General features: G+C 42.4%; 2 protein-coding genes across 2 annotated transcripts; one reads left to right on the forward strand and one right to left on the reverse strand.

Moving 5' to 3' along the window:
* The first annotated feature begins 21,994 nt into the window (after positions 1-21,994).
* LANCL2 (LanC like glutathione S-transferase 2) lies at positions 21,995-55,002 on the forward strand. The gene is made up of 9 exons (XM_066557132.1): positions 21,995-22,664; positions 32,741-32,858; positions 37,324-37,531; positions 39,741-39,888; positions 40,507-40,653; positions 44,253-44,435; positions 46,663-46,839; positions 50,104-50,176; positions 51,898-55,002. The coding sequence occupies exons 1-9, from the start codon at positions 22,464-22,466 to the stop codon at positions 52,011-52,013; spliced, it is 1,371 nt and encodes a 456-aa protein (XP_066413229.1). The 5' UTR covers positions 21,995-22,463; the 3' UTR covers positions 52,014-55,002.
* A 4,319-nt stretch (positions 55,003-59,321) lies between these two features.
* Positions 59,322-121,613, reverse strand: VOPP1 (VOPP1 WW domain binding protein). The gene is made up of 5 exons (XM_066557143.1): positions 121,236-121,613; positions 77,324-77,382; positions 64,110-64,187; positions 61,963-62,099; positions 59,322-59,777 (listed from the first exon to the last, which is right to left on the reverse strand). The coding sequence occupies exons 1-5, from the start codon at positions 121,284-121,286 to the stop codon at positions 59,596-59,598; spliced, it is 507 nt and encodes a 168-aa protein (XP_066413240.1). The 5' UTR covers positions 121,287-121,613; the 3' UTR covers positions 59,322-59,595.
* Between the last annotated feature and the right edge of the window lie 283 nt (positions 121,614-121,896).

Here is a 121,896-nt window from a genome sequence, read left to right on the forward strand (position 1 = left end):
AGACCATATTGCATAGTTAATTTCAAATGCAAATTTTTAAGGGCTTTGCCACAATAGAGTACATGCCATTCTTATATTTTATGAATACTCCAGTTCTTCAGTTTTTGGGTTTCTGCAGTGACCACCATGACAGAGTGACAAAATACTGATAAGCTGGCTTCATTGAAAATTAAACAAGACCAGCAAGATTTGCTGTTTACTGGTCCAGCTGCAACTTCCACCAGTTTCAGCAGTTTGTCAGTTAAGGGAAATTATGCAAGTGAAAAATTAGATCTGTAAAATTGCTAATGACTAACTGGTTATATCAGAAACTTTTCCTCAAGCATGATTTGCTGACAAGGTTAGAAGCAAAGCAGAGTTGTCCAAATGGGGTAAGATATTCTTGGTTTTGTGGTGCACAAATGGTTGCAAACACATACACTAAAGCACCAAATGGACTACTACTAATGGGAATTTTCTCTTAAACTTTCCTGAGGGAAGAAGAGTACATGTGTTGATACGGTGAAAGCTTTTAAGCAGGCTTCCATACAGGGATGTCAGTGTTTGTTACACTGACTTTCTGAAATGTTTTCATTGAAGCTTTTATCTCAGCTCCACACAAGGCAACCTTCACATCTTTTACTTCTTTGAAGCATATAGCTGACATTTGTTTCCACATACAAAAGGTTTTCTCATCTTTCAGGGAAACTTTCAGCACCAGCAAGTTCAAAGTGGACTTGAGTTCACACTGCATGGTGGAAGGGCATCTCCTTGTTGCCTTTTATAAATCCACACCATTTCCTCCTTATGCCAAGCTCTGTGGAACTATAGAACCTTCTGGACTACCAGGACAGTTGTTTTCCACAGTGGATCTGTCTTGCCCAGCTTAGAGGTTTAGTTTGGAAGTTAGCAGTGCTGATATGTGCTGGTTGGGTGTCTTGGGATATTTGAGTCACTGCTCCAAATGAACTCTTTTTAAAACTTTCAGGCCTTGAATGAGGTCACGCAAGTTTTGACCCACTGTTTCAACCTTGCAGTTACCTTTTCAGACAGTCTGGTAGTATAACAAAATTTATGTATTTTTCCCTGTGCAACAAGGACCAAAGCACAGCAAAGTTCAGAGCCTCATGTTCACTCTTTCCTTTAAGTGATGAAGCATTTTGCTATCAGGCATATGCTAGCACAAGATCTGTGTGTTTCCTATTGCCTCATCAGCTTTCAGCATCTCACATTAGGTACATTATGATTTGTTCCCTGTTTCGCCCCTTCTTCCAGTATTTGGAGTGGTGGTTGAACACTTGCTGTCCTCTGAGCTGCCAGCTATTTATCCATCAGCAGACCACACCAAAACACACACTGGGCAAAGCCACACATTTTAAAGACAGACCACTCTGGAAGCAAATTATTTCAGGAAAAAGTCAAATCAGTGCTAATTCTGAAAAAAAAATTAAATGAAAATAGCAGGAGATGAGGCTAGATAAGCTTCTTAAGAGCTTACTTCTTTAATCTGTGGAGGACATTTTATCTGGGTATTTACCAATAGCTAGAAACCGTACAGCATTTCCTTTTTGTTTTTTCTAAACTCTCCATCCATTTATATTTAAAACCAGAGATGGAAGGAAAGAGAAATATTCATAGATCTGGAACACCAATGGAATTGGCAGGGAACTGGAATGAATTTCGAAAGTGGTGGTACAGGACTACTTAGAACTCGTGTTTGATGAAAGTTGTCATATTCTGATGGCTGTTTCAAGTATGTGGCGTAGATAGATGGATTCAGTTTAGTGATTGAAATAAAACTGTGACATCACCAACATGTTGAGTCTAATCATCATGAAGAGAGGCCTGCTTGTTTATCCTCAGAACTAGCCCTAGGACACCTCAGTAGCACAGAAGCTTAAAATGTCTGATTGTACTTCATATGAAAGATTTCAGCCTCTTCAGCTACCAGAATATAACTTTCCTTGAGCATCAAGACCGATAAATAATCAAGAAAACATACCCATTTTGCCCACATTTAGAGTGGGAATGGAAGCATCAATCCACTCACTCCTTTTTCCCATCCTGCTGCATCGTTTGGCTCAGCAATAACTGAAGGGGTTCAATGAAACACTCCTGGTGAGAAGAGCACATCCCTCCTCCCCATCCCACCTCACTAGGACTGGCATGCTAAATCTGTACCACTCATACCAGCAACATGTCTGGTCCTCTTGTTCCACTTGACACCTCCTCTGCCCCATCACATCTCACACAGCTTAATATAATCCTAAAAACCACCTTCTGCCTCCACTTTCATAGTTCTTAAGCAAAATGTGCGTCTCTCAGAACATCACCCAGGCTTTTCATCTTCTCTCACTCCACTCTGACCACCTACTTGTGTTAAAAGACTAAAGAACTCTTGGCCAAGGTCAAGGAGCTTTTCCTGATCAAAGCAGCAGTAGAAGGTTGCTCTGCTGGTTTGCTTTTTTTCTTTTTTTTTTTTTTTCTCTTGTTAATCCTTCACATCTTCATTCTACCTGTTGTTTAGAACATAATATTTTTCACCTTAAGGGATCCTTTACCCACTTCCCACCTTTCCTTCACATCCTTGGACCACCTGCTCAACTCTTCAGTTTCTCATCCCTCCTCAGTCTCAGACCTCAGTCTTGTGCTCTTTTGCACTATGATGAAGCCCTGACTAGAGCCATATGTACTCTGGGAGGTCAGATCTGACAAAGCCACAAGAATCAGGCACCCTGCTGAGGAGGAAGATCTCATAACCAAAGCCTGTAGCTCCATCCTGTCAGTCACTGAATACTATACACTGACGTTGCCTTCTCCCCTCAGAACTGCTTTGGTTGAAAAGCAATTTCTTCTATGTTTTTTTTTTCCATGTAAAGCTGATAGATTATCTTACTTAATGAAGCACTCTGCAGCCTGATGACTCTGATTTATTCTTCTTCTAAGTGGTTTAATTCTACATTGGTTATCCCTGTCAAAAAGGGACAATAATTGGAATGGAAGTCACAGAGGTTGCTTTAGATCAAATGAAGCAAGAATTCCCCGTGGTCTTCAGTCCACTACAGGTTTTCTCTTTTCTTGCTGTATTCTTTTCCTCAGTGCCTGACAAAATTACTTCTTTTTGTTGAAATTCTCAGCAAAAATAACTCAGTGGTTTGGAACAGGAATGTTGTTGTCAGAGGTAAAGGCAAGGATGGAAGGCATGTTGTGAGTAAAATAATCCCATGCTTTTAACAGTGCTGGCAAAAAAAGCAGTTAGCCACTGAATGTTTCAGTTAGCCACATTGCTTTCAATGGCAACTGGGCAAAATTTTATGTATCACAGGAGAAACTGATTCTGAGTGAGCAGATCCTTCTGCTGTGCTAGCAGGCTGTGCACGTCAGATACCACTCATTGCACCAGACTGGATGCAACACTCACTGGGCTGTGAAGTCAGGCCAGACACTGTCAGAACATGAAGGGCTGTTGGGAAATCTCCATCCTTTGCAAGGCAAAGAGATCCTCACAGCATTTCCTCAAGGTGAGTGCTGATTTGGAGATAGCCCCTATGAACATCACCGTGCAAAATCTAAAATAGGTTTTCCATCACACATTGCAGCTGAGAGGTCTCTGAGGACAAGCTTCTCCCTCAAACCAAGTCAAGTGAGATATCACTGCCCATTACAACATCTCAGGGTGCTTTCTGATGGGCTGAATCCAGGGTAAGTGAGATGAACTGGACTATCAGAAAACTGGTTTTGTTCAGGTTTTGTTGTTTCACAAAAGTAAACCCTAATAATGTTCATGCTCATACATGAAAATTGAGATGATACAAGTGCTGTATTTTATAGATGTCTAATGTAGGAAGTACCAGTGTGGGTCAATACGCAGCATCTGACAATAACTGAGTGTTTTCAATTTGCATAATGCTGTGAGGAATTCAAGGTGCTTTATATACTTTTTTACTGTATTGTCAGATTTCACTTGGTCTTCAAATAAATACTTCAGAGAAGGAAAGAAGGATAAAGGGGAAATTTCTTCAGCTTTTCAAACTATGCCTTGAAGAACCATAGAATGATTTGGGTTGGAGGGCATCTTAAAGATCATCTAGTTTCAAAACTCCTGCCATGGAGTTTTTTCACTAGACCAGGTTGCTCAGAGCCCCATTTTGCCCGAGCTTGAACACTGCCAGGGATGGGACGTCCATCCCTGAAGAAGCAACTACACTATAGGAGCCTCACTGCTTTGTGATCTAGTAAGTACATCAGTGCTGGCATGAACTGATTTGTTGCAAAGCCCTATTTCATGTATTTGTAAGCCTCCAAAAAACATTTTCAAGTCCTCTCCTAACCTGCAGATCTATAGCCCCCCTCAACCTTGGTTCTTGTATGTGGGAGACTTAGTATCGCAGAATCTCACATCTTCCATTCTGCCAAGTGCCAAAGAAAATACTAATAGCCCCTACTTGTCCTTGGCTCCAGATACTCCAACGACTCTGTTTGTGTTCTAACTCAAACTCACTTTTTTAAAGCAAGGACTTGGTAGTATTCATTATAAGAGAGAAAGTATGGCTGAAAACGACAGCAAACGGCAGTGCCAGGACATGAACACATGAGTTTTAGGAAAAATGAGAATTACTACATGGGTGTATTGGCACCTTGCAAAATCCATGATGCTTACTTATGTTGTCTGTCCAGCACATGTTGTCTTCATAGTAATGTCACCAAAAAGGGCATTTTCCTTCCATGTGACAAAGGATGCCTGTGAAATAGCATGGGTTTTGACCCAACACTATTACAGAGAATGTAGAAGTGATACACTTGCAATTTTGCAAGACGTGGATCCAAACTCGGACAATCTTCAGGTTAGAAAGATTAGCTTTAGCATCTTTAACCTCATCTTGAAGTTAGAAAATAGTCAGAACTAAAGAAGACTGAATTACAAATTATGCTGTGATCAGATAAATTTTATTATGTTTTATTAGTTTGAATGTGGCACTGCCATTCAATTTGTTAGAAAACATAAGGCATCAGAAAACATCAAAACATCCACTTAAATACTGAGCATATGAAAAAGAAATAAAAAGAATTGGCAAACAGAACGTACCTGACAATTCTATTAAAATGTAAATCTTAAGTTTTGCTTCTCTTGTGCTTAATTGAAGTCCTGGCATGAAGACAGATGTAGTGAATGTGTATTCCCCAGTACCCTATATAGCCTGTAAGTCAATTCAGTCGTGGCTTGAACACAAAATCTTTTCCCAGATGATATGTCTGTGATTCTTTTGCATCCTGAGGCACTTGGCAAGAATCCTGACAAACGATGTTAAACTCAAAAGAGACTGAAAACACCTGAGGCAGTGGGTTTCTAAGCCTTGATCAACTGAAAGAGAGGGAAGTATTTATTTTTTAAGGGAGAGAAAAAAGAACAAAGAGAGGTCATTTAAGCTATGCAAACTCAACTCAGATACCAAGAATAAAAAAACCCACAACACTGACAAACCAGGAGGCAGCAGGCAGAAAATATCACATCACTAATGTTGTTAGTAGAGCCAAAATAGCACAGGAACAAATTTCCACTGAACACAAAGTAAAATCTAGAGATGGTATAGACTGTAACCAGCTTTAGCAATTAGTGAGTTCTTCACAGTCACCATCACTATCTCTTTGATATTGTTAATAATGGTTTCTTTAAAAGCAATGTGATATCTTTGATGGGGGAGGAAACACAACTAAGGTCAATTTCTTCCACTAGAAGGCAGATGTATTGAAGAATAAACTTTCTAAATAAATGTGCTATATTTTATCTAATACTGCCAATTCTGAAGTTATCACAAGCATACACCCTTCTTTTTTTTTTTTTTTTTAATCAATTTGTCTAATGAGAGGCCAGACCAGAGCTAAACAAGTTGCTTTTCTTGCTACATCAACACCCTTCAGTTTCACCTTGGATAAAATGAAAGCATCACAAGGATCTCTGTGTGCCCATTTAACTCTTTCTTGATGTTGCTACCAGGTGTGGAGTTAATTGATATTGTCACTATACTGTGAGTAAATTACCATCTTAACTATCATAAAGTTAGTGCATCTTTTATTTAGGAGTCACATACATGCTTTTCAATTAAAGATACTTTGTTGAAATGCTAAAGCACTAATAAAATTCAAAATGCCTACTGATATGGATGGAGGCAATTGAATAGAATTTGTAACAAAGAGAAAAGCCAAGGTGTCTTTTTGAAACACGCTACAATTCAAAGTTAAGGTCTTTGCTAGCTGCAGAAATTGCTGTGTGATGCTCTTTGGTTTGGATTGCTTACAAAGACAGATACTCAGCAGTCTATTTTAAACATAGAAATCTGAATGCTAGATATAAATTGGTAAACTTAGAGGCAAAGAAAGAAGCAGCGAAAGAAATTCTTACTACATCAAAATACATTAAAACTGAGTATTCCCAATTATTTTTCACAATACTTTTACTGTTGGTAAAATCAGGAAAGTAGCCATTTTTAAGGTGTTTCTTTATTTTTCAGCTGGTCTTATATATTTATTAAAAATTTACTTTATTAAGAATTACATTACATTTATTAGGAATCTTTTGAGCTGATTTGAAGATAAAAATACTGGTTTTTGAATCTTAGTCATTTGAGCTACAAAAATGCTGTACATTTAGGAAAGCCCAAATTTTAACCTGCTTTGCCTTTCATTGAGAGAATTGCTTAATTAAATCCCAGAGAAAAGATTCTACGTGTTATAAGCAAGTTTTAATCACTGATGATGACTAAGCTGGGGTGAGGGGGAAATCCATGTTCCCATACCCTGCTGAGTTTTTCAGTATTTGCAAATTATCAGTGTTGTCTTGTAAGTCTTTCCTCCCTTCTCTGTAGCAGTCCTGTTACAAAACATGTTCAATTTACTGTGAGACAAATAGAAATGCTTGTACTGTTTCAGCACATTCTTAGAGTAGATGTTTCTTCAGTAACTCCTGATATGAGGAAGATAAGCAGATCATGTTGTACCAAAAATGTGCCTACTTGGTGTTAGCCAAATTTCCATCTATCTTCAAGAAAATGTGAGTTTAACGGGCTGTAGCACCAGCAACTTCATTGTCTGGAGATGTAATAATGACCATCACAGATACAGAAAACAAAAATCACATCATTACATATCAAATTTTCTCTGTTGAGGTGCTTGAAATTACAGATGAAAAGGCTTTATCTTAAATTTTAGTCTTACTCATTAATGAGGGAGGATTTGTTTGCAATACAGTAAGAAGAATATCCAAAGTTTAAAGTAAGCACTGTGCATAAATCCTCCCCTTTGTAGAGAAATAATATGTCCTATATTGTTGGGGTTCCTTTCACGTTTGTTCTGTTCACCCCCATTGCTCATGTTAAAAGGTCCCGCCCTAACCCAGTTAACTGTCAATCCCCAAACCCCTCCCCAGTTTCTATGGTCACCACATGTATCTTTTTGTTCTTCACCCCCGGTTGCCTGCCTGTCACCCGGCACCCCTGCCTCCTTTTCCAGAAGCTTCTGGCCAGGGTGTCGGGTGATTGGCTCAGGGACCGGGGCCCCTCCCTTAGTTGTACATGATTGGTTTTATCGTTATGTCAATCCCCAATGTATCTTTCCCTTCTCCCTCCTGATTTGTTACCCCTCACCCCTCCCACCTTCTTTAAAACCCGAGGTTTTCCACACCTCGGGGCTCTCAGCTCTCAGTTCTCAGCCCTCATCCCCTGGTTCCATTGGGAGTGTTTGGTCCCTCGGGACCTAATAAACCCGATCATACTAAGAGACTGAGAGACGCCTCTTCTTCCTGCGGCTCGGAGTTCAGCGGCCAACGTCCTGAAGGTGGATTATCGCCTTAGGCGCAGTACCTAGCTTTGTGTTGGGGAAGCGCCCCTTTGGCTGGAGGCGGGCTGGTCATTCTAGCCTGGGCGTGATTTCTACCGGCCACACCGCTCCACTATATATATATGTTAAGCCTTTGTCTATTTTATCATTGATGGTCAGGGAGATCACCTGAGGCATCATTAGCAGAACAGCTAACTATGTTCTTTAGCTAATTAGGATACCATGTCTTCTTTCTTGACAGGAGCAAAGTTTTGCTGTTATTTCCTCTAAGCAAAAAACCCTTCTGTTTAATTTCTCATAGGTACAAGATAAATTATTGCCTTGAATAACTCTTCAAAGCCTCAGGCTTTATAAGGCAAAGATGCTGACCTTATGGCTGCTTTCTCTGTCTTTTCAAAAATCAAGTGGACACATTTAAGACTTACAGGTCACTGTGCCTTAGGGTCTAGCTCTATTTCATCCCCAAGCATACAACACACATGGGATTGTTGAGTCCTTGCAAACCAGCCTAGACATACATCAGATATTTCAGACATTCTGCTTGCTTCAGCTACATGCAGAAACATCGAGATTTTTTCCTTTCTCAGTAAGAGCAGAAGTCTGCTTATGAAGAAAGATTTAACAAATCCCACCTGCTAAGGCCTCTTACCTCCCTTCCCAAACTCTTACTGCCCACTGTCTATTGCTGCTCCCTCAAGGGGCATGTCAACCTGTGTGTACTTCCCTGCCTCTGCTCAGAAGGCTAAGAAGGGCATTTGCAATCACTGGTGCTTAAGGATAATGACTCCAGATTAATGTTCAGGAGACTTATGTGGAATAAAGCTAGAACTCATTTGAACTTAATTCCCTTTGCTTCACAAGCTTTCTCAGAAAACATACTTCCCTCAGAACAGCTTCTTCTTTCCCTCCTACTCTTTTGTAAACAGCATACCATAGCAGATGCCAGGCTTTCTGCTGAAGAGTAGAAACCTCATTGTAATGGATCTCTGGCTGCCAGGCATCAAGGTCCAGGGTGCAGTGGGTCAAGTATGCTGGTCACTCAGTAGGAAAGGGAAAACTTTCTGCCCCAGACCATGGGGCAGCTTCATTTGCATCCTATACCCACTTCTTTAGCTGAGGTAGTCCACCTGCTCTGCCCATGTGAAAGGATGCATATAGCTCAGATTCAGCCCCAGGATTTATGTTAGATGCAGAGATCCCAAGATCCCTGTCCTTAGAGGAGTGCTGCCACCAAACAAGGCTTCAAACAGATGCAAATATTGTGGCTGGGAAAAATGTTTGGGGGAAGGAAGCCGCCCAGACACTAAACTGTAAGGCTCCTGGCTGCCATGTCCCCAGGTAGGGTGAGAGGAGCTCTGACCTTTTTGCAGCTCCATTGGCTCATCTCCGAGGATCAGTTCTGACTGGGTGAGGTTGCATTGTGTGGGAGATGAGGTCCCAGGAGGGATGCTGCGTTTGCAGAGACACTTGTCCTCTGCACTGCATTTATGGCACCCTTAGGTTGTTTGAAAGAGGCTGTGTTGGTGACACCAGCCAAAGCTTTGCATCAACAGATTGCTGTCAGTGAAGCCTCCTTCCTCCAAGGCTGTCAGCAGCATTCAGAGCCACTGCCATGCTGTACATGGATCCAGCAGTTGAGGAAGAAGGGTGCTGCAGCAGTGCGGCTGCGAGAGAGTTGTCCTCTTCGGACGTCCGGCTAGCTTGCCAGCACCGCTAGCAGCACAGGGGGGCACTTGTCCCGATAGCCAGGCTTCAGGACAGCGCCTCAGGCAAACGCCCAGCGTTACAGCTTTAGACGTTGCCTTGTGTGGGACATGGCCGTATCCGAGCTGCAACCAGCGGAATAAAGAGGGTGGACTCCAACTGCGGTTAATCCAGGCTTTAAGGGATCCCAGGGGAACCAGCAGGAGAAGACCAGGAGGGAGGGAGGGACTACAGCGACTTTTAAAGGGTGAAGGATATAAGGGAGGAGCCAGTCCGTGGACCAATAAGGATACAATAAGGGGAGTGGAATCCAAAGGACTGACATGGGGAAAACACCAGTAGGAGTAATTCGAAGGAGGGGCCCCGGTCCCTGAGCCAGTCATTCAACTTTCCAGCTGGAAGCTTCTAGCAATAAAGGTGGGAATGGAGAGTGACTGCCAGGGCACCGGGGAGGGGTTGGGGAAAGGATATATTGGTTTCTAGGGAAACCGGGGAGGAGTTTAAAAAGATACAATGACAACTGGGGTGGGGTTAGGGTGACAGACACTGACACGGGAGGGGACGGGGACCGGGGCAGAACCATTACAAAACAAGGGGGGAACAGAACAGTCCAACTTCAACAACACAATACAACAGGGTGCTACATTTTGCAGTTCATAGGTAACTCCTGTATTTCATTTCACATCTGGGGTCTCACCACTGGCATTTAGAACACCAAAGCTGTTCTGATAAATGCATAAACTACAGCAGCTAGCAAGCAATGCCCTTTATTGCTGCTGCATTAAGAGACCTCATTAACCAGCACTGGTATAGTCTTAACATAGAGATGCTTTATTTGGGAGAGATATTACAAATGGAGCAACACTGAAGTGACAGCTTCCCAAGAGGGTTAGGGTCATAGCCCTCCAGTCACCACCCTTCTAGACTATGATTGCAGAGCACAAGGGTGTAAATGACAACTTTGGAAACCTTTACAGTTGCTGCCCATCTTATAGGCTCTTCAGGGAAGAGGTCACAGCACCAAACTTGACACAGCTCAAGAAGTGCATGAACAATGCTCCCAGGCACATGGTGTGATTTTTGATACTGTCCTGTGCAGAGACAGAAGTTGGACTTGATGATCCTTGTGGTCCCTTCCAGGTCAGGATAGTCTGTGATTCTATGACAAACACAGAGAAGATTTTTGACTTAAACTTATTCCTCAACTATTGCTCCTGATTTTTAGGGTCTTGAGGATTTCTTACACCTCTCCTTGACTTTCCATTTCTTGTGTGCTTGGTTTTTCACATTAAGGTTGTATTCTCTATTATGCTCCATTTTATTTTCCACAATAATCCTAAGAATGGACTTTCAAAGCAGGTATAATTAGCCTGATTTCTGCCAATAAGGCTACCAGCTCAACCAGTCTGCTGAAATTATTGGGATTTCATTATACACACCAGATTTAATTCTTTACAAGCCTCCTATATTTCCTTAATTACATCTTGTTCTCCACATATTATTCCTTAACTGGCCCAAAATTAAAGAGTTAAAAAAAATAATTAAATCACATTCCTTTCTTTTTTGTGGTTGTCTAACATCCATATAAAACGGCCTTGTATATTCAAAGTATGAAACTGAAATTTTTCTGCAAAGATAGTAAAGTCAAATCCTGCTGTGTTCCTCGCCTTAATTTAGTAGAATAATGGCAATGTAAGCCTGGTAAGGACATCCTGGGATCTAACAGTCCTTTTTCCTCTCTGAAGGATTGGGCTATTATACCTAGACCATGTTTAATAATTTGTCCAGCCTGATTTTAAAATCCTTCCATAAATATGCTACACTCTCCTGTGTAGCATATTTAGGCACTGCACCACAGATAAATTCCTAATACTGCACCATAAAATATCTGTGATGCAAATTCATTGAGTTCATCATGGTCTGTTTTGCATGGGCCTCTGAGAACCAATTACCATCTTTCTCTTTAACAAGCCTTGAATACAGGATTATTATTACATCTTATTTCTAGTCTTCTCTTTTCTGTACCAAACAAAGAAATTTCCTTCAATCTTTTCTCAAAAGTCACGACTTTGGCTCTTGTTTCTGGCCATGATTTCTCTACCTCCTACCTTTTTCATTTCCCTCTTCTGGACTCCTCCCAGTTTGGCAACACTTGAGAAAGTGTAGTGTCCAAAACTGTTCCATGCCAGTGTCAGCATCCCAGGGTCAAGCAGGAAAGGATAATTACCTTGCATATGTTACCCACAACACTTCTGTCAGTGCCTCACAGCATGAGATTTGCCTAGTTTTGTAACAGTATCATATTATGGCACCATTAGACATCTCCATAAGAGCAATCATGCAACTTCATTCTCTAATTTATTGTTTATATTTTAATTTTCCTTTCCCAAGGTTAAATGTTTGTATTCAAATACTGAATTTTCCCTTGTTGATTTTGGGCCTTTTGTGCTGTTTCTCAGCATGGCTCTGAATTTTGGTCCTGTGTCTCAAAGAGTGTGTAATCCCTCCTAGCTTCATGTTTGGACACTTGTGTGTTTCATGATTCATGTTGTCGATGAAAATGCTGAGATGATTTCTACAGACCCCTGCATGTAATGCCTTCCCAGTTTAAGCTCAAAGTATGAGAGTGTGCTCACTGTACTGTGACCCTGGGTATAGGTACAGGTTTCTTTTGTTTCCTTTAGAATATGTTAGATGGGACCACGCCAAAAGCCTCAGCACAGTCAAGACATGTCTACAGCTTCTCCCTTATCCATGAGAACAGTTTTGCTATCAGAGAAGTAAACCATTACTTAGACATGATTTATTCTTGATAAATCTACTCTGACTGTTTTTATTAGCGTATTGCTCTCTATGTACAGATCACATGTAGCTTTCAGGATAACACTGATAGACTTGTTCTCTCCCTGAATCTTGCTTTTTGTCTTTTGAAGAATGGGTTCTGTAGGTTTTCTTCTAGTTCCTAGAGAACCTTCTCTTGTGTTACCAATAGGTGTTACTGGTTCAGATACTGCTTCAGTTTCTTAGATATTCCAGGGTCAGTTTTATCAGGCCACTCTAACTTTAATATATGTAACACATTAAATATTTTCTAACCTCATCTTTCCCTACTCTGTGCTCTTGTAAACAACGTAAATGCTTTAGGCATTTGCTAACAATTTATGTCATGCCTGAAGCAAAGATGTCATTAAATATCTTGGCTTTCTCATCATGGCCTATTATTTGTATTCCTTGCCTATTAAGGAATGGGCCAGAATTTTACTTTGCTTTTTTCTGCTCTTCTAGTGTTCATACAATCTCTTCACATTAATTTGTAATCACCCTCAATAGTAGTAAGTCATTGTGTAGTTTACCCATCTGGGCTCAACCATGAACTTTAGGTCTATTTTGTTTCTACTCAGCTTCAGACAGATGTCTTTGCTCCTAATTTGTAAATAAATCCCTTTTAAACATGCAAGACTCTAAAGAGCTTATGCTGATTCCTTTCTCCTTTGCAGCACAATAATTTGCTATTGTATCTCAAATACAGTTTCTTTCAGTAATTGCTATCTCTCCTGCACTTCCTCCTTAAATTATCCCTCCAAAAGAATCCTCTCACAAATTTTACCAACATCTGCTTTACTGAAGCCCATTATCTCTGTTTTGCTTCTCTCATGCTGTCCTTTTCTTAAAATGGTCAACTACAATCAATAGTTTTGCAATCATTTCCTCCCCCTCAGTCCCTGGAATCTATAACTTTTACAGAAGTTGGCCCAGTGTGTTAAGGAGCCTCTGGGCCAGAAAGATGCTGTAGTTTATGGTCAAAAAAAATAGATGTGAAAAGCATGACCTGCTTGAGCCTGGATGCAACAATATTTGTACTACTTGATAAGGGCCAACATTACTCCAGAATAGCGTAAAGGTTGTTTGTTTAATTCTGATGCGATCTAGCAACTGAGTTGCAACACATATATGAAGAAGTAATGTTAATTTATTTAACTACTTAAGGAAGTCCAAACCAGTCAGTGCAGTTACCTCAGCAGAATTTAGGTTTTCTATGGTGACAGCAGTCACCTCTTTCATTGTTCAAGCACATAAACTTCTGTATTATGCAACTTATTATCTTCATAACTGCAGAGGGGTACTCAGCCTTATGATGAACTGCATGCAGTGTGACAGTGATGGAGGGACTAAACAACAACCAAGTCATTCCTCTATTCTGTGACCCAAAATGCTCTTCAAAGCTAGAATATCTGAGGAAAAGAGGGGAGAATATCCCACGTAAGTTCCTTATCTGCTCAGGTTAGGAAAAATCTAAATACAGCACTATAAGTAGCCTCTTTTATGTCAGACTGATAGATTTTAAATGGCTTCCAGGAGGGCCCTACTTTCATATTTCAGCCGTCTTCTCATTATTGTTAGACCTGGAAGCTCAGTACTAGATGATGGAAAAATTTGTACAGTTAAACATCAGGAGAGAGCTGAGGAAATAAACACACATGTCAGGAAACTGTCTGAATGGGGAGTTCACTTCAGACAAAAATCTCCCTTCAAGCCATAAAATACAAGACTGCCTAGATCCATCCTTTTCTAACTTTCTTATCTGTCAGATCAGTAATTTGGCTTGTCATTCCCTTGGCAGAATTTGAAGCAGGTTTAGATGCCTGCTCTCCATCCTCACATAAACACATCATGTGCAGAACTGTTAATGACAATTAGACTTTAAAAGCCTGCTGTGGGAAATCTCACACTGAAGCTTAGTGATTATTACAACCATCTCACTTGCCAATATCTCTCCCTTAGCAGGAATTTATGAAGAAAAAAACAACTTTGTTTGCATATTCACTGGCTCCTAGAAGGTGTCACTGTTGATGAATAAGGAGAAGGTCTTTTGTGTCCCTTGAGACTACTGTACTTCCCCGAGTCACAGAAATATGAGAATCTTGGTTTACTGGCTCACAACTTCTACATTATAGCACTTTTTACCCAAGACGTTTATTGAAGTATTTCCAAAATGCCTCACTGATAGGTTGCCCCAAAATCTTCCTCTTCTGATAGTGAATCACTCCTTTTTTTTTGGTTTTTTTTCAGCTTGAATTTCATCATGGGCAACATATAATAATTTTTTCCATTATATATATCCAAATATAAAGCTGTACATACATACCTCCCTAGTGTACATACAGCTGTATATTTATATCTCTCTCTTTTTTATGAACAGCATCTATATACCATTCCAGCCATCATTCTGCTAAACAAGCCAAAATGCTCTCAGCTTTCCTCATTAAACAGACTCTCAATTCACATTTTCTGCATCTGCTCCAATTTTAATGAATTTTTTTTGGACTACAACTGACCAACTCCCCTGCAGGCAGATTGCTGTGACCTTGGACTCTGGTCAATACATCGTTACTCCTGTTAAAGCTACCAACCCTTCATTCACAACTGCCCATTTCACTGAGGTCTTATACTACAACATTCTAATCATCCTCTGCAAAATTCGCTGTGCTTTTTCCTTATTTGCTGTACACACATTGTTAATACAAATGTCTGTTAAATGTACTCCTAAATCCTCTCCTTTATTACCCTACTACCACCCCTACTACCTTTTCTCTAGCCCCATGCATTCCCTTTGACAATAGCACATTGTTGCCCCCTTTTCTTCTGGATCCTCACTTACTGTAAGATAATTGTATTAACCTGCTACTGGGCTACATGGGAAATTACCAGTTATGTTACTGCAACTGTACAAAAAGTGACAGCTACTGAACTACTTTTCTTGCCAAAGAACAGTAGTGAGTTTCTCCACTCTAAATGATATATTACAAACCCACATAATATTTTTTCCATTTATCTCCATCTTTCCTATTAATCTTTTCTTCAACCTCTGTACTAAATCTTTGCATCCTGGCAAGGTCAACTAATGGTTGGTAATGGATGGCTTCATGATTCCTCTGTTGGTTAAGCAGGTCCTATATGTGCTCCTCCCCAACCACACAGTACTTGCTAATTTGCTCACTGCATGGATAAACATCACTAGGGGAATTACAGTTTCATTTGCCAACTTTAATAATCCCAGTTAAACTGAGTAATAAATAATCTAAGTTTAGTTTTCACCCAAACCCTGAATGTGGTAATTTGTTCTCCTTCACTTATTCCCATTATCCTCTTTCACAGCCATGTTGTGTTATCTCTCTGCTACTAAATACTGAGCAAAAATACTATTTTTGCTTTCCACTAGATTTAGATTACCTTTAGTATCCTTAATGGGTTTAAACCTTATCCTTCCCTTAAATAAAAGAAAACCTCACACCTCTTTCTTTGCTCTTTGTTACTTACATGGCTAAAGGAGTTTTACCATTGTTACAGCAGTAGTTGGCTTCTTTCTTAAGATCCTAGTCACCTACATTTTTGGAAATTTGATCTTTTCCCTCATGCTTTCTGAAATAACGGTGTTTTTTAAAGATGCAAATCAGAACTTAATGGCCAAGAAGAATTCAAAAAATAAGATTATCCAGGCACAGGCTTTTGGCTAACACAGACCATTTCAGTGACTAATGGAAAAAGTGGATCTGTTCCTCTTTCTGTCTCTCCTTCCTCCTAGCCTCAAAATGTGGAAATTATGGGAAGAGCAATGCTAATGGTGCTAATGTACACCTTGCAGGGGCAGATGAAGCCCTGCACTGACTGGGAGGAGCTGGAATGGATGTGCCGCACAGCCTCGTACCCATGACTCCATCCTATAATCTGTGAGCAAGATGGCATTAGGCAATGGTAATAAGGGGCCGTGACTCCCTTGGTCACCATTGCTCTTTGGTAAAAACACACCAGCTCCTCATGCTGTTTCCACAAGGATAAAAAAGGGATCTGCTATACCTAAAAGGGAGAGGGGGGGCAGGAGGCAGGGGGAAAGAGAAGAGTGCTGTTCAGGCATGGAGCCCATTTCACACACTTTGCACCATGATCCACATGTGCACATGATCCAACACTGTGCTGAGGACAGCTGTACTTGTGCTAGTTTTGATTCCTTAGCAAGGCAACAGAGGCATGAAGAACAGTGTAAACACTTCTCTACGTGGTCTGAAACTGCAGCAGGGGACTTTCAAGTTTGACACGGGAAATAATTTGATGAAGGGAACAACAGCAGAGATGACTGCCTGTGGAGGAAACCCTTCTTGGTGGTGTTTTTCAAAACCTGGTCAAGCAAACACAGCAGGAACAGCCCTGACCTCTTGCAGCTGAAAGATGGGTGAGAAATTTGTTTGTCCTCTAGATTGGTGCTGTATTGCTGATTCTGAAGGTTGGTGACTACCTGCAGTGACAGGCAATGGATGGCACATCCTGTGTTAGAGACTCTCTTGCCATTTCACTACTATCACTATCAAGGCTGTACTATCTGGAACACTACTCGCTGTATTTGTGCTTTCAGTGTCAGGGCAGAAATAAGCTATGTGCCTCATTTACAGTCAGTAAGATCTTTCATTAGGTAGGAGCAGTACAGTCCTTGATGGTTTTTTGTCTAGTTTTTCCCAAATTCCCTTGTCTCTCATTGTTTCTCTTCTTCTCCCTTCTTGTACTGTTGTAGTTTGTTCTTACCCTGCAAAAGTTGTAAAACTGCTTTGCCTGAAGGTGCTTGTTCCCCACTCTGTCCTGATTCAGCAAAAGCCGCTGAAGACAGAACCCAAACCTATGGACTTGTGAATATGCTCTGAAGATCACAAGCCTCCATAAAACAAACCTTAAGAAACAGGACTAAAAGATCACTCGGTGCATCACAGCAACATGTCCATAACTTCTGGTGAATCCTAGGCCTGAGCCTTTCACCTATCCTAACCTCAAGGTAGTGACTAGGGCTGCTTTTTAAGCCCCTGACATTGAGTCATTCAAACAATATCAGAAGAAATAAGGTGTGCAGCTTGCAACAGCTTCCTTAGGGAAAAGGAATCCTCTTGTCCAACACTTGTTTTGTTGCTTCTTTTTATTGATACTGGCCAGTCACTGCTATTCTAACATCTTTCACCTCTGTTCCTCATGCTTCAGGAGGATTACATTTGTTTTCTACTAACTGAACTTTCCCCAGACTTACAAACCTTGTCAGGTTTGGAAATAACTCCTTTTAGAATTGAACATTAGGCAAATTATTCTAAAGGGTAGATTTTAATAGCAGCAAGCTCTCTCCATTTTCATCATAGATGGTGAGGACCTCTAAGAACATTTACAGACATCTTTGCATGATTTCAGCATTAGTTGTATTGCTCAGGATGTGCAAATCAAAACCTACTGGCAATAAGGGGATAAGGAACATAAACGTTTGATTGTAACAAAATCCATTCTTTAAAAAGAAGCTGAAGTACAAGAACTGCTATTCAGGCTTATCATTTATTAGCAGGCAGTCATCAGAAGTGCAGCAGACTTCATGACACTGCTTTTTTCTGCTGCAAAACAAAAGACAAGAAAATAAAATAAGAAGACAACTATATTAGAGAAACATTACTTTTGTGGTTGAATCACAAAGTGTCTTCTCAGATTCACAAGAATCTCTGAGATCTTAAATAGTAAAATTATACAATAATAGAGGTCAGTTATTTACAGCAGCCAGAGAAATTTGTTGCTACTGATAACAGTATAATAACATCTCACACAGACTAGTTGACTCTTACGTTTTATTACTGAACACAGGACTGAACTTGATCCAAAGCCTGCAAGTCCTTTGCAATTAAAATGCAAAACCTAATCCTGCAGATTTTATTTCATAATATCATGGTTTTTTACAAGCAGCAACTGTCCGTAGCTTATTAGACCTAAACAGCTTTAAAAAATTTAGTAGCAGAATATATTCTTATACAATGGTGGAGGTAAAAAGAAACTAGGAAGTACAGATAAAGGGAAGTGAAGAGGGAATTAGGAAATTCTTTCTATTAGGCTACTACAGGTCTATGGCAGTGATCAAGGAGTAAAAGGTTTGCTGCAGAGCACAAAGGATACATCATAGACAGAGTGTAGTCTGAAGAGATGACCAGAGAAAAAGCAAAAGCTTTGTATGAAAGTATGAAGGACTATATTTGTGTTCAATAAAAGTATGACCCCTGATTTGCAGCAGGTATAAACTAGTCCATCTCCACTGATCTGCTGTCCACTTGACACTAGCTGAGAAATTGCCATACCTTGTTTTTCCACATACTGCTTTAAAATAAAGCAGTGCACAGCCCTGTTCTCCATTATGCATCACCTCAGGGTCCATTCCTGAAGCTCTTGCTTCTCTCAGTTAATTTCAGCTGGATCTCTACAATCAGAAATAAAATGAGATTAATGCCAGCTGCTACAATGGTTTCCCAGAATTTAAAAAGCACTTTAGCATGGGTGCTGAAGTCATATACTCATCATCCTGTCTCCATGGAGCAAAGCATGGATGGAGCTGTTGCTTGCACATATGTGGAGCCCTTGTGCATGAAAATAAATGAGCACTATTACACTGTAATAAGAATGATCACAGATGCTGAAAGAACCATTGAACATGTCACAGCTAGAGCTATGGAGATTCCTGATGGGTGCTCACACTCCTTCCACAGCCACATACATTGCATCACGCTGCAGCTCCCACGGAGTGTAGTGGGAAGGGCAGCTGTGTGCTAGTCCTCAGAAAGTTGACTCTGTGATATACGATGCTCTTTCCCACCTTGTTAGTTAGGTTCATTTACAACTCATGTTGGGAATCAAGCAGCAAAAGGCATAGGAAAGCACAGCATCACTAATGATTTATGTATGGATTCTGGTTTGTAGTCCTGACAGATATTTTATTTTACTATTAAAACAGATATTTTAATATTAAAAAAAATTGGCACTAGTCTCATGATGAGCAGAGTATCAGATGCTGCAGCATGTGAAGAGGACTCGAGAAAAGGAAAGGCCATAAGAGAAGCGTTTAAGATTTCCTCTTGTGTAAAGAATGAATAGCCCATTGATCTGATAAGCAAAAACTTTCATCATCTACATGAAGAAACTGATTTCTAAGTAAGAATCAGGCTTTGTTTAGACATTATTTGGATTTTACCTACATCACAGAAAGGAAAAGCACAACTTCCTGCTAGACTGGCTTGCTGCAGGGCTGCATATTTGCCCATGATGCAGAAGGCAGGTTACAGGAGTGCTTGTAGCTGGGGTGGTGAAGTAAGGGTGAGGGCTCAGTGCTTTCAGTAACATTTAGAAATTTTCTGGATGAAAGCACAAATGTAATCATGATTTCAGTAGGCAAAGCCTCCTGCTTCATACTGCTGGAGATGAGAGATGTGAATTTATTATTGCTTAAAACTTATGTTACAGGTGGACACCTCAGTCAGCCCAACGTTTTTCCTCCTCCTTCATCCATGAATCCCATTTGGGCTGTGGGAGATCTACATGCATCAGGGATAAAAGAACAAAAGGAAAAAACACTGAAAAGAAGCCTGAAAGTCTTTTGAACTCTATCCCATCTGCTAAGAACAAAAGAAGGCCTCGTATGCTGGAAACTCAACATACCACATTGGAACAAATGTGAAGAACAGTGAACATGAAAGAAGTGTTCCAGAAAACAGGGTGTTAAACACAGCAGCATGCAGATTATCAAACAGTGCAATGATGCAAAAGGGAAGAGATGCCAACCCAGCAACCCACAAACCCACAGCTCCAGAAGAAGGGAAGAACCTGCTCTTGCAAGGTACCAGAGCACCTTCTCTCCTTACACCTGTAGGCCTTGAGCAGGTACTAATTGGTACGATCCTGCTTTTATATTTCCATAATTTTGATTCAAGAAGAGTAGAAGGTGTAACAAAACAGAAACCACACACGCTCATATTAAAGGCTTAACTCTCATCTTCATTATGGGAATGCCATTACTTGTGCTGATGCAGCTGGTCTCCACTAAAGGTAGGAAACCATCCTAGATGAAAACATGTTACTTAAAATATTTACTCAGAGGCAAGAGATGTTTTAAAAAGGTTCTGAATTTACCTTTTCAGGCACTGCAATACAGCACAAAAGATTTACCCATTAAAGAATACATGATGCATAAAGTGATTTTTTAATTATCAAAGAAGAGGATATTTTATAGATTACTCTGATTTTTAAGTGACTGGTTATATTCACTTCCAGTGCAAATACAAGGTACTTCATGTCAGACAGGTTGCTTGGAATTTCTGCTTTGTCATCAGCTTAATTTATAAAAATAAATAAAAGCAAGTATTAATTTAAATTCACATCCTGTGACAAGGTGACAGAAATGACCCATTTATTCACATGTATATTGCTACCAGCAACTGTAAACTGAAGCTAGTGCCAGGACAGATGTCACCTATATTTAATCTTATGCACTGAATATGTATTTTGATAGCAATAAAATTACCCAATGCATAAAACTAAAGATCAATAAGTCTGCACAGTGCCCAGTTATTGAATTAATGCTTTATGGTCCGTCTGACCTACAATTACTGGCAAAAAGGAATGGCATTGTTGGGGGTAAATATTTCAGGGGATAATGAGGTCTCCCGTGCCTGTATTTTGACACAATGCTGTGTGCAGCGTTTTCGCCGGATTGCAGGCTTTCTGCCGGTTCGCTCTACACAGCGATGTTTCAGTACGCAGTACCAATTCCTGAAAGCTATGACTATATCGACAGCACGTACCATTTATTTGTGAATAAAAAAGATTTATCCTCAATGACTGTACAGTTCCCTCTCATCTGGAGCTCTTCTCCTAGCTTAGAGTGGAGGTGTCATAAGACGACGGGCTAAATTTATGGTGATACAGTGCCCTGGCATTCAGTCCCCCCCTCCCAGGACTGGATCCGAGATACAACCGCGCGATTCACACGGGATCCAGACGCCGCTCCTCCCCAGGTGGGATGCGATCCCACCCTCACGTCCAGCCGCCGCCACCGCCGATCGCTGAGGGCCTTCCCCACCCACCGCCGCCAGCCCCCTCCAGGGCTGTGAGGTTTTCTGGTGTCATTCGGGGGGGGCTGGGGCTATTTTTCTAGTATGTTTTGGCTTGTTGGAGCGGGCTCCCCGTCGGCCGAACGGTGAGCGCGGCCGGGCCAACATTACAGCCCGGGGGCGGGCCGAGGGAAGGAGACCACCCCCCTTCTCCCCGGGGAGCTGCCTCCTCTCGCCCGCTGAGGGGCGGTCGCCGCCGGCTGCGCCGTCCCCGCAGGGCGGTGGCCGAGGAGCGCATCCCTCCCTCCCGCCGGGGCTGGCCGGGGACCGGCGCGCCGGGCGCGGGGGCTGCTGGCGGATGAGCGCGGCCCGGCGGCGGCTGCGGATGAGCCGGGCGAAGGAGCTGGTGGCGTACTGCCTGCTACTGGGGCTGTCCGTGCCCCTCCTGCTGCTGCTGCCGCTCCTCTGAGATGCGCCGGGCGGCGGCTCGCCCCCGCCGCGGGGGGACGGGCGGGAGGAGCTGGCGGCAGCCCCGCTCCGCCGCCCGGCGTGCGGCCGGCGGCAGCAGCAGCCCGAGGCACTGACGCCCCGGCGGGGGAGGATGAGGCGCTGGAACGAGCTTTGCAGCCGTGCCACCCAGCCTGCGCCGGCGGGCGGGCTGCCTCTTCCCGCGGGGGGGCCCGGCCGCGGCCCCGGCCGCGCTCTGCCCCTGTACAGGCTGTGATGGCCCCGCGCTCGCCGCTCCCCCGCCTCGGGTGACAGGCACGCCGAGCAGAGCCGCGGCCTCACAGCTTTCCCTTTCGCCTTCCAAAGTTGGGCTTCGGTGGCTCGGGGTCGGGGCGGCGGCGCCTCCGCCCTGGAGCGGCCCCGATGGGCCCGCGGCCGCAGACCCTGTCACCGCAGCCGCCCTCCTGAGCCAGCCCCGCTGCACGGCCGCTGTAGCCGGGGGCAGCTGTAGCCGGGGGCGGCCGCGGCGCTCGCGTTGCTGCAAAGCCGCTCTGCGGGGCGGAGTGTGTCCCCGCCGGCTCGCCGTGCGGGGAGGCGGGCCGGGGGCCGGCTGAGATGGGAGAGAGCATGTCCAAGAGGCTGAAGCTGCAGCTGGGCGGTGAAGCGGAGATGGAGGAGAGGGCTTTCGCCAACCCCTACCCCGACTACCAGCCCCAGGGAGCCGTGGCAGCCCCCAGCGCGGCGGACGCTCACCGGGACAGGGCGCTGCAGCCGCCGGCGGAGGAGGACTCCCTCCCCTTCGGCGCCGATGGGAAGGTGAGTCCCGGGCGGCGGGCAGGCGCCGCGTCCCGGAGCCGGAGCCCGGCCTCTCCTGTGGGTTGCTCGCTGCCGGCGGCCCCGCGGCGCGGGCGGCCGTGGGTTCCGCCCTGGGACGGCTCCGGCGGGGCGCGGGCCCGGCGGCGGGGGCGGTGGGGCTGCCCGCGGCCTGCGCGCCGGCCGAGCTCGGGGCGGCCGCCGCGGCCTCGGGGGCGCCCGAGGGGTGGGAGCGGCGGGGTGAACTGAGGGAAGCAGCGGGAGCTCAGCCCGGCCGCACGGCTCAGCCCGGCAGCGGCGGCTCTGAATTCGGGCTGTTTGTTTTACTTTGGTACGGGAATGAACGCGGTGCCCCAGCTGAACGCTGTATAGCAGAACAGCTATAGCTGCTTATACCACGGTGGTTTGGTGTCTCAGAAGAAGTTGTCAGCAGAAGTTGCCCGAGTTTCACCAGAGAAAATGCATAAGGGAATGGAAAAGATGAACGCCCATCTAGAAAAGGAGAGTTTATTTTCGGGTGACAGCAACGCTCGCTCATCAGGTGAAGCTAGACTCTTCTCACGTGTTTATTTACTGACATGTGCGCTTTTATAGGTTCAGGTGCTCCATGATAGGCACCTGGCAAGCTGGTTCATGCTCACAGAAGGTCTGCCTGGTAGGACTGGTCACACAAGGTTTGCACTCTTCCTGCTCTGGTTATCTCCTTGATGCCATGTGCTGCTGTTTGGTATACTGTGAGTGTCTTAGGTTTTAAGTAGAGAAGCTGTTCTGGCCTGGCCTCTTAACATGCAGGCTGGATTAATCTGCAGAAGGAATGCCAGAATATGGACTTTCTGTCATTTAGCCCCTCTGCAGCCTCATCTTTCAATACTGTGCAGCTTTGTCCTCTTTTGCATGGAAAACAGTGCATGGTGACACTGCTGCAAGCACAGATGCATTGAGGGTAGGAAGTTAGCTTCCTAACTTTCTTGATTGTATGCTGGGATGAATAAAGGAAACCTCTTGATACCAGCTCTGTATTTTCCTGCTTGTGGCAATATGGAATTACCTTGACTTACTGATAGAGTGAGACAAGGATGGTGATGCCCAACAGTGGGAGGGATATTTGCTCTGACCACTTTAAGTACCTGCAGGACACCATCAGCTCACCATCAGACCAAGGCAATGAAAGGTTTCACCAAGTTGTTTATGACTGTGGTTTATGAGGTTTATGAAGTTGTATGTGGCTAAGCAGAGTGCACAAAAGAGAATGGTTTGGGGTTTCAGTGTCTAACTGCTGCAGATAATTGCAGCTGTCAAAAGCAAAGCATTTGAAGAGGTTTAAAAAGCAAGAGTAGGTTCAAAAGTGAAATCTGCTTTGTTTTGTATACAGCTCCCAGGCAGTATGCTGAGTGTCAGTAACGTTGTTTTTTTTCTTGTGGAAGAGAACTGTTATTTCTTTGTTCTTTTGTATCTGGCTTAGTCTATAAAAATCATCTAAGTATGATGAGTTGAATTAAAAAGGCAGAGAGGAGATGGCAGAACCACTATAGCTAGATATTGTTGTTAAATTGGTAAAAAACATACCGAGTCCCTTGTAGGCCAGTCATCTTGTGTACCTGCTTTAAACTCCACACTTCATGTCCATATTTAAAAGAGAAAACACTCCTTCATTTACTGCTAGATGGACTAAAGCTTTCTCAAGTGAGTTAACCAGAAGAATGGTGAGATATTAAAAGAAGATGAACATCCTTGAAGATGAACACTACATCCTTAGAAGATGAACATCTGTACATTTTAGAGTCTACTAGATCTGTTGCAGAATAGTTCAACTCTAATTTACTTCAGATTTGATTCTTGAATGAATTCAAATTGAGAGATGTTGTTCTGTGGCAGAGCTGAAATGAGTTAGTCAAGAATTTCTAGCCCTGTGTTCACATTAGCAATGCCTGTTAGGCTCTCCTATGCATGAGAATGGTGTTTTTACAGTGCATGTATGTGTTTTTTTCCCCAGCATCAATGGTGGATGACATTCCTTTTTAGAAAGTGGCAGTCAGCTGCTATTTGTGCAGATGTGTTCAGAAAATATGTTAGAGCACCTGAGTAGTCTTGTATTTGATAAAAGGTGGTGTGTGTGGGCTCTGTTCAGGAGGATGAAGTGCCTCTGGGAAAAAAAAATTCTGCACTGCCTTAAAACCATGTAACTACAGCAATTCTGTGCCTTTCATAGGAGAAGGCAGAAGCAAGTGTACATTTTATTTTGGTTTTACACCTGCAAAATCTCAGGAGTCATTTTATGTGTTTCTGGGCTAGAACAGCTAGAATAGCTGTGAGAATATTTATGTGTATTTCTATTCTTTGAAGTATTTGCATGCTGTCTCTCCTAGTACTAGTCACTTATTGTGACATTTCATGATGGGTACTTTTTTTGTTGTGATGATTTTCAGTTTATGTTTTAGTGTTTTATTTTTGCATTTAATGACTCCCATTCCATCAGAGAAATGTCTTTGCTTGCCTAAAGCCCCAGTGAAGACAAAGGGACTTTACACAGGGTAGGAAGTCTGTTCTGTAAACTTCTGTACACAAGCACACAGGTTTTCTAAAAATGAAGGCATCTTTCAGAAGGCCTCAGTGCATGCATAATTCCTTCCTCTCCCATCTGCTGCTGAGTGGAGTGAGGAGTGCTGAGTGACTCATGTAATGACAGCCTGAGGTGTGCAGGGCTCTGCTGTTGTCATGGAAGGCAATGCATTATTAATCCATTCGATTTCTTAGTCTGTCATGATTGCCATCTAAAATTCACCTGCTTGATAAAAGGACAAGAAGGTCTTCAAGGGATTGTCTGAAAGGTGACACAATCGGGACAAAAATCTCCATATGGAAGCGTGTGTGGGTAAAGTATTGTTCAGAAATCTTGAAGGTATGGGAGCAGGAGAACAGAATTTGAGGTTGCTGATTTGCTTTCTTATAAGTAGTCACAGTAAACAATGCAGCTGTCTATGTGGGCTCTGCTCATGTAGTTGAAATTCACTGTTTTCATTACTAGATCTCTTCATCATTAAAGTATCATGAACTTAAATTGCTTCTGTGACTTGTCTGAGAAAGCCAAGGTAATAATTCATCAGACAGCATTAATTCTAGATTAATAAGAAACATAATTTTAAATGTAAACCTTTGTTTAATAAGTGATGTTTAGTATTTCAATCAAATATACATCCTGTAGCCTTTTTCTTTTTTGTTTGGGCCCCACAGAGATACCTTAACCTAAAAATGTACCTATAGATATTATCTCAAAGTGGTCAGTCCAAAAGTTTTCAAAATGGAAATGTAGATGGTTGGGGGGGAGGCAGAGAAATTAATAGACTCATAACAAAGAACACTCCCTAGTTCTTAGTTCCCTAGTGGGGTAGAGAGTTACACAGCTCTAAAGGATTTCCTGGGAAGAAAAAGGGTGAGGAGAGCTTGCTCCTGAGGGGTGGTGATGGCTTGTTCAAGGATCTATTGCCTCCTGGCCTCAGAGTCACCACAGCCCTGTGGCTACATTTGCAGTATGGTCAGGTGTGATTGGGGATTCTCCTTCACACTGACTACAGGCAAGTGACATGGGAAAAAAAGGCAGCCTGATATTATCTGCTCAGCCAGGGGAAGGTGGAAGCCTAGACAATGATCTGCATGTTGTGGTTGTGAAAAAAAAAAAGAAGCATCCTTGTCATCAAGAAATTAACATGATCCCAGCCCTTACATTAAGATTGTCTGAATTCGTTGGGGAATCACAAGACAGAAGCAAAATTAGATTCAAACTTCATGGATTGATCACTAGAGTGCCCAAACTTTTAACTTCTTTTTTAGGCAAATTCTTTCTTTGTTTTTTCCTGACTTGCCATAGTGTTCTAAGAATATTAGAAAAAAGTGGTATGTTCTGAGAAATGTATACAATACCTTATTAGGCTTTGCAGGGGACTTCTTACAGGGAACCTGTTCAAAGATAATGGTGCTCATTGGCAAGTACCTATTAATGGTGATATAGGATATTTACTTAGATTTATCATTTGGATGATTTAGTAGTATTTAGTTTCCTAATGCTTTCTCAATCTCCTGTTACTTCTGATAATGCCCTTATGTGGCTTTTAGTCTTCCTTCTCCTGTAAAATATACTTTTAAATACATATATATATATATATATATATATATATATATATATATATATATATATATATATATGTATATGGATTTTTGTCATAGCCTCACTTGTCTTCTCCCTTTGTTTTTTGTTGGTTTTTGTTTGTTTGTTTAGTTTGGGGTTGTTTTTTTGTTTTTGTTTTGTTTTTGTTTTGTTTTTAAAAACTTTTTGCAGTTGCCTTACTGTGCATTTTAGTTATCTCACTGGGAGCAGCAATTTCTCTGTGTTCTGGGACTGACTCAGCAACAACTTACACTAATGAGTATTATACAACTTATTGCACTGGAGGCAAAATTCAACCTCCAAAGCCACTAAATAATTCTTCCCACTTTTTTTTCCAGAGATGTGGGATGAGGTAGCTGCATTTCTTGAGCTTATTACTTTTTTGACCATTTCCTGGCTGTCCAGCTCAGGCATGTGCTATTTTCATAGGGGACTCTCAAACAAACAAGGTTTGCAGTATTCTCTGTGATTCTTCAGAAGGAAAGTTTGTTTTGGTTTTTGAGAGTCTTGGTCAAAACTGATCCTGGAAATCACTCTGTTGTACTTCATTGTCCCTCACTAACTCCTGGCAGTCGTACACAGCCTGGGAGGAAGAACTGCTGTTTCTTTCCCACAGCACAGGCAGCACTGAACACTGCTTAGGGCTTTTCTGATGCTTTTGTAGTGAACGCCTCTCCTGCTGTTCAAGAGGTGACCATAAGAGTTAAGCCTGTTAGGTTTTAGTCAACCAGTTCTGAATGAAAATACTTCATAAAATCAAACCCCCAAGTTCTGATTAAATTGTCTCACATCCATCCACTCTTCATCAGTTTCTAGTTTTATCTTGCAAACCTGCATGTTAATGAGTTGTTACTCCAGCTAGTTGTGTGGGCAAGTGCAATAACACATACTTGCTTCCTGGTGAAAATAAATTTTATTTGGGTCTAACTGCACTTATCTGCTGTCAAGCTCAATATGTGGAATATATCTGCTCTCTGCATTGAGGTAACTTAGAATTGGTAGAGGTTTTAGCTTTCTTTGAAACTTGAGGACCACCTAAAAATGTCACAGCTGGGCTAGACACCTCTGTGTAGTAAGTGACTTTAAATCATACTCAGACTTTTATTTTCTAAGCTTTCAAGGAGTTGCATGTTGGTGTTGGGCTACCTGGAGGACCAGTGATTTTCAGTATTGCTCTTTTGCTTTATCAGTCTTCATTTCCCAAAACATAGGATATCTGTTAATCGTGTTTATTTTGCTTACCAAAAATCTGGAGCTCTTTGATGATTCTTTGTGATGATTTAGATCTTTAAACTTTGGATTTTTGCTGTCTTATAACCAATGAGACATATAACTTCTCTCACACACAAATGCATTAGAGACACAGTCTTCTTATTTCTCACATGCCTTAAGTAGTTCTTTCTATAACTTGAATGTTTGCCTTTTAATGATGTTTTTCACGCCCTTACATCCTCTGAGGGCGATGACTGTGTTTAAAGCCTGTTCCTAAGCTGGCATTTGTAGCAGTGTAGGAATTTGCCTACAGTTATTGATTTCTCTATCTCTTCCTCCTCTCCCCCTTCTTTTTTTACTTTTTTTTTTTGTTTTTTTCCCCATTGTCACATGTATGGCACTAAGTGACAGATCACTGAAAAACTCTGCAATGTGCTCTACAGACAGTAATGTTTCAAAGCATTTATTAAGCATGTGGTTTTGCAGAACTGGCATTTGTTTCTGGAGGACCTGTCTGAGAAGTATCACAGAACTGTGTTTGAGTGTTTCAGAGGCTGGGTGATGAGCTTCAACAGTATCTGGTATTTTCAGAGAAGAAGGCGCTGCACTTGGAGCTGTAAGAGCCTTTTGACTTAGGTAAAAATAAAGCAGAACTTGTTCTTCTGTGCAAAAGGACTGGTCACCTCCTAGCAAACCTTGCTAGATACTGCATCCCTACTGCCATCCCTTCTTGTCTGCTTTTGCAGGAACTTGTGGAGGTATGAGAGCTCATCCTGCTTCAGTAGACCCATGCTCCAATGCATGGGTGTGAAACCTGGCTCCCTTACAGTCAGTGGCAAAGTTCCCAAAGATTTCTGTACAGCCAGGATTCCTCATTTCGGCAGAACTGGGAGTTTTCCCCTAATACATTCTTCCTCACCAGTGTCTGTCATGTCCTTTCTGCCATCTTCTATGCAAATTTGGTTTCTGAATGAGTTCTTGCTGCAGAAAACCAACTTGAGCTCTCTTTTCTTCTCTTTGAAATATACTTTGGCAAAGACAACACAGCACCATGTTATGTGTTCTGTTCTACACATTACCAACAACAAAGTGAGGTGAAATAAAAGTGTATTCTGCTTGTTTGGGAGGTAGCACTGTGTGTATAGATCATCTCCTTTCTACTTCTGCAGAATCAGTTGCTTACTGTTGCAGTCTGGTTTTGCATGTAGCATCGATCCCCAAAAACATGATGAATTAAAATAGGGTTTAAGAGCAAGATGGTTGTTTTGGGAGCTGGTGGTAGCAAGAAAGATAGGTACATTGGCAACTTGTGAGGAAGCTGTGACTCAGGTCTCCATTGCCCTGCTGTGGCTCTGCACAAGTTCTTAGCATAGATGTCATGAGCAAGCAAATGCCACGAGGTGTTTTTGAACAACACATGGATATCTAAATGTCTTTGACAATTGCAAATGAGATTACTCATCCCATGTCTGTCAAACCAGAGTGTTACTTTTAATGACAAAAGGAGTGCCACGAGGCCTCAGGGTTACATTGTCAGACTTATATCAGCAATGTGACATTTGGTCCAAATGTGCATGCAAGACTTTAAAGTTACAGACTTCTCTTACCTACCAGAAATCATGATATACAATACATACATAGCAGCTGCCTATTGCCTCATCTGCCCCTGGTTCTGGTTTGTTTTAGTGCCATGGCCATAAAGCTGGATATGCTGCAATGGTCAGTAAGAGCTGGGATGTTATTGTAATGTTGCCTGCAAGTGAAATGTTTGGGGTTTTTAGGAGATTTTTATTTGCATCATTATAGAAATTTTATAAATAAATATATATATATTGTATTTAAAACATTTTATCATAACAGAATATTCTATGTTGGAATGGACTTATAACAACCATTGAGTCTGACTCTTAAGTGAATGGCCCATATGGGGATCTAACCCATGACCTGGGTGTTATTAGCACTGTGCTCTAATGTAGGTGTGTACTTCTAGTGCTGAATTTACCAAACTAGGTGAGTTAAATTCTCTTTAGAAACCCTCCAAATGAAAGAAAGCAGGTAGGGGAGACAGTTATTGCTAACAAGGACAGCATAATTTAGACATCTTGTGATTAGTGCCAAAGGTGAGTGATGTTACAGAAGTACTTACATTCTTTACATTTTTGTTGGCTTTGGAAGACTTTGTATTGGGATGTATCCTTTGCCTGCTCTCTCACTGCAATGGAAAAAGTGATATGGTTCAAATAAATAACAAAATTAATAATTTCCAAACCAACATATTTTGGTTTTTCTGCATCACTTTTGTGCTGATAATGAGCCTTTCTAGTTACCATAACCAGTATGGCACAAGGCTCTATTTAGTATAATGAGGAATGAACCCTTGTTTTTGTGCTTTGACAATATAAAACTTGAGCAGTGTTTGGGATGATAATGGTTGTTCTCTGTGCAGCAGCAGAGGAGTAATGCAGCAGTTGAATTCCTGGAGAAAGCCTTTTCTAATTAAAGATAACCCTTCAGTTCCTGCTATCACCCAGTCTGTTGTGAACCCGAAGTAAATGTGCCACTGGATATCAGAGATCAGGCTTCCTGATTTTTGTTTGTCCCTACAGGAATAACAAGTCACCTGCAGCAAAGGCTGAATGCCAGCTGGAAACATCCTCTTGAGATGAATGTACCTCTGATGAAAATCAATCTGTGCTCCACACAAGTGTGCGTGTTATGCTCAGTAGTAATGCTGCCCCAAGTTTCCTTGAAGGAAGCTTTTAAATCTTCGAAAGTCACCTTTCAACATTCATTTCTTCATGTAATTAATTTATTCTAGTGCATGTAAGCATCTGTTACAAGCTTGTAACGGAGTCTTATAAAATGATCAGTGACAGTGCTTGCTTGGGAAAGCTTCAGAGCAACCAGAAAAAAAGAGAGAAGTAGATAGCTGGGGAAAACTTGGTTGCCACTTTTAACCTATTCACACTGACATAAGTTTGGGAGTAGCTTTGTTTGGACTTACAGATAATTATAAACATATTAATAAAAATATCCTTTAATCTGTGCTTTTTGAAGCACTGAACCAAGACTAGTAAGTTACAATTCAGATTCTAGAGAGAGAGATTACCAACCTGAGCTAAATTATTTGTATGGGACTGAGATTTCAATGCAGAACCCAGGCATCCTGATGTCCTAGTATTCCCCTCCTACCTCTAAGTAATTTAATCTGGTGTTTGATATAAAATATCCTGATTTGGTAACAGCAGGTGTATTGTCAGAACAAAAAGATAAGCAGCATGCTTGTGATGTGCAGTAGGTAAATAAATGGGGAGTGTGAAGCCTTAGTTCACTCTTGTCAGATAAGCTGAGCTCTGTGCCTGGATGCATCCACGTGAATATCCTCATGCTGTTTCACCATATGCCTTAGCATCAGCATAGCTGTCTTTTGAAGGAGAGAAGCCCTGCCCTTGAGGAAGGTTTTCCTTTGTGTTGAGACCTCACTGAACCAGTCAAAAAGGGAGGGTGGTGGGGTAGTGGTGATGTGGATGCATAGTAGAGTTCCCTAACAGAAAGGTGCTTAACACCACTGGAGCTTAACAGGCTTCAGATACCTACTGTGTTTGGCTGCTAGAGATATTGGCGAATGTTAAGGTGTCTCTAGCTTGTTTCTAGAATGATACGTGTTCAGTGTGAGATATTTCCTTCTCCCTTCCTATCCTACCATGGATATCCTTAAATGGATTTGAACTATTCACCCTGAAGATTTCTGGTGTGTCAGAAGCCTTGTGCAATTCTTAAATATTTCTGATTTCTGAATCTGTTGGATGGATGTTTGAAGTCACTGATTTTTATTTGAAGTTTCTCTCTAAACAAGAATACAAAATGTGGTATGCCTTGTGTAATCGGTTGCATGGTGGCATCCAGGACCTGTCATTTACCCAAACCCCACACTTCTGGGATGTGCTGTAGTCAAGCAAAAGCTTACCATACCACTGTGCTGATTTCCATGTTCCATAGGTTTTAAGGAGTAATCAGTAACATATCTTCCCTAAAAGTGTGCATAATGAGAGAGAAATGTTGGAAAGGGTAAAGTACTCTCTGATACATATATCATGTATTTCATCTATGTAAACATTTTTTGAGCAAAAGTAAAAGGAAGCAGTGTGTAAAATCAGACTTGTTTCTTTGCCTTTGTGCCTGAGCTGAAGATGCTGAGCTGCTTCTGCTCATCTTCTTTGGCTTGATTGTCTTGAGTATTCTGTACAAAAAGACTGGTCACCTGGTACATTTCTTTTCCTTGGGGTATTTCCTGCTCTGTAATGCTACAAAGGGTGTGTCCTTGTGATGAGAGCAAACACATGGGGCTTGTGCTGTTTGTCCATAACATGGTCATTGTACCAGGACCCTTATTAGAATTACATGCTGTCACAGTGTCCATAGCTCCTCTTTGTGTGACTTTAAAGAATGCATAGGTAACCTTTGCCTAATGTAGATACCTGTAACTTACCCTAAAATGTAGTCAGAATGCATTTACATGAGACACACTTAAGATGAACCACCTTGATGATGCTGGTTGCTGTATGTGTTACTTATTTTCTAGTTATTTTTTGTTTGATTGGTTTTGGTTTGGTTTGGTTTTCTTCCCAAACAAGAAAGGGGAGCAGGCACTTTGCATTCTTTAATTACTTTCTTTTCTGGCTTGTTCCCTGCCTCCTGCTTTCAGGTCAATGCTCGGTTCTCAAAACGGATCCAGGCAAAAATCAAGGACCTTCTGCAACAAATGGAGGAAGGGCTGAAGACGGCAGATCCACATGACTGCTCTGCCTATACTGGCTGGACTGGTGAGAAAGCTGGAATTTCAGTGAAATGTATTTGTTAAATGATGTAATTGGATTTATGCATAGGACATTCTGATATTCTCATAGTAGTGGTAGAAATCCTCTGTTACGGGCATTTTTGTGCGTTGGGTTTTTTTTTTACTCTGGAACCTTGGTCACTACTGTCTGTAACTTGCATTGACTTCAGCAAACAAAGACACAGAATGATAATTGACTTTTGTATATGGAGATCATTGTTTTTTAAAAGGAGTGGATTTTCTAAGGCTGCTCTTTTACGTTACCTCTTGTTTCTTTAAAATTGCTTTTAAAAAAGAGTTACTTTTCACCTTTTTATGTTCAACAGGCTACTAGTTAGCAGTTTTTCTAATGGTAACAGCATTTTCTAATCACTGGGAGTACATGGGGGGAATATGTTCTGTGGCCAGAAGCTTGTAGCCTTCAAATCTGGAATTTAGGTATTGGCTATTCTTGTTCTTGTTCTGTCTGTACAAAAATGGTAAAATGATTGTGTGAGGAGGGGGAGTGTAGAGGTATGGAAGCAAGACTGAGGATCATGAGGAAAATTAGGCATATGCAGGTGATGGCTATTGCTAGGGACCATTTTTCATTTAGCATTGCATCGCTGATGCTGTCCAGATGTCAATGAGCCCTTCTAATTGGTGTGATTCAACCTCACCTGGCAACTAAATATTGCACAGCTGAGCACACACACCCTGCTTCTCCTACATCCCCTTTGCCATAGTTGCATAGGGAGGGGATTTGAAAAAAAAAAGATAAAACCCATGGGCTGAGATAAGAACAGTTTAATAACTGAAATAAAGTAAAATAATAATAATAATGGAACCAACAACAATAATTACAATTGTAATGAAAAGGGGAGAGGGATAAAATGCAACAGAAATGAGTGATGCAGAATGCCTTTGCTCACCACCTGCTCACCAAAGTCCAGCCCATGCCTGAGCAGAGATTGGTGGCTTCCAGCCAGCTCCTCCCAGTTTATGTACCCAGCATGGTGTCCTGTGGTAGGGGGATATCCCTTTGGCCAGTTTGTGTCAGTTGTCCTGGCCATGCTCCCTCCCAGCATCTTGTGCACCTGCTCCCTGGCAGAGCATGAGAAAATGAAAAGTCCGGGACTTAGGGTAAGCATTGCTCAGCAACAGCTAAACCATCAGTGTGCTATCAGTGTTATTCTCACACTAAATCCAAACCACAGGACTGTAACTACAGAGAAGAAAATTAACTATACCCCAGCTGAAACCAGGAGACTGATCCTTTAGGCAGAGCCTGCAGTTTTCATGTCTGATGTGGCCACCGTTCTTCAAGTTGCCAGGACGTGTCCATCTAGGCCTGTTAAGTGTGACTTTGCTGGATAGACTGGCATATTCTGTTCCTGCTCTTCTAGCTCAAGCTTCAGGCATACTTAAACTTTTAGCACAACATGTTTGAAATGTGGCCTGAGGAGATCTATTCTTTTATCTCTGTCATGAGGGGGGAGTAGCTTGGAAAAGCTCTCCAGCCTTCATCCATCCTTAGGCTTAAATCTGGCAATTAAAGGGTAAAATTCTTTGCTTTTTTCTTGATGTTTTGGTACAGATGGTGCTGTGGGTGGATGGGTGGGGAACTTTTAGACAACTCAGGCTTAAAAGATAGACGTGTTTCAGGGTCTGAAAGTGACTGGCTGCTGAGTGCGTGCAGATCTCCAGTGGTGGGCTTTCTCGTGCTGACAGTATGGAATGGCTCCCGGGGAGCTGCGTTCTGGCACAGTGACTGACAACTGAAATTATGGCTGATAAACCAGAGCATACTGAAAATGAGTCATAAGGTAAAAGTAACAGCCATCATTAGCTGAAACGGGAATATAGATGAACAAGTGACGTTGTCTAATGAGTGTGGGATTTTTCCATCCTGTAGAAGGATTGCCATTTACATCTATTCCAAGCTGTTAAATTCTTTCAAGGCTCCTGTGGATATGGTTCTGAATAAAAGTATTTAAATGATCTGGTTTTTAAAGTACTTAATGCAGATACTTTTTCCCCAAACTTGCCCTTTGCTGCATTTTGCTAGCATACAAATCAGAAGGTAAAAGTAGTGCTGTAAACAACTGCCCTGCCTTTTATATACCAAGTCTAGACAAATCTTATTGGCAGTGCAGTCATGAGCATTGGCCTGCATTTTGTGAAATATCTTTAAAATCTTGGAACACCTGCTGTTGGCATGTAACAATCATGGGACACATGTAGGAGTCCATCTTACTTATACAAGTACTTTTTTATGTGCCAGACCTCTTGGACCATTTTAAGGGTGTTGCACCGAGAAACACTAGGAAGGATGAGATGAACTGGAATTTGTGGCTACATTTCTAATCATCCTTTGGTCAAGCCAAGATATTTACACATCTGTTGCAGCATAAAAAAGGGTTCCACAAATCCCTGTAAATAGCCCACAAGTTCCCATGATGTTGAACTGAGTTACCTAAACTCTGCAGCTTTCTTCTTAGATTCAGCTAGAAAGGCTGGCTCAGAGCCTGCCCAGGGAACATGTGAGGATGTACCAGCACTCTTGTGGTGCTGTTGTTGTGGTGCTCCTGAGATAGCCTCTCTGGGAGCTCAGTGGGCCTTGTGTGTACTTGGCTTTGGATGAGGCTTGGGAGAGTGCTCTCCCCATTCAGAAATGGGTTTGAGTTACAGTGTGGTCTGGAGATAAGTGATTGGCCAGTAGGCATCCACTTAGATGGATTTGTTTCACTTCCTTCAGCCTACATTGTTGTTCCTTTTAAGGTTTTGGTTTGTTTTAATGGAAAACTATGTAATGAGTTCAACAGAGTGAAGCTTGGTAGTACCTCCTGGCATTCTTAGAGCCCTGATTTGACTTCTGGCTTTTATAAACCTGCTTGACTTGTGCAAGCTTGTAATCTTGTGAAATACTTTTAGGGGGTATGAAGAACTTGGCAACTTGAATCCAAAAACTCATCAAAAGATCCTTTTACAAATCAAATGAGAAGTCACTTCTTGCATATAATAGATGAGAATTGTACAGTTAGTATACTGAATCACACATGTGCTTGTTAACTCAAATTTTTGAATCTTCAGTGATCTCTTTGTGTAGTGGGTTGATGCCAGCTGAATGCAGGGCACCCACAAAGCCTCTCTCTCACTCCCCTCCACAGCTGGACAGGGAAGAGAAAAATATAACGAACCTTCATGGGTTGAGATAAGGACCAGGAGAAATCACTCACTGAATACCATCATGGGCAAAACAGGCTAGAATTAAAGATATTAATTGAATTTATTTCTAACAAAATCAGAGCAGGACGGTGAGAAGTAAAATAAGACCTTCAAAACACCTTTCCACCTCTCCCTTCTTCCCAGCTCTACATCCTCCCCCAGCAGCACAGAGAGACAGGGAATGGTGGTTATGGTCAGTTCATCACCAATGGTTTCACCCACTGCTCAGGGGGAAGAGTCATTCCCCTGCTCCACCATGGGGGTCCCTCCTACAGGAGACAGTTCTCCATGAACTCCTCCAGTGTGAGTCCATCTCACGAGCAACAGCTCTCCACAAACCTGCAGCATGGATCACTCCTCCATGGGGCGCAGTCCTTCAAGCACAAGCTGCTCCAGTGTGGGCTTCTCTCTCCTCAGGGGTTACAACCTCCTTCCAGTAGGGCACAGCCTCATCTTAGTCATCTACTTGCTTTGGCATGCTCCATGAGTCTTCTTCATGGGCTGCAGGTGGATCTCTACATCCCCATGGTCCTCCATGGGCTGCAGGGGTGCAGCTGCCTCACTATGATCTGCACTACAGCCTGCAGAGGAATCTCAGCTCCAGTTCCTGGAGCACCTCCTCTCTTCTCCTTCTTTACTGATCCTGGTGTCAGCAGAGTTGTTCCTCTCACATGTTCTCATTCCAGTCTTCTCTGGACACAATTACAGCTGCACAATAACTTGTTTTCCTTTTCTTCCTAAATCTGTTATTACAGAGGCATTACCACTATTTCTAATTCAAGGCCCAGCCTTGACCAGTGGCACATCAGCCCTTGTGATTGAAAAGGGGAGTCACCAGGCTTTGGAGCCACCAGGGATTGGCTTTGCCAGACATGAAGGAAGCTTCCAGCAGTTTCTCACAGAAGCCTGTAGCCTCCCACTACCAAGGCTGGGCTACGCAAACCCAATACAGTTTGCCAAGTGTTGAGGCCTGAGTCATGAGTTTTCTTCTTTTTTTTGGAAATTGAGACTCTACCATTGGGCTTCAGTCTGATAATTTTTCCCACAATCCCATTGAAATGTCATCCAAATAGTGGCCCAGTGCCTTCACACTGCATAAGCTAGGACCCTTGACTGACATGTTTTTATTGCCAAAATACCTGTTCACATTTGAATTACTGGCTCAGAGGCACCAAAGAGGGGAATGGGATACACTTAGAAAGAAAAGTAAGTGAAACTCTCTCTTTTTCATGTGTTCATTTCAGGTATTGCCCTCTTATATCTGCAACTATACCGCGTCACAAAAAACCAGAGCCACTTGCAGCGATCTCTCGATTACGTGAAGAGAATCCTTCGCAATCTGAATGGCAGAAGAGTTACTTTCCTCTGTGGTGACGCTGGGCCATTGGCAGTGGGTGCGGTGGTTTACCACAAGCTGAAAAACAGCAGTGAGTCTCAAGATTGTGTTGCCAAGTAAGTGGTTGATGGTGGGAAATGTCATGCCCTATCATTTGTAGAGAGCATTGGTTCAGTAACTTTGCAAGTGAAATTTTAGAGGATAGGGCTAAACAATGGACACTTTCTCTCCTGATAAGTTTTCGGTACAGGAATACAAAATAGGCTTTATCTTTATTAAAGCTGGCTTGCACTTGATTCATATTTAGACGTTTATCTTGAGTCCTCTATCGCTGTTAGGACAGGATGTCCTGGGCATATCTGTAGTGCACACGTGTTCTGATTTTGTCACATTGAAGTGACATTTAACAAAAGCCATGCTCTTGTCATCAGCAATATGTAGTGCTTGTGCAGTATGTGATGCTTTCTGTAAAGAGTGGGTCTTAGTTGTAGATTCATTACAAAACATGTGCACTGCATCTGGATGCAGGCAGACGGAAACACGGTGTATTGGATTGATACGTAACAAAAATTTAATATATCAAAGAGGAAGTATTTACAGGAGCAGATTTGTAAAGGCAAAGAATTTAATTAGGTCAGAGAATATGAAGGTGGCCTGAAAAAATTCCAGCCCTTTTTCAAAGTAATCTAAATGGAACAAATGTCTCAAGAAATCCCATTTAGATGTAGCTTCATTAGAGAGCTGATTGTGCCTTTGCCGGTACAGAGTTGATTGCTATCCCAGCAAGAGCTGGAAGTCCTGGAACCCTGTGGGGTTTGCATTCAGCACCATAGTCCATCTGATAGCTGTCCAGCAGCACACCTCAGGCTGGCAGAATTTGCAAAGAGGCTTATGTCCTCATCTCCATTCTAGTTTATGTTTGGAAATGTAATTGGTCTCTTTCTGTTCTAGAATCCTAGTGTGATTAACCTCTGCTGCTGTTCCTGAATGAATATTTCAGTTTTGAAGTGAGTGTTAGGTTTGGGGTTTTTTGCTTTTACAACTGGCAGTCAGCTTGGGCATGTCATTTTGAATGCAGCTCAGAAAGCAGCATTGCTTGCTGTACGGCAAAAAGCATGAGGATAGCAAAATGAGATTAGCAGTAAATCTTTTAGTGTTGCCTCTCCTTGGAAAGTAATTTCTATGAGGAGTAGTGAAAAGGAGTTTAGTTTGATTATTTGTTTATGTTATAACTTTTTTGTTTACAAATATATACATGACACCAGCTGAGTGGTACATTATAGATGTCAAAATGTAATCTGTGATTTCACTTGTAACCTTTTACTTTGTCCAGTTGTATGGGTTCAACAATAAAACTTAACAGTGGATAATTTAGAGGAAAACAATTTAATTCTAAACCCAAAGCATAGTTCTGAGAAAAGAGATATAAAACTGGGTTTTTTTAGTAGCTTTTCCCTAGTATTAAGCAGGGACAGCGTAAACACATGATTGAGGTCAGTGGTTTTGCTATGGCATGATATTAATGCTAACTCTTCTCCTGAGAAATAATAGCTGGAGGAATCTGGGAATTGAATTTGGTCTTAATCCAGATTGTTGTTACCCCTCCCCCAATTTAAAATGGGATCATTACTATGGTTTCATCTAAATATCAATTTAATCAAAAAAGATAGGAAGAGATAGGGAGGGAGTGGCCATAAAATAGATCTGTGATCCACCTCGGTGCTAATACAGACTGGTAGAGTATTAGCAGAGAGTCATTCTGGAGAAAATCAGAATTACCATAGCCAGCGCTTCTTGTTTCTTGTTTTTTCACTGCTAAAGGCAAGCAAAACACTTGTGCATTGTAGCAGTGTCCTTTTCAAAGCTGAGGTGCTAAATGTTTGAGACAATGTGTTTTCTTAGGAGAGGGAATGACAAGTGGTGGTATTGGGGTTTTTTGTGTGTTTGTTTTTTTTCCGTCTTAAACATGTACAATTTAGTGTTCCTCACTTCGGTGAAATTCCCAGAGGTTCCAGGAGGTTTCTGTCTTTGCTGGAGTAGCTCTCTGGGCTTCTCCATCTCCTGCCCTGCATCTGTTTCTGTCTGCACAGAATCCTGACAGCTGTGCTGATACTGGCCTGGCTCTGGCTCAGTTTCCCATCTCCAAGATGGCAAGTGTGCAGAACTCAGGCCTGTAAACCCAGCAGCCAGCTGGACTGGGAGTGGTTGAAGGGAGTTGGTGGTGCTTCACCATTTGTTCTGCTTCTGGTTGGATTGATGGGCTTGTGCAATGCAGTGTGGTCTCTACAGAAGATCCTCTCTCCCCACCTTCCTTGTCTGATGCAGGTTGTTGCAACTCCAGAGGACAGTCATCAGCACAGATTCTGAACTTCCAGATGAGCTGCTCTATGGCAGAGCAGGTTACCTGTATGCCTTGCTGTACCTGAACACTGAAATCGGTCCAGACACTGTCCCACAGTCTGTTATCAAAGAGGTAGGACACTTTTCTCTCTCCAGCATCACAGTATCACTGAGGTTGAACTGGGATCACTCTCATACATATTTCAAGCAATTTAAGAGAGGGATGCTGGAGAGAAGAGGGGCCTAGAGCTGGAAACCCAATTTCATCTCATTCAGTCTCTTCCCCCTTTCCCTGCTGCCCAGCTGGGGCTGGGACAGGCCAGTTTGGGTGGGTCTGTGTCCAGCCAAGGAAATAAGTCAATATGTAACTAGTTTTGACCACTTGAGACATTGTTACCAAAAAAAAATATCTTAAAACAGAAGTGTGGAAGTATTTTAAGTTAAAAGAAAGGAATTTTAGCGTGGGGAGCATGCATGACCGTTTTGCAGATACCGGAACCAGAGAAGCCAGGGCTGGAAAAAAGTAATTAGAAATATTGATAGATTAAATTTTTACTCTTACAATATAATTGAGTTCATCATTAAGGAAAATACCTTTTCTCCCTCAGCACTCAAATCCAAATGAATTGAATATTGTTGTCCTATCACTGTATTGTGGCTTATTGTTTGTTATGAGTTTAGTCATACAGAAGCAAAATCCTCTGAATTGAAGTGAGCAACTCAGGTGACCAGGGAGTGTTCTTTTTCTTAGGTAATAGATGCTATTATTGAGTCGGGGAAGAACTTCTCCAAGGAGGAGCGGAAGACAGACCGCTGTCCTCTGCTGTACCAGTGGCACAGGAAGCAGTATGTTGGAGCAGCCCATGGAGTGGCTGGCATCTATTACTTGCTCATGCAGGTAAGAGTGTCTTCTCTTGGCTGGGGTGAAGTAGCAGGGATTTTTTGATCAGAGGGATCTTATCTTCAGCTTTCATGCATGTGCAGTGTTGTGCTGGATCAGGGTCTCACAATTTGGAGTTAGACTGCAGCACAGAACTGTGCTGAGGTGCTGCCTAAGGGTTTGATAGCAGAAGAAAACTGTGACTAGGACAGGATCGCATTAGAATGAATTAACTCTTGAGCTGTGGTTCAGAGCGCCAGCTTTTCAGGATCTGATTTCTTGTCCTCAGCAAAGACAGTGAAGTACTTTCTCTCATCTTCATACTTCTTCTGGTACCTGCAGTTAGAACAGCTAAAAATTCACTTACTCACTATCCATCACTCCTCAATTTTTTGCTATTTTTAAATTATTGCACCGCTGATGCCTCCTGTCCTCCATGCCCTTCCTCTCTTCTGTAGTGATTTTTTTTTCCCCCCCCTCTGTCTTGGTGCTTTTGGAAGACTATCCTTAAGACATATTTGTCTTCAGTATGCTTTTAATATTTAGATGTTTTTCTTCTTCCTTAGCTCCCCTATTTCTCACACAAAAGTCTGATGTACTTTTGTGTATTTATGACCTCTGCTTTCCTCTTTTTGTTTTCCTTAGTGAGATTCCTCTCTTCTGTAAACCTCCTCTTTCTCATACTTAAATCAGTTCCCCCTGCCCTGAGATTTGCAATAGGATTATGATTATTTTTGTTCTACAGTCTGGGAAAAGAGCCTTAAGATTCATTATAGAAGATTGCCACAGAGCTACAAAACTTTATTGCACCTGTTTCTGGTTTTTGAAGGTGCTGCTGCCAGTCTGCACATCTCTGTAAATATCAATTTCCTTGCCAGCTCATGCAGAATGAGTTTTCTTCAGGCAAATGGAAGGACTGTATATCCTCACAGTCTGCAGCTGTGTACCTGTGTTCACTGCAGAAGTGATTGAGCTGGTATTTGGTGCTGCCACTGCTCAGCCATTCCTTGCTTAGAAAAAATGCTGTGTCTTAGATTACCTTACACCATTTCCACCAGCAGTTCTGGTTAAACCAGCTGACTTTGCTATAGAAGTAGCTACTGCTCTGCTACCTGGGGTGTGTCTTAACCTTACTATACCCATTTTCTGCAGTGACCATCCCACTGGGGCCTAAGGCTGCTCTGATTTACCCTGCTCCTATCTTTACCTACTGCTTTCTTCAACAAGGTTGTCCACCCCCTTCTGCTTCTTTCAGCTTTCTGGCTTCTCTTTTTCTTTCCCTGGTAGTGCTAGATTTTCAGAGAAACATCTAGTCTTCTAAAGAAGGCTCTTTAAAGGCTCCATGCTTCATTTACTATTTAAGATTGATAGCAGAAATCATTGCACATTGCTTTTTGGTTTGAGCAGAAGCTATTCTGTCTACATGTTAAAATCCTAGTTATTTTTCCTTTACATCTAATTGCTGCTTTTAAGAATTACCAGAAACCCATTGTTTATGCAGAATTAGATTACCATATTTTCACTGTATGTTAAATATTGTGAGTCATGCAAAGTTGAGTCATCCACTGCAGAAGAAGATGGCATATCAGAGTCCCATACTTTCCTCATCCCTCCCACGCCAAATGGGGTGAATTCTGCTGTATTTTCATCAAAGAATTCAAGAGATGGTTTGTTGAGTGGTTATTTGGTAACAAAAAAAAGGCATTGAACATTGCACCTGAGATGTGAAGGTTACTGAGGGTAATTCCTGTACAACACCTATATCATACAATCATAGAATATGCTGAGTTGGGAAGGACAAATCAAGATCATCAAGTCCAACTCCTGGCCCTGCACAGAACACGCCAAAAATCATACCATGTTCCCAGAGTTTTGTCCAAACACTTCTTAAACTGGAGAAAACAGGTATTGCTGGAGTTATTTACAGGCTGCTAGAAGAATAAGAGCTTAGCCATGTTAAATAACTCATCCAGGAGGAAGAGGGGGAATTCTGAAGTGCTAGCTAGGAAGTCTCTACTCTAAGATCTTTTCACTAACCCTGAAACAAAAATGTCTGTTTGCATACCATTGCTCTTGGCCAGAAAGTCAGGACACACACCTGTAGGTTACTCTTTAGCTGTTTGAATTAAGTGCTGGGAGCCTCAGCAGCTTGGGCAAGAAACTCACTTGTACTCAAATCTTCTTGGAAGCACAAGGTAAGGAGGTTTGTAAAGAGCCCTGCTCTTCTTGGATTTACCTCCTAAGGATTTCTGAGCTGGCCTGGCCTTGCCTTGCACAGCTCACGACTGAAGGCATTTATTGCTGGTGCCTATCCTCTTTGCCTTCTTCTGCAGGATTGCCTTGTGAAATCAAGAGCCCCAGCACAAACATTCCTATGAAGCCTCCCTACCACACAGGGAGGATTCTGAGTGAGAGCTGAGTAGCTTTGGGGTGTTTTTCATGACAAGCTGCTCTGTATTCAGTGGTACTTCTGATGAACAGCAAGAACAGTCTGCTTGAGGGACCTGGTGGATAGAAGTCTGGCAGAGGTCTTCTGGATGAGGGGAAATAGAGGCTTCTCCTTTTTTCAGGTTACTCAAAATATAACTATTGAAAGTTTGCATTAATTTGGCTGCCAGACTTTGAATTCTAGGAGTGTGCTCACCTGTTGAATACAAATGTGCTGGAGCTGGTGGGAAACAGTGGAATTTTATGACATTGAATCAGTAATAAAGACAAGTTATTTTAAAAAATAAGGTCAGTTATTAGGCTGTTGTAGGCTCCAGTGCCCGTGGTTGTTCCCACAGCTTGCAGAAATTCCAGAAATCATATCGATTGTGTCAAAATAGAGACCTCTGCTGTTACAATGGTGGAAAATGGACTGGTAGTGGAGGGAATGCCAACCAAGACCAGCTGCAGACACCACAGTTACTTGGCTTCTAAACCTTTAGTTACAAGGAACATGCAGGATGATGGATCCATTTGACAAGGATGTAAATTAAACAAAAAAAAATTAGAAAGGAAATTCCTAAGAGCAACTGAAGGATGATTTTGTAGTACAAAGATGTTTAGGTATTTGGTGAGGTAGCTATTGCTTCTGAAATTGGAAATGCAGATTTATAGCCCATAGCTTCAGGGAGCTTTGTTTATGATGGAAAACTTCAGCCTTCATAAATCTCTTGCCAGGTATGCTGCTATATACACTTTCCTTCATTTGTTGGGAAATAGTTATTTTTAAAACAAAATGTGTAACCCAATATATTGGAAGTCTGTATTATGAGCACCATGTGTACAAAACTGTCTTTCTTCTGTAAGTGTTCTCCCTATTTTAAGTTACAAAGAGAGGTCTGGGAGTCATACTCAGTTCTTCCATAATCTTTCTGTGTCACCTCCATTAAGACAGGTAACAACTTGGTGCCCCAATTTCTTTGTCTCTGCAATGACTGTAAAAATGCTCTTAGCAAGGGTGTAATAAGCAGGCATTAATTAAATCTGTAGGATGTGATTCACAGTATTTGGATCAAGGGCACTTATGTAGGATACTTGAAAACAGATTGTAGAATTAAGTGTTGATACACAATTTGTTACTACTTCTGTTAATGTATTTAGTGATGTTTATTTTAATGTTTTTTCCTCAGCCAATTGCAAATGTGGACCAGGAGACCCTGACAGAGCTGGTGAAGCCAAGCATTGACTACGTGCGTCATAAAAAATTCCGATCTGGGAATTACCCATCGTCGCTGAGCAATGAGACTGACAGGCTGGTTCACTGGTGCCATGGTGCCCCTGGAGTCATCCACATGCTCATGCAGGCTTATAAGGTAAATCATTCTGAGTTCATAGATTTCACAGAATATTCTGGGTTGGAGGGGACCTACAATGATCATCGAGTCCAGCCCTTAAATCTGTGGTCCAAGCGGGGATCAAACCCACAGCCTTGGTGTAATTAGCACCAAGCTCTCAGATATTTGTATGTATATATACACATATGTATGTATATATACCTCTGTCTTTACAGAGAGACTTATATACAGGCCTGTTTGTTTGCAAGACTTTATATAGTATCTTTCTAGATGTAGGCTTTTGGACAAGAACCCCAAGCAAGACACCTAAGAATCTCAGAATACATACATTGGTATGTTTTAAAGAGAAAATAAGTGGGTAAAATTTCTTCTCAGGGCACTAGCAGTTACTAAGCTTTCTTGGAAAACAGACGTATATTTAAAGAGTTTGGCATCAGAGTCCTGGGTGTGAGAACTTTGACCTAAATTCTTTGAATCTTCATCCCAAGAGTTTTAACAATTATGTTGGTTTTCAAAAATATAGGTTCATGTGCCTTGCCAAAGAATGTTTTCCATAAATTACTCCTTTATTAAGATATAACTCTCAAGAACTTAATGTCAGAGCTAAAATCCCAGGCCCCTTCCAGGGCATAAATAAAACTGCTGAGCTACCACAAGCCTGCTGTTTGCCCTTCTCCATTCTTAGCTAGGTTTGCTACCTGACTTTTTGTGTGCTTCTGATTTGCATGACATTTGAAAGTATGCCATTTAATTAAATTTATGCAAATTGATTCTTGCTTTTGACAGCCCTCCTTGACAGATTCCCTGGTTGGCATCTGGGTGGGCTGATGAAAAGCAGGCTTGGTTTATGGAATAATTACTTATGCTGCTACCTGGAATGTGAACTTTAAATTTCTTACAGCATTGCTGCATGTAACAGCAGTTGCAGTTGCTTTTTCTTTGGACTGTGGCAGGAGATTGACTTAACACTTCTCCACTCTCTCCTTCTTTGTCAATGTGATGCTTTCCCCAGCACAAAATGTTTTGCAAGAGGTGAGAGGGATAGGACCAAGTTCTGATTAGCAGTCTCCTTTTTGGCCTCTTTCTGTGTTTAAAGTGATGAAACATATGTTTTTCTATTATTCTTTATATTCTTCTTTTTGAAGCACTGAAAGAAAAAAGTTGGCAGGTGTTTTGCTGGCTATGCTTTCATACCAGGCACAGGACTTGTGATAACAGACAGCAGTGTTTGTCCTGGAAATCAAGTGCTGCTGCCAGGCCTTAATTCAAAAAGTTACAGCTAAGCAGCTGGCAAACCCTGTTCAGAGAGAGGCACTTCCTGTATCAAGCTTGTGTATTTAAGAATCTTACATGTTAGTTGCTTCTATTATCTTACTAAATAGTTTGGCAGGGGATACCAGCTCCAAAGGACTAGGTCTACAGTAGTGCATCAGGTTTGTTTTGTTGGGGTTATTTAGGTTGGGGTTTTTGTTGTTGTTGGTTTGGGGTTTTGTTTGTTTGTTGATCTGTAAAGTGGCTTTATAAAGGTGGAATTCTGGTGTTAATCAGCTAAATTCCTTGCTTTTGTTTTTTCTTTCTGTATGAGCCCTCTATGTTTAAAATGTATATCAGTTGTAGTAAACTTTGCAAAAGCGTTCCTTTGCTCAAACTGCTTCTGAGTATATACTATACAAATATACAAGTACTCATAAAGGAAATGTGGGATTCCTGCATGTATTTGTGGCAGAGAAAAGAGTCCTGTCCTATGCAAAATTCTTGTGCATTTTTGACATGGAATTGAAGGCAGACAGTGAGCAACCAGGAAGGATTGGCCATGAAGACCAGACCAGCAATTTAGGACCAGATTTGATATCCATTATTCTGTTTTACGTTTCTTTGAGGCAGCATCACATACAGAAGTATTTTCAAATTCTGGTTTGGGAATAGAAAATGAAGAAAAAAGGACCACATAGCCTTCAAATAGATTGTAGGTTTTGGAACCAAAGGCCTTGAACTTGAGCTTTTTCTTTGGGAGTCCTGATTTTGAAAACAAAAAACAGAAAAGTTTTTTCTTTTACCCTGCAGGAAAAGGAGAAACAACCTACTAAGAAAGAGAAGTCTATGAAAAATAGATTATTAAAATCTAAAATAAATTTTATATGGAAAAGCCCTACACAAACAGCAAAACATCTGTCAGGAACAGCTTCCTTTTGTTTTCATTAATACTTCAATTGATGTGTGTTTATTCTCTGTTTTTATTCCACAGACTTTTAAAGAGGATAAATACCTGAAAGATGCTATGGATTGCAGTGATGTCATCTGGCAGAGAGGTTTATTGAGAAAAGGTTATGGGATCTGCCATGGTACTGCTGGCAATGGCTACTCCTTCTTGTCTCTCTATAACCTAACTCAGGACAGAAAGTACCTCTACCGAGCTTGCAAGGTGAGCTCTGCAGCATGCCAGCAAAATCACTGCTCCCTTTCACATCCCAGTGCCTGTACAAACTGGGCTGGGGTTGGGCTGATGTGCACTGGGGCTGGCTGGGACACTGGGTGGGGTAACAGGGCCCATCACTCGCTCCACTCCACTCACTTCGGCTGGACGACTTTAACTGTGTATGTGGGGCAGGCACTGTCTTAATAAGCAGAGTGAAACAGACAAATTATTTGTAAGAGGGGAGGGACTAAATGTATTCAGAAGACAATAAGAGCCTGAAAATTAGCCTGCCTGAACAATAAAAGACTGATATTATGTGGTGCTAATTATTCCACTGAGAGTTTCACTATCCTCCTCAGGTCCTCAAGCTGTTTGTATTTGTATTTTGTAATTATTTGTTTTCAGACTAGTGCCTGTTTGGGGCTTTTAGAGCTCTAAATTGCAGTTATTAAATTGCTCACTTAGAGTTTTTTTATTAATACAAATTGCAGAGAAAAACACATTCAGAATTTTTTCACTGGAATTGTCCAAGTTCTGCTCTCAGCTCCTGACTGTGCTAGCACTTACTGAAGGAGAAGGCTTTCTCTGCCTGTTTTCTTACCTAGTAAGACCTTGGTTTGGTTTGTTGGATTTTTTTTTCTGGTTTAATTCACTGACATGAGCTTTCTTTCATATTGTGTACACAGATTTTTAGGTGAAGCCTTTTACACAGTATTGCAAATGAAATTTGACGAGTTGCTTCCTAGGTGCTTTTTTGTGAATATTGGCCATATGTAAAGTTACTGTATTCATCTCTGCAGTCAGCCTGTCCTCTCTCAGCAGAGCTTTAAAAATCTGCTGCTTGTCTCACATTTACCAAAGCATCATGCTGTGAGGACACCTGTAGACATACCTGCATCCTAGAGATTGAAATAAAACCCCAGTACTCCCACAGCAAATGTGTGACTTTGTTAAACATGGAGTCACCCACTGCTGATGTGTGAGCCACAGCACCCTGCAGGCATTGCTGGCAGCATGGCTGTCAGCTCTCCCTATCATCCTTCATGCTAGCACATCTTCTGCAGCTCTGGGTAGCATTGGCAGCTCCTGGTGGTGCTGCATTTCTGGCCCCAGAGAGCCCAGGTGTTTGTCCACACCTATCTAGAGAAAAGCTAACATGTCTGTCTCAAAGCCAGAAAAGGCAGAGACTCTGATACGTACCTGAAATCCCTTTAAGAAGGAGGTTGTGGTGCAGTGGCCAAAGACTGTTTGCTGGAGCTGCCCACCATAGTCAGGCAGTGGATTTGCAGCCTCTCTGCCACTCAGCATCTCCAGCATCCCCTTGGGGATGCTAAGTGGGAGAGTGGGGAGACAACAGGCAGAGTAAGGGGAAACATGCAGAGGAATTTGCTTGTCTGGCATTCTTGAAATATCTTCTTTCTGAGCCAGAGTGTGCAGGGTAGCAAACATGCAGTTATGTTGGTACCTAGAGGCATGTAACTGAGAGAATGAGATGGCTGCCCTCCCAGGAGTGCTTCTTCACACCGAAAACATCAAGCCCAGGGGAAGGAGTCTTTCCTGGAATACCTGCCTCATGAAGCTGTTTCACAAATGAACCACAAGAACTTGAATAGAGGGAGACCCCTGCTTTGTCCTTCGCGTTTTATCCTCACAGCTTTTCTCTCAAATTGTCAGGAGCTGAGGCGCTCGTAGCTGGCCTGTGTGTAAGAGGCGACAGGGGCTGTGGCGTCCTGGGCTGCAGGCAACAGAGCATTGAGCCCTGTGCTGTTCAGCCTTGTGACTGCCACTGTTGGTGGCAAGCATGCCAGTCTGTGTGACAAATAATGTCAGATGTCTTCCTAAGATATTGTTTCTTCTCCCTCTTCTCCCCCCACCAGTTAAACAAAGATCCTGTGGCTTACTGGATCCCAGTTGAGCTGAAGCTATGTATTTGCAAATGATGGTTGTGTTTCAGTAGCCTAAGGTGCATTTTTTAAATTTCTGTTGCAGTTCCCAGGCTGGAAGTAATAATCAAGGCTAGTGTGCAATCAGATGTGGATGTTGCAAGAATTGATTGTAGCTTATAAACATGCCATAAACATGTTTGGTCCTCACATTTCAAATAGGATTACATGGGAGAATTAAACCATAGTTTGGAGATCTATACCCAGAGGGTGCCCAGAAATGTTTAATCAGTTCTTAATAACAGTGTGAATCACAGTGTTTGTGGTTTTTTCCTTGTGTTTCCAGAAGACACACACATATGCACATACCTCTATCAAGAGAAGATCATTATCCTCCACTAAATATTTAAACAGAACAGAGTGGGGAGGGGAGGGAGAGAGGAGATACCACCCCTTTCCTTCTAATGAACAGACTGATGGCTCTGGTATCATGTTTAGACCCCATAGAGCCCCAGCTCTAGGGCAGGGGCACCCTCTATTTAGGCTGATGTGTTTGCTAGCAGGTAGGCCAAACTGCAGGGGGAGCAGGGAGAGACCTTTCAGTTGTTAGTTTTGCAGGATTCTGTGCATGTATTTCGAACAAGCAGTGGTTTGCATCCAAGCACAGAAATGCCAGAGGAACTTGTGCCCCCCTGACGCTCTGGGGAGCCATAAAGGAGAAGTAATGGTTGTTACTGAATTGATCCAGATGTAGTTCATAAGCCATGTGTGTCTAATGTAGCTACTGCAGCAGTGCTGATCAAATGTGAGAAAGACACTTAACTGTTAACTCTTTTTAATGGTAATCCATCTCTTGCAACAAAACATTGATGACCATAATTGTCTAACTGTATTTATAATGATTTTTCATAAGGCTTGGGGAGAGCAAATAAATGAAACTAATTAATGACAGCTGAAGATTGAATACTCTAAATTGGTGCACAGAAATGAAAGAAAACCAAAATGCAATTAACAGCTATAAGTCTTCAGTTCGTGGATAAATTAAGCACCAAGAGAGATAAGAGACTGATAGAATATTAGTAAATTTTGACCAAGTATATCTGTTCTTACAGCATTTTTCCTTGGCATGTAGCAGGGTTGATTTACAAAAAGCAGATGTCTACCCCACCATTAAGTTGTTATGAAACTGAAACTCATTCTATGCAAATACATATTTTAAAACCTGATTGCAGGCCTTGTCATGGTTGAAGGAGAACAAATTGATCTCAGTGATTTATGTGTTGTGTGTCTGCTTACACTTACATTTTGTACCTATTAATGATATTCAGATACTCAAGCTTGCATTTAACAGTCTTGAATAAAAATATATTTTTAATGTGTTCCCCAGTTTGCTGAATGGTGTTTGGAGTATGGTGCGCATGGATGTCGTATTCCTGACCGACCTTATTCCCTCTTTGAAGGTAAAGTGCTGATGTTGCAGATGGTCTTGTACTACAGGAAAGAGGGGCATCCTTGCAACTTTGGCACATGTGTAGGAGTTGGGAAGTCTTTGGTGGGTTCCTCCACTATTAACCCCCCCCCCCCCCATACCATCATCTCTGCCTAAAAGAAGGCAGGGGGTAGAAAAGGACAAAGAAAAATCATTCACTGTCACAACTCTCACTCCTGCTTTCATTTCAGCAGCTTGAATGTAAAAACCAGTGGCAGTGTTAGTCTGGAATAAAATTCTACTGTGCTGATGCAGCTTGGTTTAAAGCAAACAGAAGTTCAGGAAACAGTTTTGTCACAGGTGGTTTTTCAGAGGGACTGGGCAGAGGAGCAGCTGTGGGTAGGGGGTCTCCAGCTTGCTGCTAGCTGTCAGAACTAGGCCTTCTCTTCTGCCATACTCAACCAGGGAAAAGGTAGTTTTAATATGAACCCAAATCACTTGAACAGGAAAGCAGTGCAGAGTTCTTAGGGGCTTATCTTTAAGTTCCAAGATGTTACCAGATACTTTCCTAGAGCTTTGTATTTTTTATTTTTTATTTTCTATTCCTTGTATCATCCTCATGTTACAGAATCAGTAGCGAGGAATTACAGATCCAAGTAGGATTTAAGGTAGCACCACAGCTGCTCCATGAACAACGAGCCTCGTGTGCCACCTGCCGCAGATACTTGAAATTACAGCAGCTGAGCGGGGATATTCGCAAATTAACAATCCAGGGCATGAATGAACACAAGAGAGCAGGAGTTTATATGCAGCCCTTCTAAATTCAGAGCTATTGTCTTAATGCTTAAAGGAGAAAAGCATAAGTATTCCTATTCCTGAGAACTCTTGTAGGAGGGAAAAGAGCATGCATACAATCTGTTGTATAAAAGCTTTGAAATTTGTTGAGAAGGTGAAACAGTGCAAAGAGCTGGATGATTTGTGCTTGAATGATGACATAGAGCTTATATTTTGGTTTTTGTCTAGATTTTTAAAAGAAAAATATAGAAATCTCATATTTGAGATGGAAAAACCACTTAAACTGGGGCTTTGTTTCTTTTTGTAGCTAAAATCATGCCTGCAGTTGTCCAATTCTGCCTGAACATGTGTGCTTTGAACAGAAGTTGCATGTGCATCTTATGGAATTGTCCTGTTTTGTTTCAATCAGATACTGTAATTCAGAAAGGTTCCTTTATATATATGCATAGCTGTTTATAAAATAGGATTTTAGCATAAAACTGAACTTATATTTGTATGATTTCCTTGTTGTGCCTCTCCTGTCTGTCACCCTATGAGTTCTGTTGGGTGATGCACTTTGGGGTCTGGATGGCCTCTTCATGGATAGTGAGGAAATGAATCTGTACTTCACAATAAAGTTCTGGCTTTTTCTTTTAACCAGTGAAATGAGAAGCAAGAGCTGCTCAAATTATGAAGGACAGTCCAAGGCTGGATTAACTTTTTCTTAATTTGAAATAGCATTGAGGTTTTTCAGTTGAAGAGATGTTAGCAGACACATCTTGGTCCTTGCCTTTGATATTTCCAAAGAAAATTTGTTTTTTGGGCAAAGTACAGATGAACTTGCCTTTCTGTAGGGTCTAAATTCACCTCTTTTAAAAAAGATGCCAGTAAGGGAGGTGTTCAAATAGGTGCTGTTGCCTTTGCTGTCAGCTGTGCTATTTTAATGTGCACAATGATCTCCTTCTCGTTATGTTTTAGGTATGGCTGGAGCTATTCACTTCCTCTCAGACATTTCAGTACCGGAGACTTCCCAGTTTCCAGCGTTTGAACTTAGACCTCAAAGGAGGGAAAACAAAGTGGAACAGGACAGCTAAAACCATCATTTTGAAAGGAAACTGATGCCAAAAGAGATGAGACTGTTTCGTGCCTCTGATAGTGAATGAACTTGACGCTGAACTGACAGATGGATAAAGCCCTTCTCTCACCCCTTCTGCCCCAAAGGACCATGAAGTCATTAGAGCATGAACAGGAGAAGCCACACTTGAGTTCTGTTAAAGTGACACCTTCAGATGTAGGACCAGAGAAGTCAAGTTTTGAACTTTTCTCTCTTCTGTTGTATTTGTCTCTTCAGGTCTTTGCCATGCTCTGCACGTTTATTGGTGTTGTGTGTTGATCCGAGTCTTTTGTTGTTAGCCAAAAGTTGGTCTCCGTGTGAATCTCTGTCCTGTACCTCCGTGCATGACTCACAAAAGCAGTGTTGCTTTCTGCAGCGTGGTTACCCGCAGGGAGAGCTCGCTGCAGGACGGTGCCCAGCTTCACTGGTGTGCTGGCAGCTCTACAAAGAGATGAAAATGTTTCTGTGTTCATTTTTTTCTGCCTTTTTCTCCACAGTCCTTACAAGCTAAGCCAGTGGAGATTCAGCCTGTTTTGTTGAAGAGGCGTGAGGCCATTTCTGTTTTCAGAAAGTTAGCAGGTTGGAAGGGATCTGACTTGTCTTTTGCTGCTGTTGTGGGAGGCTTCTTCTGTTGTTCCTTTGATAGCTGCAGCTGGTTAGTGTGTTAGGTGCTTATAGCAGGGGGGAGATGCTTCTTCCCACCACTGCAAAGCCCATCCCATGCCATGAGCTTAAACTGCAGGTGGAGTCACTCAGACTAACCTCCCTCTACCACCAACAGCAGAGCCTGGACAGCATAACTGCTTCTCCTTTCCTTGACCTCGATTTGGCATAAACCTCTCCTGCAGCATCTCAAATACAGATGAGCAAGGGAGGCTGCCAGGGCAATCCTCCCATGCAGGTAGCTCAGGATGGTTGTTACTTTGGAACCAAAGTGGTGATTTGTTCTGGCCCTCCCCTCCCATGTAGTAGTAGAGGAGTGATAAGTACCAGCTGCTTTGGAAGCTGCAGAGATTATTGAGCAATATGAAGCCGTTGCTAGTGGCTGTAATTGAAGTATAATTCATCTTCAAATCCACACAGTAAAAGCTCTTTTCCCATAGTCTTAACTGCTGCTAGTGCTTTGCTTCCCCCTGTAGTGTGGTGGGGTTGTGAAATACTAGACCTGCCTCCAGGTGCTCCTGAGTATCAGGCCATTGGTTTGGGAGAAGTGGGACATACTTTGAGTACTCTTAGAGCAGGTTTATGTGTCAAGTAGTACCTGAAGTGTAGTGCACTCCCAGTCACTTGGGCTCTATGGTCATCCTCCCCCAGGTCTCCTTGTGCTCAGTCCAGGTGCTCATTTTAATTGGTATCTTCTGTCAGGTGTGAATGTGACAGATGGCACAGTTTGACCTTTAGGGCACACATCAGGATATCTGTGACCTGTGGGCCATCTGCTGAGTGCCAGTGTCTGTGGTTGGGCTAGGAGATGCATTGTTGCTCCCGTATAAATCGGTGACTTGATTTGTCACCTGGCAGGTGACTTCCTTGAGCACGTTCCAGTGCCCCTTGCCAAATCCCTTGCGATGTTAATAATTTCTCCATTCAATTCTGCTGGACAGCAGCGGCAATGTAAGTGCACAAACAGCTTAATGTCACAGTGTAGCAGCTTCTCTGCTGGTTTGTCAGGGAGGATTAAAACATGGGAGCAGCAGAAGAGAATTCTCCACCCCTCTGGCAAAGGCAGAAGGTGAGATGGGAGCAACAAACCCAGCTGCATCTCGACAGCTAGAGATTGGGGAAAATGCTGAAAGGGAGTGGGGAATGCTGCATGGCAAGCAGCTGGGCTGAAGCAAACAGGAGCAGAGCAGAAAAGTGAGGAACAGAGGGAGTTATTAATGTGGGGGATCAGTGAGGAACAGGAAGAGTTGGAAGGTCATGCAGGCAATGCACAGTGTACCAACAGAGACATCTCGATGAGAGATTCCTCCATGCCAAGAATGCCAAGAGCTAACTCTGTTTCTTTCTTCAGCCTGTGGATCCCTGATCCTGCCCATAGAAAAGCCAGGAAGGAAACTTGCCCGGGAAGTCTCAGAGAAATACTAACAGAGGTAGATGGCAGCTCTGATCCTGTTCCACATCACCCCCCACCTCTTTGTTCCTTCCCCTCCACTGTGGGTGCAGAGCATGTTGGGTGTGTTAACAGGGAAAGGGCTCACCACATTTACAGGAACTGCCTGCAAACACTGGCCACCCTGGCAAATCCCAAGCCTCTGTTGTATGGACTGTTTAACTAGGGGGTCAGCTGGCAGGTTTTTCATTCCGTGATTATCTGCATATTGGTCGTGGCTACTGTGCTTGGAATGGCTCCTGTGGGAGGTGAGTTTGGCTGGCTGGAGCCTAAAGGGAATTAAAACCTGTTAGTTTTTAAAATGCACAGATATATACACACTAAGAACAGCTGAATGCAGAGCAGATCCCCAGGATGCTGGAGTATACCTGTCAAGATAATGAGCAAGTCAGCTACCTGCTCTTTGGTACCATAGCCAGCCTTCTGCCATGGTGGGGCCTGGCACCATCCTTCTCTGCAGAACCCTCTCAGAACTGAGTAAGACTGGAAATGTATTGAGCTGGGAAGTATCTTGACAGTGCATCTGCCTCATCTTCCTGATGTGACTTTCCCCGTGGCTCCTCCTTTCCGTTTGTCACAGCATTGAGGTATCTAGGTGGCCCCTTAAAGAAAGCTAGAAGTGTGAAGGTGAAAAAGTGCATTTCACCAAAGCATTGTCGTCAGAAATGACATCAAACTACAAATGTAGAAAATGTCTTAATATTCCCTGGTTTGCTTTGTCTGTGTGTAATAGTTCATCTGTTGCAAAAAGCAGTAGTGTTAAAAATGGAAATGCCCTTTGGGCAGAAAAAGAGGAAAAAATGCTGATGTTTTGTTCTTTGGCTTTATTAGTAAAGATTAAGCTATGTGGTGGTAATTTGTGTGAGTCTGGTTTTTTCTTCATTGTGGTTCTCCTTCCTTCCCTCCAGCACTGTGGTGATAGCTGTCCCACTGAACTGACTGCTGAGCTGCTTCCCTATCTTATAGTCCTGCAGGATGAAACACATGCCAGAAAGAGGGCAGATTGCTGGGTTTGTAACCTTCCCATTTTCCTAGCACTGCAGGTGCCTTTCCTGCTGCTGCTCCCAGATGATTTTTAGTGTATGTTGCTTAGTGCAAAGCTCTGCTTTCCTTTGTGGCCTCACAGATCCTGTTGAAGAGTTTGCCACTAAAGCCAGACTCAGGATGAACTGGTTTTTAAAACACATGTATGAAATCTCCCTGTCCAGCTGAGTAAAAGCTGTTTCCCACCTTTGAAGAAGTATGAAATGATCCTCTAGCTAGGCTTTAACAGAAGGAAACATCAAGTATGCTGCAGGCCCAGGGTAGTATTTCTGTTTCACACTGCCCTTTGTACCACTCATGGCCATCTTGGCCACCAAGAGAAACTGCTGCTTTTTTTGGATGGAGAGGATCAGTTCTGGTCTGCAGACAATCTGTACAAATTCAGGTGTAGCTTATAACCCTCACCTGATCTCTAGCACAGCAGAATAGCACATGAGAGATGCATGGGAGGCAGTGCATGTGCTGTGTGTCACCTCACAGCTAGGGCAGAGTCACCACTGTGCTGCCTGAGCCCTGCCCAGCAGGGTGTTTGATGCAGCAGCCTTTCCTACTGAAACTGTTCACTTTTTTCCCATATGTTTTCACTGGTTCCAGTCAGGGCCAGTGTGATTTGTGCACAGGGACCTCGACATCTACAAGTGGATTGTGGTAAATCCAGCTTGTAGCTATTAGGTAAGATAAGGTTAGGCAGCAGGAGAGAAGCAGAGTGGGACAGGTAAAGAGACATCCATCCTTGTGACTCCTCTCACTGCATAAAGCTAAAATAACAGATTGTTGCAGGAAGGCAGGGCTGCTTAATTTGTCACTGTTCCCTCTGCCTTCTCTGCTGCCACGTTCACCTTGCAGCACATGGCAGCTTGGAACAGTGGCTGCCAGTTGCACCTCTCATCTTTAATTGCCTTATTATCTAGCAGCTGCTTTGTAAAAGCTGTGTCATGCTGGATCTTGCCCTGCATGGTGTCTCTGTAGTCGTTTCCCTGCCAAATAGTACAGACTGTAAGGCAGCTCAGCTCCTGGTGACATCAGAGGGGAGGGTTCCCACAGCCACAGGGCCTACAAAGGCATCCTGTTCCACCTACTCAATTAGCAATGTCAGATCAGAAAAAGAAGACAGGCTTCACTATCTGAAAAAGTGTTACGGCTTCTTGGCTGACCTGTGTGCCAAAAAGTGACGTTTTGGATATATGTATATGGAGCTAACCTATCTGAGGTTTTGGAGTTGGGGTTTTTAAAGCAGGGAAGAAAGAAAACCTTCTTTGCTTCACATGGTCTGCATACTTTTTTGGAAAATATAGTTCCAGCTGTTTGTTGTTACAGTAGTGTAAGCTGTCACAAAGGCTCCAAAGGAAAAAAATAAGCCCAAAAAACACCCACAAACCATAAAAAGTTGTCACTACATTATCACTTCCCAAAGTGATGAAACACAGGCCCAACCAGAGCTACAGGCAAGGTGAACCAAGAGTCACTGGTGGTGCCTCTTCCCATGAAGCAGCATAGTTGGATATTTCAGCAGAAGGGCACTAATCCCCTTCTCATTCTTCCTGCTGCCAGGTCACAGGGGCAGAGACCCCTGTCTGGTGCCTGCCTCCTCAGAGGTACACCAGACATTTTGGGGATGCAGAATTGAAGAAAGGACTCGATGGGTTGCATTGTTCATACTCCCGGCTCCCCACCCAGGTTCAGTGGCTCCACTAAAGCAGCCCCTTCTGGCCAAGCCCTGTCAACGGGTTTAACCACCCTGGATCAAACCTCACTGCAAGAACCAGGAGACAAGACACAAAAATCACCTTCCTGAGGTAGATCTCAAAGGCTGGCTGGGAGTCAGCTGAACACTGGTCCAGTGCCTCTGGGAAGGGGCAGGGGAATGCTCCACAGATCGCCAGGGCTCTCAGCCATGACAACCAACCTTATTTTGTTGTCAGAACACCACCCTGCCTCAGGGAGGCACCAAAACCTCTCTAGTGTTTGAGAGAGGATGCAGTGGCTGCACCCAGAGAATCCCAGCAGATAAAGAACCAAACCCCATGGGGAAGTTCACAATAGCAAAGCTGCAGCAGCTGGCAACTCCTAGGGCATGGCCAGTGCCAAGTAAAATCCTGTTGGAATTGGTGAGGCAACTGGAGGAAAGGCATGTAAACAATCTGCAATTAATGCCTATGGATGCCTACGCAGGTGCTGTGTTTTCAAGACCAAGCAAGTTTGCTAGCAGAGAATTCCCTGTGTTGTACGAGGTAGTGTCATCCATCAACTCTAGGAAATAAACGAGCCAGACTTCAGGAGAACTTCACCTGAAGTTGAATTTCACTGTACAAAGGCTTCTATTCAGTGTGTCCAGGACAATGCCAGCTGTCACAGATGATACATTTTATAATATAAAAGGACTTAACAACACCTATTAAAATGAGGTCTGTAATTCCTATTGACAGAAAAAGGTTGGAATTGCTTTTAAAAAAATATGTTCTGTAAACACAACCATAGTGACATACACAGCTTTCACACATCAAGTGCAAGCTAATTAAGAAAATATATACAGTTGTGATGTGCAGATGGACCTCTTATTCCTCCATAAAATGTACTTTTTTGTTATCTGAAGTGTCCCTCAAGCTAAGACTGCACACACAGAAGTACTTTGCTTTGTCCCTTATTGTGATGCACAGTAAGGAAAAGCCTTGGTTACAATTTCACCCAAGTCAGGTACGCAGGAATGAACTCCTCCAGTGCTAGCTCTGCTCCAGATGGCTACTGATTCCACCAGCAGAAAGAAACAGTGGCCCTTACAAGTTTTTCTGTTAGACACTCATATTCACAGAAAAAGGGATATTTTGCAAATCCAGCTTGACACCTAGAAACAAGTTCAAAAGCCACTGGCACAGAACAGCAGCAATAAAAGCTTTGGCTCCCTGTGCAACACAGGTCTTCAGATGACTCCAAACCACCACAGTGAAACCCCTGTGCCCTGGCTGCTGTCACACAGGAGCATTCACCTGGTACCCAAAAGACCACATGGGACTCTTAACCCTCAGCTCTTATTCTGCAGGAGGCAATGGCATCTCTTTTTTGTCACTGCTCAGTGACATGACTTAATATGCACAAAGGGAGAAGGTCCCATTAGTAGAAGTCATGTTTCAGAGCAACTTCAAATTTTTGCTAGACATGGATGGGTGTGAGAGCCCTCACAGGCAAAGGGGCTCTGTGTTTATTCAAAGATGTTCATTTGTGGTCACTCAGAGGATTGGCCGTGAGCACTCACAACAAAATACATGAAGAGCTAAAAGATATTGAAAGCCAAACTATCTGTGCACCAGGTCAAAGAATGCTATTAAGAACCTGTCCCAAAAAGTTATTACTTTTCTGACCTAGAGAGGAGAGGAGATTTACAGATCCATCACCTAAGATGACAGCTTTACTTGGTATTCTTTGTGGCAGCAGTAAGACTGTAATGGAAGATACTATTTCTCAGGGACTAAACTCCCATCAATGCCAAAGGGAGTAAACTTGTACCTATGCTCCCATTCCTTCTTACTGTAAATATTTTCTAATTTAGGGAAGAAAACTTATGCATTTCAGTGTTTCTCACTGTTCTGTCAAGAGGTAAAAATAGTTCTGAGATTGTAACACCTTCCTCTCAAGCCAACATGTAGGTCATTGTCTATTTCATACAATCTCAGCGCTGGCAAAACAAGGGGAGCCAAGATACCAAACACATAGGTGAAGTTCACATGATGGGCAAGAAACACTCAAGTCCCAGTCCTTAATTCTGGATGCATCATTTAAAGTAACAACTCCCTCTTTTCTAGGGCACTTGGCGGAGCCCCTGCCACAACTCAAGCAATACTGGTACTCTAGTCACAGTGATTTTTATCAGAGCATCTTTCTGTTAGCCATCAGAACTGAGATGTAAAAGAAAAGACTAAAAGCAAAAGATGGTAGTCACAATTTCTGGTAAAATCATTGCCCTGCTGCTTCTACCTTTATCTTCTTTGTCTGTCATTTCCCTTAGCTGAGGACATTTCTGCTGTGGGGTCTTAGGAGGCTGCACATCACTCTGGGGTCACAAGAACTGCTATCAGTAACCTGCCACGACGCAATTAAAACCTTGTTTGAAACAAACAATAAATAAAGAGAAAGACATACAGGTTTTAAATATAGGTTTCCATTAAAAGCATTACAAAGACAACTTCTCTCATTTTGAAGAAAAAGAAAAAATCCACTTTTACTAAAAAAAAAAAGAAAAAAAATTTAAAAATCACCCTTTTGCAAGTAACTTTAATGAGGAAAGGTGCAGGGAAGGGAAGGAGAGAGGACTTGGGAACTAGCAAGTGTTCAAAAGGGCAGGTGCCCTCCTTCTTGGCCATTTTGCAATTGCACCTTCTTCTCACACAGTCAGGTCAGAGAGCCAGAGTCCTCATGTGGAGGATTTCACCACCTGCTCATATGGGGGAGGTGGTGTGTTGCAGTAGGAAGGTGGGGGTGGGTAAACCGGGTTTCCTTGTGGGGAATTGGGCTGGACGTGGAAAGCCATAGCCATGGGATTCATCACAGGTCCACCTGGATCTGTGTAATACGGCACTCCAGGTTGTTGTGACCCTGAAAGAAAGAAAAGGAGAGAAAAGGTATCAGCAACAGCACAGGCATCAGGCTGTGCTCCCCCAGGGCCTGTGTCTGCATACTCGGACAAGGTTTTCAAAGTGTTCATCAGAGCAAGGACAAGGAGTCTTTCTCCCTTCCAGAAAAAAAACAGGCTGGCAGGACTGCATTCACCTCTTCAGATACTACTAAAAAGTTTGAGTTTTGCATCCAATGGAAATCACTTAGTGAATGAAAGGGCACCACTGCCCCGAGCAACTACCATTTCAAAGAGAAAACAGTGAGCCCTGTTCAGTTGCTCTGACAGAAAAGCTTTTTGTCTGCAGAGAGGAGAGGTGTGGGATCCCAGATGGACAAAGGAGTCTCTACTGTGGCCCTGACTCAAGTGTCAAGTCTTACAAAAGGACTTCAGAGATTATTTTGTGGTGTCCTGGATCTGCTGATAAGCCAGAGTGAAGCTCAGATGGATAATTTCCCTCCCACAGTTTAGAGGTGAACCTGTATGAAGCAAAGAGCCAAGCTGCAGTCAGTCACTGCTGGCTAACACAATGGGACAAGATTGCTTTGCAAAGATTCGTATTAGGAAATTATGTTGGAGCCTGCAGGGACAAAGAAAGCAAATATATGGCCAAACACAAAATTCCTTGGCTGTGACACATAAGGAGTAACAGAGATTGCTGCCATAAGAACAAAGCTGGTGTGTAACCCTCCTCAGATATCACAGTGTGGTGGAAGATGACTTAATGCAACTGAAGTCACAGAATATCTCAAGATCTAAGTTAGCTTTTTTTTTTTTCCCCTCTCTGTCTGTTTAAATAAAGATGGACTGGGGAAAACGTCATGGCTGAGCAACAGGTTTTCTTCTTTTGGTGCCAGTCTGTGGAGCACTACTCCCAGCAGATGCTGCTGGAATGGCAGAAGATGCTGCTGCTATCTCTGCAGGGAAGAAAGGAGATAGGCAATGAGCCACATTTTGAGGGCTCCACCTCAACAGTGAATTGGCTACTGGTACCGAACCCAGAAGAGTAATTACTGGAAAATGGGAACTTGCTTGACTACTAATTCTCATTGCTTTTGCTGTTAAATATTTCTAGAACAGTGGAAAAAACTAAAAATAAAAAATAAAATAAATTGTGGGGTTAGCTCAGAGCCCAAAGCTTTTAAGTAACAGTAGTAACAGTCTGGAAGCAGGTGCCATAATCAGGTCATCAAAGAGCTTGTGCTTATTTTATATTTGCCCACAATTAATGTTCCATGAAGCACCATGAAAGAGTAAAACTGCTCCAAATTTAAATCTGGTGTTTATCAGTTCAGCCAAAGACACTCTCTGTTCACATAAACTCCAGGCTATTTTTCAGGCTTAAAAATATTAGTCTAGTTGGATTGGCTCCCCCCCAGCTGCAAAATGCTCTCTGTTCAGTTAAGGAGAAAAACGGATGCAGAATGGGAGCCCTAAAAACCCCTTTGAATTGAAACAAAGAAGTGTCAGTTTGTCTCTGTAGCATCTTTTTAACAATTAAGGCCTAGGAGTGTTCCCAAGTGGAACTAGCTACCAGACAGAAAGAAATTACAAACTTAGAGAGCAATTTTAGCAGAGGAGCCTTCACTAGGCAGGTCCTCCTGATGCTCACAGTAATTATTTACTAGAGAGACAGCAATCAGACTAACAAGGGGAAAAAGACCACTTTGGCACAGAAAGACTGCAGGACAGAACACTGAAGGCAAATCAAAAAAACCTGCAAGATGGCCAGATTGTGGAAGAAAATGCTAGGCTTTCCTTCAGCTCTGGCAGATGTTATCAATTGTATTTAAAACTCTTTCTTCCTGTGACTGTTGAATTTGGACACCTATCATTTTGTCTACACTGCAAAGGGAGAGCTTGCTAGCCTCCTTCCACACATGGACACACACCTGTAAAGGTATTAGGAATCAAAACAGAACTGAAAGTTCTGTCATCCCATGTGTTTCAACACCCCTTCTGTACACTGCAGCTGAATTATGCTGTTGGAAAGGCTGAGAACATCACTCACTGCAGGAGGTGGATGCATGTCTGAGTGTAGTGCAATCCCTTGTACAAATTGCACAGTGTCCAAAAACCAGTGAAACAAAAGCTCAAAACCCACCCTTTTTTAGTGCCTTGGCCAAAGTAAGAAACCAGTGAAACTTGTTATGAGAAGTCTCTGACCTGATGCATTGTTGACTGGTTGTCTGGTGTAAGACACATTAAAAGTAGGTTCTTCTACTAATGGAGGAGGATACATCCGCCTTCGGATAAAGAAACCAGCTCCACAACAGAACAAAACTCCCATCATCAAAAGGAACCTAAGCAAAAAGAAGAGGGAAGTCAAAACCTGCACATTCAGGCAGCATTTAAATCCAGACTGTTCACTGAGAATACAACAACCTACAACTTTTAACAGGATTTCTCAAACAGGTTGCCTCTTGAGAGGGATTTGGGATAGCACTCATGGAGCACTTATAGATGTATTAGGGACATCAATCTTCAGTGATTAGTACTATTGTCAGTGTTCTCTGGCATGTAACCCAAAAGTAAAACACACTTGAACTTTTCAAAAGTTCAGGTTCACACATGACCTTGGCCACTGGGATGCTAAACTGAAATTCCAGGTCTGTACAGTTTCAAACTGCGCCTCTTGGATGCAGGCCCGAGGCTCACAGCATTTAGGCTGCTCAGGATGTTCGTGGAGTACAGAGAGGAATACTGCTCTGCATCTGCCATTTAAAGAAGAATCTCAGATATTCTTAAATTAACTCAACATTTTAATTTCAACTCCCATGGGAAATACAGTAGCTGGCACTTAAGCTCAAGCCAGAAGACTCAAGCATTCAGTACTGATAGCGACAAATTTTGCTTTGCACTTCCTACATGGAATATTACATTCTCCATTAAAAAAAATACATTATTTAGCCACAATTCTCCTTCTCTCAGCATCTTTTACAACCTAATTAAACTGTCCTCATCATTTCCTTGCCCTGGTGTGGTGGAAACAGGAACATGCAGCAAGGGCACACAGATTTTGGTCTTTAGACAGCGGCTTTCACTGTGTTTCCTTGATCAGTTACCAGACACTCCAGTGACTCATAAAAGCTCTTGTAAATTGGAATGGTTCTTCTGCCTGTAATTGTCATCTTATTTCATGGCCTTTTACTGGAAGACAATGAAAATTGTGGTTTTTTGGAAGGCAAGGAAGTTGGCCAGAGGCAAGCCTACACACCATGCTTATCTCTGGAAAATTCCCAGGTGGCTGGGAGGAAGACTGTGGCACAGAATAGCAGCAAGAGTTACTTCATGCAAAGGCTCAAACTCTGTTCTTGTTTCTACATTAGAAACGAGAGCAGAAGGAGGTTCTTTTTCCCTGAGCCAATATTTATACATTCCCCTTTGGCAGTGTTCCTGCAAAGGATTTTTTTCAGAGCAGAGAAACAGAGATTTACGACATCACCCCAGGGATTGAGATAGAGAGCTCTTCACTTATATCAGTAAGGATTGTACACTGAAATCCCACAGTCAGCTTTGGGAAATCTCTGTATTATAGTATACATCAGGCTTCTGTTTCTCACTGTTTATTTGTTTCAGTTTTGAAGGCTTTTTTAAAAATCAGTCTTCAAGTTCCACATTAAAATGCCTGAAAAAAGGTTTTCAAGGGAGCCTTTCCTTTCTCTCAACTGTAATGAGAAGGTTTTATTCAGGTGCTTTCTTAAATTCACTCCAAAAGGAATTTACCTTATTTTTTCATTATGCATATAGCAGTGATTAGTTTAAGCTTTATCCAGATTACTGCTGCTGGTTTCACAAGCTCAGTCTTTCTGCCTTCTTTTCCTCTGCTGTCATCTCCAGTGAAATCCTCATAGCCATAAATGTACTTCTCTTCCTTTTTAATTGAAGCCTCAATTCAGCTGGCAGGACTATATTAAATCCTCCCTAAAAGCACAATCCTGCTTATAGGATCCACTTTTAAAACTGAGTGCCCAAAAAAACCAGGAAGAACGTTGCTGTTTGGTAGTAGCTGGGACAGGCATAAAGAATTCTGCAATTCTGGATAAAAGTGGAACCACTGCTTGTAAAAAGCAGCAGGATGCAGAAGCAGGAAAGGTCAGCCTGACATGATTAACCTCCTTTTTCAGTGTTCTCTTACTACATCAGGAGAATTTTATAAGAAAGAAACAAAATCTGTGCATTTCTATGTACACACATACCTTCCTACATACTTGCACCTACTGTAGTTTAAAATACCAGGGCTGACAATATCCTGATTTAAGTCTGACCAACAAGAACAAACACAAAATTCCCAAATGCCCTGCAGCACCTACCAAAAATACCATAGTCGCTGGATAGAGAGAGCTCTTACACAGCATCTTGACCCACAGCAATCCTCATACGAGCGACATCTGTGGAGAAACAAGGACACAGAGCTGTTGAGTGGCTGTCAGATTGAAATGGCATTCCCAACCCTGACACCATTCACACCCCCAAACAAAGCATTATTTTAAGAACAGACTACCCTTGGCTGGATAAAGATGTCAATAATATGCACAGCACAGCTCTATCCCTATTCAGGAACTTCTCCCATGTTATTGAAACTAATTTCCTATATACTTATCTCAAATCACCTCTAAAGACCGAAAATGGTGTTCAATTCTATATAAAAAAGGACAAGTTATAAAGAAAAGCAGTATCACTGTGTTTTCCTTTCACAGTAAATGAATACTGCAGACCCCCAACAGATGTTTGGAGTTTTATTCACAGAACAGACAAGAACTGCCAGAATGAAACTGCCAGATCACCCTTTCTTTGAAATCAGCACCTTCCAAGCAGAGAAACCACTGAGTACAGAGAAAATTCCAATTGTACCATTATTTGCAAATTTTATGCCCTTTTTTCTTCTCAGAAGTTGCACTGGATTACAACTGCCAGCAAGTCCTATTATTAAAGCAGCCTTTAGTCTAAAAAACCCCACACTTCACATTAATATTTTGTATGCACAGAACATTTTTAAAGGTATTACATCCCCAGTCATTGTGTGCATGAGGTACCACTGCACAAAAAGCAAGCACATACATTAAGGGCAACCTCTGAACAATTCCTATGGTAACTCCTACTCCCACTCCAGTGAAACTTAGTAGGGAAAAGGATCAAGTTAACACAAAATCTGTGGTATGTTGCAGACTTGAATGAAAATAAGCATATAGAAATAAGATTACCATATCCACATACAAAAAGAAAAGAGGAGGTGATCACAACTGGATTGATCTTTTTAAGGGTGTTCACATCTGCGTGCAGAATGCACTTATTTATTTAAGCATCTGATCTTGGACAGTTTGCTCAGCTGCATGACTGTGCTCCCATATTTGTATGCAAACTAAAACCATGTCAACTGAATAGTTGTACAGACAATTACACATTTACATGCTCAATTAACAAGGCTTCACTCAGAAAATACATTGTCACATAGGCTTCAGCCTCTAACTGGGGCCAGAGGAGGATGCTCTATGGATACATAATCAGTTGGAAAACAGTTACATGCTCTTTTGATGACAAATAAGTAGGATTTACTCAGGCAAGCCGGAGGATCTGACATGATCATCATGGCAGGGCTCATTACGACACTCAGGCACCCAGTTTGAGACTCAGGCCAAGGAAGTTGCTAATGCTAAAAGAGAAAACAGCCACTTTGCTGCCATTGAACATGAAAGTGACCCATCTGCAATTTTCCTTCTTTAAAGCTTTCCAAGACCCTGACAACTGCTCATACTCAAAGCTACCAAACCTCACATAACTATTAACTAGACTTAGCAAGTCAGCAGTCCCCTTGGGACCAAGAAATTAAGTATTCCTCCATGTTTCCACAGTGGTTCAACCCAACAGGAGCTTTCAAGACATATGTTGAAGTCAAGGACAGAGTCAGGTTCCTTACAAAATGGGCTGGGAGCTGCTATCTTCTGTTACACCAGTGCTCATGGCACCCCTTTGCTCTTCAACATGCTTTGGTTGGAGCACTTAATCCATGGTGATAGGTACTTGCCCCCTTGGCTGACGCTGCACAGCAAGGATTTTGTTGGGCCAGAAAAGCAGAGAAGAAACTGAGCCCATAAATCTAGAAACCCTTCTTGACTCCATTAGGACAAAAATAAAAAGAAGGATTTTAGGAATGTGAGCAGTCTTTATCTCTGCCTCCACACACTGGCTCTGTCAGTCCAGACACCTACATCTGACCACACACAGGATGGGGAGTGGAGGCACCATCTCCCAGAGCCCCAAGAGCTTCACCTGTAATAAAACTTAAACAGAGAGGTCACAGAGACTGCACACACACCTCCCCCATGCCCACCCTTGCCTTGCTTATTTTGCACCTTTTTTCTCCAGAGCCAGAAAATATGGGAAATGGTTATTTTAAAATACGTAATTATGGTCATTCAAACCACCAAAATTAGAGGAGCATCTGTAGAGTACCTCAATCTGTTTTTTATCTTTAAGTTATCCAGGTTAGGAGTCAGCACCATTTTTAAAGTCTCAAAGGCTTAGCTTTTATTCCTGCAAAAGAAGGCTAAAGCACCAGCTGGAAGGCAGAAAGGCTACACTGCTGAATATTTATGAAGCTCCTGAGATCACTCACTGACAAACAAACAGGCCATCAAGAGAAGTTTCAGGTGACTGAACTTTCAAATGGTTGAAAATAATGATGCAAAGTATGGAGGAGTCTCTCATGGTGGCTCCAATTCCTGGTTGTCAATAAGCTTTCTTACTGTAAAAGCCAGTAAGCTCAGCCAGCTCATCCCAGGCTGACCACTGCATTTGCTGGGTGGATCTGCAAAAGGATACCAGTACCACAACCCTCACAACCCTTTGAGATCTGACACTGGTAACCTTGTCACTTTTTAGCCATAAAACCAAGCAGGTGCTTTATTCTGTGTGCCTGTGAGAATGGACACATGTACCTATATGTAGGAGCATGGAATCAAGGCTGGAACCAAGGATGGTGCCAACCTGCTGTCTGTACTCCCCACCACTTGATAGCAGCACCAAAAAGGACTGGAAGAGTGAATATTCCATTTGCTGATACTGCTATCAGGCTACAGCAAAAGCTCTGCTGATCTACTGTTCTTGATTCTATGCACTGTGGAAAAACAACACAACTCCTGACAATATTCATCCCAATTACAAGACAATTACTTACAAAAGCCATATTTATTAGCCTGCAAAAGTCAACAACAAAATCAGCTTAATAATGGAGTAACATGCAAGCTTAAGTATAATCAGTCTTTGATGTACTATCTCTCACTGCCTGATGGCAAATCACAGGAGAATTAAGATCTTGGTTCATTAAAAAACCATAATTAAGCACATGCACATATATTTATTGAATGGCATGCATTTTCTTTAAATTGAACCCATACTCTGGCTTTGCTTTACAAGGAAGGACCAGTGTGCCTAATGGCAGTTGAAACAGAATGACCCTTACTAACAATCAGAAGTGGATTGAACCCATCTCCAGAAGGCTTTCTAAAGTCAATTTCCCTCTTTCACAGATCAGTGATGATCCCAAGAACTGCATTTCCCTAGGGCAATGCTCATTTCATTGATCAAGAGTTAACATATGACACAGGGCAAGTCACAATTAGTTGCTTTGCTAATCTGCAACTTCACCAAGAACAGTCTCTCATTCAAATGGGATTTATGATTTAGAAGGTACATATTTTTATTCATAATTCAGTGGAATAAAAGAACTGTATGTGCATGTCCAATGTCTTGAACTGCTGGCACACCAAGGAACTGCTGTGTCACAGATCAAAGTTACACAGCATGTCAGGTCACAGGGACACAGTTTTTCTCTGGGTTCACACTTAAATCATGGCACTGAACTTCCTTCCTTTATGGACAAGCAAAGCATAGTTTCTCTCAAAGGAATATGGCATGACCCAAACCTTACAAACCACCTCTTTACTTGCATGTGTTCTGTGGATAATAGCTGCTCAATGATATGGTCCAATAGCTCTTCTCCAATTATACCTGCATCTACACAGCTGAACAATTCCCTTCCTAGTAGAGCTGCTGCAGCAAAGAGCTGCTTTCCCTACCACCACCACATCTTTGAAATGGAAGCTGTAATATTCTTAGGTTTTTTCTCTAGATGTTTTGCATCATATGGGCCAAAACCTGATTTAACATTTAAGATGGTTGATTAGTAATGCATTTTGGAAGAGTGAAAAAACCATAAATTGTCAATCCACATGTAGTGGCAGAAACACTACTGTAGACACAGAGACAGAGGATGAGTGGGTGAAATAAAACCACAGCTCCACATCAACAACCAAATACAGTGAACTGCATCATCTCCAGCCTCATCTTGTTCTGAAGACAAGCCTGACATGAATTCCAAAAAAAGGCTGCATACCAGTCATAGGTTAAATGATTGCTGCTGATATCTGTAAATTCTATGATACAAATTGGGATTCAATGAAACACAAGAAGCACTGGCAGCTTTGGAGTGGGGGGCAAGAAAACTGAAGAGAGTCAAGGAACGGTGTAAATGAAAATACAGCAGTAGAGCAAAGCTAAGAACACAAAGGAAACATTTTGGGGGTTGGTAGAAGCATTAAATGAAGCTAAGGAAGTGCCAGATGTGGTCCTAATATTGGCACAGGCAAAAGACCAGAAGGAATCTTCATAAGAACTGCAAGGGATGAACTGCTGAGGTTGGGTCATCTCCAGGCAGATTCAATGCTGAGCCTTTAAAGTCAGAAGGTTCAGGTCTGCTCCCATGAAACAGATGACAGCAGACAGCTGAAGTGTGCACACACATTTACTTGTTCTAGGACAAAGGAAGTTTTAAAAATAAAATAATCTAATCTGCTTGCAACTCAGCAGTCAGGAACAGAGAAAAAACAAATAAGGCTTGAAACAAAAAGAAAAAGCAGGCAATCACCACAAAGTGACTATCAGAAAAAATTCTGATGAAGCTCTGAGTCATGGCTGTGCTGTCAATGAGGAGTGATGTCACTGAGGTACACCGCCACAAGACTTAGACCTGACAGACAAAAAATGGGGAAGACAACTGAAGGTGTACCATGTAATTGAGAAGGAATTCTTTTTCTACCAAGTTTACTTAAACTTTTATTCATTTCAGACATTTCATAAGTGCATTTCCATCTTTCCATAAAAAGCAGCCTTCAAAGCAAACCCATTGCCTGTGCTGCTGTCTAAGGAAGGACACAGACTATTGGCTGCAGACATGGGGAAAACCATCACACAATGGAGGGGTTTTCCCAATGAATCTGTTTTGCTACAGGAGCACACAGAACATGGAAATAGAAACAGAGAGTCCAACTCTGCACTCAGGAGTCACACCTAAGCAACTATGGGCTCAGAAACTCCCAAAGTTGTTTAATCTCTTTCCAGAAAGATGCTGCAACACAAAGACCACATCCTTCCACTGGCATTCTCTCAAGTGCTTGAGAGGAGAGTTTTTGCTCAAAAACTTGAGCGGTAAGACAGGCAAGGTCTTTGGCTGTAGGGAACATCTGCATTCCAGCCTTGGTCTTAGGGTCATTTGTGTCTCCTTGGCCTAATGTTCAGCAGACACCTGCAGTTACAGGTTCTCAGCATCCAAAAGCATTTATCTTCTTATAAATAGCAAAGGTGATCTCTCAGCATATGCAATAACAGTGCCTTGTCAAACAGAGGTCTGATAAATATGAATAGATAAGTTTATTATAATAAATACAGCTGCTTCATAGATGAATGGAGCTGTGACCTTAGTGCACATCTGTACTTAAGAGTAAAATCACTGCTACTGGTACCAAAGAGAGATAGTTATCCAAGTACTTGGTAAATCACATAGCCCTTATGTAAGAAAATGTAAGCCAAAAACAAAGGAAAAGGGCTGTCAGGTAATTTTTTTCTACAGAGTAGAAACAACTGAGACAGAACAGTATTTGCTCAGATTAGAGTCCTGTCTGCTTTGACACAACCAGAATCTCCTATAATACAAGATACTTGGCTCCTGTCCTTCCCACAGATGTGGAAAACAAGAGCAGGCAACAGCTGAAAAGGAGCTCATTTCTCAATTACTCTTTAGGTGAAGAGCCTATAAATACCATCTCTGTGCAAGAACTCAGCAGAATACAGTAAATCCTCCCCCACTTCTGATGGGATGAGAAGTATTTGCTCAGGTGCTTCTATCAAACCAATCCTTCTCACAACCTTCTGCTACCCAAAGGTTTACCATAACCCCAGGCTCTCTTTCCAGATCCCAAGAAGAAAGCCATCCTGCAGAGGAACTCTCTTTGTTGTCTGTAAACTACCACTACCTGGTTTTCTGGCCAGCACATATCCATCTAGATATTTTCTCTGCTCCCCTTGTGGCAGAACCTAGCGAGAATTGCAGAGGCTTGGGCTTTGGCAATATATGGAGCCTTAAAGAGCCATTTTTCAACAGAGGCTGCAGGCTTTTCTTTCACAGAACAAAGCAGAGAAACAGCATTGCTTAAGGCTCTGACAAAAGTAAGCCACAGATAATGTGTATGACAAGTTTGAATTTTGTGGAGGTGGAATTGTAAATTTCTTGTATGAACAGGAATAAGGAATTCTAGTTAACCATCAGGCCCCTTATTAAACAGATGATTAGTTCTTTGCATCTCAAGCTGCTCCCAGTGAGCAGGCAGTCCTACTGCATCTCATCCCTGCTTTGGGAAAGCATAAGTCTGCTGGCAGGGGGCGATGGGTATCCAGGAATTTGCTGTCTGTCTCAATTTAAAATACTAAAGCATAGTAAACCCTTTTTTCCTGCACCAAACCACTGCATGATCAAATGCAGAGAAGGACTGGGTAGTAGTGGCCAGCTGTTAAGTGCCATCAAGTCTTTCAAAACTTTAATTTGGGGTCTCCCTACTTAGAAAGGGTTAGAACTTCAAGATTACTTAGGTGTCAGATGCATTCTGACACTCCATTGAAGCTCAAACCAAGAAAAACCTTTCCTGTCCCACTGACAGGAAGCCAGAAGAAACTGATTCTTGGTCTCTCATTAGGGCTCTTGCCTGGAACATGGAAGAATTAAGACCTGATGAGTATTTCAAGTCAAACACCTTCCACAGGAAAAAGTGAGGCTCACTCACAGTAAGTTACAGCTGTGGATATCACACCCTGTGGAAATGAGAAGGGGATGGGACTGGGTTCTCTGCTCCACCTCAGCCAGGAGAAGGTCTGGTCTCAGAAGAGTACCCCACTAGAAGACATAGGATGCCCTCTTTTCTTCTTTCCTCACCTTCTCAGAATTAGCTGCCTATACCTGGTCAGCCTCCAACTCCAAAATCATCCTTTAAATCTGAAATTATGTCTATCACCTGTTTGATGGCTTGTGAAGGTTGATATACTAAACCCCTCTCCAGGACCTACTCCTAGCAAGTTGAGCTGAGTGTTAATTTGGCAGCCTAATTCACCCCAGATTGCTTTAGATAATTGATCCATTGAAGGAAATTCCAGTTTGTTATCCTGCTGGGTAACTCTAGTCTCTTATTTGGAGCAAGGAGTAAGCCCCTTCAAGGGCACTGACTTTTGAAGCTTTGACTTCTTGCATTGCTATTGTTCAAGGCTGCAGAGGACTGAGCACTGGTGGTGGGATTCTGATGCCTATTCTACAGGTGGTCTGATGATTACTGCTGTCTTTCTTCTCAACACAAACCATTTCCTTACATTCTTGCAATGAACTACATCTGCAATCAGGCCCTTCCTGGGGCTGCTCACTGCAAAAGTGAGCCCTGGAGTGATCGAGGTCTCTGGGTCTGTACAATGCCAGCTATTCAAGGTGCCTGGAAGCATGGAAAACTATTACATTGCCTCCCCTCTCCCTCCTCCCTGGTGGCTTCAAATCAAATGGAAGGATAAATCAGCAGCTATATTACCTCCCTAAGCACACACCTGCTGACACTTCATGCCTCTGTAATTGCAGTGGAAAGCTAAATGTACCATCAGGAAAGCCAACTTAATTAACAGCAGTAAACACAACAGGATGTGGAGCACAGACAATAGACACCATCATGCAACACACCCAGTGTCTGGTTTGGGGTGGTTTCCCAGCCTCTTGGACACACGTTGATGGAAGAAGTGCCCTCTGAGCTATCTGAGCAACAGCAAGAGAAAAACACTTTTTTAATGTTTTCACCTGGGACATTTTGCAGGTTCTTGATAATGAACAGAATTATTATGGACTGATCACAAAGAATAAAAGGACTCACATTCAAAACCAGCCAGATGAGTATGGCTGTGTGACAAATACAACAAAACTTAACATCAGCAAAGTAAGAGAAGCATGTGAAAATGCACAACAAAATTACTTCAAAATCCATGAAAAACCACAAATTTAATATATTCCTCATTCTTCTCTACAATAAGAAAAATAAATTACTCTTCCCATTCAGGGTAGAAACATGTCTTAAACATGAAGAATAATAGCTAACATTTATTTTTAGGTGTCCATTAGTATTCTTATACTAATTCTAAATGAAAAAACAGATTTCATCAACACAAATGTGTACATGTGCAGTTCTCTGCTGTATGCAGTAAACTGGTTTTTATGGCCAAAATACACTAGTCTAAAAATAGAGCACTTCCACTTTGCTTTCAAATTAATTCAGGTCCTGCTTTGGATAAGAAATAGAAGACAATAAGAGATACCCATCCTTTGTGTTCTGTTCTTCATATAAGTACCAACAGCAATGGTTAACACTTCCTTCCAGAGAAAATGTTCATGTTTCTTTCTGGAGGCCTTTCACCTACTAGCATACCTTTGAGAAGTCAAGACCTACCTAAGACAAGGAACCCAGGCCAGAACTCAGATGCAAAAACTCAGTACTTATGAGGTAGAAGAAGATACAGGCTACCAAGGAGGCATTTAGAAATCATTACATACACAAGTAGGTGTGATGTTAGAAAAGCCAAACCTCACCTGCAACTAGTAGTTGGAAGGGACACCAGATCCAGCAAAAAGAGCTTCTACCACTACACTGGCAGTGGAAGCCATCTGTGGACAAACCAGAGAGTGGGATATGTCATTTACCCCAGCTTCAGCATGGCTTCCACACTGTCTGCCTCAACATTCTCATAACCAAGTGCACACCTTACAGCCTGGACAGGCAGGCAGCTAAATGTGTTTAAAAAAAACCCAAAAAACCAAACAGAAACACCATGGTGAGGCTCAGAGGGCAGGGGATAATGGGTGGCCCTCTCTGTGGGTGAGTCCTTCACTGACCCAGGGGCACCAGCTGTGGCATATCTATTGCTGTGGACACATGCCTGCCGCTCACACTCAAAAACATTCCTGCTGTTTTATAAATATGCCATGAAGCCTGGCAAGGAGAGGATTAGAAACATGCATCTGGAATTTATCACCTCATTAAAAGCCCCAGTATGATGGTAGCTAACAACTGAAGGAAAAATAAACAGAAAATACCTACGGGACTGATCAGTCATACCAGGAAACATACTTGACTCTGCAGTGAGGGAGATATCCACAATCATTCCAATCAAACTACTACTCATCAGCAAAACATAAGGCAGCCTTCCCTCTCCTAATCATGCCCAACTTAGAAATGGAAAAACAACTGGAGTATCTTAAGTGCTGTTGGCATCTGCCTACAGGGAAGGTGGTTTTGCAATCTAATGCATTCTCTATGTTACTATTCACATCAAAAGTACCTTGACTGTTTCTTCTGCCAACCATCAGCACATCTGAGATAAGGCTGAGCTGGCTTACTTAAGTGAGAGTGGGATGAGGATGCTTGTAGAGCATCAGTCGAGTCTCTTGAGACAGCTTTAAATTCTGAATCACTTACTGTGCATCCACACAAGGAGACATATGATCTAAGTCTTTAAGCAAACTCAGGAACAACTTGGCTCCCCGCTTTTACAAAGGATAAGAATTAGACTCCAATGACTAATTCCTTTCTCTGCTTTATATTTGCTTACTTATTTTTCTAAGTCACATTTTAAAAACATTTTGCTGAAGTAGTAGAAAAGTATCTAACTGACAACAGTCTCTGGTGACTCAGGAGACAAGGACATGGAGAAATGGTTGGATAGGTTAGGGAAATAAGTTAAGAGCAGCCTTGGAAATTGTCTGTATTAAGGACAGAAGACCAGCATATGTCTCTCAAATTCTTGGTAAACTTTCCATGTTCAATTCTGGTCTGAAATAAATTGTACCTTACTCCCACAGGAGAGGGAAAAGATTTTGGAAAATCATCAATTTCTCAGTCTAGCCTTAAGAAATGTAATTACATTTGGAAGAAACATGCTGGAATTAAATTAAAGCTTATTGATGATATATGAAGGATAGAATAACTATTTCCATTGGAAAAATTATTTTTAAAAAATACTAATACCATTAAATAGTAGTATAATAGTAGTATATAGAATAGTAGTTCTGGAACTGTGATCTTCAACCTTCACCCTAGCTGTTAAGATGGAAAGCATAAAAGACAAGTTTTAAGAAAGTTTTGAGCAATATCTCTAACAGATTTTTCTTTTAAAATTATTATACTGGAAGGCAGATTGAATTAAAAAACCACTAAAAAAACTTAAGCTCCAAAAGAGGAACTGTCATATAATTGCAAGTTTTACCCACCCAAATCTAGCTGAATTTCCAGAACACTTCTTTTGGCACACTGTTCCACTGGCTTAGCAGACACATTCTTATCTGTCTTTGGATGGCTGAAGTAGAGTCTTTACAGGAAAGATTAACTCAGCTATCTTGCCTTTAAACTTCTGAGAAAAGCAAACCACCACTTCATATGACAGTCCACCAGACCTCTATTACTCTGGGTAATTTAAAGAGAGGCAGGCAGCTTCCAGGAGGATGTGCCTACCCAGAAGTGATAAGGCTGTAGATGGGCCAGTTCAGGGATACCTTGGTCCCAGCATGCCACGCTGCATTTGTGAATAGACACAGCACTTGGCATTTCTGAGCTGACATGCCAACCTTTTCATTATAATACCAACTGTCTCCATTGGAGATGTGACATAGTGCCAGCATGGGACTGAAATCACAGGAAAATCATTAAAAAGGATTGCATTGCTGGGTTTCGTAAGTCTCCAAAGATAGTGTCGAGACGAAAGGAGAGACTACATATATTAACTGGGGAGAAAAAAGCCTGTTCACAAAATCAGTGATAGAAACAAATGGAATCTACTGCAAACTCCTTTAAATATAAATCTAAATATATCTGCTTGGTATGGACTGTTGCTACAGAAATGCTAAGATAAAATAAAACCCGTTTCACTGGAGGACATCCCAGATCTAGATTCGTACAAAGGAGGCACTCTCAGGACAAAGTTATGTATGATGCCTTTAGATAATTTAACATGTAACCATATGCTGATGGAGACGATGCTATTCATGCCTCCTCCCCCACAATATGCAGAATACTCCCTTCCTCCCATTTCACCGGTGTTTGCCAAAAACTATACCAAGCTGATTCAACACTGACTCGAATGTGCTAAAATGAACAACTTTCTGTGGGATTAGCAAATTGAATTAACTCAGTGAAGGGTCAAACAAGTGCTGAAGCAACGGGACTTTGCCCTAAGATACTGAGATTGGACTTGTGCCTCTGCCCCACCACAGAGGTGTCAAAAGACAGCACAGGTAGGAAGCAGCTGGGGACCCCGAACAACAGAAACTGACATTGCAGAAGTAACAACCTAGAACAGCCCAGGCACCACAGACATGCACGACCTTCCTACTGCTTTGATGCAGCCCCTTTAACCCTGCTGGGCTCCTGGGCACTCAAATACCCTCTCCTTGTTCCTTCACTTGTCAAACACATAGTATCTGTGCTCTGAGCTTTACCATCCCCAAATCCTTATCGTCTTTCCCTAGAGTTTCTTCTTAAACTCATAATCACAACAACAACATTAGCATTAATGTGACACTCATCACCACTGGGACAATTGCTGAGCACACACATCCTGCCCCTTCCCCCTTCCTTTTTCCATTGACTTCCACTATTCAGCAGAGTGGCAACCACGACACTTTCATGCAATGACTTGGCTAACATGGTGCTGCAGTAACTACCACAAAACACATGATGACTAGTGACAGTCTTCTGATTGACTTGACAGCGTCAATATAGAACAGGATGTTTTTTGGTAGCCATTTCTTTTGCAGGAATCTGTATGTACACAAAGGGTCTGAACCCAATCTCTGAATACCCAATTTCCAAGTAGCCACCCCTTTGTATTGCCAAGGGAGACAAACACTATTTGTGAAAGCACGTGGGCAGAAACCTAAGCAAAACACCAAGGTGATGACGAATAACACACTCCTGAATGTCAAGGTACAGTGGGATTTTTGTAATTTTGTGACATCCCAGCTTCTTTCCCACATTGTAGAAAAGCAAAATAAAACGTAGGCGGAACCAAAGTCCCATTGTTATTAGCATGCAAAGAACTTATTTAAATTCCCCATCTGTTTTGGCCAACCATTTACGAGAAATTCTCCACATTTCAGTCACCTGAAAAAAAGACAGTTCCAGGCACAAACACTTCCTAAGCAGTTAATATCCAGGATCACAGATTATTAAATCATGGTGTTTCACTCTTTCTGTGGGCTTTGTTTTGCAACTGGCTTCCTGGCTGCTTTTTATCTCTAGCATTTCTCTCCTGCTTCTGGCAGATGAAGTGGAGATGGAAAAGAAAATGGAGGGAAGTTCTTGGGTAGCATAAGGATTACAATAATTTCCAATCTTTCAGCAAGAAAGAGCTTGCTCAGGGAACAGATAACCTAATGCTTTTCCACCCTGCTTTTTTTTGGTTTTTTAACTTACGTTTACAGTTGTTTGCAATTATAAAGTTATACAACCAGGTAGAAAGTTTACTACATTTATCTTCTTTCTGTCCCCAAACCCACAATGAATGAATCTCCCACCCACATATTTCCTCCACTTTTTTTGCCATTGCTGTGGGCAATATTTAAAAGAAACCTGCAATTAGAGAGATCCTCAGTCATATATATACAGGTCACTGACATTTGGTTCATACCCAAGCTTGATGTGAATGCAGATGCCACTCATCAAAAGGACAGTTATGCCATGGATAACAAATGACCTCAACTATCTAAATTAAACAACAGTACTAGCACAGGGACAAAGTTACTTTCAAAGCATTCTTGGTATTCTGTCTGATTACCTGTCCTTGTTCAAAACAAAGGGAGAACTGTCTTCACATTGGTCTACTTATGTTTCCTTTCAGTGTTCTGAAATAAGAGCTGTTCAAGTACTTGAGTTTTGTTTTCAGTTGGAAAGGTCATCTGGGGTGTGTGGCAAAATGAATCTGTACACTTTTTTCAATAAGGAAAAAGGGAAAGAGGCGGGTTACAGGGAAGGAGGGAAATTAAAGTTTACCGCATATTCATTTTTGAATTTGCAAAAGTCTCAGATGAGTTATAGAAAAAGTATAATTAGTAAAAGAGTAACAGTCTAAGAACCTACAGAATCTAATTCTCTTTTGAAAAAGAAAAGCGATGACTACTTACATATAATATGTAGGATATAATCCTTCAAAGTACCAGCAATGCTTTTTGGCCTCTGTACACTACAAAGAAAGAAAAATATGGTATTAATATTTACATAGGATGATTTATAGCTATAAACACAAGCCTGAAGTATTTATAAATACTGTGACTCCGAGCAGTTAGGAGAGGTTTATATTCCCAAAGATTTCCCAATCCAGATACGCACAGCAAGCAGGAAGTCAGTTCACGTAAATGGCAGCGTGTCCTGCCAGGATTCAGATCCCTCACACAGGACTTTGTCTGCGGGGCCCCACCAGCTTCCCGCAGTTCCCAACAAAGTCAGTACATTTGGCACAGACCCAGGATCCAGCTGCATGTGTTCCCTGGCAGAGCTGCTGCCTTAAAACCACGGACAACTTTAGAGCCCATGGCGGTCATAGCCCCTTACATGACATCCAAGGCACAAAGCAATGTGATGATACTACACATACGACTGCACAGTAAATTCAAGTTACAGGGAATTATTCATCTTTCTGGATGTGTGTGGCATGTGGAGCCAGGCTCAGGAAGGAGCAGAATGGAGAACCATCTCTCCCATCTCCTCTTCCTAGAGCTTGGAAATGTCTCAAGTGTTCATTAAAGCAGTGGGGAAAGGAAACTGTTTTCTGCAGCTCAGGGGTATTGTTCTCTTTTGCAGATTGCCAGTGTATCCCTGCTAAAGGATGGGGACAGGCATTTCCTCAGCACGTGTGTGCCAGCGACGTGAGAAGTGCTCATCCTTATGGGCACTGCTTGAGCACAGGCGGCAGCTTGGAACAATAGCAGCCCCTAATAAAGAAAACCAGATGTCAAGCTCAAACACTACACAATGCACCAAATATTTCAGTGTATCCCACTGACATCACTAGCACAAAATACCATCTTCACTGCAGACACAGCTCCAGCAGCTCCCCTGCAAGCTGTATCATCACAATGCCCAATCACTCATGGGCAGGGCATTGTGGGACACCCACTTGCAGAGCTGTGAGGAATATCTGGGGTTTTAGCAACAATTCCCTCTGCTCCTCACACCTGACACCTGACAACAGAGAGCCCTTGGCACACTGCCAGCGTTTGGATCATTCTTCATGTTCACTTGGCAGCTCACCTTTAAATAATAGCTCGTTTAAGTTTATTAGCCTTCCCAAATCCCAGAATACTAAATGAATCCAGTTAAGACAAAGACAAAGTGGTTTTAGATCCTTGAGTCTCATTCTCCATGAATAAAAAAGGCTGCAAACTCTTTAATGAGTGTCTGATGAGCTAAATCACAGACAGATCAATTACAGCCTGTGAAGACAAACTGCTATGGATTAAATTGTTAGAAGTGGTACAGGAGATTGGGGGAGGAGGAGGAGAGGAGAAGAAGATGCTTTTGAAGCATGTGTTGAGGCCTTTCTCCAGTAACACAACAGGCTCACACCAGTCTTCGAGATGCACAAGCTTTAGTTTATGCGGGAAGGACCAGTCCTCTTTCCCTGGGATAAACACAGCAAAAACTTTATTCCCCTCTCAAACTGATGCCACGGCTCAGGCAGTATATTCAGGAGGACTCTTTTGCTTCTACTGAAGCAAGTGGTGTTCAAAGATCCATCTCTGCATTCACTCTATTCCCTCTTTGTTCCCCTCCTTCAATGTTTCCAACTTTTTAACCCTTCCTTCCAAATATTTTCACCATCCAGCTGTTTCCTCTTACTCTAAAATTAGAAATATGTCAAGTTTCTCTCCATAACACCATGCAAACCTACATGCATCAAAAAACCCAGTAGGCATGCTGCCAAGTCACTGAAAAATACTTTGGCTCTTCACCTTTGATGGCTGTAGATCAGCAGACATTGGCTAAAATCCAGTGTCTGCAGGTCACCCCCCTGGGAAGCCTCATTTCAGAGTACAGCTTGGGGTGGTGCTGCCATTAAATGTTTTTCCTTCCTGCTTCTCGGCCAGTATGAGTCACCATTTACCTCAACAGCCTTGAAGCCTTTTGTCAGTCTCAAGCATTTTAATTGATGTTTTCCCAGAAATGTTTCTGAGCACGTGGAGCCTGCACACCCTTTGTAAGTGTAAAGCAGACATTTATTTATATTCAGCACTCTCCCCCCATATTTTAATCTGCTTCACAAGTTCTAAAATTAATTGGGAAGATTCCACCTTCCAACATCTCCCTAACTGTAGGATTTCTGTTTCTGCCTCTAAATAATTCTCTTTTTCAGATGGCCAATATGCTTACTGCTGCCACAAGAAAGGCTCCAGCCTGGGAAAGTTCCTTCCATCTTACCGGGCTTAGATACCTGCTCTAAACATCCTTTGGTGTCCAGATTTAGTTTTAAATTGGCCCTGGAAGAGCAGGCACCAATCCCAGTTATGCCTTTTTTTAATATCACAGTGCTACAAACACTGCATGGCAGTTATTCAGCTCTCCTACATGGGAATCAGGCAAAAAAATCCAGTGGACCTCAAATGTGAGCAGCAGAGCCAAATCTGATGCACATGACATGTCAGACAGATTTACATGCACAAGGGCAAAGCGCTGAGCTCCCTGCTCTGTTAAACTCCCACCCATCTCCATGGCAACTCTACTCCAGGAAAGCCTGACACAAAGCAGGCGGCTACTAACCACCCTCTCTACTGCTGGTTAGCAGACTTTGCAGGAATTGCTGCTGAGAGTAAGTGGAGAATGTCACTGCTGCTAAGGATTTGAGTGCCTTTAGCACTCAGGCCCCAGAGAGATGAACGGGGGTCAGGGTACAGATTAGCTTTTCCCACCCCACATCCATCCTCTGAAGAAGGCTATGATAATCCGCCACTTGCCAACACCCAAATTATTCTTCTGAGTGGTATTGGCCTCAAGAGCTAAGCTGGTGGAGAGCCACGCAAGAGTAAGAGGAGACATATACCATCAGCATCAGGCTCTCAGCCTTTGGAGAGCCATGTCCTTGTAGCTGTTGGAGACTATTAAATCCTCAAGAAAGCACAGCTGGCAGGAACTCGCTGCAGCCCACAAACCAGAGGCAAAGGGAAGATGAGTCATATTGCTGCCATACAATAGGACCTCACACATCAGGAGGGGTGCCCACTCTGCCAGCTCCCATATGAAGACAGGCTGTATCTCAGACTTTCTAACAAGCATTCATTCATGTATTTTAAAAGCCATTTACCCATTCACTAATAGCCAAAACAGAGTGTCTACGGTTATGTAACTAAGATTAGATACAGCCCTACTGATACTTCCAGCTTTTCTAGGGAAAGGATTACTGCACATTTCTCTTACAACATTCTCCCTTCTATGCCCTTTAAGAATTTGGCACAGCTATAAAATATAAATATGAGAGTACATTCATTTTTAAAACAAATTATGCAGGTCTAATTAGGTGTGCATATGTAATCTTTAGAGAATTAATGGTATGTGAATTAGCCAGATGCTTGAATACATTCCTTAAGTTTGCAAAGAAAAGGAGAGAAAGAGAAAAAACACAAGACTTGCTTTTTTGTTCGTCTGATTTTAAATAAATCAGCATCTGTCTTGTAGCCTGTTTTCTCTGCAAGAGTGTAGCAATGTGAATTGCAAGCTGTCCTTTTCTGTGGCCTCTAAATTATTTCAGATTTCCTTTTAAAAAGGACACCTGCTTCCTGCCACAAATTGATATTGCAAATGTTACAGCTGCTAGTAAAAACAATGAGAAATAGGAGTTCCTAAAACATTATCCAAAGACTGGTTTTGATCACACCATAAAATACAGAACACAAAATACATATGTATGCACAAGGTGTGGAGGATGCTAGAGCAGGCAGGCTGCTCACTGAATGTCAGGTGGTACTCCACAGATAGGCTTTGCAGGATTTGCAGAAATACTATCTCTAGCAGGAATATCCTTCACATTGCACATCATTATCTCTCAGCCCACAGGACAACAAAAAGAAAATAGATCTGATCAATTAATTAGTCTTTGTAATCAAGGGATTAACAGCAGGGCCTTCAGTGGAGGTTTGGAAATTAGTAACAAAAAAGTAAAGCCCCATGTGCATATTCCAGCATGAGAACAGTCCATTTCTGTTATGGGCACCAATGGAAAAAGCAGCCTGCTGTGGACAGCCATGCCATGGAGGGCAGATGGAGAGTGATTGCTATCTGTATGCTGAAGGGACATCCAGAGAGAATTGGTGACATCTGCTCAAAGCCAGATTCTGTAGGAGGCTGTTATCAGTCACAAGGCCGATGAAAACCTATCAGTTACCAGCAACTGAGGGTGAGCCTTTCTCTTCCATTATGTATTACACTTATAAAGATCCAAGGTAAATTCAGAAGAACAAAACCAGGTATTTAACAGTGACCTGGTATTCTGGGGTGACCTGCTTAGTGGCTGTAACCTGCCACTTAGCTGGGTACATGTTATACCTTATTAGGGTTCAAGATGATCCATCGACATGCCAGTCCTGTGGCTGCAGCCTCGGAGGCTCTGCTCGGATTAATACACAGATGAACAGGAAGAAAGAGCTAGAAGTATCTTTGACAAATATAATGCTAGAAGTATCTTGTTGTTTCTGAGCATCACACAGTCTTATTCCAACAGCCAGAACTCTGTCTTCCATACTGCTGATCAAACTAAAATCTGAAAAAATGGGAAGGACAACACCTTTCTCACCATAGGGCCCCGCAGCATCTGAGAAACAACTATCTATACCTGATGCCTCTCTTACAGAAGGCCATTTGCAAAATTTAGCTCTTCCCTGGTTTTATTGGTCACTGCATGGGGCAAATACTTGATGAAGCCCAGACAAAATGAAGATAAAGTCTACGATGCAACTCCAGACTAAATAAGCAGTTCCAGAAGGCACATTATTGGCAATGAATCACAATGTTTTATGGGATCTGACCTTTAAAACTGCATCAGTTTTCAGAACACTATCCCTTTCAGTGCCTAGACAAGAGCTGGATGCATTATGAGATACAAGCTGGGCTGTATCAGAAGAAACTTGTGTGCTGAAAGTTTGAAAGACTGTTTGTGCAGACACAGGAATACGAGGCATCCTGTTCTTCTATTGCCTAGAAAAGGGCAAACTATCCATTAAAGTAAGAGACAGCATATCCTGAATCTGGAAAGTGCAGCCTAAGGGTGAAAATAGTTTGCTAGAGAAAACACATTTTGTTTTAGCCTTGCCTGAATCCATCAAAATTAATCCCTACTTCTTCCCTGGTGATGCTAACAGCTGAGGGTGAAAGCTGCCCATCTGCAAAACTATTCCAAGACACTGAGCTAGCAAGCCATGTTACCAGTGATTTCAACATATACCCTTGTTGCAAAAGACAGGAGCAACTTTTTACTAAAACTCGGGATTATGTTAAAGCATTTTTATTTAATGAAGTAATGAGAACACATCAGGAAGCTCTTGTATAAAAGGATGCCAATCCTTTATCAAGCTTTCCCTCCCATTTAACAGTAAACAGAACAAATACTATTTCAGCTATACATCTCTTTCACCAACACCAAAATTACAAAGTCAAATAACTCACAGTATAAATAATGATTTTCATAAATTTCATAAGGAAATTAAATGGTTTTGGTTAAGACAATTGCTTTTAGTTAGACTTTTTGTCTGTTCTCTAAGAAAGAAGGAATATTTCTGATAGTAGGATTCATAAAAGAAACAACTTTTCCACCTTGAATTAATCAGAGTGTGTTTTGCAACAGCAAAAATTTCAGCACAAGCATCTAATTCTTATTAGTTCTTGTGCTGTTCAGAGCACATGTATTAATTATCATATTTTTATTTCGAATTAATATGAGTTTGACATTAGATAGCTTCCCATCAAAAAGCATTATTTTACATTTAGATCTATTAACCTTTCCCAGGGAGGAAATACAAATATCCCTTGTGTTCCATTTTACCATTTCACTTCAGGAACCTGACTAATTTATTTGTTTAATTTTCTTTCCTTTTTTTTTTTTTTTGCCATTATGGAGCAAATTGCAAATGCGCTTCAGTCCCAGAACAATACAATTTCAATTGAATATAATTCCTTCATCCATATACAAGGGAAAAAGGCAGAAATAAAAGGCAAAGCAAGGCACCCATATTTTTCAGAGCCCACGCTAGGGAGGGTGCGGGGCGGGCGCTCAGCACCGCGGACAGCGTCCTCCCTCCCGGCAGTGCCCCGGTGCTGCTGCACCTTCCCGCAGCCCGGCCGGGGCAACGATCACCTGTACCAAACCTCACCCACACACATCACCTCTCACAGCTCTCAGCTCCCTCTCCGTTCTCACCTACACCTGCTAACAGTAGCCACACCTACCAATTATCTCTTTGCATGTGGGAGCACTTCTATGAGAAATTAATAAGCACAACTACCATAGAATCACGGAACACCGCAACTTGGAAGGGCCCCATAAAAATCATTCAGTCCAGGTCCCTGTTCCTCACAGGATTATCTAACATTACACCATATAGCTGAGAGCATCATCCAGATGCTCCTTGAACTCTGACAGGCTTGGTGCCACAATCACTTCCCTGGATAGGCTGTTCCAGTGATCTTCGCAGCAAGGAACTTTTTCCTAATGTCCAGTCTGAACTTCTGCCAATGCAAATTCATTCCACCCCCTCACGTCTTGCTGCTGGTCACCAGAGAGAGATTAGCACTTCCCATCCACTACCCCTCTTGAGGAAGTTATAGATTTCCATGAGATCACCCCTCAGCCTTCTTTTCTCCACACTCCACCAAACCAGTGATCCCAGTTGCCTCTCACTACGTCCTGCCCGCAAGGTCTTTCACCACCTCAGGCACCCTCCTCTTGATGCTCTCCAATAATTTTATGTTTTTCGAATATTGTGGCACCCAAAACTGCACACGGGACTCCAGGTGGAACCACACCTTCCAATGCAGTGTAGAGCAGGATATTGGACCAGCTTCCCTTGACCAGCTGGCACTGCTGTGCTTGATGCATCCAGGACACAGCTGGCCCTTTTGGCTTCCAGGGCATACTGCTGACTCATATCCAACTTCACATCAACCCAAACCATCATCAGACTGCCTTGGATGGAACAGCTGTACTCAGTCTCTTTCAGACTGTTTGGAAAGCATAGTTATGACAGTTGTCATAGTTGTGTGAAATAGCCAGCTCAGTTCTACATCAGAATGTCAAACCAGATGCTTACAAAAGTGCAAAGAGAGCCTCAATATCAGAGAAGTATAGGACTTGCTTTACCTTCTTTCTTTCATTTCTACACTCATGAATGCAGCAATAATTGCACAAACATAAAAGGTGGGGAGTGGGTGTATTTAAACCTTCCTGGTGGAATTGACCTTGCACTGAAAGTCCTAATGTTAGATCCGCAAGAAAGCATGAGCCATGTCACATACTGAAGGCATTTTCACCCAAGAAAAGCAAAACAGACTTAACATTCCACTGGAGTCTCTGCAGCTTCCAGGGGGTAGTGGCAGACTTTTTTTGTTCCAACTGCAAGGAAACAGATGTAATATTTTCCCAACTTAACTTGCAGAGGCTGATCCATTCCAAATGGTACTGGACAGCTTCCACAGCTCCAAAATTGAATTTAGCTTCTGCAATTATTCTTTTTCCTTTCATATGTGCATGAGAAATAAAATCAAGGGTACTATTATTTGCATTCTTTAACTACAGAACAAGTCAAGTCACACCATAAAACAACCCACAAAGTAGGGTGCATGGGAGGAAGGGATCACTTGTCAGGAACTGAAAGGAAGACCATGCCAAGAGTGAGGACATCACTGTTTCCACCCTCAGTCTCTTTAAAAATGAAACAAACCTAAATGAAATTTTTCAACCTTCATGAAATTTTTTGGTGATACAATGTTTTTACTTTTATGCCTCTAATGAGCACCATGAACACAGACACCAACCAGCTTTCCTTTGCCTAAGAACTGGATGCTTGGTTCATCTCCAGCCTCCACCCTGAATAGGCACTTCCTGCTGGAGGGAACTTATGATATTCAGGGTACTACTAAGGGAAAAGTCTAGTTTTAGGTTTCCCCAATTTTTATCTAAAACGACGCCAGTCCATGCTGAACTGGCAAATTTGCCTGTTTCCTACATGCATTTCGTTCTTCCACTTTACCACCCCAAGAATGAAAACAGCCCTTAAATTACCTAGTACTTAAATCCTCAGGGGTTGTCTTTCATCTACCAAACTAGTACAACCAAAGTAAAGAAAGACTGAGGAAAAGAAGATGAATTCAGACTCAATTTTCTTAGTCATCTGCAGTGCAGACAAGATCGAGGCACTTAAAAGCACCTACAGATGCTGGTCAGTTAAGTTATGACAGCCCTTCAAAGGATGCAGGATTTCTTGGATGGTCCCTAGGACATAGGACAGCTGCCTTGGGAGTTCCCAGGCTCTGTTCTGCTGATGTTATGCAGCCCCCATGTGCTCATTTGTCCCACAGAGAGAGACAGCACGAGCTGAGAGGACAGAGTGCAGCTGCATAATCACGGCAACTCTTGCTCTCCACCCTAATACCCTTTTTTTTCATTCTTGACATTTAATCCGGGGATGCACACCTTCCTCAGATCCTTCTTATGAGGAGTTATTGGAAAACAAAACATTTTTTTTATTCAACTAAGACTCTTATCTTTCCAGTTTTCTGAGGTATTTATTCCAAAACTGCAAATACTGGATCAAGAAATGCTTTGTGCTTAGAAGTCCTGAAAACATCTGTAACACTGAAGACACCAAATCCCCAGCCTCAAAAAAAAAGAAAAAAAAGATGCAGAATCCATGAGCAATCACACACCCAGTGGTGCAGGGAACAAAAGAAATCAATAATAATGAAATATTATCTAAGTACTATTCCTATAACCTGGAAGGTAAGAAATGCCAAGGCAAGTTCTCACCTTGAAGAGGTTATTCTAGAACCCCATCATATTTAGTGTTGGATTGTTTTTAGGAGCATCTGTTAATTTTTAATCAGATTACACACGTCATGTGTATATTAAATTAGTAAGCATTTGAACACAGTGGAGATTAAAGAGGTTACCTTGGAAACATTCTGATATTTGAAAAGCAGTTTCTAAAAACCCCTGGCACATGAGAATCCAGGTATTTCTTTGAGAAGAAGCATCTATTTGAATGCTTTGTTGGGGAAGCTTCATACTTGGTCAACTCCCAACTGCTTAGCAGTGAAGTCAATTATTACCTACACACTTACAATAACAGCCATCATTACTGTGTCCTTCACGCCCTCACAAGGCCACTCAGTCTCTCAAGGGGAAAGCAACGATGTATAATTGATTGTACAGGTCCAATCTGGTTTAATGACCACACTGGGACTAGAGAAACAGTTCTAAAGGAAACTTTAGTTCATTTGTTCCAGCTACATTAGACTAACTACCTTGCAGTAAATGCTGATACTTAGATAGCAACACAGTAAAGGCAGGCATGGTCTGGTCTGCAAGGCTGGCTCACCAAACAGGGCTGTCATACAATCATCTCCATGTCACAGTCCAGAAACCCATTTGCTCTGGGATTCAGTTACTGGAACACTGGGAGGAGTTTATGGGCTTGGGTTCATCCAGGCTAATAATCACATTTTTCTATTCTTGCACACAGTCTCTTAAAGTTCCTACTGATCAGCAGCAAACATATCTCTGTCTCAAGCCAAAACCCTCCTCACAGGAAGAAACAGCACAAGAGTTAACTCAATGTAATTTGTACTTGTTTAACACGTCAATTCAAGCTTTTTGGGAGATGCTGTACTCTAAGTCTACTTACGAGGTAGACTGAAACATCAATGTCTTTTAATTTAAAATAAGAACCTAAATGGACTCCTCTTCAGACAGTCCAATATACACTACCATAGCAATAGCATATGATTATTAAATTCCAGTGAGACAAATCTAACAGCTGTACCCCAGAACTACTTATTTGAGCAGGAAGAAATACTAAGCATTTGTCCTTGAAGTATTTCCTGTTAAAGGACTAAAATAGCAAATAAAGAGATAATCCTTTCAGGCAAGTAACAATGACTACTGATGGTAAAGCATTCTTCCAAACAAAGTAACTTCCTACATAAGACCTTAATATTTGCTTTTCTTTTATTAGGAGCCTGAATGTACCTAAACAAAAATCTACAATGTGCCAGACTGTCTAATTTCAACATAAACCACTAAGAATGTGACAAAGCTCTTCATTTAAACCAAAAGAACACAAGCTTCGGCATTCTTCTAAATGGATCATTTCCTTGCTTTGAGTTATGACCCGAGTTTTATCGCACTCAAAATAGCTTCCTGGAAGAAGAAAAAAATATATATATTCTTAAGATGACTGTTTAGAAAGAGATACTGGATACACATAACCAGACAAATTTGCACAACATCTTTGGTTATGTATAGAAGCCACAACTTGGGTCTCACTTCCTTTCACCCCTCAAACCACTCCCTTCACAACTTGATGAAGGACATGCAGGATGTGGGTAGCTTTTTACATGCCTCCTCTCATTGTTAATCAGTGCATGCCCCTCGTTCAAACATCTGTCCATATACACGGATTTTTCTGGGACACCATCAGTCTTTCAGCTTCCATTAATAACAGTTAAAATGCAAATGCCCTAGTTATCACTGCCAGACCTCTTGCTACCACCCTTGTGGTCTGTGCTTCATGTGATGCTTTTATTTTTTCCAGCTTGCAGATGATAGATCATATTTGTGTGTTGGGAAGTTACTTGAAAAGACATAAAAAAATTTCGGAATGCTGCAGTGAACTCTGCTCTTTCCTTTGACACAGAAAACACAGACATCAAAAATCTTCTTTCTTACTGAGGTTATTTCCTCCCAAGAAATATCTGAGGTTACCTCAGGGATGTTCTGCAACTGAGAAGTGCAAGAGTAAGATGAGGTATAAATGAAACATTCGCTCTTCTTTAACACATGGCCTGCACTCCAAAAAAGCTCAAGATCCTTGCCTGGAGGTATTGCTATGGATGGATAATAGCATGAGATATGGCCATAAATGTTTAATTTATAAACCTAGCAGCTAGAAAATTATTCATCTAGACTGAAAGTGCTGAGGATTTTAATAGTGCCTGCCCACACTAAGAGATGGAAATAGCACCAAGAGCTCAGACATGAGCACAGACACACTTGCATATTTTGGTCAGTGTTGATAATGTTGCATAAACTGAACTTTCGGAGAAAATTTAATCCCTGTGCATGTAGTGGGCAATTCCAGAGATTTCAAGGGCATTGCTTCTGCTTTCACAGGATATGGCTTGGCTTGCTGCCCCTCTCTTCACAGGCCTGCCAGCTGCTTTTCCAAGTGCTGGGTTCATCTCAGTGGGGAAACAGCACTGCAGTACAAAGGCGTTAATGCTCCCACATTTCTCCAGGGCAATTTTGCTCAGGCAAAGGCGCCTTTATACTGTAACTACAAAAGCAAACTTGTGGATGAGAGAAAGAAAGAATGGAGCAGCAGGGCAGAGAAGCGAGGAAGACAATGACATGCCCACGAAAACCAGAAAAATATGAAGTGGAATAAAATCTAGGGCTAACTGGAATAAATGGCACTGACTGAGCCACAGCCAAACCTTCTTCCCAGCATGTTTCCCAATAGGGTTCAGAGGACAGAAACCAACAGGGTGGCAGCCAAAGAAATCACAGAGGTAGTCCCTGAATTACTGGCCGCTATATAGGAATGACAACATCTTGCAAAGGTACTGATAAAGGGACAACTCCACTGGCTTTGTCATTTTTATACTACAGACAGATACCTGGTGCACCTCTCCTCCATGCAAGGCAGCAGTTCCAATTTTTCACCTACAACCAAGTTTTGTACCTTGAGCCCTTTCTGACACAAAAGCATGACACCATGAATTAGCTACATCTCCTTGTGCAAGCCCAGGGAAGAAATCTTCTTATGATCTTCCTACAGTACGAGGCAAAAAAAAAAATGAATCCGTTTTTGTAGTAGTGTGCTTACTCTCTAATTTGGGAAAGGAAAAGCCTAGCACCTCACCATTGAGAGGTTGCTTGCCTTTGGCTCATGCTTGCCATTGTTCTTTTTCAATGAGAAGATGAAAACTTCTAATAGCTTAGATGCAAGGGTGCTAACCCATGTCAATAAAGCCACTTTCATCTAAAATAGCAGAAATTTTCACCAGTTTAGAGACTCCCAAATCAGACACCAGATACTGAATAAGGCTGAGTCCTTCAAATATGTCAATAGGGCTCCATATACAAAGAAGATTTCTTACTATTCATGGTGGACCCATGTTAGGGGGAACAGGTTTAGCTCTCCCCTAAAATTTTAAATTACTGAATATGAACAGCAAACCATCGCCTTTATTAATTTCCACTCAAATCCAGAAATATACCAACCCATATTCAACACTTTTAAAGGAATGCCTATGAATACCCATAGTGGTATGCAGTTTTCTAAAATGATGTCCAGCCCAATGAAAAGATCTCTGGCCATGAGTTAGGTCACATAACCAGAGCAAAGAACTGGACCACCTCTCTCTTCAGTTAAAGGGAAAAAATACATTCTTGCTAAATTGCTTTTCAAATAAAGAAACAATGCACTCATGTCTGGTTCCTACAGTTGCTCTAAGGAGCATTTTCTTGAACTTTCAGAAGACTAAGGCTCTGCCTTGTCATTCCTGCCACATGATCATGAGACTTATGGGAAGAAATTCAAGCCACTGGACTCTTGAAGGATACTTAAGAAATCCTGTTTAACAATTATCCTCTAAAGCTTTCCTAGCTTGACTTCAGGGCCTCATCCAAGCCCACCAAACGGAGTGGCTTTTGGGGATTGAGGCTTATATCTCTGACTAGGAGCATAAAACATAAATAAAATGGAAAATTGCTGGCAGCAATCTTTTCTAAAGCCTAAGACAGATGCTATTAGTAGCAGGACTTTTAAAGGAGAGGGCTGACTGTGGAAAGTGCCAATTACCATACACTAAGGTGCCACTAAAGTCCTCAGAAATTCATAGCAGCAACCACACAAGGGGCCCACACAACACCAAGAAAACTGCTAGGCAACCCTTGTTACTATTTGTTTTATGGATGCTTTTGTTAGGCACTGCCTTTTTTTAAATTAAAAACAAAAAATCAGCCTCTTGGGGGATCTATTTTCCTTTCCTCTTCTGACTTCAGCACAAACACACTAGAAAAATCAGAGCCACAGTACAAATAAAAATAGCTGAAGAACTTGCAGCTGTTGTTAATTTCCAAAATATTCAACGTTGCCTGTTTAATGATGGAACAATATGCTCCAGTTTCAGTCCTGGCACAAGGCTATCTGAGCAGCAGGCAGATAGTTTAGCTGATGTGAATGCCAAAGGCAAGTCAACGACTACAGCAAGTAGAGAAATGGAAAGAGGACACGATGTAAACCACTGCATGTCCACACCAAACATTTTCTCCAGCTTTTTGTTTCTCATTTGATGCTATTAGCTGACTCCCCAGCTGGATAGACTAGGCTTGCAGACTTACTAGCATGCTTAGCAGGAAAAAAATGTGCCTAATAAAAATTCATGAAGTGGAGAACATTTTTACAGCTGAAGAGCTGATTTTTCTATTTTAAGTATAGGGTGTTTCTGGTGTGAAATAATTTACACAGGGAAGCTTTGCTCACTTATCTCCCTGAATGAACCAACTTGTGTATGGCCTGGATGAGTGGATTTCCCAAATTTCATACAGAACAAAGCAATAAAGTACTCGGTATTTGTAGAAGAAAAGAAATTAAACAAAACATGCCTCTTAAGCTTGGCAAGGAGAATCTAAATACTAAAACCACTGAAGTCAGATGCAGCAGAAATGCTTTCTTAGTTACACCTCTTGAAGCTCTGCCCTCAGTTGCTAAGCATCTTCTCATGCATACCCACTCACAAACCAGACTGAGCAGAATTAGTAAAGAGACAATGCCTATAAATTCACACACAACAGCAATGAAGTACAAAAGAAAAATTAAGACTTTATGGCCAGAGCATTTAGGAGTTAATATCTAGTGGAAAAAAAAGAAATTATTCTCCTCTTGTTAAGAGCTCACTGATAGAGAAAAATTTAAAACGTGGTAAGTTACAGTTTTAAAAGAGGGAGAAAATAGAAATTTTAAGTAAGTCAAAGCTTGTAACATTGCCAAGAGCCCTCTATTATGCTCAGATATGGTTTTAATCTACTCAAGGGAGGTAATAAAAAGGCCCCAACAATCCACCCTTGACCCAACAATCACAAAAGCAAAGGCTCAATCCAACACTCTAAAGATCAGAGACTTGGGTTCAGGTAGTTCTATATAAATAAACTGCCCAGCGAATGTGAAGAAAGTGGGGAAGAAAATGGACTGGTTGGGTTGAAAAGCAGACATAAATAATAGTTTCACACATAGCCCCATGCCTTCCTGCAGGTAAAGAATGAGATTAGCTTAAATCCTGTTTAAAAAGGCAATTGACAGCACAGATGTGGCAAAGCCATCATTGCTGAGCACTGTGGTGGTTTGCAGGGGTCCCAGGATGAGGGAAGAGACGAGAATCTGACTCCATGTTTCAGAAGGCTGATTTATTATTTTATGATATATATTATATTAAAACTATACTAAAAGAATAGAAGAAAGGATTTCATTAGAAGGCTAGCAAGGAAAGAAGTGGAATCAAAACGAAAGCTCGTGACTCTCAGAGAGTCTGAGACAGCTGGACTGTGATTGGCCATTAATTAGAAACAACCAACATGGACCAATCACAGATCCACCTGTTGCATTCCACAGCAGCAGATAATAATTGTTTACATTTTGTTCCTGAGGCCTCTCAGCTTCTCAGGAGAAAAAACCTAACAAAAGGATTTTTCATAAAACATGTCTGTGACAGAGCAGCTGAAGGCAGGCAGAGCAGGCCCTCAGGGCCAGCAGCACTGTGCTCCTGCCCTCAGCCCAGGTGCAGAGGAGCAACCAGCTGGATTTGGTGAAGTCTTCTGCAAAGGGACAAAGCAATGGTGAGAGCTATGGAGAACCTGTTGGATAGAGCTTGGTGTCCAGCTGTTCCCCAGGCTTTTGAGCTCTCCCTGACTTCATCCTGCACATAGAAAGTGTCCCTCCTGATCCCTTCCCCCTGCTGTTTAACAGAGCAAAGCCATATCCCTCTGGTGCCCACAGAGACAGCAGTGACACAGCTGAACTCATTATTCATGTTAGATACTTGCTCTGGCTGTCCACAGCTCAGTCCCTGCACGTATGGCTGCTCCTGTGACAGATGATATTTGCACATAATAGGTCACATCACAGGACAGTAAATGCATCAAGGCATACAGGCACCTATCCAGCCAGGAACAGACCTGCCAGGATATAGTCCCCAGCCATAAAAGACAGAGCCTTCATTGTTTGAAGCAGGAGTGGCTACTCAGAGGTCCTTGATAGGGATCATTCACTGTATATTCTCTGAGAAGGTATCAGCTTCCTGACATATTTAATTTTCTCTAAAAAGAAAGAAACTAGATCATAGAAGTGATTTTATTCAGCTTTTAAATCTAGTCTTAAAGCTACCAACAGAGTGAGCAACCACCTGGCCACAGAGGAATTGCAAAACTAGATAAAATTAGGGAAACTGAGGAAACCTCCAGAAACAGAATCACACACCTGGCACCACAGCAATGCTCATGCACACAGTGCAACACAAAGGTGATGTGTGGAATGGGTGAAACAAGACCCTGTTCATCACTGACAAACCACTTAATACAGAGGGTTTGGAAGGAGAACTTAGCTGGCATTACACCAATATGAACATGCACAAGTAGTGCTTGCAGGACAGTTTGGAAACCTAGGGGCCAGAGGATGTGCTTCACACTTCAAGCCTCGTCCAGCCAGAAGCTTCCAGTGAGATTTCAGGGCTTGCCATTACATCACATTACATAGCCCTTTAGGTTACCACTAAAGGGCTAACTGTGTTTTCTTTTGAGTAGCGGGAGAAGTGGCAGGGAAAAAAAAAACAGGAAAGAAAACACACCTCACTGCAGGGGAAAAGCCAAAATGAAACCCTACATCCAGAACGACTAGATCTGTGAGATGATTCAATGACTTATTCCAGGCACATCCATATAGACTGCTCATAGAACAGTACAACGTCCATTTAAACAAGAAGAAAAGAAACAAAACATCATCAGTTGAAATCTTTCACTTTGAAACTGAAATCAGCAAGGCTTTGCAGTGATATCTTTTGAAATCCTTTAATGTTTTTGTGTTGGCTTTCCATAACTCTCTTCAAAGAGAATGAAATATCAAACTTTTTTGTCTGCAACCATGAGACTACAAAGCTCCCTGCTCATTTGTTAGAGTAAGCATAACCCCTTGACTCTAACAGCTGATCTTGGCAGTGGAAAGGAATATCACCAATGTGAGACTGACAAATAAATGGCAAAGATTACTAAAAATAACAAACCCACAATGCACCAAGACACTAAAAATGATCATTGGGAAATTCTTGTTCTATTTCAGATCAGCTCTTCAAATTTAAGTCTAGCTATCACAGTAAAGGCATTCTTAATGGGTTAGAAACATCTGCTTTAAACCAGAACAGATACCAGGAGACTGGAAATAACAAACATTCTTCAGAGTATAATAGAAGAAATATAAAGATCCATCAAAAGAAGAAAGAAGAGAAGCACATGATGCCAGGACATCAGACTGTGAACTCTCAGATTGCAGACAATGATACTGATGAACATAAATGAATCAAAGAATAATTAAATTTAAAAAATATATACATGCAACCACATCCATCTAGATGACTGGGAGATGTGCTACAGGGACAGTGAAACAAATCCTAAGAGAGAAACAATATCTGGACAAGCAAGAAAGGTGATGATGCTGTGCTGTTCACCCACTTCTGCAAAAGCAGAGAGATGGAAAGAAAAAGTCCATATGAACTTAATAAGTGCTCCCCTGGCTTACAGGGGCACAGAAAGAAGCCTCAGCTCCCTTATTAGATTTAATGCACAACTACCAGAACATAGCACAAAACAGAGGGTTATTAATCTTTTCCGAGCTCTGTTTTAGGAAAATTTAATCCTCTCTCCTGTCCTCTCACTGTCCCTGAGGTCATCTACATCCCTATTCCAGCATCTGTCTTGTTCTAGCTGACACTACATTTTAACATTGCTTCAGTTGACCAGAGGTTGTGGGGAGCACCCATACTCAGTGTACACCTTAGGAAAGTTTGAAGTGCTGAGAGCTCTTCCTGGAAAAGAATGATCATGACATCTTTAAATTCAACAAGTAAAATTAAAAAGGAAGAGTTTTTGTTTTCAGCTTTAAAGAAGGAAAACAAAGGAAGAGAATGCAAAGAGGGAACCAAAGCTCTCAGAATCTTGTACTCCTTTTGCAGAGGTCTCAGGCAAAGCCTAAGCATAAAGCACCCAGAAAAAGGGTGTCAGCAGAGCAGAGGTCTTCTGACTTGCCCATCTGTGAGGTTTACCATTCAATGGAAAGTGCCAGGGTGCAGCCACCCTCACAGATAGCTGTGTCTGAAACCAGATCACTGTCTGCCCATGCAGGTACCCAAACGTGAGCACTGCTTTTGTTTATCTGACGCAGCAAAACACTAGAGGATAATATATAAGCAGATGGTACTAGTTTATGTCTGTTGAAGGTTGGTAGGTAGTTTTACAGATTCTGCATACTTTGAAATACACAGTATAACAACTGTATAGGCATCCTTGAAGGCACACTTTACAAACCTTAGGTGAATAGAAGGCTCACAGGATTTTTGCTGTTGATGTTGTTGCTCAGTACCAAAAGCTCCATGTGTTGGGTCGCATGAGATGCTCCTTTTCCCAACCCCCACAACCAGTGAGATAACCAGAGACATTCTAGCAGAGACATCCTGAGGCTCCTTTGGGCCCCATGGGAAAGACTCCTGCTTTTCAAAGCCAACATACCATACCTGGCACATGGGGCATAGTGCTGCAAATACATAATTTGCTAGCATTGCAGGGAGAGAGCTTAGGAGGCAGCCAGATGAGCCAGTCTCATGCATAAAATGCAAAACTCATCAGAACTCTGGGCTTGCAAGCTAACTGGGAAGCTCCTCTGGTGCCTCAGCAGCTGCCAGCATTGCTGGAAACACTGCAAAGGATATTTACAGAAGACAAAGCCAGAATGTAAAACAAATTATGAGAAAGTGCCGACTCCTCAACCTCAAACAAAGAGCTCACAGCAGCCAGTGTGCATATGAGTGGCTTTCTGGATTCACTGGCACTTGGTTGACTTCTTTTCAGAGCAAATTTTTGGATTTGTCACTGCCGTTTTCTTTTGTCAAGAGCCAGTAATATTGTTTTGCTAATGGTTTATGCAGGAGTACTGGAGCCAGCAGCTTGCACACTGGTTGCTTTTATTGGTCTATTTAAATGAAATGAAGCTGATACTAAAGCTTTTATAATCATTTAGGTTACTTCATTATGAGTTCAGCGCAGAAAAGCAACCAATGGTGTGTTACACAACTGAGCAGGCAAAGTACATCTGCCCCTCACTCTAAAGGAGAAATCCATATGGACTGAAGGAAAAATCAACAGTGGGAAAGTTGGTTCTCCAGAGTTTCTGCTGGTAGACAGCTGCTTGCTGTTCTTAGCACCACAGAAAAAAAAATAAAAGGGAAATAAATTCACCAGAAGTAGAGTTTGACAGAAAGTATGCCAGGATGACTGCTATTGCACAAAAGATTTATATTGGCTGCATCCAGAAGCCCACATCAGGAACCAGGACATGGCTGCACAATCACTACACAGAAAAGGAATAGGGAGTATCAAAGTATGAAACAAAAGACACAACAGAAAGCAAGATGCAAAGAGGGGGTAAAAACAAACAATGAAGCAATATTTCTTGTCCTGACAGCAACTGGTCTTGATACAGCCCCTTAACTGCTGCCATGTTTTGCATTCATGGCAGGGAGTCCATGGCAGGAGCTGCAGATAAACAAGGGAGGAAACTGCAGGTGTTTACTGAAAGCCTCCCCCAGTGTTTGGGAAAAAGGCAGGATGAAGGAGGCTTATCAAGAATTTCACAGATTTATTTGAAGGCTAGGTTGGATTTAGGAAGAAAACACTAGGAACAGGACAATAGTACACAGACGCAAAAAGTCTTGTTTTGACTTCCTATTTATATTTTCATCCAAGGAGCAAAGCAAGACCATCTTACAGCATCATGAACATCAAGGAAACCATCAGATGTATCAAGGAATCTCACACCAGTTTCTTTTGCAAACATCCGAACTAAACTGTTCATGTCCCTGTGTTTCTGCAAGTCTTCCTTGGAGCGTAGAGTCAAGAAATACCATGTGCCCACAGTAATTGCATTAGCCTTGCATGCCTACAAATATTTTTATTTGGGATTTCATTCTCAACAAGTCACTGCTCACATTCCTACAAGAATAGCAAATTTTATTTTTAATTTTTTTTTTACATTCTGTCTACACTGACAGGTTTGCAACTTGATTTTCTGGCTCCACGTAAATGGAACATTATTTTAGCATCAGGCTATTATGACATAATAATTTCTCCTTTTTTTTAAGCTCTATTAACTGACATTCTTGAATTTGTAGAACAATTTTGAAGAAACCAAGGAACTAAGAAAAGAGTTGGTGGTATGAAGCTATTTTCTATTCATAACAAAACAAAAAGAGTATGTGTACCCATGGTTCAAATTCTCAGAAGAATTTGGAGCTGTGACTGAACCAAGATTACTGTGCTTGAATTTCACATGCCATCAATTCAACTAGCTCAGGTCTAAGAAACAGCATTAAGCCACTCTTCATTGATGTAATATAAAAAGCGCAGATCACCAACTCTTTCTCAAAAAAATTACTAGTCATACATCAGCGAAATGTAGTAACACTAAAATGTACAAAGACCTATGTAAACCAGGCTGCATGCATTTGAATTGAAAAAGAAAGGGCAAATCAGAGAAGCAACATGTCTCTGAGAAAGCAGCACCCAAAGTCCTTATGGTTTTCCATGAGGAACATTAAAATCATGTGCATATGATTTATCAAAAAGCCTCTGTGTTGATGAACAAACTTAAGAGTTACTATAGGTTCACACCTGGAGCTCACCTGAAAAAAAACAACCAACCCACCAGGTAAGATCCATAGCAGCTGAACTTTGACTTGCAGTATTTAATGTAAAACACACTCAAGCATTAGCTGTTAACAGCCCAACTGTGTAATCTCACTGCTACAACACAGAACAAAGCATACAATCCAGTTCCTTCACCAGCAGTTTGAGTCCAGACAACCAAATTAATGTTCAAAAGGATCAATCAATTTTCTTTATTTACAGCCATACTGGAATGGATGAAAATGACATGGATATGAATATTAACAATCTGCAGACCATTTTCAGTTCCACCCGCATCTCACCACTCCGACCACAGTAGCACTACTGGGATAACAGGATTAGATAAGGAAGGCAAAATGCAGAGTAGAATGTGTTTTGAGGATTTTCCATTAATCTCTGACTCTCCATATACATCCACAAGTGGTCAAATTTGCCTACCATCTCAAGGGCAGAGCACAATTAAGAGACACCAATAGCTTGGAAGTCCCAACTTCACCTCGTGGCCTATGTCTTGGCATGGGTGGCTTTGCCATCTCTCAGTCCAGCTGTGGCACTAAGAGATGTTTGTGATATACCATAAAGGCATCAGGGGCTCAGAAAACCCAACAGCCACCAAACATCAAATTGTACTCCTTCAACAACACAGGCTAAAAGACAGAAAAGATGACCAATACCTCATCCTGAGTCCCTCCCAAACTCCCACACTCACTCCCCACCTCAAACATAACAAAATAAATTCTACTTTCTCTCCTTTGTCTACAACAAAGTTTCATAGGATATGAAACTGAGCCTCTTATATGAAAATCTACTCAGCTTACTGGAAGAGGACCCAGAACAGATATTGGCCATGCTGTTTGTTACACAAGAAGACACCACCACAGCAGTGGCAGGACAGCTACATGGAACAAAATTTAATCCTAAATAATAGCTACAAACCACGTAATAAAACTTCCATTATGTAACACTGCTCTGAAGAGCCAGCTGTGATGATGAGCAGCCTTTACGCCCATACTGCAGAAGGGAGCTGAGCATTGGCTGCAGAAGCAGGACGTGTATTCCAACTGTCTTCTGATAGCTGCACTTATCCACACTCCTTCAGGCTAAAATCTGTCCATCTCCTCCTACAGGTACACTCCAGCAAGCCTCTGAGCACTGAATTTTGAAAATTCAACTAGACTAGTTTCTCTCAGAGGAGGTGAGCACATAATAATTTCCCCCTTAGCCAGCCCCATCAAAAGCAGTAAAGCTTCAGGAGGCACAAGTCAATACATGCTTTTCTGGTAGGTTTCATGCTCTTTAGCTCTCTGTGTTGAAAAGTCCTTTACTCCACTAATAACTCCTTGCAGAATAAGGGCAACCAAAAGTCAGTAGCACTACTGGAATCCAACTCAAACCAACGAGTTACTTTCCTTACAGTTCCTTAAAAGCTTAGAAATTAAAATTGGCTGTATTTTAAAGATCAGTTGGAGCTCTTTTTCCATACAGGAGGTGAATCCTGAATTTTCAGCAGATTCTAGTCACCAATTTCTCCCCTATTTTAAAGTGCATTACTTAGTTCTTATTTCTGCTTTCCAAGAAGTGCTTGTAGCTAGAAATCAGACGTACAGGGAGGGAAAACTACAATGAATAATCAAATGGAGCAGTTGCCTTTCAAGAAGGGTTTAAAAGGTTTGGGAGCCTTCAACTTGGAAAACAGATGCCTGGGTGATGAGGAAAAGCAAGGTTGAATGCACAGCTAAATGAGGCTAAGTACAGAACTATTATTTGCCAAGCCTTTAACAATAGTTTCAATGAGTGTCCCTTATCCTAGCAGGAAATTCATTTAAGAAGTACTTTTTTACACAGCACACAGACAAAATCTGAAATCTGTTGCTGCAGGAAACTGCAGAGGATGACAGATTCAAAAAGAACTAGACAAATCCATGGAAGGCAGATCCAAACCAGTAATTAAACCCAATAAAATGGGAGCTCCACCCTAATATCTCTGATCCAAGTGGTCCATATGTTGGGGAGGCATGAGAGGAATGGACCTCAGACAGTGGGCAGTCTTGTGGCCCTTCCTGGCACAGCACCTGCCACCATCCAAGACAGAGTACAGACACAGACAGACACCTGTCTCACCCATCTGATTACTTTCAGTCTTGCAGACACTCATATTTCTGAATATACAATTACCAAGAGCTCAATTAATAAATGGTGTGAACAGAACAATATTTTGGTCTGTAACTGAAGGTGAACGAGGCAAAAGCTTTAATTAAGGTGCAAGAAGAAACATCCTTATAAAGGAGGACAACAGAATCCTTTTTTAAAAGTCCTCAAATAAATACTTGCATTCTTTCAGCAGAATAAATTCAGGACACTAAAGAGATTTTCAATCTTGCTAATCTTGACAAAGGTTTTTGAAATAAAACCAGCATGGCAGCAATATAACTTTTTTCCTATTTCATATTAAATAAATGAAATATTCATCATTCTGTATAATCACCACTTAATTGAGTTTTAACCACTACCACATATCTGGGGGCAAGCATGAAATATTAATTACCTAAAACCTACACAAGATCTATAAAACATTTCAGACACATGATCTCTGACCTTACAGAGTTTAAGAAGCAAACCAATCAATCTATCAAAACACCTTCTCCAAGTTCATACATGGAAAAGTTATGCAGTATTCAATACTCCATTAAATATTCAGACTTCCTCTGTATAGCTGCAGCCAAAGAATGCAAATCCCCTGATTCTGTAGATTTATAAAACCATAAACAACCACTAAGATCATTTAATGCCTGCAAGACATAGACCATACAATCAAACACAAAACCATGACAAGTAGGAAGAGCACCTCCTCTCACCCCTGCAAATGCCCCACTGAACTTTATGGCCTGAGAGCTGGCTAAATGAGGATTCAGAAAGGTGTTCCATTTTGACCAACACGTCCCAAAGAGCAAGCATGGATGGGTCTGTATGGTAGTTTACTGAGGGTGCTTTTCCTGAAAGCATCATGAAAAAATGTGCTGAGTTTGGATGGGGTAGAGTTAATTTTCTTCACAGGAGCTAGTTTGGATTTGTGTTGGAAACAGTGTTGATACCATAGGGATGTTTTAGTTATTGCTGAGCTGTGCTTACACTGCCTCAAATGACCTTTTCTGCTTCTTGTACCACCATGCCCGTGAAGAAGCCTGAGGATGCACAAAAAGTTGGGAAGATACAGTCAAGACTGTCTAAAGGGATATTCCATGTCATACAGAGTCATGATGAGCATATAAAGCTGGGGGAAGAAGGAGAGGGGGATGTTCAGAGTGATGACGGTTATCTTCCCACATAACCACTATGTGTGATGGAGCCCTGACTTCCTGGGGATGGCTGAACACCTGCCAGCCCACAGGAAGCTGTGAATGTATTCCTCATTTTGCTCTGTTTGTGTGCACAACCTTTGGTTCAACAGCTTTTACCTCAACCCATGCTTTTTTCTGACTTCTACCACTGATTCCCTTCCCCATTCCACTGGGTGAGAGTGACGAAGAGACTGTGTGGTGCCTTGTTGCTGGCTGGAGTTAAACCACAGCCAGTTTTGGTTAGCAGCCTGGGGGTTGAACATTTGGAGATAGCAACAGGTTAGACTGAAAGGGGCTAGATGGAATTCTAGATAAAATTATTGCTGTTGGGCCATTAATCAGCAGGACCCTGTGCCTCACAACTTGCTTGCCTTACTGTATGCCAGGGTCTGGTGCTCGTAACTGGCTGCTCCTTGCTCTCACTGCTTCCTGTACTGCTGTGCTCTTATCATCTCACTCTGCTGTGCCTGGAACATCCTGATAACAGTGGTCATGCGCCTGGGCTGGCAGATGACCAGAGCATCGCTGCTGTGCTGGACAGGCTGGAATTCCAGTGTGACCCCAGTCAAAGGGATTGTCACCTGTGGATGAGTCCACACCGGAGCAGAACTCTCCAGAGCACCTGTGGTTGCAGATAAGCCCATGCCAGAGCAGGTACTGGGCTGTGCTTATGTCTGGGCTGCAGCAGGTGTATCTCCACAGGGATTGTGGCCAACGGATAAAAGGCCATGCTGGAACTGGCACATCTCAAAGCAACTTTGCCCATGTCCATGCTACAGCACATACACCCTGGCTCATAGATAAGGCTCCACTTGGAGCAAGTACAACCCTAAGGAATTGCAGTCTGTGGATAAATCCAAGCTGCAGCAGGTCAAGTTCATTGCACTACTAAACCCAAGGTCTGGTCCAAAGTGACCAGAATTATGTTATGGGAATTACAACAGCAGAAACCCCCGGAACCAACAGAGGACAAACCTTACAAGAAGCAGTGCAAATGCAGCAGTGACCTGAGCTGGTTGTGGTGCCCAGTAATTCCATGCAAGTAACTCCACACCCTCTCTCCTGTCCTGAGTGCTCCCTATAAGAGATGGAACCCCTTAGCCATGGACTGAATGAACCCAAAGTTCAGTGACTAATGGAATGACATCTACATATAATACCAAAGGATGTGAGTGAAGGGTGGTGGGGGTTAATGAGGATGTATTGGATAGTGTGGGACCTAAGCATAATGTAAATGGGATAGAATCAGCAGTACAGAATGCATACTGGTTTTGGCTGGGGTAGTGTTAATTTGATTCACAGTAGCTGCTATGGGTCTGTGTTTGGGATTTGGGCTGAAAACACTGTTGATAAGGCAGGAATGTTTCAGTTACTGCTGAGCAGTGCTTGCACGGAGCCAAGGCCCTCTCTGTGCCTTACACTGCCTCAGCAGGGAGGACACTGGGGATGCACAAGAAGCTGGGAGAGGACAGAGCCAGAACAGCTGTCTTCAAGTGACCAAAGGCATATTCCATACAATATTGTGTCATGCTCAGAGTATCCCTTCTGTGGGAAGAAGGACAAAGGGAAGATATTCAGAGTGATGGCATTTGTCTTCCCAAGTAACTGTTATGTGTGATGGAGCCTGGGAATGGCTAAACACCTGCCTGTCTAGGGGAAGCAGTGAATAAATTCCTCACTTTGCTTTCCCCATTAAGCTGTCTTTATCCCAACCCAGGAGTTTACCAGCTTTGACCTTCCTGATTCTCTTCCCCATCCCACCAGGAGAGGGTGAGCAAGTAGCTGTGTGGTGTTAAGCTGCCAGCTAGGGCTGAACCATGGCATGAAACACAAAACACTTTTTGTGGCTTTCAGACAAATAAAAACCTCTGGAAGATATTTCTCATTTATAACATTTTCTGACAAACTCAGGCAAACATCTGGAAAACCATGGTGAATCCATAATTTCTAGATAACATTGTGATAACATTTCTAGACAACTTTGCTTGGAGTTACAATTCATTTCAAGACAAATCTCAGATCAAAACTGCATGGATTTAAATAGAACTTACTTATTCATTGCAAAATTGTGTAGCCAGGTTCCAGAATCAAGGTGCAGGAGGAACAGGATAGTCCATCTCTGGCAAATAATGGATGAAAGTTTAACACTACACAATGGCAATGTCTGCGGCTCCTTAACGTACAATGCCAACTGCATCACAAGTCAAGCACTGCCCAAGGCTTTTCAGGCCAAGAGGAACATAGATGTGATCAAGGCCGTTAAACAAAGCGGAAAAAAAGAATGCCAGAAGTTAATCTTTCTCAACAGACGGAGTGAAACTGATATCCAGATCTTTTTAACTTTTTTAAAAACAAGGTTTTATAAAGGCCTTAAGTTCACTAGTTAAAAAAACCCTCCTGACTATGAAACACTACAGACTGAAAGAGGTCTCCTAGCCCATAGTCAGAGTGAGCATTGCTTGATGTGAGAAACATGTTACATGGCAAGAGATAATTCTGTGGTACTTGGTCATGACCCTTAGTACTCAATAAAAGGATACCAGAGATCCCTCTTCCTCATCTCTGTTAATGGTGGGATCTGCTCAATTCAATCTACTGAAACCTATCTGTCTTTCTTATGGCTTTTAATCCATGGCTTTACTTCACAGCTTCCAAGACTAGCTATAAATAGAAGTTATAATTCCTTAAACTAAAAGAAGAATATGGGACAAAAATCACAAAGAGGCATGCCCATGCCTGACAGCAGAGTCAACAGCAGAGCCCCACTTTCCTAAGTGACACTGCCTTTAGCCATGAGGCCATACTTTTATACTGCATCCTATATAGTAAAGTAGATCACAAAAGCACACTGGAGGGAAAAAGATCTTCAAACACACAATGTCACGAATGAGTATTTCTGACATAAGACAAGCTCTAAAGAAGTAAGGGGTTTTTTCCTAACAACAGTTAAAACTGAGTTCTTCTGCATCAAACAGAAAGTCATCCCCATCACCAGGATTCATAATCAACTTTGCCAACAGCCTTATCTGAGGGGCAGAGCTCTGAGGAGGTGGGGAGCTTGGGCTGTGCATCCACCCACAGATGTATTCCCTCCAGGTCAGGTTTGAGGCTTATTTGCAAGGCACACATGTAGGCAGCTTGTTTTGAGACTGCCTGATAGCTGAACAGAGAATTCTTGTGGGACACTGTAAAATCCAGCACTATTTATGCACATAAAATTGTGATCAGAGGCTCAAGATGCAGGGTTTCCTCCAAGCTTAAATCCACAGTGTGCAACAAGAAACACAGAGTGCCAATTCTACACATTGGTAGAAGAAACTGCAGGACTGATGCTGTTGATATGCATGCTTTTATTTGAAAACTCTTGATCTTTTTTCTTTTGGTTTCACTGCAGAGATCACTTGGATGGTCTTTCTTGCCAAAAGAGGGTGGCAAGTGTTAAATCAATCCTGATTTACCAGCCCTGTCACCAGCCACAGAAACACAAAGTTGGACTACCCAGAAAAAATGTAAATCATTGGATTATTTAAAAATATTTAGAGAAAAAACTCCAAATAAAGCCAATTAGAGAAGCAGACAAGACAGACTTAGGAATATATAAACTCAAAACTTAACGTAGCACACATCCAGTGCCATGGACATTTCATCAGTTCACATAAATAAAATTTGAAATAAGTATCTAAGACAGCCTTAAGATGTTCATTAAAGGAAAAGGACAGCAGCAAAACCAGCCTCAGCATGAATTCCCTGACCTAGTCCCTATCAGACAGGAAGGAGCTGAGGAAGGTACTATGAACTGGCACAGCAATGTCAGGAATACAACAGCCCTGCAAAAAATCTGGGGCTTAGAAAAGATACTACCAATACTCTCAGCCTAAATGTTGTATGGATCTGTTTTAGAACAGTCTGTAAGGCTGGAAAAGGTATACTAGGCATTGCCCTCTCTGCATCCTCCACTGCACCACCTGCCCATCTCCCTAGCTACTGGAGAGGAATGGTGATTATTTGAAATATATCTCTCCAGTATGGCCACAGTCCTTGCCTGGGTGTGCAACCTTCAGGACATTGCCATGAGATGCTCTCAATATGAAAAGGAGGGAAGACAGATTTTTATGAGCTCTTTATTAAATACAAATATTTCATGTCATCATATGAATTACATATGTAGCAGCAGGTAAACTCCAGATAGTGCCAGCTTGATATGCAACTTCCAGAGAAATCTTTGGAGAACCCTCTCATATTAGGGGGCTGGCCACATAACTGTATTTTTCAGATCCTGAAACTGTGCTTCCTGCATTCCTAAAGCAAAAACAAAACAAAAATGTTCCTTTGGGGTTTTTTTGCATCTGTTAGGTGTCCAAAAGGACAGATCTGCAGAACAGAGAGGTATAAGAGGAAGGGTGCAGTAGTAATTGCAGTCAAGATCCACCCAGCCCAGCTAATGTGTTCTGCCAGGATATGGCAAGTCTGTTTTCTCACCTCCCATCCATAAGTACTCAAGCCTCTCTTGCTCTGCTGGAAGTGAACAAAATTTAACTTCAGGCAATTGGAGGAGACAGAACCTCAAACTTTTGTGCTGGCAGCATTTCTTTTCAACATTGAAACAGAGTGCATATATTTATGCACTCTATGCATTTGCATGAAATGCATAAATATAGGTACGAAGACCTATTTTCACGAGCATCCTATCTCTATTAAGAGATAGTAGCAAAATTTTTAGGATACTGTGTAAAAAAACAGGAAGGACAGAATTATCTCTTTTTCCAACACACACAAGCAGTTGCCTCAAATTCCCCATGTAAGCACTCCGCAAAACAAGGCCACGCTGTGTTATTGCGACCAACAGACCTAATGTCTCACCCTTTTCTGTCTTCCAGTTTCTATGTTCAGTCTCTGAAGGGGTATAATTGGAATAAATGCTGCAAACACAGGTGTCTCTTCAAAGAGCATCTAAACCACTGAGTGATGGTGAAGCTTTCCACCTAGCTTAGCACATATTTCCTTTGTAAGGGGAAAAGAGAGATAATGTTAACAACTGACATAAATCAATTCTAGTATACCCCATCTAGGGTAGGAACTCTTTCAAGGACTCATCCAGAGGACACAAAGGAGACAAAACTGGCCTCCCACACCCTGGGCGAATGCCAAGCTTTCCTGAGAAGTTCCACTCTCATCACACATTGTAAACCTGGACTTTCAATTCCCTAGGTTTTGGAAGTGCTTAAACAAAAACAGCCTTTGGAAGTTTGATACTGTCTTGATGTGCTTTTATTTCTATTTTAACCTAATCTACTCAGTGGCATTGACCCAAGTTTGTAAAATATTAGTGTCTTAGGACTGCATAATCAATGAATGGTTAAAAAGAAAAAAAAAAGTGAGAACAAAGAACCCCACACAAGCTTTAGTTTCTGTAGTATTTCAGAGTGCAGCACTATGAAGACAACAGTAAGTGAAACAGATTTAGTCAGCTATCCAAAGAGGTGAGATGCAGGTGGAACTTCCATTAATTCATTTTCTACACAAATAAATACTGGCATCACTAACAGGCTGAGGTTAATTAGATCATCAGAAAATCATTAAGTCTGCAAGACAATCCCAATACAAGTACAGCTGAGTAGTAAATGTGCAAATGCATTAAACAAAATACTAAGGGTAAGAATCTGGAGCTATCTATTGATCTCAGATTCACTACTAACAGGACACAGTGAATAAACACAATGGTTGCAAAATGTTAATTCCTCATGGAGAAGAGTCCAATCCAGGAAATTTTCCTCCAGACCACTCACATGCCTGTAGAGATGCATGCCATTGACAAGATGCCTTGCTTGGAACTTCCAAAAAAATTCCCATGTTTATAACTTCAATGAAAAAGAAGGGCTTGTTGCAAAGTGTTTATAGTAACATCAATGCAGTTGCCTTATATTGAACAGGACTAGGAAACCAGGAATCAGAAATCTTAAGTTTCTAATTCTGCTACAAACACCCTGCACGACATTTTCAATACTTTCTGCCCACTTACTCATCTGTACAAGGCTACACATCTGGACTGGATGTGACTGGAACATGCTATGACATATTTAATATTGCTTAAGTACTATGAAATCCTTCTGTGAGAGATGGCAGACAAGCATACTTTTTGCCATTACAATCAACTGCAAAACTCTGTTTTCCCATAAAAATCTAAGTACTGGCAAGGACTTCTGAAGCATAACAGCATGAATTGTTCTTTATTTGATTACTTGTGTTTGAATAAAGCATGAAGAAATACCGTAAATGTACAAATAGATTTAATCTAATTTGGAAGATGGATAGTTGGAGAAGCTGTTACCATGAATACAGAACATATATCAGTCTAGGACATCATTAAGAAAGAATTTCTTCTCCAGAACAACACAAAGCATTGAAAGAGAAAAGAACGGGTTTTTTTCCAGCAGCTGAAGAGCCAGGTAATAAAGTCAGGCACATGATGCAGTTTTGCCACCTTCAGCCCATGTTCTAGGAACAAGGATCCGAGTGTGAACACCTCTGTCCCTGCAGGTGCAGGCAGAGCGGGCAGGAGCTGCACCCAGCCCAGCAGAAGGATGCCAGCCCTGCAGAATGCCAGCCCTGCCAGCTGTCACCAGCACACCAGTGCCACAGGCACAAAGGTGGTACGTACCTGCCATCAAATGGCTGCAAAAACATCTGTCAGGCTGAGGGAGAGTCAGGCCTGGACACACCTGGCATAGACATGAGATCAATTCCCTTGCAAGAGTCATTTGTTCCTGCTTCAGAGTCAGACCTCAGTCCTTCCTCAAGATCTGGGTGATTATAACCCTCAGACACAAGGAGGCAGTCACCAGCAGGGCTAGAGTAAGATTTGCAAATACGGACACTGAGATTACAAGTGTATCCCTACCACAGGAAAACGGCTGCCAAGCTCTCTCTAGGCAGTATCAGGAAACCCAGTACTAATTGTCCCTTCACAACCTTGCTTCATGTCATGTCAAAATGTTCTTGCTTGAAGGAAAGACCTTTCACAAAGGGTTCCTGCTTTCAAGCCTTTCTAGATCTTTTTAAAAAGCTTGCTGCAGGAACATTTGAAAGGGGAACTTCTTAAAAGTTATTAATTTGTCTCCATCAGGCACTTCCTGACAGTGGGATATTTGCAGACACTGCTCATTTTTTTCCCTCCATTGGACTTGCTTTTGGAAATATCTTTAACTGAATCTATTTAACTGAACTCAAACCTCCATAAGAAATTTAATATCTTCACAGCCCCTATTTTCTTCAAAGGGAGCAGATGACCAATTAGGATTGTTCCCAAAACATGGAGCCCATTCTGCTCCTCCCCACCAGTGAGAGTTCTGCCTTCACATCCAGTACAACTGGTATGCTCCAGATGAACCCCAGGGTGTCTGTCACACACTCACAACCCACATGGTGAAAGCCTGCACCTGGAGGCTCCAGAACAAGGAAGGTAACATTACTACTAAAGTCAATCAGATTATACATGCTGCATATGACACTGGCAAAGCAGACAAAACTAAAGCAAAATATTGTATGGTGTCTCTGCATCAGATGTAAAAACTGCCTTCATACCTTTTTATACAATACTTACACACCTTGAACTGTCTTATCCACATGAAACTAAGAATGGTTTTCTTTGATCCTAAGCAGGAGTTTACATACACACCTTTCATCAAAATTGATGCAAATGTGATACCATTTCAGTTTCACTGGTTTTAAAAAGTTAACACAGTACATGAATTTCAGCTTCCTTATCTTTTCACTACTTCACACCTACCTATCAGTCCAGACAGCATTATTCTTAATGTATCTGTACAGTTACAAATTAAACACTTCTCACTTTACAAAAGCTCCCATAACAGCTCTAACACATCCTTACATGCTTTTGCACAAAAACTCTCCACTTCAGTCACATCTTTTTCCAGAAGCATGACTTGACACTGAAAAATTAAGTCCATTAAGCATCTGAGAATGTACATGGCATCAAAATAATTTCATATTATCCATGGTCTGTGCCTGCCCTTGTCCTCTACAGTTCACAGGGTGCTGCACACGCAGTCTCCTCTGCCTACTTCCCATCTACTCTAAGCAACAACCGTATGTTTATTAAGAACATTCCCCTAACACTCTTTAGTCCTCACAACAACAGCAGCAGCATATTCCAGGGCTGATACTCTACTAAAAGGAGAAGGCATAAACACCAAGGAGAAGGGTTCTGTACAAGACAGCCAACTGCAACAAGGAATCACCCACTCCACGAAGGGAATTCTGGGGTGAAGCTGTAAACTGAACTCTTAAATCTCTAGCCTAACATACAAAAATGAGAAAAAACATGCTAGGAAACAGATATTCGTGCAAAAGGGACAGGATGGAAACCTGTATTTCTTTCAAGGGAAAAGGATTTTATTTTTTTTTTTAAATCTGCATCCAACACCTCACTGCAGTATGTGGGAAATGGTTTTATAAGGCACTTTTAAGGGCAGATGGTACAGCCTTTCCTTCTGCAAGTAGGGAAAAGTAAAGAAATGACAGGAGAGGCAAAACCCACGTGGGAAGTGGTTGTGCCAGGGCTGAATCATAGATGGAACTGAAGAAAGCCTAGAAAAGAAATAAAAAAGGAAAGCACAGAAAGAAAAAACATTTTAAAAAGAGAACAGGAATGCAGCAGCCAGGGAACTGGAAACTATTGCAAATCATGAAATCAATAACACAGAAAAGAGAGAGGAAAGCCATCCTAAGCCAAGAAGGGAGGAACAGCAGGCCAGAGCAAGGCTGGGAGGAGGAGGAGGAAACCAGGTCAGAGCCGTAGGTGGAGAGAAGATTATGTGGCAGCTTGAAGATAAGGTTAAAGAGCTTGAGCTTCAGGCAGCAAGGAGATGAGGAGCTGAAAAAGCAATTCAAGGTACAGAAGACATAGCTGTAGCAATGAGAAAAGGTGGCAAACTGAACCTTCAGGACAGTGAATGGGAAGGCAAATTGAAACCACACAAAAGAAAACTTAAAAATAACCCCACACCCATAACAAAAAGGCAGCCATCATCCAGACTCCAGAAGCTGATCTGAAAACTGCAGGAACATTTTTGGAGCCAGGACTGATGTTCTGAAATGAACCACTGCTCAGAGAGTTTCTTTTGCTCACTTCATCCCCTGCCACAGCCTTTCATCCAGCTTCCTGCCTTCTCCCAAGCTATCCCGAGCTCACCCCTGCACAGCCTTCTCATGACTAAGAGACTACAAGGAACAGCACCCATCTCCTTCACAGTTTCTCCCTTGACTTCAATTAGCATCAGAGAGCTCTCACTGGCTTTGGCACCATCTGATCTTTTTTTTTCTTAATGAGTCACCTTCTCTTCTGCAAGAAAGGAATAAACCCATGAACAGAGATGCAAGTAAGAGTGGGGCTGAAGCACACATGGTCTTCTCAGTTGTCTCAAAGCAGGCAATGAGCCTTCTTGCTCCTCACCAGGATCCTGGAAATTGTCCAGCACCTCCCAGACACTTCTCAGGGTGGGGTGGGGGGAAGAGGTACTGGCAACTTCAGCATGAAAACCAGACAGCTCTGGGAAGCAAGAGAAAGCAAAAATGGCCTCAATCCACGGAGAAGCAACATGTGTTCCTTCCTCCATCATCTGTTCTGCGTCTGCATTGCACAGCCTCGTACAGATGCCACAGGCAGGTGTCACAGGCTTATCAAAAGCAGTTGTATACCTTCACTGCACCTGTGGAGCAGGTCACACCACAGTGTGGGGCAGGGGGACCTGCAGCTGATGTGTCTCAGCACAGCAGCAAAGGAGCAACAGACCTGCAAAGTTTCTGCAAACACACACACAGCAGGCACAAGTATTTCACCCTGTGCCATTGCCCAGCACCCACCTTTCCCAGCACTTCATCACTGTGGATGGCTATCACAGAAATAAATGCATATTCACAAGCTATTCTTAGCGTTCACCAGAGAGGCGATTACCAAATTACCCAGTTACATAATCTCTTTTATATAATCACTACGATGCTTTTCTCCTTATGCAACATGGACAGTGACCATGGCTGGCTGAAGCAGCTGCTGCTCCCCCAAGGAGAGCTACACCAGCAGCTCCGTGGGTGGGCACAGTGCTGCACACTGCAGGTGCACGGAGGAGTGACACCAAGGGCTGCTTCAAGGCAAACAAACTTTTCAGCGTGTGTGCCTTCAGCCCAGGGCAGACACCACCATCCCTGCCCACAGGGCTCCACAAGCTGCACAGAGCAAAAGACACCTGCACCTCAGGCTGGTTCAGACAGCAAAACCAAAGGCACCCAGCACCCTCCAGGCAGCCCGTGCCAGCACTCATTGGAAACAAGTGGGATGTCTCCATTGACTTTTAATGGCCTTTGGACGGAGCCCAGGATTAGGGCTTTAATAAAAATAGGAAGTCAAGATTACTACAGAATTAAAACAAGCTTCATCCAAATCCTCCTGGCTTTGTGCCACAGCTGTGCCCATGGTTTTGTCCACAAGGAAAACCAGGTGAAGCTGCAACCTAAATGTGTTCCCACAGGATGCCTTGTGACAGGCATACACGCACACAGAGCTGGCAGTGTGGGTCAGCACAGCCATGCCAGGAAGTTTCACCAGCAAGGTTTTGGGCATATTCAAATGTGTCTCCTACAACATTTTCAGGATCCCTTGCAATGCCTTCTAGGAGCACTGAAGATACCTGTTCAAATGATTGCCACATACACGGTATAGTGAGACCCAACTTGCTAATATTCACCCTGGGCTTTAAGGAGTCAGCATCAGAAGTATTACCCACAGCACATGAAAAAACAAATCTAAGACCTGGATTTCAGAAAACAGAAGCTCCAAGATCTACACATCAGCTGCAGATTCTGAAACACTTCTCTATCACCATGCTGCAAATTCAGCACTAAGTTCAGCTGGTTGCATGGTGCTGGCATTATGCGAAAGCCCCAAACTGCCTTAGGTTTTCCTCAACATTATGCAACTTGTAGTATCTGGCTATTATTAGGCACTTATGCCTCTCCTGCTCCCTAGCTTCCCTAGAAATACAGGTCATCCTAAGAAAAATGCAGGCATACACATGCAGCCTTAGAGTAGCACTGTAGCGTACTTTATGCAGGGCCACATGCACACACGTTTAGGAACAGAGACCGCTATTGTTTCAACTACAGGAAAAAAAAAAAAAAATGAAGCAGCCTAACGTTATCTTATGCTATCTCAAACTGCAGGATGACCCAGTTCTGAAGAGTTTAAACCTAATCCCATATGTTATTAGTATTTCTGTATCACAGCCAAGAGATGTGAATTGCTTTAGTCAAGAAGCAGATCAGAGCACAACTGGGGTCTCTGATGCAAAACCCCACTGCACAGGGTGCAGCACATCATGGCAGCACTGCTTGATAGTTCAGGCTCAGCAGGCATTCTCTGCACCACTGCTGCTCAAAACACTGAAAATCATGGTTATCTTTACTGATAAATGTTTGGATAGGCAAGACAGCACTCAAGATAGGAGCCTCTTATGTCAGCCTGAAAAAGAAAAGCAGACCTCAAAAAAGTAGATTTAGAACCTCTTACACACCCATCCTCCCCCTCCTTTATTTTTTTAGGTTAGACAATTGTCTGACTATTTGAAAGCAGCGTGTTCCATGTGTCCTCTCTTTTGGACTGAGATTCTGCCAAACTTAATGGCACTTGAACAACTGAAGGTGGACTTTTACACCCATTACCCTTGTAATAGGTTAAACCCCTGGCTCCAATTGCAGCAGGGAAATAAGGCCCTGAGCTGTGAACTCACACTGTAAGAGAGCCAGCAGCAAATTAATGGATCTCACTTACACCAGTATTGAGAGAATTATCTGTAGCAATAAGCAATGTATTTTTCCCCCACCCGAGGAGGAGAAATGAAAGAAAACACTTTCTTGACTCATCCTTGCCTGGTTTTTGCATCAAAAGCTGAAGCACTTACAGTCACCCACCAATCAGTCTGAGAAACACCACATTTACAGATATAATTTACATTTACAGATATAATGAGGAAATCAGAAAAGAATTCACTAAGTTAACAGGTTTTCTATCCATTTTAGTGAAGAGATTTAACAAAACTGGGAGAAACAAAACACTGAGCAACACCTGAGCAATTCCCCAGGTAGAGACCCTTACACTGCTGTCATATCACCATGTCTAAACAGTGCTGCACAGTTGGATATCAATCTCCTGTGATGACACTAAAGGGACTGTGCCAAAACCACCAAGGTATAAACACCTGGCCTTCTCTAGCTAGACAAGGAGCACCTCCTGTCCAGAAAAGGAGAAAAACTGACTCTGACCAGGACACATAGAAGAATTTTTTTGGTTTACCTACACCCATCAGACATGCATGCAGCAAGACACAACTGTGCCAGCCAAAACACCCTAAGTCTGCAGCCATTCAAAAGAAACCCATCTTTGCTACTACACTCATTGATTTTATTTTTCTTTGCTAGTATATGTTCCCTGACAGAGCTCCTAGTTTATTGCCAACCAAACCCTCTGGATCACAGGCACACTACCTGCTCTTAACCCCATAGCAGCACAAGCCTGTCACTCTACACTGCTGGCAAGACCAAGCTAAGCAGAGTAGGTCTACAAAAGCATCATGCTCCCTTGGGTGTTAGTGCCCCTGACTGAGGCCCAAAAAGATGAACATGCACAACAAAATGTTCCTCTCACATCAAGTATAACACGTGCTACCCATCGCCTTCAGCCTGCTATCTGTGAGATCCCTGCCACCTTCCCACATGCTCATGTTCCTCTCATACTAATTTCATTTCAGGATTCTCCACTTCTTCATACTCCCAGGGAAGATCCAAACAGACTGGAATGCATGTAACTAGAAAGGCATAAGAAAACATAAAATGTAATTACCTTAGAAGGACAAATCTTTAGAGGTATTGGCTACATTCCTGGAGTCCGCAGCCCTCGCATCTTATTCCAGCAGCATAAGACCTTGGAAGGAAGGATCCATCCTGAAAACTATTGCCAGCTCTTTAGTTGCCTGATGCCTATCAATGTCAGAGGTGGGAGACCAAGCCAGCTGGCACAATATCTTTCTTACTCCAGCTGGAAACAGTGAGCTGCTTACAGAGGGCTCGTGTGCAGCCAGGACTGGAGTCTAGGTACGCTCCCATCACCCTGCTTCATCACCCTTCACAAATGGCCACTTTCCACTCCTCTGGAAACTTCCTCTGAACTTGGAAACTAAGGCCTAGATCACTTCACAGTCACTTTCAATGAAAGACCAAGGTTTTTTTAGACCTCCAAATGAGAGAGGTGGAGTGAAGGGTGCAGCAGAGGAGTGCTGTGTTTGTAGTTACCCTTGGCTGGACTTGAGGACAACAGTCCCTCCTATGTTGCAACTGATGCTGAACCTTCCCTGGAAGTACAGTCTCCATCCATGACCCTCTCCTGCTCCACACATGGAAAAGACTGGGGAGGCCATCAGCTCCTGCTTGAGCACTTCTGCTCTGAGAGACATGTGGCAGGTGACTTGAGAAAATGATAAGACTAAGTTTTCCAGAATAGTATCTAATGCCATCTTTCCGGCAAAGGAAAAAAATAAAAATCACACTCTGCTAGTTTCCCCTTCTAGCAGAGCACAGAAAAGATTTCCATGATTGCCTTCCACTCCAGTAGAAATGCAGCATCATCTAGGGACACAGTTTACCAGTGGATGTGGCTGTGTGAAGTTTACCATTGGACTCAATGACCTTAAAGGTCTTTTCCAACCAAAAGGATTTTATGATTCCCATTAGGAGAGATCTAATGTATTGAAACAAGAAGTGTGCTACCAAAATGAGCAGTCATGCTCCAAGCCATACATTCTCTCTCCTCCCTTGCAGCAAGTTCCATGACGCTATACCAAGGCACAAACCTCTGCTGAGCCAATGGAAAACGATCCCCTCTCACATTTCTCCCCCAGACCCTTTTTTGTGGCTTAGTCATTCACGGCATCAGTGGGTTGATATGATCCTTTAGTGGTCCCAGGGTCACTAGAGCTGCAGGAGCTGCCAAAAGCAGGGATTAGAGACCACCAGCAACAACCCACACCTTCACTACATGAGATACAGATGAGAAACCACTTCTTGCTAGTTCCTGTCCTTTAAAATATTTACCAGACTGAAAGCTGAGTCACTAAGAAAGAAGGAAGAGATTTTTAGTTGAGCTATTTAAAACACAGGTGTAGCTAACACCTATTTAGCATGAAGTTGGAGACACACTTCTGAAGAAAGACATTTTTAACTCAGCAGTGATAACTCTTCCATTTAATATGTGAGAAACCTGTCAAGATATATTGTTCTCAAAAAGGAAAAAAACATTAAAAAAACCCAGATTGTCCTCTCATGCCCTTCTGAAATACCAGGCATGGCATTTCATCTCATATCTTACTGTTCTGGTATCAGGAAAGTGATAATATCCACTATTTAAGACCTTAGCTTTCTTGTCTTCAAATGCTATTTAATGCCAAAGATCCCAGGCTGCATCCCCAGACTTCAGACAGACCTAAGATTCCTTTCCCAAAAACCACTATTCAAGCAAACAAAAAAAAAGCTTCTAGAAAGGCTTTGCCTCTTGCTAGTGCAAAGAGAGTTTATATGTTTGCCATAACAAACTCTAACAGGATTTCAACAAAACCTTCAGCAAAACAAACTCAGCTGCATTGCTGAGCATACAAAGCAACACAGTGCTGTCAAAAATTAGACAAAAAAAGTAAAATATGCTAGCTTTATGTAATGTTTTTTCATATGGATTTTACTTTTTATATCACAACAAATTTGCAATAAATTTGTAGCCACCTTGCCCCAGTAAGATATATTTCTAAATATTTTTTTAATTTATTTATTTTAAATTCTGTAGCATAAGCTTAAGCATTAATCTCTTTCTGCCTGTAATTCAGCGTACACTGATGACCAGAGCAAGCCTCTATATGGGCATAGTCATTGCAGTTTTTCTAAGCCTCTTCTTACTGGAGAAAACCAAAATGAATCTGTACTAAACCAAAGAGTTTCAACTGACCCCTTTCTTTTTTACTGATTTTAGTTAAATCCATTTTAAAAGAGCACCTGAAGTCTAAGGGCTTGCTTCGGCGAAGTTTAACCTTCCAGCCACCTGCATTAGCTGAATGGAAAGTGGCAAGAGGAAAAAGAGTCAGACAACTTCCCTTTTATGAAGAAAGCATAACAGAAAGTGCTAAATATTTTTGACTGCCGTAAGAAAATATAAACCGATTTTACAGATGCTTCTTCTAATTTAAACAAAAAATCCCCACACCAACCAAGCCCAAAGAACCCCATTTGCACCTCCTCTTAGAAGATGCAAATGGCAGTCGGCCACCCATTTCCTACCCATCACCAACACGAATCTGTCTCCTCCTCAGCAGGAGCAAAGTGAGAAAAGTGTGTGAGCTCAGTCCTCCCGCCTGGAAATCACAGCCCATCTCACTGCTGTCAAGAGGCAGGGGAGGCTTGCCAGCACCAGTTGGATCTCCAAACTATAAATCCTAAGAAAGCTCTTTCCTGCCTTCACTCAGCAATGCAATAGCTGCTTTGCAACCAGCTGCAGGAGGGTGAGGGAAAAAACCCACCAGAAATTGTTTAAGCTGTTAAATCCGTTATGTAACCAAAACCAAAAAAGGAGGAGAGGGTTAGTGGCCACATCTACACTAACAACTGTAGCAGAATTTTTGGGATAGATTTTTCCCCTTATTTCCCCCCAGCCCCCACGGTGTGGTATTTGCTGGGGTCCCCGGGACAAAGGAGGAATTGATGAATCTGACTCCATGTTCTTAGAAGGCTAATTTATTATTTTATGATATAGTAAAGAAATGCTATACTAAAACTATACTAAAGAATTGAGAAAGGATCTCACAGAAGGGTTAACAAGAATAATAATGAAAACTCATGACTGCTTCCAGAGTCCCAACACACATGATTGGTCATTAAGTTAAAACAATTCACATGAAACCAATCAAACAATGACCAGTTGGTAAACAATCTCCAGACCACATTCCAAAGCAGCAAACACAGGAGAAGCAATCAGATAATTATTGTTTTCATTTCTCTCTGAGGCTTCTCAGCTTCCCAGGAGAAGAAATCCTGGTGAAGGGATTTTTCAGAAAATATGACAGTGACACCACCGAAAGAACACGAGTTAAAATATCCACAGGGCAGTATCCACAGTATTCCACAGAGAGGGACAGCTCAGAGACAACACTACTCTTACAGCCCTTTATATAAAGGAAAACCTGACCACTAATGGATAGAAAAAAATAACAGAAACAGGGGAGGGGAGGATGTAGTGATCCCCATAATCCTCACAAATTCTTGAACTCCACCTGTGCCTACCATGATTAAAATGTGTAGGGTTTTTTTTTAAGACTGGGGGTTTTCCTCATCTTAACGTTCTTGTTCCTACAAGGATTAAAAAAACAAAACCCAAACAAAAAAAAAAACCCCAAAACACAAACAATCAAACTAAAACTTCAGGAAGGACAGAAATTTTTGGTTTCTCTGATTTGATAAAATCTCTCCTGTTGAAGCCCACTTAGAAAAATAATACTAAAAAGCTCAACACATCAGTTAACCAACTGAGTAGTACCAGCCAACTTTGCTTTTACTTAAACAAATCTTGTATGACAGACTGTCGGAAGTATTTGAATTTTCTTTCAAGATAACACATTTTGCTGTTCCTATGACATGTCCATTTTCTTGTTCTTTTTAAAAAAGGCACTTGACTCTTGAGTAGTATCTTTCATCTGACAAATTAACAAGAAGACTCTACTGATCACTAGATTCTCCTGGATACAATATAGTGGCCAATCAGAGGTTTAGGCATCTAAAATTACTCGACAGTTTTGAAAGTTGAGGCTACCCAGCAAGCTTCTCTGCAGCAGCAACAATAAAACACCATTATTACCACTGCAGCACAGACACGGTCCTCTGTCAGCCTGCAACAGCTCTGTTCAGCTTCCCCATCCTTGAGCTGAGCTTCAGCTATTGAGCTCTCCTCCATCCAGCACTTCCACAGCTTGTGAGAGAAAGCAGGCACTCAGTCTGAGAAGTAAGCCCCACAGAGACACTGGTGTCCTCATTCAGGCTGAAAATAAGCTTGCTTCATCAGGGGGTGGGGGGACTGTTTAGTTTTATTTTTTCCCCATTTCAAAGACATCACTATTCATTAAAGTCACATTTAAGCTCAGACAACCAAAGCCCTTGGGATCACTGATAAAAGAGAAGCAGAAAATCTTGATATATATGCCCCAAACAGTCATCACTTCAAGAACCTCTTCAAATCCTTCTATAAAACTGAGAGCCAACTGAGACAAAATGCAGTCCTGTCGTCAGAACCACAAGCCAAGCTAAGCTAGCAAGCAAGACTACTGGTTATTTGTGAGTGTAGAAATCATATATCCCAGTACTGTGGGTATACCAGTCACCCAGGCTCCTGGTGAAAAAGGGCATTTCAAGCAACTGCTGTTAATAACATACTGCTAGCTCCAAGTAGCCAAATTAATTTGGAAAAGACAGATAACGATTCAACAGTCTTCATTTCTTCCTACAGGAACCAAAATTACCTGTCAAATTGTCCACCTCATTTTACCTTACTTGCTAAACTGTTCAACTGCAAGTCATGAGCAAAACACATGACATCTTTAGCTTTTCTTCCCTAATAATGTCTTCTCAGAGCAGAGCTTTCTGGGTCCTGGGGTTGAAGATTTTTCTTCCACCATGGTCTTTGTGGTTGCAGTGAAAAAACCCTTGTCACACAAGAAAACTCAAAATTAATTCCCCTCTCCCACCATCACAGTGCTCTGGGTGTGTTTCTGTAATTAGCACATCTCAAGCTTGTCTAGAACAAGGAGAGGCATTTTAGCACCAAGAGCCAGCAATTTCTTATGTGTAAATCTGCTTTGGTGGTGATGCCTTTAGTCACCTTCATGAAACCAGCCACCAGCACATGGAAGCTCCTTCCCCTGCCCCTCAAGCCCCTCTTCTGCATCTTCTGCCTCTACATCAGGAACAGCAAACCCTCACCTGCTTGTGGGAGACTGCCACAGCCAGCTACTGACTAGGCTTCAGCCTGAAAGCCACCAACACACACACTGCCCACATCCAAACTCACACCCACCATGAACCTGATGTATACTTAACTGTGAAGGAGTTCATTCCTTTCATCAACATAACCAGAAATAGTGGTTTTGCAATACACTAACATTTTACAACAAGTATTTTGGGTAATCTACCCAAGGAAAACCTAGCTAGAACCAGTAAACTACTGCATAGTGCTCTGACAGACTAAATGGGTTCCTCCCCACAGTACCTGGGTAATAGTCAGAGCCTTTTGCAAAATGATGAATGAAAACCACATTTCTCAGCTCATGCTCTGTTCAATAATAACTAAGGTCATGTTGAAGCTGCAAACAGATTTAAAACAATTGCAACAATGTTATTTCAGATAATAACCAGCACAGAACTTTGTACAGAAGACAGTGAAAAGTTTCATGCACCAAAAACCTTCAAAACAACCAGACGTCTCCGATTAAGTTATTTAAACCCCCAGCACTCTGTTTCTGGGCATGTAGAATACAGCCTTATTTACAAAGCCATCTCATTTTAATAGGCCTAAGAACTTCCAAGACAGAAAAAAAAAAATCCACAAAACCAGATGGCAAAACAAGCATTCAAGATTAAAGGAAAAAGTGTGGGGGGGGGGGGGGGAACCCCACAATTAAAACCAGTAGAAAAGCTTAAATAACAGCAACACTGGCTAGATCCAATGAGGATTTATGCAAATTACTTTTTTCAGGCACGAATGATCTTTTCCAGCAGAATACACGTTAGGAGAGCAGACACATCTAATCAAAGAGATCCTGGAGGGGCAAAACCTTTCAGCGTCTCAGATGAACACAATCCCTGAGGGAAATGGTGGTGTTTGTTTCATTTAATCGACATTTTGCTATTCCTGCTTTCTGAAGAGCTGCTGTGGAGTTAAGAGCAGTTGAGGGCTAGAACCAAGGCCAGGTTTAAAGCCGGGGAAAAGAGGTGCAAATCAATTAACCTGTAAAGAGTTACACTTATTGACATTAAGCGATGATTTTGATCTGAGTGTTTTAATGGCATGATGCTGGATGGCACAGTGGGCAACACACCAGAAACCATTCATCTACGTAGGTGGCATAAACATGTAGTAAACATAATTTGCATGAATTATATCCATTACCAAAAGCAGTAACTACACAGCGAGCACTCCTGTTTCCATGTATGGGTTTGGCCGTTTAAAAAAAAAAAATAAATTCATTTTCCTGTCTAAACTGCTCTATCACAGAGGCAGCACAGCCCTTTCACCTCTCTGACACTTTCAACTACGTTGCCTCTGGACTTTATGAGCACAGAGATGCGCCTAAGACAAGCCCACGGGTGTTTCCGAAGTCAGCCCGGCACGCTGCCACCGTACGAGTGCCGGCGGTGACCCCCGCACGCTGCCAGAGCCGCCCCCAGGAGCGGCACATGGCAGCGCGCCCGCACGGCTCTGTCCGGGGGACACTGCTGCCCCCCTGCCCGTCCCCAGCCCCAAGGGTAAACCACAGACCGAGAACAGCTCGCCCCCAGAAAACATCTGCCCATCCGCCCGCTGAAATAAAGAGCTGCTTTCCCAACCCCCTGATCCAGCGTCATCCCAGCCCACCGGAGGGAGGTTTAAACTAGGCGATCTTTAAGGTGTCTTCCAATCCAAACTATTCCATGATTCTAGAACTGCGCGGCACAAATCTCCCCTCCAAATAATGAAAGCTCCTAATTCACTGCTTGTTTGGTTTTAAGTACGAAAGCTGCGCTATCCAGGTTTTCCCAGAAGTTTAACCACGCTGCACGGTGCCGCCACGACTCCCCGTGAACTGATGCCGCCGCACCTACCTCGCAATGGACACTTTGTCCAGGAAATGAAAATAAGAGGATAATGAAAATAAGAGATGAGCCTTCCGTCTAACCCTTACTGACAGGCTTTGCGTCCCCTGGACAGTCTGTCAGTCTGCTGGGAATGGGTAGCTCGCAGCAGCTCGTGTCCCTGCGTACAGGTCCCGTGTTACTCTGCTCCATCACACCGCGGATGATCCTCCTGTGCTCCAGCAGTGAGACCCCGGACTCCCGGCGAGCCCGGCCGCCACGAACGCCCGTGAGCGCCGCGCCCGCAGCCGCGCCAGGTCTCACCCAGCCCGGCCCCGCAGCTCCCCAGCACTCCTGACCGCGCACCGCCTGTTTGAGCCGAGCCCATGGGCAGACATTAACCCCAAAATAAATCACATCCCGCGCACGGCCCCGGCCGGTGCGGGCTGCAGCTCCCCTCGCCAGCCGCGCAGCTCCAGGTCGCGACCGAGGGCAGAACCCCGCGGGTGAACCCGGGGTTGCCGCAGGCGCCGCTGGGCAGGGCAGCGCTCCCCTCACGGCCCACCTCACCTCCCACAGCAGCGAGAGCAGCAGCGCGACCCCAGGGTGGAAGCGCTTCATCTCTCCTCCTCCTCCTCCTGTTCCTCCTCCTCCCGCGGCGGCGGCGGGCTCGCCCCTCCGCCTCAGGCGCGCACGGGCGCTGCCAGCCGCGCCATCCCCGACGGCGGGGAGCTCCGGGCGGCAGCGCGCACGGCGGGCTCACAGCAGCCGGGGGAGGCGGCCGCGAGTAGCCCGCACCGGGGGCAGAGGGACGAGGCGGGGTAGAGCGGCGGCGGGGCGGGGAGGGAGGCGGGGAAGCCCCGCAGTAGGGCGAGGGCGGGCTGACCCGCCGATCCCCTCAGCGACAGCGGCGGCGGCCAGAGACCAGCGAAGCAGGGTCGGGGCGAGGCGGAGACCGCCGGGTGCTAGGGTAGGCGGCACAAAGAGGCCGAACGCCGCCGCCACCGCCGCCACTGAGGGCGGGCAGAGGAGCGGCCCGCCCCGGCCCCGCCCCGCGGCCCCGCTCCGCGGCCCTGCCCAGCCGGGAGGGGGCGGTGGTGGTGGATCCGTGACCCCGCGTTTGCTCCCGCATCCGCCCCTGCCCCCGTACCTGCCCTCTGCCCCATCTCCCCCTGCCACCGCCCCCGCATCCGCCCCTGCCCCGCATCTCCCTCTGCCACCGCCCCCGCAC

Source organism: Molothrus aeneus, chromosome 1 (genome assembly GCF_037042795.1).
Source record: "Molothrus aeneus isolate 106 chromosome 1, BPBGC_Maene_1.0, whole genome shotgun sequence".
NCBI classification, from domain to species: domain Eukaryota; kingdom Metazoa; phylum Chordata; class Aves; order Passeriformes; family Icteridae; genus Molothrus; species Molothrus aeneus.

What these genes read in the sequence shown, in the direction of transcription:
- LANCL2 (XM_066557132.1), top strand. Translation starts at nt 22,464, where the DNA reads ATGGGAGAGAGCATGTCCAAGAGGCTGAAGCTGCAGCTGGGCGGTGAA. An exon ending in TCTCAAGATTGTGTTGCCAA is followed by an intron (nt 37,532 to 39,740) that starts GTAAGTGGTTGA and finishes TGTCTGATGCAG; the next exon opens with GTTGTTGCAACTCCAGAGGA. An exon ending in TGCTCATGCAGGCTTATAAG is followed by an intron (nt 44,436 to 46,662) that starts GTAAATCATTCT and finishes TTTATTCCACAG; the next exon opens with ACTTTTAAAGAGGATAAATA.
- VOPP1 (XM_066557143.1), bottom strand. Translation starts at nt 121,286, where the DNA reads ATGAAGCGCTTCCACCCTGGGGTCGCGCTGCTGCTCTCGCTGCTGTGG. An exon ending in TGCTCTCGCTGCTGTGGGAG is followed by an intron (nt 77,383 to 121,235) that starts GTGAGGTGGGCC and finishes CTTTCTTTGTAG; the next exon opens with TGTACAGAGGCCAAAAAGCA. An exon ending in TTATATCCTACATATTATAT is followed by an intron (nt 64,188 to 77,323) that starts GTAAGTAGTCAT and finishes GTTTCTCCACAG; the next exon opens with ATGTCGCTCGTATGAGGATT.